This window comes from Chenopodium album, chromosome 7, assembly GCF_948465745.1.
Source record: "Chenopodium album chromosome 7, dcCheAlbu1.1, whole genome shotgun sequence".
Lineage (NCBI taxonomy): Eukaryota > Viridiplantae > Streptophyta > Magnoliopsida > Caryophyllales > Amaranthaceae > Chenopodium > Chenopodium album.
This window is the reverse complement of record NC_137840.1, coordinates 34,857,605-35,001,783: the sequence shown is the minus strand read 5'-3', so window position 1 is coordinate 35,001,783 and position 144,179 is coordinate 34,857,605. Positions and strand designations below refer to the sequence as shown.

Here is a 144,179-nt window from a genome sequence, read left to right as displayed (position 1 = left end):
AAAACTCGCTTCCATGGTTTGGTGAAATCAACATCTCGGATGTACCCTTTGTTGCACGGAGCGTTCAATCGGGTAGATGGAGCATGAATTCTCAGAGGGTTATGTCCATATGTAGAACACATATGGGTTTCAAAAAAGTGAGAAAAAATTCAATCAGGAAGTAGGATCGAGCAAACAATACGAAAAACCTGTCGAAATTAGAACGCGTATTTCTGGCTCGGTATTGGGGAAATTGGCGCCAGCAATCAGAGACTGGCGCTAGATTTCAACTGTAGCGCCTGGCGCCAATACTGGCATCTGGCGCTGATTTGGGTATTTTATACCCGGCCAAGTGGCCCAATCAGAAAGTGCCACGTGTCCTCCATATAGGTGCCATTTGGACCTATGGAACGATGACACGTGGAGGGAGGACTCTTCTCCGTCCTACGTGGACTGAAGGTCCAGCAGGGACCATTCAGGTGGCGACACGTGTCATCCAAAAAGTGCTTCAAAATCCATTGGGCACAGTGACACGTGTCACTCAGGTATTGGCCCCAGGATGGCGACCTTCTAAGGCCCAAATCCCGAGGCGCCGCAAAACGGCGTGACCTAACTCCTAGGTCACCAGATCCTAGGAAGGCACACTTTTCAAAAGGACCCTATATATAGGGGCATGATGTCATTTATGACGACACAAGGAAACACACAACCACAAAAAGAGAGATAACTTTTGACACGCAATACGAGACATTACATCACTTACCACCGAGCTGTCGTGTTCAAAGAACACACATCACTTTACCTGAGCTTGGAATCCAAGCAGATAACTCTACTTCCGCACGTTTTATTTCCGAACATTTACTAACTTAATCTTCGGAGGCGGACCACCGACCATCCGGCGGTCCGTTTGCTTTGCAGATACAAGCATCCTCAGTTGAATCCTGTTTCAGTGTTGTAACTCTCCCGAGGGACAAAAACCCCCGAAACATTTGGCGCCGTCTGTGGGGAGAGTACCTCTGAAATGGCTTCACAAGAGCTTGTACCAAATCCGGATGTCATTCGGTCTCCGAATGATGTACTGGTCCAAACGGACCATGACTCAGGTGACGACGCTGATGTCGAAACCTATGTGGACCCAAATGGATCCCTCATCTCTAAACGCATCCGCAGTAAGGAACGGCGAGAGCGTCCCCGTGTTCAAGCAGGACCAAGCAAAACTGCTGGCCAGCCAAAGAAGCCCTCGGGGCGGCCGTTTGATCCTTCCCAGGCGGCAGGATCAACTCCCGTCACTCGGGATGAGCTAATGTCACTTCTGTACAGCCTCAGGGGTGAAATCCAGCAGCTCGCCTCAAAGAAGTCGCCTACTCCTAGAAAGGAGCAGTCGGCCAAGAAGTCAGCCCAAGCTGGCAAACAGAGGTCGGTCAGGGACCGTCAGCTGACTCCTCATCCTGCTCCTAAGGAGAAGGCCAGGCCCCAATTTGACCTTAATCGGCTCCGTTTTCCAGAAATGGGCGCAAGAAAACCCATCCGGCACATACAGCCGGATGGTAGCAAGAAAACGTTCTCTGACGCTCGACAATACATTGAGAAGAGGAGAACCCAGCAATCAGAGTCGGCTTCAACGTCGACTTACTATGATAGCTTTCGGAATACCTCTGTGAGGTGTTCCCAGTCTGTACATGAGACCCCAACAAGCAGCCAAAGGGTTCAGTCTGGGCCGCATGTGATTCAGTCCGCCCAGTACATGGCACAGCCATTGTACCAGGCGCCAGTTGTACCTTACATGCAACCTACCCTTTATGGAGGACAGGCGGCATACGGCTATCAGCCGATGGACTGGCAGCTTAGGCTGCAACACCTTGGAGATCAACCCTCTGCTTTCTCCAGGGAAATAACTGAAGGCGTACAACCGGCTAAAGTTAAAAACGTTCTGGTTGGAGCCTATGACGGGACCTCCAACCCAGAAGACCACCTGCTAGCATACACCCACCTCATGTATTTACAAGGGTTGGATGATGCCGCATGGTGTCGTTGCTTTCCATCCACCCTAAAGGGCATAGCCCAGCAGTGGTTTGGCAACCTGCCGGCTGGCTGCATAAATAGCTTCAAGACGCTTGCGTTCTTGTTTGCATCAAACTTCTCTATGAACATCCCTGCCAAAAAGACAAGTCTTGACTTGGGCAATGTACAGCAGGGAGATAGAGAAGGTTTGCGATCCTACGTCAGGCGGTTCAATCTGGTCCGAATCCAGATTCATGGGCTGTCTGATGAGGTCGCCTTCACAGACTTCTTTAAGGGTCTGAAGGACGGGTCTACTTTTAAGTACGAACTCGTCCGCAAACAAATCTTTACGCTGCAAGGAGCCTTGCGAGAGGCAGAAGCCTACATACAGGCGACCGAACTCTGCTCCTCCAACAAGCAGTCGGACCATAAGAAGTCTGACCGACAGAAAGAGAGTCGGCCTGCTCAGCCAGCTCCTAAGCCAGAAGAGAGCAAAAAGAAAAAGCAAGTCTGGGCCATTGATAACTCTGATCAACCGGCCCAGAAGAAGAAAAAAGAGTGGAAGCTGTACGTTCCAAGGTACGAATTCCACAAGGACTGCTGCTCCATCCTTTTGGAAATTAAGGATCGGCTAACTCTTGAAAAGCCGACTGCTATGAAAGGTTCCGTTGAAAATCGAAACAAGAACAAGCATTGCCTTTTCTATGAGGATGTTGGCCATGACACGAACGACTGCTTTAGCCTCAAGCGGGAACTCGACCGTCTGGCCGACAAAGGACAGTTGAAGTCCTATGTGAAGTCCAAAGTGACTTCAAAAGCAAATCCGGGGCAGTCTTAGAAAAAGACTCCCCAGCCTGCTGTGAGTGCCGAAACTGATGAAGAACCAGTGTATACCATAGCAGGCGGATTTGCCGGTGGTGGCCCGATCATTCGAGGCACCAAGGACCATCTGAGAAAGATGGTTAATTCTATTGAGGAGGGGGATACAGCTAGCACATCCACCTTCCCTAAAGTTGTCATCACCGAACAGGACAGAGGCAAAGTCCGTCGGCCGCATGATGACCCTGTTGTCATTGAGTGTAAAGTCGCCAACCAGCTGGTTGGCCGAATTCTGATTGACACAGGAAGTTCCTCTGACCTCATCAGCCTCAAATGCTTGTCCAATCTCAAGTACAAACCAGATAGCATGATGGAGGTCACCCACACCTTAGTTGGGTTTGGGGGAGGACTTGTGCACCCAGTCGGACGAATCGACCTACCTGTCCGCCTGGGAAGCAGGGGAGACGGTCGGCACTTGATCATCCGTTTCCTAGTGGTTGAAGAGCTCACGGCTTACAACCTCATCTTTGGCCGACCCACTCTTAATGAGTGTAAGGCCGTCATCATCCCTGCTCTCATGCTACTCAAGTATGAGAAGGATGATGGAACAGTTGGTTCCCTTAAAGGGGACCAAAAGACGGCTCGAGAGTGTTATCTCTCGGACGTCAAGCCTGCGGCCGCAGCATCCGGCCGGGGCAAGCAAATGATTGACCTCGACAATGTCGAGGAAGAACAGTCGGCCCCACCAGCCGGAAAGAAAAGAAAGACTGATCAGCTGGTGGCGGTCAAAAAAGAAAAACAATAGCCATCACTGACCGGGGAACGGTCGGATGATCTCCGTCCCCAGCCTGCTGGTGAGCACATTGACATCCCTCTGGACGACAACCGTCCATAACAGACTGTTAAAGTGGGGACGGTTGCATTTGCAAAGCTGGGTGAAAGCCTTCACCAGCTACTCAAGGAATTCAAAGACATCTTTGCCTTTGAAGTGGAGGAGATGCCAGGCATCAGCCCGGATCTCGCTGTCCACAAACTCGCCATGGATCCTAAAAAGAAGCCCATCCGGCAAAAGAAAAGAAACCACGGCGAAGAAAGAAGTCAGGCGGCAGCTGTCGAAGTAAAAAAGCTTTTAGATGCCAAGTTCATTCGGCCGTGCAACTTCCCTGAGTGGGTAGCTAACGTTGTGTTAGTAAAAAAGCCGAATGGAACTTGGCGGATGTGTGTTGATTACACAGACCTCAATAAGGCATGTCCAAAGGATAGCTATCCACTGCCTAAGATCGACAGTCTGGTCGACTCAACAGCCGGACATGCCCTGATGAGTTTCATGGACGCCTATTCAGGTTTCCATCAGATCCCCCTGTGGAAACAAGATCAGGAAAAGACGGCATTTGTCACCGATCAGGGGTTGTTCTGTTATACGGTGATGCCGTTTGGTTTGAAGAATGCGCCTGCTACCTTCCAACGAATGATTAATATGGTCTTCATTAATCAAATCGGAAGGAACGTAGAGGCGTACATTGATGATATGATAGTCAAATCCAAACAGAAGGCGGATCACCTTGCTGATCTTCGAGAAACATTCGCCACACTCAGGCGGCACAAGGTCATGCTTAACCCAAAAAAGTGTGTCTTTGGTGTTGAGTCTGGGAAGTTTCTCGGATTTTTGATTGACCAAAGAGGAATAGAGGCCAACCTTGAGAAAATACAGGCGGTAATCGACATGCAGTCGCCCCGTACTGTGAAGGAAGTGCAAAAACTAACAGGTTGTCTGGCGGCCCTGGGGAGATTCCTCAGCCGTTCAGGCGACAAGTGTCTCTACTTTTTCAAGGTAATCAAAAAGAAGACAAACTTTGAATGGGGGGATGATGCAGAGGCGGCCTTTCAAAGGCTAAAAACTCATCTGCACTCTTTGCCGAGGCTTGTCAGCCCTTTGCCTAAAGAAAAGCTCTTCATGTACTTAGCCGTCTCTGATCATGCCCTCAGTGCTGTCCTCTTAGTTGAAAGAGACGGCATCCAGCTCCCGGTGTATTTCATAAGCCATGTTTTGAGAAATGCGGAGCTTCGGTACCCCATGGTTGAGAAATTCGGCCTTGCCCTTTACATGGCCATCAAGAAGCTTAAACCTTACTTCTTGGCGCATGCGGTAGAGGTCTATACTGACTAACCGATCAAACGGCCACTCACAACCTTGGAGTCTTCTGGACGAATGCTCAAATGGGCAATTGAAATACAAGGATTAGAAATCACATATGAATCAAGGAAGGCAATAAAGGGACAAGCATTCGCTGACTTTATTGTCGAAATGACAAGGCCGGTTGTTCCGGACAATACGGACCAGGTCTGGAAAGTGTATTTGGATGGGAGCTCCACTGTGAGCGGCTGTGGTGCGGGGATTATCTGTCAGTCTCCTGAAGGAGATAAGTACGAATACGCACTACGGTTCAAGTTTCAGGTCTCTAATAATGAGGCCGAGTATGAGGCCCTACTGGCCGGCATCCGGTATTGCAAGACGGCAGGGGCGAAGAAGATATCTGCCTGCTCTGATTCTCAACTGGTTGTACTCCAGGTTAATGGAACGTACGAGGCCACTCATCCAGCCATGATAAAATATTTGCAGGCGGTCAAGAGTGAAGTTGGGTCACTTGAAGAATTTCATCTAACTCAGGTGCCTAGCTCTTCAAACAATCAGGCGGATGCCCTGTCCAAATTGGCATCATCCGCCTCCTGTGAAACGCCTCGGTCAGTCTTCTGGGAGATCATGGAAAAAAGAAGTATATCTGAAGAAGACCCCATTGGCATTCTCTACCGAAGCTCAACTTGGATGGACAGCATCCGGACCTATCTTGCAGACGACACGCTCTCTGACTCACCACGGGAGGCGGCTATTCTAAAAAAACGAGCAGCTAACTTCGAGTTGCGGCAAGGAGAGCTCTTCAGGGCTGGCTTTTTGAAACCCCTGTTGAAGTGTGTTACCCCTGAAAAGGGGAAGGAAGTTCTCGAAGAGTTGCATTCGGGATTCTGCGCCTCCCATATAGGCGGCAGATCCCTCACGGCCAAGGCCAGGCGGCTTTACTTCTGGCCAACTCTGGAGTCGGATGCCATGGAAATGGTGAAAAAATGTGACAAGTGCCAAAAATTTGGCAAGCTCATCCATCGTCCGGCTACAGACCTGACGGCCATCCACAGCCCAATACCCTTTGCCAAATGGGGCATGGACATTCTGGGGCCATATACAACTGCACCAGGCGGCAAGCGCTATATATTGGTGGCTGTGGACTACTTTACCAAGTGGGTAGAGGCTGAGGCAGTCAAAAACATCAAGACTAAAGACGTCATTTCCTTTGTTTGGAGGAACATAATCACTCGTTTCGGGGTGCCCATGTCTATGGTTTTTGACAATGGTCCTCAATTTGAGACGCCTCAACTCAAGACTTGGCTGGGAGACCAGGGGGTCTCAAGCTTCTTCGCATCAGTCGGCCGGCCGCAAGCAAACGGCCAGGTCGAAGCCTTCAACAAGTTAATCTCAGACGGGATTAAAAAGAAGATTGAGCGGGCTGGTGGCCTTTGGGCGGATGAATTACCACACGTCCTCTGGTCCATCAGAACAACTGCTAAAGGGGCAACGGGAGAAACCCCATTCCTAATGGTGTATGGTGCAGAAGCTGTTCTGCCCATTGAGCACTATGAGCCGACCCTTCGAATCATGTTGTATGATGAAGATGCAAATTGGGAGGCCATGCGCCTAGCATTGGACTCACTTCCAGAGCGCAGGGGCAATGCTGCCTTGCGTCATGAGATATACCGTCTGAGAATGACTCGGGCTTACAACAAAAGAGTACACAAGCGTCCTCTCAAAGTGGGGGACTTTGTGCTACGAAAAATGGAGGCAGTCGGTAGGGCGAATGAACAGGGAAAGCTAACCCCAAATTGGGAAGGCCCCTACCAAATTTATGAGGAGGTAAGAGACAGCACCTACCGCCTGGAAGAACCAGACGGCAGGCAGCTGCCCAGAACTTGGAATGTAGACAACTTGAAAAAGTACTACTTCTAAGTACGAATGAAAAGACCTCAATTTTGTAAATCTCACGTATTGTTAATGAGAATATGCCTTCGTTTCCCAACTTATCTTTTTATTTAAGTTTTTTAAGTGTCGCCTGTACCAAATACAGACAGCCAATATGTTTGGAAAGCGTCTGTTCCAACAGCAGACATCCCAATCCCTCTGAAGGAGCCGATTGTTTTAGAACAGTCGTTCCTACGAAATTCATCAAGTTTACACCAACACTTGACGAATCATTAAAGAGGCCTAAGGCCAGATAAAATCATGATGAGGCCCATGGCCGGATATTAATAAACAAAAAGAGACCGAATGGTCACAGTCTGCTCCAACATGAGTATGATCGTCTGCTCCAACATGAGTCAGATAACCGGCGACGTCCATTTGGGCGAATTCGTCGAGGAGAAGCATCTCCCATTTGGGTGGCACATTGCTCTACGAATATATCAAGCGACCCTACCGAATGCTAAGGCAGCATTCACAGTCGTTTGTTTTAATCGAAAGTGAAATCTAAAAGACCTGAAATTTCTATCTAGCGTAGTTCAGAAATGGTCACTGTTTCATAAGTAGAGGCTAAGCGAGGCATAAAGCCGGATGCGCCTGTTATTGCTCAGGGGCAAACCAGGCGGAATACTTGACTAATATACGAGTTAAGTTAACTAAACACTTACTGAGGCTATTGGTCGGATGACGCCTGATCCTTGCCTATGGGGCAAGACAGGCGGACAATTATTTTTTAAGGAAATTGGTTAAGTTACAAACTTAGCATTTTATCTCAGAGGCCTATGGCCGGAGGCGCTTGTTTTTGCTTATGAGGCGGAACAGGCGGAGGTTTACCCTTAGCAAATTAGCTAAGTTGGAAATTTGAGTTAGTTCGAGCCAATGGCCGAATGAACACTTTATGTTTGCCAATTCTGGTTGGATGTCTGCCGCGTGGTTTGGGGCAATCACCATAGTGATTGATTGACTTAGAAACCATGCATACTCTTCTAAGTATCAAAAATTTCTAAGCCAATCAATCCAATGAACCGAAACCACTCGACATCCATCCAGGGGCAAGAAAGAACATTCGCATGATATACAGGTTATTATACTTAGCCAAAAACATGCAATGAAAAATTCAAAATGCAAAGGACAACTATATGGATAACTTCAGCCAAATGGCCGAATGATTCAAATTAAAAAGATCAATCGTCACCTGACGATTGGTTAAGATTGTTATCTGGCAAAGCCAAAAAGATTGTCAAATTACCCAACCCCTCGGTCGGTAAAGATACAAATACTCGGCACGCAGGCCGGAAAAGAAAAGTACATGGTCGTTCGGCCGCAGAAAAGCATAAAAGCTTAAGTGATCAGGGGAGAGCCTCTTCAGTGGCAGCCGGCTTGTCGTCCTTCGGCTGCTCTTCTTCCTTTTTCTCTGGCTCCTCCGCCTGATCCTCCTCCTCTCTGCCCGAGGACGACTCCCCAGAAGAGTCGGATCCAGAACTTTCCTCGGCCTCAGCATTCTCAGCCTCTTCAATAAGGCGAGCGTCGAATGCTTTGCTGGCTTCGTCAAATTTGGATTTCCAAATCTGATAGTCCGAGTCCGGCTGTACAGCCGCCCAAGTGTCCCGCATGATGGCTTCATAATCGCTCATCATTTGCTTAACAAGAGCCTCTCTCTCTTGATCAGCCACGGACTCAAACTTGGACTTCAGCTGATGCTCCTGGTTGCTGAGGCGCTGCTCCAGGCGGCCCACCTTCTGCTTGGCTCTCTCGGCCTCTTCTTTGGCATCTTGAAGAGGCTCGAGCTTCTCCTTAAGAGTTGTAATCTCTTTCTTAAGGGAAGTGATGCGCAGGCGGGCCGAGTCCAGGTCCTTCTTCACTTGCATATTGGCTTCCGCCTGCGAATACACCATATCAAGCGTCAGATACTCATTATGAGCAATATCAAATTGAGCTCGATCCAAGGCGGACTCGGCTCGAGCTTTGGCGACTATTACCTCTTTGGATTTCTCCTTGAGGGGTTTCCTGAGCCCTTGGACGCGCAGCATGGCCTGTAAAAGAACCGAATGGTTAAAACCAGGCGGAAAAAGAAATAATGCTAAAAAATTGCTTGAGCTAAAACTCATACCTCGAAGAGGTTCCCCAAGATGCCATCCAAGTCAAGGGTGCCGACTCCTCTGACAGACGCCTTGTCGTCAGGATCAACCGCCCTCAGCATGGACTTGGCCATCTGGACTACAGTCGGCCTCTGCACAGGAACTGAGAAGGAGAGAAAGTTAGAAAAAATAACTCAAGTACATCTAAATGGAAGAACAATGGGGGCGAATGGATTTTACCGTCGTCCTTCTGTTCCTCCTCTCTCCCCAGGCTCCTCTTCTCTCCTGCTGAGCCGACAGCAGTGGTGGGTTGCTTAAAGCCACCCTTCGATGCCCTCTGGGCATCCGGTTTGCTAATCTCCTTTTCAGCATTGAGAGAAGAGGCGTCTGGGCCCTTTTGGGGCTTATGAGCAACGTGCTTCCGGCCGCCCTTGCCGGATGCGCTCACATCACCCGCCCTTGTCTTTTGGATTTTAGGGTCGGATGGTTTTGAAGGAGATTTGGAAGGCGTACCCTACATCCACAAAAGATAAACGCAAGTTAGAAATCATTCGGGCAAATTTAATATTGGTCAGAAATGAAAGTATAACAATTTTCTACCTTGGAGGTGCCGCCAGTTTTCTGCTCGTCCACTTTGGTGTGAGTGGTTACTTCTGCCATGTTTAAAACATTCGACCTGTATCGAGCAGCAAATACAGCCGGCTTCCTTGTGGCCGAGAGCTTTTCCATTCCTTTATCTGCAAAAATGAACAAGTGATTAGCATCATTAAACAAGTACTGAAAAGCAAGAGTAAATTGCATATAAAACAGACGGCCGACTACCTCTCGGCATCTCAGAACTTAGCCCACAGGCGGCCAAGAATGTCCCTTCTTCAAACCACTTGTACAAAGGGAGATAGCATTGAGGGGTGACCTCCTTGTCCCCCTCATCATTTGTCCACACGGACACGGTAAACAACCCCGCGTCCATGATCTCCTCCTTTGCCTGCTTAGGAATAGGCGGCAATGCGCTCCTGCCTGCTAGGAGAGGCGGATCCTTATTCCACCTGTTATACTTTTGGTTCAGGCGGCTGTCGGCAGACTTGACTATATAAAACTTAGCCCACAGGCGGCCAAGAATGTCCCTTCTTCAAACCACTTGTACAAAGGGAGATAGCATTGAGGGGTGACCTCCTTGTCCCCCTCATCATTTGACCACACGGACACGGTAAACAACCCCGCGTCCATGATCTCCTCCTTTGCCTGCTTAGGAATAGGCGGCAATGCGCTCCTGCCTGCTAGGAGAGGCGGATCCTTATTCCACCTGTTATACTTTTGGTTCAGGCGGCTGTCGGGAGACTTGACTATATAAAACTTAGTCCTCCAGTCTTTCCACTTGTTCTCTTTGCCAACAGCCATCATGTACCCCTTGCAAGTGGTCAAGGTGTACCAGCCTTCACCGCCCCTAGCAGGCGCCCTGCTCAGATAGTGCATGTGGGCGAATGCTTCAAAGTTCGCCTCCACCTGCAGCATCTCACAGGCGGCAACGTACCCCAGAATATTGATCCAGGAGTTGGGTACAAGTTGCCATATACCCAGTTTATATCCGTCCAAGATCCTCTCCACGCCCGGATGGAGAGGGAAGCGGAGGCCAGACTGGAAGGCCGCTTCATAACAGTCGAATGCTTTGTCTTGATAGCTAGCCAGGCTCGGCCAGGTTATGGTGTCGCCCTCGTTAGGGACCGACAAAGTGTAGCCATAGCCTAGGACGACCTTGCGCCTAAAATTGGCAAGGCCGGATGCCATGGCACTCCGCCTGCCTTGCGGAACATGCTGATAGTAGGGGGCTCTCTCCAAGCGCCTAGAAGCACTCAGCTCGGCCCAGATCTCCCCCCTATCCACTGCCAGGGACTCTCTGGCAGAATCTATGTTTGATATAGCCTCCTCTGAAGTTACGGAGGCCTTCTCTGTAGAAGATGACGAGGCCGACTCGCCATCAGAGCTCTCATCAGAGCTAGGGGACCGCCGACTGGTGCCAGCGGGGTCCTCTTCTAGACTCTCTTCCGGCGCCTTTCCAGAAGGCTCGGGTTGATATTCTTCATCCGCCTCCCTCAGAATTCCATCACTGGGAGTTCCACTAGATGTGGGCGAATGGTAATAGGTGGAGGTTGGAGGAAGATAGGTAGGGCTGTCAGGATGTTCCGACAGCTCACTTTGAGGCACTCTTATTGAGCCGTCTGAATAAACAGTCGACCCGTCCGAATGGTAGAAAACTCCATCGGAGCTACATTGCCTTGCTGTTCTTTTGGTCCTGGCCATAGTGTCCTGCACAGACACGGAAACGGTCGGATTCGGAGAAGTTCGCAAAGCAGGATCTTTGGACAAGCATTCGGCACTGCTAGTTCTAGATTCAGCCGTCCCCGGTGACCGGCTGATCACTATCCTACGCCGTGCCGCATGCAATTGGGGAACCATTTTTTCGAAAACAAAGAAAAAATGAAGAATAAAATGAAAATACAAGCGTTACCTTTAAAAGAAGGGAGAAAGACGCCTGGTTGACTAAAGAACAGTCGAACTGGTAGCCGAGTGTTGGATGCTTGAAAAACGCTTAGGGAATTTTGAGATTCTTTAAGTCAAAAAGTCCAAGATTCTCCAGAGATTCGCCAAGGTGTGAATTCAAGAGGGGGGGGGGGGGGTCAAACCTTACTATTTATAGGGGGTAAAACCCTAATTTTTTCCCTCCAGTAAATTTTCGAATCTGACCACTCAGATACTGACACCTGTCACAGGAGTCACGTGCAATGCACGTGGCCCCTGTGAGGGGCAAATGATTTGGGTATTTTATACCCGGCCAAGTGGCCCAATCAGAAAGTGCCACGTGTCCTCCATATAGGTGCCATTTGGACCTATGGAACGATGACACGTGGAGGGAGGACTCTTCTCCGTCCTACGTGGATTGAAGGTCCAGCAGGGACCATTCAGGTGGCGACACGTGTCATCCAAAAAGTGCTTCAAAATCCATTGGGCATAGTGACACGTGTCACTCAGGTATTGGCCCCAGGATGGCGACCTTCTAGGGCCCAAATCCCGAGGCGCCGCAAAACGGCGTGACCTAACTCCTAGGTCACCAGATCCTAGGAAGGCACACTTTTCAAAAGGACCCTATATATAGGGGCATGATGTCATTTATGACGACACAGGGAAACACACAACCACAAAAAGAGAGAGAACTTTTGACACGCAATACGAGACATTACGTCACTTACCACCGAGCTGTCGTGTTCAAAGAACACACAACACTTTACCTGAGCTTTGAATCCAAGCAGATAACTCTACTTCCGCACGTTTTATTTCGGAACATTTACTAACTTAATCTTCGGAGGCGGACCACCGACCATCCGGCGGTCCGTTTGCTTTGCAGGTACAGGCATCCTCAGTTGAATCCAGTTTCAGTGTTGTAACTCTCCCGAGGGACAAAAACCCCCGAAACAGGCGCTACAACTAAAATATTGGCGCCAAGCTCTGGCCCTTGGCGCTACTTCCCACATGCCTCAGCAGCTTTCTGTGCACGATAAAATTTTCTAGTTTCGCGCGGTGTTATTTCGGTCCTAGTTGTGAAAGATATTTCTCAAATTTCCTACGTGTAAAATCCTATGTTTTTAACTCATTACGGATGGTCTTTCCAATGAGATCTTTTTTTATGCATATGACAATAATGTTAATCAAAATTACGCACATGATATACTTAGATCTTTTCGAGTCTCATCCAGTCATTCTAAATCATTGCCGAAACAAATTCAGAAATTAAAATAGAAATCCTCCCTAGTGGAGTCGCCAAAAACTGTGGGGAATAAATTTCAAGCTTTAATCCCACTAGCTTGAACCCCACTATGATCATACACTAAAGTACGGTGGCGTCCAAAAGGGAAGAAGATAGAGCAAAAGAGTCGCCAACAAGTTTTTTAAGGAACTTGTATACCGTTCATAGGATGAAGGTTACACCCCTTAACGATCCAAGAGATCGTCAACTCCATAAGGTCTAGAACCAAATAAGGGTTCGGGGATGAAGGTACAAATCCAACCTAAAAGAGATTGAACCTGCCCTAATAATAGGCCTCTACTTTATTCTGCTCGTATTCATGTGCGCTTTCTGACTAACATGCAATCAATAGGATTAACCCTAAACCTGTTTATCTATGTTGGTTTAATATTAATGCACAAATAAATCTATTATTGGCGATCACTTGAATTATAATCACAATTAACCTTAACAAGATTATTAATTATCTTATTAAGCGTGATTACAAGTACAAATTCCCTTTAAACATGCAATAAAAGGCGTGATCAAGCAACAAAGAATAAATATCAAGCAACATAATAAATAAAATATACATCATGAATAATAATTATAATAACAATCAAAATAATCATAATCATAATAATAATAATCATAAATTATAACAATTATAATCATAATCATGTTAATATTAAAGCATAATAACAATAGCAAGATCCTAGGCATGATACTAACAAGATTGATAGCAAACCCTAGCATGTCACTAAGCAATAAAAATCAAAACTTTAACCCTAACATGATACTAACATGAATAAACATTAGGAAGAACATAGGAAGCATTGTAACAATCATATTTAATATAAAAATTACCCTAGACATGATACTAGGAATATCATAATAACAATGTAAACATGATTTCTACATCATAATATCAATTAAAACCATTAAAGTACTTACTTTGATGCCTCATACCTCTTTCTAATGACAAAATACACACGTTAGTAACTTCAAGGAAAATAAAAATCAAAACAATTAAATTAAATAATTGAAATAGAGATTTGGGACCAAACCCTCAGAAATTAAACCTTTCACGTCTAGGGGGAAGGCAACTTCGAATATGGCTAGGTGTTTCTAGATCTTGCGAATGCGGGATTTTGTATTTGAGAAAAGGCTAGTTTAGAAAAAGAGAGAGAGAGAATAATCAAGAAAATCTTGATGAGAGTTGGTGAATGAAAACGGAGTTTTTAATACGATATTTATAGAGAAAATCAGCCAAAAAGATAAAATAAACAAAACAGAGTTTGACGCACAGAAAACAGAGCTGGCACCACCCTTGGCTAACTGGCGCCAGACACCAACACTAGCGCCAGGCGCCAGGTCTGGTTCCAGGCGCCAAGGCCTGACGTTAGGCGCCAAGCCTGTTTTTAACGCGTTTTTGAAAATCAGATAAGTTTACCGTACTGGAGGATAAAATCATATAATTTCCTCGAAAATGCTATTTGATTTTAATTAAAACTCTGAAAAGTCAAAAAGTCAATTTATCAATGCTAATTGAATTAGGAATGAAAAGAACCTTCTAGAAGATTCTAGAAGACTAAAACCATTCCTAATTGCATTTGGAATGATAAATCATATTAGGCCCTCCTCAAGATCATTGGGCCGCATATAAGGCTCAAACCGGGCCCAGTTTAGTAAATTGGCCATAATTTCCTTAATATTCATCGGAATTGGGCTTATAATATACCGTTGGAAAGCTCTTTGCAAGCCCCATCCAACTACACTACTATTGGACCTATATCATGGAGCAACCAAACTAGATTGGCTATTTTCTTAAATAAGTTTTCAAAAACAAAGAAAAGAAGATAGAGTAAAAGAGTGGCCAACAAGTTTTAGGAACTTGTAAACCGTTCACAGGGTGAAGGTTACACCCCTTAACGATCCAAGAGATCGTCAACTCCATAAGGTCTTGAACCAAATAAGGGTTCGGGGATGAAGGTACAAATCCAACCTAAAAGAGATTGAACCTGCCCTAATAATAGGCCTCTACTTTATTCTGATCGTATTCATGTGCGCTTTCTGACTAACATACAATCAATAGGATTAACCCTAAACCTGTTTATCTATATTGGTTGAATTTAACACAAATAAATTATTATTGGCGATCACTTGAATTATAATCAAATTAACCTTAACAAGATTATTAAATATCTTATTAAGCGATTACAAGTACAAATTCCCTTTAAACATGCATAAAAGGTGTGATCAAGCAATAACAATAAAATCATCAAGAAACATAATAAATTATCAAAATAATAATAATAAAAAATAATCATCATCACAATAATTATAACAACTATAATTAAAAATAATAAAGAATAATCACAATAATAATCATCATCATAATCAATAATAATAATAATCATGTTAAAGCATAGCAAGATCCTAGGCATGATACTAACCAGATTAATAACAAATCCTTGCATGTCACTCAACAATAAAAATCAAATCTTTAACCCTAACATGATACTAACAATCATAAATATTAGGAAGAACATAGGAAGCATCATACTTTTAATCATATTTGACATTAAAGTTTACCCTAGACATGATACTAGGAATAACAATCTAAACATAATCTCTATATCATAACATCAATTAAACCATTAAAGCACTTACTTTGATGCCTCGTACCTCTTTCTAATAACAAAATACACACGTTAGTAACTTCAAGGAAAATATAAACAAAACAATTAAATTAAATAATTGAAAAAGAGATTTGGGACCAAACCCTCAGAAATTAAACCTTTCACGTCTAGGGCGAAGGGAACTTCGAATATGGCTAGGTGTTTCTAGATCTTGCGAATGCAGAATTTTGTATGTAAAAAGCGAGTTTAGAAAAAGAGAGAGAGAGAGAGTGAATAAAAAGAAAATTGATGAGAGTTGGCGAATGATTAGAAGAGAATGAGAATGAAAACTGGTTGTAGGTGAATGAAAACAGAGTTTTTACGACGTTATTTATAGAGAAAATCAGCCAAAAAGATAAAATTATCAAAACAAAGTCTTGCGCACGTGAAACAAGGTTGGCGCCAACGCTGGCCATTGGCGCCAGACGCTAACCCTGGCGCTAGGCGCCAAGGCTAGCGCCAGGCGCTACAGCTAGCGTTTGGCGCTGACCTGGAAATTCACGCGTTTTCCTAAAATCAGATAAAAATTGCCGTACTGGAGGATAAAATCGTATTTCCTTCAAAAATGCTCTTTGATTTTAATTAAAACTCTAAAAAGTCAACAAAAGTCAATTTATCAATGCTAATTGAATTAGGAATGAAAAGAACCTTCTAGGAGAATCTAGAAGACTAAAACCATTCCTAATTGCATTAGGAATGATAAATTTATATTAGGCCCTCCCCTAGATCATTGGCCGCATATAAGGCTCAAACCGGGCCCAGTTTAGTAATTTGGCCATAACTTCCTCAATATTCATCGGAATTGGGCTTATAATATATCGTTGGAAAGCTCTTGTTAAGCCCCATCCAACTACAATACTATTGGACCCTTGCCATGGACCAACCAAACTGGATTGGATGTTTTCTTAAAATAAGTTTTCAAAAACAGAGAGAAGAGAAAAGAAATTATCCGCAACACTAAACTTTCCACACTTTCACTTCATTCGATTATGATTCGACGTGAAAGGCACTCATCACTGGGTTTGATTTTGGGGAGACACAAATGGGTGTGTACAGAAGCCCCCACTTTGATTGAGTTTGGAGAAACGCAAGTTTCAAAAACAAAAGTCAAAGTATCGATAGGGACGGAGAATGATTCAGAACGTTATGCGATTCTAAGCCATTCTTGTAACGTCGATACCTGCAAAACTAGCGTTAGTTAAAACAGATAAGAGAGATAAGAAACGCGTATCTTGCACCGTCGAGCACACGTTTCTAAAAGTAACCGATTTGTTGCTGTATTACTGTTGTTTGTGACAATCTTTCCAATCATAGCAAAAGTCATCGAAGACCGCCTCATCATGAACCGTTCTTCTCATATCTTGGTGACAACCTCCACAATCTTAGCGAACGCCGTCGAAGACCGCCCATCTTGTGCTCTCTTCTCAAATCTTGGGTGACAACCTCCACAATCTTAGCGAATGCCATCGAAAACAGCCCATCTCGCGTTATCTTCTTAAATCTTTTCTCAAATCTTAGTGACAACCTCCGTAATCTTAGCGAATGCCATCGAAGACCGCCCATCTCGTGCTATCTTCTCAAATCATGGTGACAACTTCCACAATCTTAGCGGTTGTCGTTGAAGACCGACCATCTCGTGTCATAATGTAATTAGTCTAAATATTATTTTTTTTAAAAAATTAATATGTAATTTATTTTCCGAATTTTTATTTGTGATAAAAATTGTTTTTTATTTATGTCATTAGAATAAAATGTTTTAACAAATAAAAAAAACACCTAGCCACCATTTCCCTACCATGCAACCACCATTTCCCCCACCACGCAGCCACCTCTTCTCCCCCTTCCCCACACGCAACCCTCCCCGACGGCAGTACGGACGACGCCCAACTCGCCCCCAACCGCATCATCGTCGTTCACCGCCATCAATCAACACCAACATCACCCAGCATCAAGAAATCACGGCCCTTGGATTAATTGAATCTATCGAATTGGAGCGTCTCGCAACCACTGCTGTTTGATTTGGAGTGTCTCGCAATAGCTGCTGTTCGATTTGGAGTGTTTGATTTTTTGGTTGTTCGAATTCGAGTAGTGTTTGAAGAGCAGGGGAGTTGGTTGGCGAATTGGTGGTAATAGGTGGCGTTGGTGCGTAATTGGGGATTGGGATGCGGGTGCGAGGAGAGGGACGGAGTAGCAGTGGCTGCTGGGTTCGTGAGGTCGATGTGCTATGTGGGAGTTTTTGGTGATCTTGGTTGGTTGCGGTGGTCAGGAAAGGTGGAATGGTTGGCTGTGGTGGTTGGGAAAGGAGGAATGGTGGGCGTGGATGCAGTGGTCGGGAAATGTGTAATGGTGGATTATGTGGGAGTTTTGGCCTGGTTGTGGGGGTTGGTAGCGGGTGGTCGAGAAGGGGAAGGGCAGATTCTGGTTGTGGGGGTTGGCAGTGGTACAATGGTGGTTGTGATGGAAAGAGAGGGTGGAGCAATGGTTTTTTATTATTGTTTAGGGAAGGAGAAAGAAAATAAAAATAAAAAAATAAAAAAAAATTATTAAAGCCAATCATATAGTGACATGTGGCAGTGGTAACTTGTTTATCCGGTTGAATCTAGTTATATCTTGTTTAAAATCAACACCCCCCAAAGGTTATATTATTAAGAATTAATCAAAAGGTTGTATTATTAAAAAAAAAAAAAAAAAAAAAAAAAAAAAAAAAAAAAAAAAAAATCCAAAGAGTGTATTATTTTCCGCAATTTTTCCTTTAATATTTTTGTTTAAGTTTTAATGGCTAGCTTTAACGAAATAATAGCATGTTTGTTTGTGGGGATTATTGGTGGGATAAGGATTTATAATCCCTCATGTCCCATTATCCCTTCTTTGTTTGATGGTATACAAGTTATCCCATATAAAAGGGATGAGGACTAAATTGGGGCTTATCCCTCTATTTCTATAACAAGGGGAGAAGGGGGGAAAGTATAAGGTTTGGGGATAAAAATTAAAAGGTAAAAGACAAATTTGCCCTTAATGAAAGGGAAGGAAGAGGAGAGAGGAAAAAATTAGTAAGGATAGTTAAGTAAATTTGCTAGTTATCCCAAATTTAATTCTCAACTCATTCAAAGCAATGGATATCATAATTTTATCCTTATCCCACCTAATAATTCCCTACCCTTATCCAACCTTCTTATCCTCATCATCCCTATCCTTGTTGCCAAACGCCACGTAAGGGGATGTGTATTTCACATATTGAAGAGAATGACATCTCTTCTCATGGGTTGGAGTTTTTAGTTAGGAAGTTGGAGAATCCTTTTGGGTTTTGGCATTCTCAATTTTGTTAAGGGTTTAAAAAAGGATTCTTTTGAAATAATCACCCCTCATGTTTAGGGGGTTTTTGTCCCTTGGGAGAGTTACAACACTGAGACTGGATTCAGCAAAGGACGTCTGTACCTGCAAAGCAAACGAACCGCCGGATGGTCAGTGGTCCGCCTCCGAAGATTAAGTTAATAAGCGTTCGGTAATAAAACGTGCGGAAGTAAAGTTTATCTGCTCGGATTCCAAGCTCAGGTGAAGTGTTGTGTGTTCCTTGAAAACGACAGCTCTGTGGTAAGTGACGTGTTGTCTCGTATTGCGTGTATATTCTCTATCTTGTCATAAATGTAAGAATGTCCTTATTTATGGGATCCTTTTGGAAAGTGTGCCCCTCCTAGGATCTGGTGACCAAGGAATTAGAAGGTCGCCATCCCAGGGGCAATGCCTGAGTGACACGTGTCACTGAGCCCAAAGGCCTTTGGGCATCTTTAGGGTGACACGTGTCGCCATCTAAATAGTCCATGCTGGATCATCAGTCTACGTAGGACAAAAGAGTGTTCGCCTTCCACATGTCATCATTCCATAGGTCCAAATGGCACCTCTTTGGATGACACGTGGCGCTTTCTGATTGGGCCACCTGGCCGGGTATAAAATACCCAAATCATTTGCCCCTCACAGGGGTCACGTGCATTGCACATGACACCTGTGACAAGTGTCAGTATCCGAGTGGTCGGATTCAAAAAGTTACTGTTGGAGGGAAAATTTTTAGGGTTTTACCCCCCTATAAATAGTGAGGTTTGACCCCCCCCCCCCTTTGGATTCACACCTTTGCGAATCTTTGGAGAATCTTGGACTTTTTGACTTAAAGAATCTCAAAATTCCCTAAGCGTTTTAACTTTTCAAGCATCCAACACTCGGCCAACTGTCCGACCGTTCTTCATTCAACCAAGCGTCTTTCACCCTTCTTCTAAAGGTAACGCCTATTTTTTCTTTTACTCTTCATTTTTCTTTGTTTTCAAAAAAATGGTTCCCCAATCGCATGCGGCACGACATAAGATAGTGATCAGCCGGTCACCGGGGACGGTTAAATCTAGAACTAGCAGTGTCAAATGCTTGGCCAAAGACCCTGCTTTGCAAACTTCTCTGAATCCGACCGTTTTCGTGTCTGTGCAGGACACTATGGCCAGAACCAAAAGAACAGCAAGACAATGTAGCTCCGATGGAATTTTCTACCATTTGGATGGGTCGACTGTTTATTCAGACGGCTCAATAAGGGTGCCTCGAAGTGAGGTGTCGGAGCATCCTGACAGCCCTTCTTATCTTCCTCCAACCCCCACCTATTACCATTCGCCCACATCTAGTGGAACTCCCAGTGATGGAATCTTGGAGGAGGCGGATGAACAATATCAACCCGGGCCTTCTGGACAGGCGCCGGAAGAGAGTCTGGGGGAGGACCCCGCTGGCACCAGTCGACGGTCCCCTAGCTCTGATGAGAGCTCTGATGACGAGTCGGCCTCGTCATCTTCTTCAGAGAACGCCTCCATAACTTCAGAGGAGGCAAGAACGAAAATAGATTCTGCCAGGGAGTCCCTGGCAGTGGATAAGGGGGAAAGCTGGGCCGAGCCTAGCGCTTTCAGGCGCTTGGAGAGAGCCCCCTATTATCATCATGTTCCGCCCAGCAGGCAGAGCTCCATGGCATCCGGCCTTGCCAATTTTAGGCGCAAGGTCGTTCTAGGCTATGGCTATAATTTGTCGGCCCCTAACGAGGGCGACACCATTACCTGGCCGAGCCTGGCCAGCTATCAGGACAGAGCATTTGGCTGCTATGACGCGGCCTTCCAAGCTGGCCTCCGCTTCCCTCTCCATCCGGCCGTGGAGAGGATCCTGGATGGATACCAACTAGGTATTTGGCAACTTGTATCCAACTCCTGGATTAATATTCTGGGGTACGTTGCCGCCTGTGAGATGTTGCAGGTGGAGGCGAGCTTTGAAGCGTTCGCCCTCATGCACTATTTGAGCAGGGCGCCTGCTAGGGGCGGTGAGGGCTGGTACACCTTGACCACTTGCAAGGGGTACATGATGATTGTTGGCAAAGAGAACAAGTGGAAAGACTGAAGGACTAAGTTTTACATAGTCAAGTCTGCCAACAACCGCCTGAACCAAAAGTATATCAGGTGGAATAAGAATCGACCTCTCCTAGCAGGCAGGAGTGCATTGCCGCCTCTTCCTAGGCGGGCAAGGGAGGAGATCATGGACAAGGGGTTGTTTACCGTGTCCGTTAGGACGAATGATGAGTGGGACAAGGAGGTCACCCCTCAATGTTATCTCCCTTTGTACAAATGGTTTGAAGAGGGAACGTTCTTAGCCGCCTGTGGGCTAAGCTCTAAAATGCCGAGAGGTAGTCGGCCGTCTGTTTTATATGCAATTTCATTTTGCTTTTCAATACTTGTTTGATGGTGCTAACACTTGTTCATTTTTGCAGACAAGGCAATGGAGAAGCTCTCGGCCTCAAGGAAGCCGGCTGTATCTGCTGCTCGATTTAGATCAAATGTCCTAAACAGGGCAGAGGCAACCACCCACCTCAAGGTGGATGAGCAGAAATCTGGCGGCACCCCCAAGGTGAGAACTTGTTATACTTGCCATTTCTGACTAATGCTAAATTTGTCCGAATGATTTCTAACTTGTTCTATCTTGTGTCGATGTAGGGTGCCCCTACCAAATCTCCCTCAAAACCATCCGACCCTAAAAATCCAAAAGACAAGGGAGGGTGATGTGAGCGCATCCGGCAAGGGCGGCCGGAAGCACATTGCTTACAAGCCCAAGAAAGGCCAGACGCCTCTTCTCTCAAAGCTGATAGGGAGATCAGCAAACCGGATGTCCAGAGGACATCGAAGGGTGGCTTCAAGAAACCCACCACTGCTGTCGGCTCAGTAGGAGAGAGGAGGAGTTTGGGGAAAGAGGAGGAACCACAGGACAACGGTAAAAACCATTCGCCTTTGTTGTTCTTCCACTTAGATATATTTGCGTTATTTTTCTAACTCTCTTTCCTTCTCAGTCTCTGGCAGAGGCCGACTGTAATCCAGATGGCCAAGTCCATGCTGAGGGCGGTTGATCCTGACAACAAAGCGTCTGTCAGAGGGGTCGGCACTCTGGATTTGGATGGCATCTTGGGGAACCTCTGCGAGGTATGAGTCTTAACTTAAGCAATTCTTCTCTTTTTTTTTTTTTTTTTTTTTTTTTGCTCAAGTCTTTATCCGCCTGGTTTTAACCATTCGGCTCTTTTTGCAGGCCATGCTGCTCGTCCAAGGGCTCAGGCAACCCCTCAAGGACAAGTCCAAAGAGGTAACAGCCGCTAAAGCTCGGGCCGAGTCCGCCTTGGATCGAGCTCAATTTGATATTGCTCAAAATGAGCTTCTGATGCTTGATATGATGTATTCGCAGGCGGAAGCCAACATGCAGGTGAAGAAGGATCTGGACTCGGTCCGCCTGCACATCACTTCCCTTAAGAAAGAAATCACAAGTCTTAAGGAGAAGCTCGAGCCTCTTCAGGATGCCAAGGAACAAGCCAGCAAAGCATTCGACGCTCGCCTTCTTGACGAGGCTGAGAAGAAAGCTAGGGCTGCTGCTGAGGCCAAGGAAAGCTTTGGGTCCGACTCTTTTGGGGAGTCGTCCTCTGGTGGAGAGGAGGAAGATCAGGTGGAGGAACGAGAGAAAAATGATGAAGAGCAGCTGAAGGGCAACAGGCCGGCTGCCAATGAAGAGACTCTCCCCTGATCACTTAAGCTTTTTATTTTTTCTGCGGCCGAATGGCCATGTACTTGCTTTTCCGGCCTGCGTGCCAAATATTGATGTTTCTTTACCGACCGAGGGGTCGGGTACTTTGACAATTTCTCTGGCTTTGCCAGAAAACAATCTTAACCAGTTGTCTGATAGCGATTGGTCTTTTTAATTTTAAATCATTCGGCCATTTGGCTGAAGTTATTCATATTGTTGTCCTTTACATTTTCGAATTTTTCATTGCTTGTTTTTGGCCAAGTATTATAACCTGTATACCATGCGGATGTTCTTGCCCCTGGAATGATGTCGAGTGGTTTCTGTTTATTGGATTGATTGACTTAGAAATTGTTGATACTTAGAAGAGTATTCATGGTTTCTAAGTCAATCAATCACTATGGTGATTGCCCCAAACCACTCGGCAGACGTCCATCCAGAATTGGCAACTTAAAGTTTTCATTCGGCCATTGGCTCAAACAAAACTCAAATTTCCAACTTAGCAAATTTTGCTAGGGGAAAACTTCCGCTTGTTTTGCCCCGTGAGCTAAAAACAGGCGCATCCGGCCATAGGCCTCTTTGAGATAAGATAAGTTTATAACTTAGCAAATGGTCTTTAAAAAGGATTGTCCGTCTGTCTTGCCCCAAAAGCAAAGAACAGGCGTCATTCGGTCAAAAGCTTCATTAGGTGCTTAAGTAGTTAACTTGTATATTAACAAGAATGTTCCACCTGCTTTTCCCCTGGGCAAAAACAGGCGCATCCGGCTTAATGCCTCTTTAGCCTCTACTTATGAAACAGTGACCATTTTCGAGCTGTGCTAGAACAGTTAGAAAATTCAGGCCTTTTAGATTTCACTTTCGATTAAAACCAATGACTGTGAATGCTGCCTTAGCATTCGGTAGGGCCGCTTGTTATATTTGTAGAGCAATGTGCCACCCAAATGGGAGATTCTTCTCCTCGACGAATTCGCCCGAATGGACGTCGCCGGTTATCTGACTCATGTTGGAGCAGACGGTCATACTCATGTTGGAGCAGACTGTGACCATTCGGTCTCTTTGGTTTATTAATATCTGGCCATGGGCCTCATCATTATTTTATCTGGCCTTAGGCCTCTTAAATGGTTAAGTAAAAATTTGTTAAGTGTCGATATTAACTTAATGAATTTCGTAGGAGCGACTATTCTAAAGCAATCGGCTCCTTCAGAAGGATTGGGGCGTCTGCTGCTGGGACAGACGCTTTCCAAACGCATTGGTCGTCTGTACTTTGTACAGGAGACACTAAGAAACTTAAATAAAAAGACAAGTTAGGAAATGAAGGCATATTCTCATTAACAAAACTTGAGATAACAAAATTGAAGTATTTACATTCGTACTTAGAAGTAGTACTTTTTCAAGTTGTCTACATTCCAAGTTCTAGGCAGCTGCTTGCCGTCTGGGTCTTCCAGGCGGTAGGTGCCATCTCTTACTTCCTCACATATTCGGTAGGGGCCTTCCCAATTTGGGGTTAGCTTTCCCTGTTCATTTGCCCTACCGACTGCCTCCATTTTTCGTAGCACAAAGTCCCCCTCTTTGAGAGAACGCTTGTGTACTCTTTTGTTGTAAGTTCGAGTCATTCTCAGACGGTATATCTCATGACGCAAGGCAGCATTGCCCCTGCGCTCTGGAAGTGAGTCCAATGCTAGGCGCATGGCCTCCCAGTTCGCCTCTTCATCATACAGCATGATTAGAAGAGTTGGCTCATAGTGCTCAATAGTCAGAACAGCTTCTGCTCCATACACCATGAGAAACGGAGTTTCTCTAGTGGCTCCGTTAGCAGTCGTTCTGATGGACCAGAGGACGTGTGGTAATTCATCCGCCCAGAGACCACCAGCCCGTTCAGTTTTCTTTTTAATCCCGTCTGAGATTAACTTGTTTAAGGCTTCGGCCTGGCCGTTTGCTTGAGGTCGGCCGACTGATGCAAAGAAGCTTGAGAACCCTTGCTCTCCTAGCCACGTCTAGAGTTGAGGCGTCTCAAATTGAGGACCATTGTCAAAAACCATAGACATGGGCACCCCAAAGTGAGTGATAATGTTCCTCCAGATGAAGGAAATAACATCTTTTGTCTTGATGTTTTTGACTGCCTCCGCCTCTACCCACTTGGTAAAGTAATCCACAGCCACCAGTATATAGCGCTTGCCGCCTGGTGCAGCTGTATATGGCCCCAGAATGTCCATGCCCCATTTGGAAAAAAGGTATTGGGCTGTGGATGGCCGTCAGGTCTGTGGCCGGACGATGGATGAGCTTGCCAAATTTTTGGCACTTGTCACATTTTTTTACCATTTCCATTGCATCCGACTCCAGAGTTGGCCATAAGTAAAGTCGCCTGGCCTTGGCAGCGAGGGATCTGCCACCTATATGGGAGGCGCAGAATCCCGAATGCAACTCTTCGAGGACTTCCTTACCCTTCTCAGGGGTTACACACTTCAACAGGGGTTTCAGAAAACCAGCCTTGAAGAGTTCTCCTTGTTGCAACTCGAAGTTAGCCGCTCGTTTTTTTAGAACAGCCGCCTCCTGTGGTGAGTTAGGGAGCATGCCGTCTGCAAGATAGGCCCGGATGCTGTCTATCCAGGTTGAGCTTAGGTAAAGAATTCCAATGGGGTCTTCCTCAGATATACTTCTTCTTTCCATGACCTCCCAGAAAACTGACCGAGGCGTTTCACAGGAGGCGGATGATGCCAGCTTGGACAGAGCATCCGCCTGATTGTTTGAAGACCTGGGCACTTGACTTAGATTGAACTCTTTAAGTGTCCCAACTTCATTCTTGACTGCCTGCAAGTATTTAATCATGGCCGGATGAGTGGCCTCGTACGTCCCATTGACTTGGAGTACGACCAGTTGTGAATCCGAGCAGGCGTCAATTTTCTTTGCCCCTGCTGCCTTACAGTACCAAATGCCAGCAAGCAGGGCTTCATACTCGGCCTCATTGTTAGAGACCTGGAACTTGAACCGTAGTGCATACTCGTATTTGTCTCCTTTAGGAGACTGACAGATAATTCCTGCACCACAGCCGTTCGCAGTGGAGCTCCCATCCACATACACTTTCCAAACCTGACTAGTATCATCCGGAGCAACCGGCCTTGTCATTTCCACAATAAAGTCGGTGAATGCTTGCCCCTTTATTGCTTTTCTTGGTTCGTAAGTGATTTCTAATCCTTGCATTTCAATCGCCCATTTGAGCATTCGTCCAGAAGACTCCAAGGTTGTGAGTGGCCGTTTGATCGGTTGGTCAGTATAGACTTCTACCGCATGCGCCAAGAAGTAGGGTTTAAGCTTCTTGATGGCCATGTAAAGGGCAAGGCCGAATTTCTCAACCATGGGGTACCGAAGCTCCGCATTTCTCAGAACATGGCTAATGAAATACACCGGGAGCTGGATGCTGTCTCTTTCAGCTAAGAGAACGGCACTGAGGGCATGATCAGAGACGGCTAAGTACATGAAGAGCTTCTCTTTGGGCAAAGGGCTGACAAGCCTCGGCAAAGAGTGCAGATGAGTTTTCAGCTTTTGAAAGGCCGCCTCTACATCATCCCCCCATTCAATGTTTGTCTTCTTTTTTATTGCCTAGAAAAAATAGAGCCACTTGTCGCCTGACCGACTGAGGAATCTCCCTAAGGCCGCCAGAAAACCTGTTAGTTTTTGCACTTCCTTTACCGTACGGGGCGACTGCATGTCGATTACCGCCTGTATTTTCTCAGGGTTGGCCTTTATTCCCCTTTGGTCAATCAAAAATCCGAGAAACTTCCCAGACTCAACACCAAAGACACACTTTTTTGGGTTTAGCATGACCTTGTGCCGCCTGAGTGTGGCGAACGTTTCTCGGAGATCAGCAAGATGATCCGCCTGTTGTTTGGATTTGACTATCATGTCATCAATGTACGCCTCTACATTCCTTCCGATTTGATTAATGAAGACTATGTTAATCATTCATTGGAAAGTAGCAAGCACATTCTTCAAACCAAACGGCATCACCATATAATAGAACAACCCCTGATCAGTGACGAATGCCGTCTTTTCTTGATCTTTTTTCCACAGGGGGATCTGATGGAAAACTGAATAGGCGTCCATAAAACTCATCAAGGCATGTCTGGCTGTGGAGTCGACCAGACTGTCGATCTTAGGCAATGGATAACTATCCTTTGGACATGCCTTGTTGAGGTATGTGTAGTCAACACACATCCGCCAAGTTCCATTTGGCTTTTTTACTAACACAACGTTAGCTACCCACTCAGGGAAATTTCACGGCCGAATGAACTTGGCATCTAAGAGCTTTTTTAATTCGGCAGCTGCCGCCTGACTTCTTTCTTCGCCGTGGTTTCTTTTCTTTTGCCGGATGGGCTTCTTTTTAGGATCCACGGCGAGTTTGTGGACAACGAGATCCGAGCTGATGCCTGGCATCTCCTCCACTTCAAAGGCAAAGATGTCTTTGAATTCTCTGAGTAGCTGGTGAAGGCTTTCACCCAGCTTTGCAAATGCAACCGTCCCCACCTTAACAGTCCGTTCTAGACGGCTGTCGTCTAGAGGGATATCAATGTGTTCACCAGTAGGCTGGGGACGGAGGTCATCTGACTGTTCCCCGGTCAGTGATTGCTATTGTTTTTCTTTTTTGACCACCACCAGCTGATCAGGCTTTCTTTTCTTTCCGGTTGGTGGGGCCGATTGTTCTTCCTCGACATCGTCGAGGTCGATTGTTTGCTTGCCCCGACCGGATGCTACGGCCGCGGGCTTGACGTCCGAGAGGTAACACTCTCGAGCTGTCTTTTGGTCCCCATTAAGGGAGCCGATTGTTCCATCATCCTTCTGATACTTGAGTAGCATGAAAGTAGGGATGATGACGGCCTTACACTCGTTAAGAGTGGGACGGCCAAAGATGAGGTTGTAAGCTGTGAGCTCTTCAACCACTAGGAAACGGATGGTCATGTGCCGACCGTCTCCCCTGCTTCCCAGGCGGACAGGTAAGTCAATTCGTCCGACTGAGTGCACAAGTCCTCCCCCAAACCCAACAAGGGTGTGTGAGACCTCCATCATGCTATCCGATTTGTACTTGAGATTGGATAAGCATTTGAGGCTGATGAGGTTAGAGGAGCTTCCTGTGTCAATCAGAATTCGGCCAACCAACTGGTTGGCTACCTTGCACTCAATGACAACAGGGTCATCATGCGGCCGACGGACTTTGCCTCTGTCCTCCTCGGTGATGACAACTTTAGGGAAAGTGGATGTACCTGCCGCATCCCCTTCCTCAACAGAGTTGACCATCTTTCTCAGATGGTCCTTGGTGCCCCGAATGGTCGGGCCAACACCGGCAAATCCGCCTGCTATGGTGTATACCGGATCTTCATCAGTTTCGGCACTCACAGCAGGCTGGGGAGTCTTTTTCTTGGACTGCCCCGGATTTGCCTTTGAAGTCACTTTGGACTTCACATAGGACTTCAGCTGTCCTTTGTTGGCCAGACGGTCGAGCTCCCGCTTGAGACTAAAGCAGTCGTTCGTGTCATGGCCAACATCCTCATGGAAATGGCAATGCTTGTTTTTGTTCCGATTTTCGGTGGAACCTTTCATAGGAGTCGGCGGGTCAGTCGATCCTTAATTTACAAGAGGATGGAGCAGCAGTCCTTGTGGAATTCGTACCTTGGAACGTACGGTTTCCACTCCTTTTTCTTCTTCTAGGCCGGTTGATCAGAGTTATCAATGGCCCAGACTTGCTTTTTCTTTTTGCTCTCTTCTAGCTTAGGAGCCGGCTGAGCAGGCCGACTCTCTTTCTGCCGGTCGGACTTCTTATGGTCCGGCTGCTTATTGGAGGAGCAGAGTTCGGTCGCCTGTATATAGGCTTCTGCCTCTCGCAAGGCTCCTTGCAGGGTAAAGATTTGTTTGCGGACGAGTTCGTACTTAAAAGTATACCCGTCCTTCTGACCCTTACAGAAGTCTGTGAAAGCGACCTCATCAGACAGCCCATGAATCTGGATTCGGAACAGATTGAACCGCCTGACGTAGGAACGCAAGCCTTCTCTATCTCCCTGCTGTACATTGCCCAAGTCAAGACTTGTCGTTTTGGCAGGGATGTTCATAGAGAAGTTTGAAGCAAACAAGAACGCAAGCGTCTTGAAGCTGTTTATGCAACCAGCCGGTAGATTACCAAACCACTGTTGGGCTATGCCCTTTAGGGTGGCTGGAAAGGAACGACACCATGCGGCATCATCCAACCCCTGTAAATACATGAGGTGGGTGTATACTAGCAGGTGGTCTTCTGGGTTAGAGGTCCCGTCATAGGCTCCAACCAGAACGTTTTTAACTTTAGCCGGCTGTACGGCTTCAGATATTTCCCTGGAGAAAGAAGAGGGTTGATCTCCAAGGTGTTGCAGCCTAAGTTGCCAATCCATCGGCTGATAGCCGTATGCCGCCTGTCCTCCAAAGAGGGCAGGTTATATGTAAGGTAAAACTGGCGCCTGGTACAATGGTTGTGCCATGTACAGGGCCGACTGAATCATAAGAGGATCAGACTGAACCCGTTGGCTGCTTGCTGGAGTCTCATGTTCAGACTGGGAACACCTCACAAAGGTATTCCGAAAGCTATCATGATAAGTCGACGTTGAAGCCGACTCTGATAGCTGGGTTCTCTTCTCCTCAATGTATTGCCGAGCGTCAGAGAACGTTTTCTTGCTACCATTCGGCTGTATGTGCCGGATGGGTTTTCTTGTGCTCGTTTCTAGGAAACGGAGCCGAGTAAGGTCAAATTGGGGCCGGGCCTTCTCCTTAGGGGCAGGATGAGGAGTTGGCTGACGGTCCCTGATCGACTTCTGTTTGTCAGCTTGGGCTGGCTTCTTGGCCAACTGCTCCTTTCTAGGAGCAGGCAACTTCTTTGAGGCGAGTTGTTTGATTTCACCCCTGAGGCTGCTCAGAAGTGTCATGAGTTCATCTCGAGTGACGGGAGTTGATCCTGCCGCCTAGGAGGGATCAACCGGCCGCCCCGAGGGCTTCTTTGGCTGTCCAGCAGTTTTGCTTGGCCCTGCCTGATCATGATGGCGCTCCCGCCTCTCCTTACTGCGGATGCGTTTAGAGATGAGGGATCCATATGGATCCACATAGGTTTCGACATCAGGGTCGTCACCTGAGTCATGATCCGTTTGGACCTCTACGTCATCTGGAGGCGGATTGGCCTCTGGGTTCGGTACAGGTGCTTGTGAAGCCATTTCAGAGGTACTCTCCCCACAGACGGCACCAAATGTTTCGGGGGTTTTTGTCTCTTGGGAGAGTTACAATACTGAGACTGGATTCAGCAAAGGACGCCAGTACCTGCAAAGCAAACGGACCGCCGGATGATCGGTGGTCCGCCTCCAAAGATTAAGTTAATAAACATTCGGTAATAAAACGTGCGGAAGTAAAGTTTATCTGCTCGGATTCCAAGCTCAGGTAAAGTGTTGTGTGTTCCTTGAAAACGACAGCTCTGTGGTAAGTGATGTGTTGTCTCGTATTGTGTGTATATTCTCTGTCTTGTCATAAATGTAAGAATGTCCCTATTTATAGGGTCCTTTTGGAAAGTGTGCCCCTCCAGGATCTAGTGACCTAGGAATTAGGTCACGCCGTTTTGCGGCGCCTCGGGATTTGGGCCTTTGAAGGCTGCCATCCTAGGGGCAATGCCTGAGTGACACGTGTCACTGAGCCCAAAAGGCCTTTGGGCATCTTTTGGGTGACACGTGTCGCCATCTGAATAGTCCATGCTGGATCATCAGTCTGCTTAGGACAAAAGAGTGTCCGCCTTCCACGTGTCATCATTCCATAGGTCCAAATGGCACCTCTTTGGAGGACACGTGGCGCTTTCTGATTGGGCCACTTGGCCGGGTATAAAATACCCAAATCACCTCAAATTATCCTATTTTCAAATAACCACCCATTTTTTCAAATATTTAAAATAATCACCCATTAAAATAAATAACCCATTAAAATAAATAAAGTAAGAATTCACTACCCATTGCCTGAGTCCGACCAATTTTCCATCAAGTGGACCCATTTAACAACTATTTGCATTGTTTCGTTTTATATAGTCAGAGCCTCGATTCTTTTTTCCTCATCTCATTTTTTTCATTTTCATAAACCTTGGTTCTCAATTTTGGGTGAAATTCATTGTCGCATACAACAATTAAACAGTTGAGTCAATAATTGAACATCTAATTAGTAACAATTATTCGAACAACAACAAATAGATTGTTGCTCATTAATTAGGGCTTTTTTTGTTGATTTTGTTGATTTGCAAAAGAATTTAGAGATTTTTCAGTGATTTTTTTGATAATTTGTTGGTGTAAATGAATTGAGGAAAAAAAAAAAGAGGCTCTGAGTATATGAAATGAAAAAATAGTCGTTATGTGGGTCCAATTGACGGAAAATTAGTCACTCAGACAATGGGTGGTGCTTTCAAACTTTTTTTTTTATGGGATGGTTATTTCAAATATTCAAAAAAAGAGGTGGTTATTTCAAAATAGGGTGATTTGAGGGGTGGTTATTTCAAAAAAAATCCTTTAAAAGATGAGGGAAACAATTTCTACAAGCAAAACCAAATAGGGTCTGCTATTGCGAAATACTCTCTTACTCTAAAAATATTGTCCTTTGCTTCAGTTTGTAGTGATGAGGATAAATTGATGTTTCCGAGCACAGTCGTGTCCCTTAATCTAAACTTGGGTGTCTGCTTTATCAAGGTGAAAGACTATGATTGAGGGGTCAATTATGTTCAACGGTTTTGTGTTTCGATACTACTAATGTGAAAGCTTACTTCAGAAGAGCGATTGCGGTTTTAGAGCTTAATAAACCTTCCTTAACTTTCATAGATCTTGCATAAGCCCTCATATTAGATCTTTAAAACACTAAGTTCCAACAAAAACTAAAGGAGGTGATATCCTTATTAGGTTGGACTCCGGATTTTGTCGATGAGGCACTTGCAGTAACAAGGGATAATGATAGGTTTAGAGATTATATATGTTCATTCGGGGAAAGAAGATAATAGTAAGAAGTTAGGGGGAAAAAAAAGGGAAAAGAAAGGTAAGAGATAGTCGTGGTGATGGTAATGTTCGAAGGTGTACAAGTGTGATAGACAACACCAACATGGAAAAGAATGTTGGTGGCAATTCTTTGGATTTGGAGGGTAAAGACAACCCTATCAACGAAAATCTACTTAGGCCCAACATTATAGATAACAATTGTGTCCTGAAGGGAACTTTAGAAATAAATAACTCAAATCTGACAGGGTCAAATTTTTGGTTTTAAAGCCGGGAGCGATATGATTCATATTTGCATCTCACTCCAACAATGTATGGAGCGATTTCCAGATGACAAATAGTAAAATACTATTGTTCTTCCCTAAAGAATTTCATTACCATTCTAGTAGCCAATCCTTTGAAGAAGATGGATAGTGGTGAAACTCAAGAAGGTTCTACACCAATGGAGCTTAGTCACCCCCTGTGGAAGGGCATGATAGGTGTGAAATGACTCCAGATTTGATGCAAGTAGATCCAGCCATAGGTATGACAAATCAAAAGTCATCATGTGAAGCTACGTCAGCACTCCTACCACTTCCGCCAGTTTCTTCCCCTTTGCAGACTTTCGTTCGCCCAACAACGTCCTCCTCTGAAAATTTGTTGGGTTTTGTCTCGTCTCCCCGTCCTAGGTTTAGAAGGAAATACGCCACTCTACAAAGTAGGTCTCCCGTGCTTTTTACTAACTCTTTGTTTTGCAGGTTAAGTAGCTCTAAAAGAATATGTTCTTGTCCCATTGGGTATACTTGATTTCCTAATCATAAGTAGAGCTGTCAATTCGGGTAAACGGGTCAAGTTTGGGTCGGGTAAGAGTGGATCGGGTCAACTTGGGTCAGGTCAATTTGGGTTAACGTTGTAACCTATGCGGGTCGAGTTCGGGTTGGTCATGCTTGAGTCGGGTCACGTCGAATCAGCCCCACTATCTTTCTTTTACAATTTTTTTAATACTCCAACTACCCCACTTACCTCTTATTTTATTTAAGTCAATTAAATTGCCTAAAACTATGTGCTGGTCAAACTGTAACACTTAAAAAAACACGGAGGGAGCATATTTCTTCATTAAGTTTACTAATTTTTAACCGAACTGAAATTAATTTTACCGAACTGAATTATTTTTATTAAACTGAAATTATTTTTACTAAATTGGAATCAATTTTACTGAACTGAAATTATTTTTACAGAATATTTTTTATTAAGGTGTAGTGAGTAGGCCTAAATATGACAATATAAAAACAATTGACTAATCTATACTAATATTTGTTTAAATTAAAAAAAAGAAAAAGAAAAATCTATACTAATATTTAATTCCTACCTTATTATCCTCATCTTAATAACCCCTTAAAAAGTTTGAACATTCCCCCTTATGAATAGCAGCTTATGAATTTGGTGTTTGAATTTAAGGCTAGAGACCTAGAGTTAGGATCCTTCAATGGCAAACTGAAGAACGTCAATGGAAAAACAAAGAAACTTCAAAGGAGCGAGAAATAGAGAAAATACCTTATCAAATAATTTTCACAAACAACACTAGTTATCTTAAAAGAGAGAAAATTTCCATGTTTGTGATGATTTTTCCAATTTATTTATTTATTTATTTTTTAAAAATCACGAAATGATTTTAAAACTGAAAATTTTCAGTAGAATAGACCATAGAAGTATGGTGTAGTTTATCTCAAAAAGTCAAAATCAACCCGATTCTTGACATTTTGAATTTTATTGTAAGTTTTACTAACCTACGACACACATGCCATATATCTCCAACTAAATACCTAATATTAAAACTTTAACTATTTTTTCCCATCACCAATAAATATGACTATAAAAAATAACTTGACTAAGTCACTAAGCGACTGTTCTGATTTACTGAACTAAACTGAAATGAACTGAAATGAATATTTTATGAGAGAGAGAAATTTGAAATTAAACTGAAATAAGTTGAATTGAACTGAACTGATCGATTGAAGCTAAAGTGAACTGAACTAAAATTAAGTTGAAGAGAACATACCCTAATCTATACTAATACTAGATTAGTGCCTGTGCGATGCACAATAGTAATAATTTTTTCCCACATAGTTTACTTGTAATATAATTTAAATTAATTAAAAACAAAATTGAAATAATTTATATATATCGAATGTAATAAATTTATTATCTCAAACAAATATTTAAGCAAAATATAATATTTTTTTTTTTGTATTTACTAAGATATTAATTTTTATAATTGCGTAATAATTAAAAAAAAATTGATTGATACTTTATATTTTCCTAGAATTAGACGCATGGTATAGTTTGAAGTGTATGGATTTGCATGAGGATGAAGCATTGGATCGTAAGGGATGGATCGGAGGAGGAAAAATCTATGTTGATGACTACACGGAATAATCAAATTTGGTTCATGTTAATCGATTGTTCTCAACTCTGTTTCTTATCAATGAATTTCAGCTTTAACATGCAATAGTAAAATCTATGATCCCAATATTCAATTACAAAAATTTAGTGTGATATATAGAGATACGAGAGTCGATCTAAGTATAATTTGGGCAACTTTAACTTAGACACTTTTGATGAGATTATTAATTATCGTTGTTTGTATATCTTATTTACAGGCTCCGCTCAAAATTAGTTTTTATCATTTTCGGCAATTCAGAACATATACACATTATGTTCATATATAATGCACATTCTACTTAAACATTATGCACATTCTAGTATATATTCAGCAATGTATATGAGAATATGCATGTACGGTTGTAAAAAAAATTGGCATATCATTGCCAGACTGGTAATTCATTTATGTTGGACTAAGAATAACATTGTATAAATGATATTCTTGGAAAACAAAAGATTATGCACATTATATTCATAATTTATGACAATATATTTGAGTTTAATATTTTTTTGCACGTTTGTTAAAAAAAAATGCACATTTAGTAATAAATTTATGCATGTATATTTATAATTCCCTCGTTAACTATTATATGCAACAGATACTATAAATTGATGCTAACTATTATGTGCAATAAATGTTTTCTTTCCTTTTTAGGTAATCATTTCTCTCTGTCTTTCTCCTCATCACATGCACCCAACTTTTTCTCTCTTCATTTTACATTTACAAACAAATTTTGCCTATGAGTCCGCAAACACCCCTTTGTAGCAAACAATAGTTAATGGAAGAAATGTTTGTGATGATAGGTTTTGGCTACCGTAGGTAAGTAGTGAATGCTTTCCAAAAAAAAAAAAAAAAAAAAAAAAGGGTAAGTAGTAAATGATTGATAGATTATAGTTGAGTAAATCCTTTAAGTAGTAGTTCATAGATTCTGTCAAAGATGTCATTGTTTGAGTTGCTTCTTGTATACATCAACCTGATTACATTTCTTTTATAGATTCAAGTTTATATTATTGTACATTTGTTTTAGAAAATTTTGACAATTACCACCTTCTGTTATGTTCATTTTAGCAATTACTACCTTTTTTTTTTTTTTTTTTTGAAAATTACCACCTTCTATTTTCAAAAACATCAAAAGTTACCACCTTCTTGCCCCCCAATTAGCACGTGACGTCATTTTGGGCCAATTCTTTCCATTCCCTCCCTATTTCCCTTACATTTCTCATTCCTATTTGGATTCTCATCTCCCCTTTCACTTTTTTTTCCCCAAACCACCAATAATTTTCCGTCAATTTTGATTTGGAGGAGTGAATTGAAGAGTTTCTGAATTTTTGGGGGAAAATAAGTGAATGAGAAGGTAAGAATCGGGTTATGGAAGAGAAATGGGAGAGAAATAGGGAGGAAAGGGAAAGAATGAGCCCAAAATGATGTCACGTGATAGTTGGGAGGCAAGAAGGAGGTAACTTTTGATGTTTTTGAAAATAGAAAGTGGTAATTTTCAAAAAGAAAAATAGAAGGTGGTAATTGATAAAATGGACATAACAGAAGGTGGTAATTGTCAAAATTTCTTTTGTTTTACTTTACTGGTTGTGGTGCCATGCTTTATTGGGCAAATCAGGACTCATCTTAGTAGTCAAGCCTTAGTAATTTAAGCTTATTAGCAAATTTAGAGCTCTTTGAAGCAGTTTCTCGTATAGGAATTTGTGCAGTTAATGTCGGGTTTGGTTGCACTATTTAGTGTCTGAATCATTGTATTGTGGTGCTTGTACTGTTGTTATGCAACTAGGTTCATTATATTAGACTTTAGTTTTGGTCCAATTACTAAATTGTAGTTCCTTTACGTATGTGCAGGTTGATACACTGGCGTTTAAAAAATCTCTCATAATATGACATTCAAAATGATCCTCTTTAAGAATCGAAAACTACTTGTGGGTCTCTTTTGTATGAACTCCAGCTATGATACAAGCTAATTGCACTTCAGCTCTTCAAGGTTAGGATGTTATTTTTATCTTGTTTTCATCGGTGATTAACTATGTTCTCTATGCCTACTATTTTATTTAGATGATACGGGATGAAATGGGCAAGCCAAAAACAACTAGGATAAGATGTTGAGCTTGAACAAGAATGCATAAGTAGACACGAGAAAGTTTTTATTTTTTTATTTTTTTTTTTTTTTTTTTTGACAAGAGCAAAGGAACAAACAAAGTTACATATGGTTAGTCGTGTTAAGGCGGCAAATCCTAGCCAAGTCATTTGCCCTCTTAACTTGATCTCTAGCGACCTTTAGAATGGTGCATCTTTTGAATGATGCGCCCAAATTTTTTATCTCACGAACCGTCCACGAGATTCCTATATCCATTCCTTTTTGGTCTCGGAGGTTGTTAAGGAGAGAGATAGAGTCCGAGAGGACAAGGAGGCCTTGCTTTCCCCTTGCCTTAGCCCATTTCATGGCCTCTAAGCATGCCCACGCTTCACAATGCAAAGCAGAGTTTGCAGTCCCATGCTTTCCTCCTTCCATATTGGTCATCATCCCCTCAGTACTACCCTTACCTGACCACCCAATCCCTTCCCTCTTAGTCTTTTTATCCCAAGAGCCATCCACTTCCACCAAGAATTGATCAAACCCTTCTTTTTCATGTCCCAGTTGAACATGGTTGAAGCCCGGTGGGTGGGAGGGATCCTCCCTCTCACTACTCGTGTTATTATCATGCCGCTCTTCATTATGAGAGAAAGTCTCATGTTCCTGCATTGCTTGGTTGATGAGTTCCTCAGCCCCCAAATTTGGCCCTCCTCTCGTACCATTGAAACTTCTGGCATTCCTTGTTTTCCATAGTCCCCATAATGTTGCAATAAATAGAACAGTACGGTTGCTATGCTTACCATCCTCGCTATTGAACAGCAGGATATATGATTGGATCCAATCCCTCACTGAATTGAACCCAATAGAGTCAGAGCAAATTGCTAGGGGGCTATTACCCCAGGCCTCCTTTGCTAGAATACATAATCTAAACAGGTGTTGGCTATCTTCAGACTCCTCCCCGCAGTAGCCACATATATCATCTAACTGGATACCCCTCCTGGCTAAATTCCCCTTAACTGCAATTCTATCATGGTAAAGCCTCCACATAAATATTTTCCATTTTGGTTGGATTTTCAGTCTCCAGATAAGCTTTACAAAAACCTGATTCTTCTCAGTGGGGATTACCTCTCGGGCTAATTCTTCTTCTTTCATAAGGAAATAGTATCCTGTTTTAACTGTATATAGACACGAGAAAAGTTGATGTAGCTAACTGCTCTAGAACTTAGCTACAACTGGCTATAATTAGATGGTTCAGAGGCAAAACTTGCGGCCATTTATTCTGCAATTGGAGAACTACCATTACATATATGTAATAGTTCTTGTAATTAATTTGTAAACTAGGTAGGATTAGTAACCTTTACTCGTTTTTAGAATGCTTGATTAGGCTTCTAATTTTATAATACCTTGTGCGATTCCTATGACTTGTGATGTGTCTAACATACATTTCTTTACAAAGTAGTTTGCATTCTACTTTTGTCAGTTTAATTACTATGCAAATGTCAATTATTATAACCTTATTAGATCATGATAAACATGTACGAAGTATCAAATTGTTTACTAAAAATTTTTGTGATACATGTTTATTTACCAAACAAAAACTTTTGCATGCCCTCGCTTTACAATAATTTTATTGTACATCGAACATCTTACGAAAAGTGACCTTTTTTTTCGTACAAAAGTGACCCTTTTTTTACACAAAAGTGAACTTTTTTTTTTCACAAAAGTGATTTTTTTTTTTTTTTTTACAAAAGTTACCTTTTGTTTTCACAAAAGTGACTTTTTTTTTCACAAAAGTAATAAAGCTACATATGCAAAACAGAAAAACAGAGTATCAAAATCAACAAAAATAAACCCAAAATTAAAAATAACAATGTACAAAGTATAGTCTATGTGCAAAGAAAGGGAGTGACATTTAGAATGCTACCACTACAAGAAAAATCACTTTTCGTAGCGATTATTTCGTAGCGATTGTTCATTCGCTACAATATGCAAGTATGTTTGTGAAATAATTAAGGATGTCGTATCATTTTTACAATCGCCATGGTTTTCCCATATAAAATCGATACGGAAAGCATAATAATACATATACACACTATTTTTACACATTTATTTAATTTTGAGAAATCGTATCATTTACAATCGCCACTAAATTCAAAAAATCGATACGAAAAGCCTTTTCAACACTAGATATATAAATATTGTTTGACAAAGAATACATAAAATATGTCATAACTTATTGGTGAAACATTTAATATAAGAGTTTGAGGTTGCATGTTCGAATCTTGTAAAGATCATACGCATGTTTTTTTTTTTTTTTTGAAGAAAATGAGTTGAACATTTATAGCGATTGTAATCGCTACAATAATCACCACGATTGGATGTAGTTTTTCGTATCGATTATTGAGGCCAACCCCAACGATATTGAAAACCACTACTAAAGGCTAAGGCAACGGGGGATATTGTATCGAATGACCATTCGTTGGGAAAGTTTTTTGTTGCAATTACAATCGATACTAAAGGTTAAAATAATCGCTACGAAAAGGTTATTTTCTTGTAGTGTACGTCTATAAACAATTGCTTCGTTCACATGGATCATCTTAGAAGAAATTCATGCACGGAACATAAAGGATTAGCTAAATTTAAAGCAACCTTGGCGAGAACAGGGATGAAAGCCTGGCATGAGGGGATGAAATTCGCCGGAGGGGAGGTTTGGGTTAAGGAATTGACAACGGCGGGGAAGTTTGGGGGTTATTGAGAGATTGGAGAAAGGTTTTTGGTTGGAGAGGGGGTTTTTTTTTGTGGTGATGGCAGAGGTAAAGGGGGAGGTGGAGGCGGCAGCGGTGGCGGGGGTTTAGCTGGAACAGAGGTTGAGGTTTCACTCTCTCTCTCTTTAGCTCACTCTCTCTCATTTTTCAGGTAAAGGTTGAGCTGATTTACAATAATAATATTGTGCATCGGTTTTTTTTCTAATATTTGTGTTTACCAAAATATGAGAATCAACATTGCACATGATAATCTTTACTAAATAATTATAAGCAATATTAATTCGTGATATTAGGAACTTATCATACTAACTCCGCAAAATATTAAATCACCATTATTAAATATCAATCAATATCAAAAAAGACCACACCATCTAACTTCCTAATGATGAGACTTTTAAAAGTATATTAACGTCACTTTCAATTTATGGTCCACCAAATTCGTATTGTAAGGTGTTTTTTTTTTTAAATAAAAAAAATAAAGCTTAAATAAATTACAAAATATTTTTGGATTGTATCCTCTTTTGAATCAAAAATAAAAACTGAAAAAAAAAATTACAAAATATATTATAATTTTGATAAAGGGTTCACACTTTTTGTCCAATGAGACTCAATATTGAGTATCTAAACTTAACAATTTTCTTTTGGAATTGCTGCAATTCGGGTCAACAGGTCGGGTTCGGGTCATATTTTGGGTAGTGCTTAGAAACTATAAAAAAAAAATAGTTTAAAACCTAATATTATTACTATATATGAAATGTTGGTCAAATGGGGTCGAATTCGGATTGTTCGAGTCGGGTTGGGTTCAGGTTTCTCTCAATAACTTCGGGTCGGGTTAGAGATTGCAAACCCTAGTTTAGATACCAACTTATTGGTATCCTTTGCAAAAAATACTTTCTTTCTCCTTTAAAAAACTCACTCAAGTCTTACTATTGAAGATGGTCTAATAATAATACGAAGTACTGGAAATATATTAATTTTTTTTTGTTGAATAGGGAAATATATTAACTTAATATAACTGAATAACAATAATTTTCCTCAAAAAAAAAAGAATAATATTAAAGATCTAATTAAGCCAATAAATACAACAAAATAAAAGTTGGACTATCCGGACAACTAGTATTTACAAAGGTATATTTGAGATGGAAAATTCTCAAAGGTTTTCTTTAAAAAAAAAATAAAAAAAAAAAAAAAAAAAAAAAAAAAAAAAATTGAGAACTTTTGTAAAGTTAGTTCAAAATCTATACTATATACAAACGTAATCGTTGAAGGGACAAATGATTTTATGAAAAATTTTCTCTTCAAAGTGATTTTTTTTTTTATTTAAAAAAAAAAAAAAAACCTATTAAAAAAATTTAAAGGATAGGCATATTAATAATCAATTTTAAAAATAGAAAAAATTATTACATAAGTTATTTTTTTTTTTTGAACACTCATAAGTTATTTAATTTCAATTAACTTTATTTCAATTGACTATTATTATATCATACTTTATAAATCCGTGAATTTCACGGAGACAAAACTAGTAAGTGTTTATTTGGTCACCTTAAAGTAAATTCAAATTAGTTTGGCATGTGTTATAATTTAATTGCTCAGCTTAAAAAAAAAAAGTTTATTTTTAATATTTTTTGTTTTCTATCCCACCATTGTTTTTTATTTTTTTACTTGAAATTGTGTTTGCAATAATGTCAATATTTTCTATTTGATTTTTGTATATCTGGTATAATTGTGAATGTCAAGCTAATTAATAGTTGATAATTCTATGCTAATATTGGCTAAACAAGTAAACAGGGTTGCGGTTGCGGGGTTGGTGATTATTCTTTAAATCAATGGTTCGCAAGATTGATTATGAGAAGCGTATTTAAATTCAATGTTGGGGTGGTTGTTAGTGGATTTACAAGGGATGGTGGGGTGGCAGACCGTAGCTTGAAGGTGGTGGTGTTTGAGTTGAGGGTGATTATAGGGTGGTTGGGTGGGTTAAAGCTTAAAAGTGGTCGTTGCCTGGCTGGAAAGGTTGTGGCTGGAAAAGTTAGTTTATTTTTGATAAATTTTCCAAAAAAATATTATTGTAAAAATTAATTAAAATTAAAAACCTACTATAAATAGACATAGTTAACCAGAAATCCTAATTATACAGAAACAGACATCAAATCAATATAAACCTTAACTTCTTTCTCTCCTCACTCTTGTCAAATAATCGCCGCTCTCTCCTTGTTATCTCCCTTCTTTGAGTGTCTTTCATCTTTTTTCAGGTTTGATCTTTAATTCTTTCCAACTTACAAAATTATTGATTGAAAATTTAACGTGTAAACAAGTTGTAAAATTGTTAATTGAAATTGTAAAATTATTGGTTAAAACTTGAAGTTGTAAAATTGTTGATTGAAGATGAGAAATTATTTATTAAAACTGTGAAATTGATGATTGAAGTTGTTAATTAGTTAATATCTAAATTAATTAATGGGTGATTGACATAAAACACCTATACCTATATATATTTTGGTATTGTATTTTATTAAGTAATTTTTAAAATTTAGATGATTTGTTAGGATTTTTATTTGATTTGTCATATTCATTAAACAATTTGTTTATGAAATTATTTGTCTGTTGTTTCTGGTGTATTGTACAGTAAGCCTATGGCATTACCTGTAATTGATGTTTCTTCTATTACCATCTCCCCCAACAATCTACCATGTGCTGTTTATGGCAGTATTACTGCATTTGACCAAGTGGACTTACACTTACCCTTATTTGAACTATTTGAACGGGATGCTCAACATCCCGAGCTTATCACCGAAACCGGCCAAGCCTTGTCGATCATTAGACCGGACAATATATTACTTATGCAACAACCAGTATTATCCTTCACCCTTAAAGTCAAGGGTGAGAATGAGGACGAGGATAATGCTATAATTGCCCGTGGCACTGTCATGTTAGACATTACAACTTACAATGACTATGAACAAGTCAAGTACTCAGATGTCAAGGGGGACTGTGGGCACGCCACCGTGAATTACATTGCGCTGCCATGTGCATATGTAGCTCGTCTAACTATCGGTATAATGAACGATCTGTATTTTCATGCTGATGGTCAGCTATAAAGTGTTAGCCAACAAGATTCTGAAAATCAGGATGTTGTTGCTGATGGTCAGCTACAAACTGTTAACCAAAAGATATGTTCTTTGAATGGAAGTATTGTTGCGCATTATGGCAAGACTTTTGGGCGCACAGACCATTTTAGCATTATGCTTTTGAACACACCATCAGATGAGTCTATACCCCTTTTCTCTAAACATCCTGAAATTAAAAATCTCGTTATGAAGCTCACTAGAGAATTTGTGGCTGTGCCTGCATATTCGCCTCTGATTCTCAAAGTAGATCTAAGGCTGACTAATTCAAGTATGCCTATTGCCGATGACAAGGAACTTATATTGGGCCCTATGATAGGAGAGTTTTCTCAAAGTTTATGTCAAATTGTATCCTACCATTATGGTGTGAGGATGTTTATTATGTTGATTGTGCTTTCAAAGAACCGAGCTTTCTGTATCCATCTTCTAGGAACACGATGAGGAAGTCATTAGATTGGGGGAAAGGACGAAGTGGGGGAGAAACCATGTTGGAAGTTTTTTCTGTTTTCATTGGTCAGGAAAACGATCATGACTTGAATGTCTGTGGGTCAATTTCGGTAGTATACGGTCGTAAAGTCTTTGACATATTCAAGAGAGATGACAGTAATCCTGATAAATTGATGGATGGTAGGAAGTTGTTAACTATCAATAGACCGTTCATACTTGAGTTTGAGGATCAATTCCCCCAGTTTCACATAAGGGTGAATCTTAAGGATGCTGATAATCGTATTTTGATGGAGGAGCTCCTCAGATGAATATAATAAGCTTGTAGGAGTGCTGGTTTCGGAATCTCGTGTTGCTGTGCCTGTTGATCACGGCTATAATACCAGTGTAGACTTGTATGCAAGCTCCCTTACCCAAAGCTGTCTAGCTGAACACTTTCAGAAGACTTTGTCATTTCAGTTTGATAAAGACAGACCGATGAAGATGGAAATTCCGGGAGTATATTTTGACCTTCATATAGAATTATAATATTGGTAATTTTGTTTGCTATTTTTTTTCTTTCTTTTTTTTTTAAATTTGGGTTGCTCTTAATTTACGGAGTATTTTTCATGAAATTTTTTCTGTGGAGGCGGATGCACCATGCTTGGTGCATCCAGTGTTTTTTAAAAAAAGGCGGAATGAACATTTAGCTATTCAGTAAAGAACATATAGTTGTTTTGTAAAGAACATATAGCTATTTTATAAAGAACATCCAGTTTTATATGTTTTTTTTTTTGTAAATCTAAAGAACATTTGTAATATTAGTAAAGAACATAATAATATTAAAGAACATTATTCATATAATAAATGTACATTTGGTATAAATGATCATGTATGTATATGAAAATGTACATTTTACTGTATTATAATGTACATTGTATTATATTCTAATGAACATATATGTTATAATGTTGGTTACATGTTTTATGTACATTGTATTATTTGCATCATATAAGTATATGAAAAAAGAACATTTTACTGTATTTTAATGTACATTGTATTATTTGGATCTACAACTTTTTAAAATTTGTCTATTTGCTTATTTTCTTCTTCCAAAATATATTAATCGGTGATCTTCTTCAAGAATTTCATTTTATTTCTTATTGCCACAACAAAATTATATCAAAATCGCAATTAATTTTCAATAAAATCAAATATTACAATTTTCAATAAAATCAAATATTACAATTTTCAATCAAATTTATAAAAAACAAATACTCAAACTTAAAATAAACAAGTATGAATGTCAAATAAACAAGTATAAATGTCGAATTTGGTCTTACCTTTCGTTTTTATTTGTCATCTTGAACAATTTTGAGCTCAAAATTTCGAATTTCTTGAAATTTTGTTTGAGGTTTGAGGAATTTAAATGGGTTTGAAATTTTGTTTGGAGAGAGAAAGTGAACTTTTGGTAAAAAAAAAAAATTGAAATAATTTGTAATTAATGTATGGTAAAAAAAATAATAATTATAGTACTATTTATCTATTTCATTATACAAAATTTCTTTTAAAAAAAAATATATATACAAAATTGTTGCATAAAAAACTGATGTACATTATAAATGAACACTATGTTCTTTTATGTATAAGTTCATGTACATTATAAATGACTACTATGTTCTTTTATATGACCATGTTCATTAGTATATATCTGAATGTTCATTCCGCCTTTTTGTATTTTGGAGCGGATGCACCATGTGGACCGTGCATCCGCCTCCACGAACCAACTATTATATTTTTCATTGGCTATTTCTGGGAAAGTTAGGGGCATATGAGTACTATGTTTCCTAATTTTGAATTTGCTATTTTTCACATGGTTTTGTTGGTTTAATTCCCTTCTATTAAATTTGAATTTGCTATTAAAAAAAACCAGTGAATTACGACCGCCAGCACCGGTCGCAATTTTTGAGGAAAACGGTCACTATTCAAAATTGCGACCGTCACCGGTCGCAACTGCACGGTCGTAATTTTAATGGTCGCAAAAAAAAAAAATTGCAGCCACTTGGCGGTCGCAGATAAAATTGCAACCGTTTTTCGTATTTTCAACGACCGTTTTTTTAACTGACGTAATTTGTTAATTGCGACAGGAAAAGCGGTTGCAAAAACTGGAAGTTACGACCGCCTAAGACGGTCGCAAAAATTGGGGATCTGCGACATGCGATAACGGCCACAATTTTCAGTAAATTACGACCGCATGTGACGGTCGCAATTTCCTATGATCTGCGACATGCCCTGGCGGTCGCAAAAACAAGGGATCTGCGACATGCCCAGACGGTCGCAATTGTCAGTAAATTACGACCGCCTAAGACGGTCGCAAATTCCTGTGATCTGCGACATGCCGTGACGGTCGCAAAACCATGGGATCTGCGACAGGTTAGATAGACGGTCACAATTCCTTATAGAATTGCAATTTATTATTATTATGCAATTTTCAAATAATTACAATTTGCATTATCGATGCCATCCTAACCTGAACCTATAACCTGTTATCATGTGATTTAATTTCAAAATTAATATAAAATAAAAATAAAATGCATAATCCATATAGATAATAACATTAATAATTAAAAAGTCCAACTTCGAACAATATATACAATTATAATGTTCAAGTTAATAGTAATTAGTTAGTAATAGTTTTATAAGCTTAAATTTAAAACTAAGTTAGGTCTATATGAATAAGTAATGGCCTATGTTCCTTCAAAAAATAGATAAGGCCAACATGTAACAATATAATACCAATTTCAGGCCTATATTCCCCAAAAAATAACGAAATGGCCTATATCCCCCCCAAAAAAACCTAAGGCCTATATTCCCAAAAAAAACCTAAGGCCTATATTCCCCCAAAAAAAATACTAAGGCCTATATTAACAATACTAATGTAAGAGCTTTATGAACAAAAACTACGACACCGGAGTTTGGTGACCAAGCCCACCACCACTCATGTCCGGTTCATCTTCCCTACGAAATTGAAATGGAGGACCACCTGAACAGTTAGAGAACAAGTTCTGCAACATTGTCTCCATCATTCGCTTACTCTCAATTGTTGCCTCCTCCCGCTCCTTTTTCAATGCCTCCTGCAATTGCGTTGCAAACTGTGCCTCCATCTGTGCCTGCATTTGCACTTTTGCCTCTTCTATTCGCTCGGCAACCTCGGCTTGCACACGTTCCTCCAACTGTGAAGCTATAGAAGGATTGTACGATTGCGAGCCTTTCTCGGAAGAGGGGGTGTAAAACAAACTAGCACTTGCACCTAGGCCCTTCACTACACCCTTTTTCCTACCACCAACGACCTCCCAGTATAGCTGGTTAAGGTCCGGTTGTGACCCTTCTTGAGTGGAAGACTCTTCAAGCTTCTTTTGGTAGGCTTCCTGAAATCAAACAAAACAAATTATGCATATTAAACATGTTTATATGTTCAAATTGCGAAAACATACACATTTTCAAGTATTTACAAGGCTATAGGTTCGTGACTAGGCTAAAATGGCATAAATGACCTTCTAACTTACCCATTTTCTTTGTTTTTGCTACATTCTTAGAATTTATCAATCAAACAACTCATATTTAGCATATTAAACATGTTTATAGGTTCAAATTGCAAATACTTACACATTTTCATGCATATTCATAGCTATAGGTTCATGAGTAGGCTAAAATGGCACAAATGACCTTCTAACTTACCCATTTTCTTTGTTTTTGCTATATTCTAAGAATTTATCAATCAAACTATTCTTATTTAGCATATTAAACATGTTTATAGGTTAAAATTGCAAAACCTTACACATTTTCATGCATATTCATAGCTATAGGTTCATGAGTAGGCTAAAATGGCACAAATGACCTTCTAACTTACCCATTATCTTTGTTTTTGCTATATTATAAGAATTTATCAATCAAAAAACTCATATTTAGCATATTAAACATGTTTATAAGTTCAAATTGCAAATACCTACACATTTTCATGCATATTCAAGGCTATAGGTTCATGACTAGGCTAAAATGGCATAAATGAACTTCTAACTTACCCATTTTCTTTGTTTTTGCTATATTCTAAGAATTTATCAATCAAACTATTCTTATATATCATATTAAACATGTTTATAGGTTCAAATTGCAAAAACTTACACATTTTCATGCATATTCATAGCTATAGGTTCATGAGTAGGCTAAAATGGCACAAATGACCTTCTAACTTACCTATTTTCTTTGTTTTTGCTATATTCTACGAATTTATCAATCAAACTATTCTTATTTAGCATATTAAACATGTTTATAGGTTAAAATTGCAAAAACTTACATATTTTCATGCATATTCATAGCTATAGGTTCATGAGTAGGCTAAAATGGCACAAATGACCTTCTAACTTACCCATTTTCTTTGTTTTTGCTATATTCTAAGAATTTATCAATAAAACAACTCATATTTAGCATATTAAACATGTTTATAGGTTCAAATTGCAAATACTTACACATTTTCATGCATATTCAAGGCTATAGGTTCATGACTAGGCTAAAATGGCATAAATGACCTTCTAACTTACCCATTTTCTTTGTTTTTGCTATATTCTAAGAATTTATCAATCAAACTATTCTTATTTAGCATATTAAACATGTTTATAGGTTAAAATTGCAAAAACGTACACATTTTCATGCATATTCATGGCTATAGGTTCATGACTAGGCTAAAATGGCATAAATGACCTTCTAACTTACCCATTTTCTTTGTTTTTGCTATCTTCTAAGATTTTATCAATCAAACAACTCATATTTAGCATATTAAACATGTTTATAGGTTCAAATTGCTTAATCATAGACATTTTCATGCATATTCATGGCTATAGGTTCATGAGTAGGCTAAAATGGCATAAATGACCTTCTAACTTACCCATTTTCTTTGTTTTTGCTATATTCTAAGATTTTATCAATCAAACAACTCATATGTAGCATATTAAACATGTTCATAGGTTCAAATTGCTTAATCATAGACACTTTCAAGCATTTACAAGGTTATAGGTTCCTCAAATTTCAAATCACAAGTATAAGTGCCTATGTTTTGCATGCTTCCTTAAAAAATAATTTCATTAGTTTCTATAGTTAGATGTGTTACCGAGATTTGTTGTGCCCTCTTGTTAGCCGCAACTTTTCCTTTTCCTGGAACTTCCTTGAAATGTGTCTTTAGGAATACCTCTGGAGCAGTTGGAAGCACTCCACCGGCTTTCTGAGCCTGCACAAATCAAATAACTCCATAAATGCTTAGTGTATGTAACTACTGAAACATATCAGTATCATTATATACCATTAAGTATTACCATTTTCTTTGTATGCTTTGATGTAGAGATAGAACCTTGGAAGTGTGACGGCTCAATTGGATTAGACAGGGAGCCGCCCCTCCTGTTCTTCTTCGCTTTTTCTGACCTCTCCAGAAATACCGGATCCTTTCTTTTTGCCATAATTCGCTCAAACATAGACTCTCCCATCCATTTGGGAACTGACTTGTTTCTGAACGTAACATTGTATGTAATCTCTTTCAGCCTCTTATGTGCCTTCTTTTCATACTCCTTCTTCACGAGGGCATCAAGATCAGCATTCCATAGGTATTGTTTCTGCAAACAAGAAAAATAAAATGTATGATAATTTATTGTAATAAGTAACCAAAAAACAACAAAGTTAGATGAGTAAACTAAACTTGGGGGTTTTATAATACCGTAAACGAGTTCCACCAGTGGGTCTTAGTATCCTTGTCAACCATTTCATAGTTAAGCCATGGTTTGCGCCAGTGTGCTTGAAAAATATTTGTAATGGAGGTGCTCACGGTGTTATCATCGAACCTTTGTACCAATAAGCAAACAAATGAAGTCATTACATACAAATCTAACCAAGATTGTTCAAGTTGGAATGCAAATTAAGATAACCATGAGTAACTTACCATAATCCCGCCGGGTGCAAAGTCCTTCTCGCAACGGGGGTAGGAACCTCACCCATGGGAGAGTTACCGTCTTGCGTCTCAGGAACCTGAGTAGATGTCCCAGAACCACCTACACCTGGCTCAGGGGATGGGGTAACTTCCTGAGAAGTTTCCGTATTTGCATGGCTTGTCGACGGAAACAATTCTCTCGGGGTGGCATGTCCCAGCTTCCGACGACCACCACCGGCCATGACAACCTACAATAAGAAAAACATTATGAACATCGGTAAAAATCATATAGCCATGTTATATCACGATCTATAAGGTACTGTCACACATAACCTTGGCTTTGCAAAATATAAATAATAACATATTTACACAAGTATATCACATTGAAACTAGGATGGTCTTTTAAAATAAATTGAAATCCATTAAGATTACATAATTAAAAAGTCAAAACAAGGTTACAGTCAATTTCCTAAATCTCAGTTGAATCGTCCTCCTCATCAGCACTAAGATCATCATCGGTATCGTCATCCCAAAATCCGTCATCCTCATCCTCGTCCTCACTATCAGTAGATTCGAAACTGGACTCGTCTGGAGGGGCATCGGGCAACACTTCATTTTCAGTATCCGAATCTCCAAAACCTTCTTCATCACCTTTATAGTCCGGAATGTCATCCGAAGCACAAAGAGTTGGAATGTCAGCACTGGTTTCTTGTAGAAAGTCTTCGTCAACTGGTGCATCAGCAACAGACCTTGCCTTTGTCTTAAACACAGCCCACCATTGAGCCTTGTCTCTTTTCAGACTTGGGTAAGGTGCATAGTAGACTTGGTTTGCTTGGTAAGAAAGCACAAATGGATCGTACTTGGGGTATTTTTTGGTATGATTGACTTCTACAAGCTTGTACTGATCAATGTTCATACCCCTATTGGAATCCATCCAACTGCACTTGAAAAGAACAGTCTTATAAGTCCGCAGGGCACCAGTGAACTCCAACTCGATGATATCCTTTAGAAAACCAAAATAACCACCATCATCTTCATTGGATACGCTTAATCCATAATTCATTGTTGACTTATGTTTTCCATGGCCATAAGTTTGGAATTTGTATCCATTCACATAGAATTGGCTCCAAGTACGCACTCGCTTAGATGGGCCCATAGCCAAAGCAAACAATATTTCATCATTTGGTTTTTCTTGAATCACCTGCTCATATGGCATAATTATATAAATAAATTGATATTAGTCGTGAAGTTATAGAAACAAAGTAAGAAAACGTGTTGATGTCAAATGCGTATCATACTCACTTTCAACCTAAACCACTCGAGGAATTCAGCTTCATGTTTGATCCACACATCTTCTTTGCGAATAGTGGGTTGCATTTGAACAATGTGGTCCTCAAACCCCCTTCCATATAACCAGAGAAAAAGTATTAATGAAGGTGGTCGACATTGGATACGATGTAAAATTCAATGAAATCTTAGTGACTGTGATAATTTACAAATTTAATACCTCTCATATGGTTCCAGAATACTGCTATTTCCCAAAACATATAAATGAGCACGTTGTAGTTCTTTTTCATCCAAATAGCGATGAACTCCACCAGTAGAAGCATGTCCATGATCAACCCTAAACAGTTCTGGAACACTATCATCCAAAGTGCTTTCAACATCATCATGAACATTTCGACCTAAGTCCCGTGTTTTGGTATCCACTCCTTGTTGGAAGTAGTTAGAGCAAAAGTACCCTATCTCTTCTGTTAGATAAGCATTGCATATTGAACCTTCCACACGAGTGTTATTGCCAATTTTATGTTTCAAATGATTAAGGAACCTATAATAAAAAATATTGAATAAGTTATATGTTATGCAAACAACTATAGGTGTATAAACGAAAAATGGCAGCTATGAGTTTGTAGGAGCTTAAACCTCTCAAACGAATACATCCAACGATATTGGACAGGACCACATAACCTAGCTTCATAAGGCAAGTGAACTGGTAAGTGTTCCATAGAGTTGAAGAACGCTGGTGGAAATATCTTCTCGAGCTTACAAAGAATTTCTGCAATGTTATGTTCCAATCTTTCCATATCCTTCAATTTTATGGTAGAACAACAAAGATCATGGAAGAAAAGACTAATCTCAGTAATAGTGATAAGTGCATAATATACCATATTTTTAGTCCCTAATATTAGTCTTATAGTCATTTTATTCTAGTTAATTTATGAAATTATCTATTTTTATTATTTTAGATATTATTTTAATTTGTATTTTATTTTATTGCTATTTTCATAATAAAAGGGTACTTAAAATTATGATGTGTGTTCTTGGTAGGAGAATAAGAAAGAGTATTGAGTGGGCTAAGCAAGAATAATAGCTTTAGCAATTTTGAAGTATAAGAAGCCCACTCAATAAGAAGCCCACTTGGAGCAAAAGGTACGTGCAACTACAAAATCAAGAACTAAGAAAAAGAGAAAAAAAGGATAAGAAGAAAAGGGAGAAAGAGGTGCGTGAGTGTACCAGAAACTCACCACCATCATTATCAAGTTTCATCTTCAACAAATCTCCTCCGAATTTCATGCAAGATAAAGAGAAGATGGATCTCTATCTGTTTTCCCTAATATATCTCTTTGATTTCGGAAAACCTAGGTTATCTTTGCTTATAAAAAACCCCCAATTATTCCCTCTAAAACACACACAACTTAGCCAACAATTATACAAAGAGCGAGATTGTTCGAGTGAGTTGTAAGTGGGCAATTGGTGAAGAAAAGATAGCCATTGGAGGGGAGCTTAGTCTCGCATCCAAGGTAGTACGAGAACGAAGGTGAATCGCGGGAACGAAGCCGGGTTTATTCGGGTGTTCTTGGGAGTATATTTCATAAGTCTTCTTCTTAACTTAATTGTTCCATATTACTAATTTATTTGATGTTCTTTCCTAATTTGATGAGATACTTTTATTGGTTATTGGTATTATAATTGAATCTTGATAGTACTACGTTTTTCGATTTAATGGGTATTTGAAATTTGCTTGTTCTTGATTAATAAATTTGCAATTCGATATTGATTGTTATCTTTCATGTTGTTAGTTGTAAATTATTGCTATCTATATGATTCGACTTAGTTTGAATCGTATAGGAGAGTAGTCCCTAATTTTAAATCGAGTCTGCGATTACGGTTTGGTTTAAATTAGAAAGCAATTTCAATCTAACTAATCCGACATTTAAGTGATTAGATTAGTTAGGGCTAATGAGGTCTCCTAGATATTAATGCTGCCAAGACAAATTCATGCAAGTTGCAACATATTTGTGTTAATTAGATTGGTTTAGAGTTGATTTTGGCTTAGTTCGCAATTGGTTTCAAATAAGGGAGATAGGGAGTCTTTGTTACTAAAGTCTCTACAGTTAGTCTAGTAATTAAGTTGATTAATCGTGCGAGGCCGGTTAAATATAATTTCCAATAAGTTAATTCGAGTAAAGTTATGAATAGGGTTGGTTAAGTCTGTCATCAATTGTGTATAGTAGTTTAGATCCTATTTTTCATAGTAGTATTAGTTGACTATTATCATTTAAACCCCCCCCCCCCAATCTCTTGTACATAGTGTGAATAATACTTTTTTATGTATATAGTTCACGTTTCAAGTTTAATTTTGAGTTTATAGAGTTAACCAATCTCCTCGTGGGTTCGACCCTTACTTACCCTTTTTACTAGTTGTTAATCTTTTTGAGGTTTAAGTTAAGGTAAATTATTAATTAATTTTATACGGGAAACGACACGTATCAAATAGCTTTCCAAACATGGACCGGGAGCAATTCCTTCAAAGCAACTGGTAACAATCTCTCCATGAAGACATGACAGTCGTGGCTCTTTAAACCATGAAGCTTACATGATTGTAAATCTACACATCTACTCAAATTAGAAGCATAACCATCGAGAAATTTCAAGTTCCTTACCCACTCGCATAACACTTTCTTTTGAGCCTTGTCGAGTGAGAATGGGGCTTTCGGCAAAGTGTCTTTGCCTCTCGCATCCTCCGTCACATGTAGTTATGGTCGTTTGCAATATTTGGCAATGTCATTTCTAGATGCTACTGTGTCTGAAGTATGTTTTTTCACATCCATCACTGTGTGAATTAGTTGCTCAAAGAAATTCTTTTCAATATGCATCACATCGAGGTTGTGGCGGAGGAGAGGAGTCTTCCAGTACGGTAGCTCCCAAAGAATGCTTTTCTTAAACCAACCTAGTTTCTTCTTTTTCAAGCTTGCAAGTGCTTCTGGTCCATCTGTTGCCTTAGCAAAGTGTTGAACTTGTTGCCATAGCTCATCGCCGGACATTATGTGAGGTGGTGTCCCCTTTTCAACCTTGTTCTTACAAAAAGCAATTTTGTTGTTTCGAAAAGGATGTTCGGGAGGAAGAAATTGTCGGTGACAATCAAACCAAGACATTTTACCACCATGTTCAAGCCAAAAAGATTTTGATTTGTCCAAGAAATATGGACATGCTTTTTTACCAGCAATTGCCCATCCAGAAAGCATACCATAGGCTGGGAAATCACTTATAGTCCACAAGATTGCTGCACGCAAATTGAAGTTTTTTCTTTGCGAGATGTCGTAATTTGTTGCACGACCATAAGTTCTTTCAGTTCTTCAATTAACGGTTGCATATACACATCCAAGTTCCCCTTCGGATTTTTAGGACCAGGAACGAGCAAAGAAAGGAACATAAATGGTTTTTTCATGCACATCGATGGAGGCAAGTTATAAGGGGTCAGAATGACGGGCCAACATGAATACTGACCATCAAACTTGCCATTAGGAGCAAACCCATCGGTACACATACCAAGTCTCACATTTCTAGGTTCAGATGCGAAATCGGGGAAGGATCTATCCAAGTGCTTCAATTCCAAGCTTCACTATCACTAGGATGCGCCATTGTGCCTTGGACTCTTGGATTTTTGGAATGCCAAGTCATTTCCTCCGCAACGTTCTTTGTTGCAAACAACCGTTGTAGCCTTGGAGTGATTGGAAAATAGATGAGTTCTTTTATTGGAACCAATGACCCCTTTGAAGTCCTCTTGTATCCATCCCTTTCGCACACTCTACACTTATCCAACTCAGCATCAGCTTTCCAAAATAACATACAACCCTTGGGGCATGCATGGATCTTCTTGTGCGGAAGCTCAAGTCCGTTAAGAATCTTCTTTGTATCATAGAATGTTTCCCCCATCTTATTATTGTCGGGAATCGCTTCGTTCAGTAATGAAGCAAACCCATCAACGCACCTATGGGGCAAATTGTATTCCAACTTCAAAGATACAATTCGAGATGCCATTTCTAGAACAGACATGGAGCTACCTTCGTATAGTGGTTGCTCGGCAGCCATTAAAAGCTCTTGAAATGCTTTTGCTTGAGCATTTGGCTCTTCGTCTGAACCACTAGTATTATCGTCACCTGGTGGTTCATGATTACTCCCAAGATCATCGAGAACCATTTCACGGTAAGTATTTGGTTGCTCTACACTTGATGTAGGGAACCCTTCACCATGAGAAACCCAATCATAGTAATCAGGTATAAACCCCTTTTTGTACAATTGAAGTTTTACTGTGTTGGCATCATGAAGACGTCTATTCTTAAAAAACAAACAAGGGCATCTTACTTCATCTATGCCCGGGCTCTCATGATGAGCTTCACAAAACCGTATGAATTGTTCAACACCATCCACAAACTCTGGCCTAAGTCTACGAGTATTACCACCATCGTATCTATCGTACATCCACCAACGCTCTTTCCTTTTCATGGTGACAAGTTCTACAACACTATGAAAAACAAATCACATTAATCATTCACACTGAACTTGTATTCATTACAATAATGGCATACGATACAATTAGAATCGAAATGATATCCAAAGGTCCTTATCATGACTTGAACAGGAAAGCTGATTTCACATTCTTTATTAAGAGATTTAAACATATGTTATGTCACATGCTTCTAACTTGATAAATAATTATAATTTTTACAACATTTTTTCTAAGATACTTATTATTTATAATTTACAATATTGATTAAATTATTTATAACTTACACTAAAAATTTATATTTATACCATTTCAAAGTAAATTGATGTAACATTAATAAAATAATAGAAGCAATATGATTTGTATACTTAACAAAGATGGGAGTTTGATAACAAAAATCAAAATATAAAAATATTAAAAAAAAACAACATGTAACCCTTCATGAAAAAACAAAATAATTTGCAAAATACTTTATAGAACCATAATACAAATTATTGTTCAAAAGACTATAATAACCCCTTAAACATACATATTTCTAATAAAGCCATTGTAATTCAATAAGAATCATTTATTTTTAAAACGAAAACTAAAAATATCCAACACATGAGTTCACACCATCCAATAGTCCTGCATTGGACATAAAGCAAAATAAATTTCTATTCTAACCAAAACACATCCAAGTTCTAGCCTAAGCATAATAAAGCGTAAAAAATCCAACAATGAACCAAGCTATCAATACCAAACTAAAATTATCCAACACATGAGATCACAACTCCATAAACAACTAACATAAATATGAATCATATTGCACAAGTAAAAGAAGTAGATAAATAGTGGAAGAAAAACACACAGCGGAGGAGTTGACCAGAAAAGCAGAGGCGGCGACGAAGGTGTTCCTGGTATATGGTGGTGTTACACTTTTAGGCAGGGTTTTTATAAAAAATTTTAAAATGAAAAAAGTAAACAACTACAGCCGACTTACCTAGTGGGGGCGATGGAAAAAGACAGCAAAAGGAGGAAGGTCAGGCAGAAGCGGAATCTGGCGACGATGGAGCTGCAAAAGGGGTTAATTTGCGACTCACAATTAGCTATTTCAGATTAAATAACGAAATTAAAAAAAAAAAAAAAATCAACCAAAAGGTCAAGACTGAGAACATAGCTTTAATCAAAAGTTCAAGATTTAAATTTCACCATCTTTTGTGCAACGAGTGTATTTTATACAATAGAATAAATGGTTTAATTTTTAATTTAAGTCGATCTAGAGTTACTAAGCATGTGTATATTATACACCTGTTGTATAAGCTCACTCCATTTGATTGTAGCACCATATAGGCAAAGGAACTAAACTCCATTGTTTAGCAAACCATTTATATTTTAATCCCCCAAAACATCTATAGTTTTGCCCAATTGAAATCAAGACCCATAAAACAGAAAAGGCAAAGGTAGCAAAACATCTCATCTTGCAATCTTTACTTAATAAGCTAAAATTCTCCAAAGCAGTGAAGCACATAGTCCTAAGAGGATCAACCACCATAATGAAACCCATCCATTCAAGTAGAAAAATCAAATAAGATACAATTGGATGTACAAGATTTCAGATTGTCCACCTTATATTAGGATCATTGTCTTGTGGGCCTCTCAAAGAGTGTAAAACTGTAAAGTGTGAAATGCATGATCATACTCACATGAATTATGTTTGTCTCGGCAATACTCATGAGCTCGAGAAATAATTTTAAGCTAGATAAGGCTGACGGATAATATTACCTTAGACAATAAGTGATAAAGGAAAGGATATTTACACTCGTCTAAAGGACAAGTGGGAAATTGTTTGAAGTACGTCCTTCAAACAATATGAATAACTTTTGAAAGTTATTGGATAGAATACGGAATTCTGTTAATTACTTTAATTGAGTAAAATATATTTAGCTAGGAATCGCTATTGATTAGTAATCTAATTTAAGTCAAAAGCTTACAAATTAATTTGTGTGTGACTCTACAGTTAGTTTAATTTAAGTCGTGAGCCTAATCACATTTTACTAGCTAAACAATATCGGGTTCTAGCTAAACACATTATCAACTATTATTTAGAGTTATGCTCATTATTTACATGACATACTTCCAACACAACCATATCCAACTCTCCCACACCATCAACCCCCTTTGTTTTTACCTTGATTATAATTTGTATACTCGAACTCTTCATTTCACCTCAGGGTCCTCGACACATTTTGACAAGGGTATTATCACTTTCACACAACCACATGACATTTTTGGGCAAATACCAAGTCTGAGTAACATACTATTATTCAACCACTTACCTGAGCATAATGGACAGAAAACCATCCACTAAATTCAGAGTTTTGGCAGAAATTAACTAAATTTCAAAAAAAAAAAAAAAAAAAAAATTAATCAACCACTTACCTGAGTATAATGGACGGAAAACGAAGGAGGCTAGGATAGAAGAGGAAACCGGCGACGATAGGCTTGAGAAGGAGTTGATTTGTGACCAAATTTAGGGTTTTTGACCAAATTAACAAAATTAAAAAAAAAAAAAAAGTAACCAAATTGCATGAATTACCTGGAGTACGGTGGACAGCTAACAGAGGAGGCAAAGAGAGAAGAGGACACCGACGACGGTAGGCCTGCGAAGGAGAAGTTTTTTACCCAAATTTTAGGGTTTTCGCTCAAATAAACTGAAATTCAAAAAAAAAAAATTAACATCCACTTACCTGAGTACCGCCGTCGGAATACAAAGGAGGGAAGAGCAGGAGGGGAATCCAGGGACGGTGGCCTGCGTGGTGTTGATTTGCGACCCTAAGTTAGGGTTTTCGCACAAAATAACGGCCTTAATAAAATTAAAAAAAAAAACAAAATTAAAACGACATACCTGTGTAGCGTCGACGGCCGGAGTGAGGTTGCCGGTGGGAACAACAGCGGAGCAGCGACCGCTTCTCTTCGTTGTTTGTGGTTCACCCTCTTCCCCCTTCTTCTCTGTTCTTATTTCCCTTTCCCCTAGTTTAAAAAAAGCAAAATCGGTTTGTTTTATTTTGTTTTTAAAACTGTTACGACCGGTTCTACGACCGTCAGACCAGTCGTAATTATTTAAAAATAAAAAATAAATTCGTATAATTGTAACGACCGTTATAACGGCCGCAGTAATAAAAAAAACGGTCGCAATTAATGAAAATTACGACAGGCTATAAAACGGTCGTAATTAATATAAATTGTGACCGTTTTTAAGACGGTCGCAATAAAACAGTCGCAATATTCCCGAATTTTAGTATAGAATGCTACGTCTATAAACAATTGCTTCGTTCACATGGATCATCTTAGAAGAAATTCATGCACGAAAACCATTGGGATGAACATAAAGGATTAGCTAAATTTGAAGCAACCTTGGCGAGAACAGGTATGAAAGCTTGGCATGAGGGGATGAAATTCGCCGGAGGGGAGGTTTGGGTTAAGGAATTGAAAACAGTGGGGAAGTTTGGGGGTCATTGAGAGATTGGAGAATGGTTTTTGGTTGGAGAGGGGGTTTTTTTTTTTTGGTGATGGCAGAGGTAAAGGGGGAGGTGGAGGCGGCAGCGGCGACGGGGGTTTAGCTGGAACAGGGGTTGAGGTTTCACTCTCTCTCTCTCTTTAGCTCACGCTCTCTCATTTTTCAGGTAAAGGTTGAGCTGATTTACAATAATGATATTGTGCATCGGTTTTTTTCTAATATTTGTGTTTACCAAAATATGAGAATCAACATTGCACATGATAATCTTTACTAAATAATTATAAGCAATATTAATTCGTGATATTAGGAACTTACCATACTAACTCCGCAAAAAATTAAATCACCATTATTAAATATCAATCAATATCAAAAAAGACCACACCATCTAACTCAGTGGTATAAGTTTGTGAACTTGGCAATAATTACAACAAGCTTTAAGCATATTAATTGTAAGCTTACAAACAATTGCTACACACTATGTAAATCAAATCAATTAGACCATCTTCATTGGGGATACTCAACTTTGAGTATTAAAATACAAAATGAGTTGTTATTTTACCTCCAATGGTGATACCTAAGTCACTTCTCAATTTAGCAATTCATGTGAATTCTAATTTCCCAATGATGAGACTTTTAAAAGTATATTAACGTCACTTTCAATTTATGGTCCACCTAATTCGTATTGTAAGGTGTTTTTTTTTTTTTTTTTTTTAAATAAAAAAATAAAGCTTAAATAAATTACAAAATATTTTTGGATTGTATCATCTTTTGAATCAAAAATAAAAACTGAAAAAAACAAATTACAAAATATATTATAATTTTGATAAAGAGTTCACACTTTTTGTCCAATGAGACTCAATATTGAGTATCTAAACTTAACAATTTTCTTTTGGAATTGCTGCAATTCGGGTCAACAGGTCGGGTTCGGGTCAGATTTTGGGTAGTGCTTAGAAACTATAAAAAAAAATAGTTTAAAACTTAATATTATTACTATATATGAAATGTTGGTCAAATGGGGTCGAATTCGAATTGTTCGGGTCGGGTTGTGTTCAGGTTTCTCTCAATAACTTCGGGTCGGGTTAGAGATTGCAAGCCCTAGTTTAGATACCAACTTATTGGTATCCTTTGCAAAAAATACTTTCTTTCTCCTTAAAAAAACTCACTCAAGTCTTACTATTGAAGATGGTCTAATAATAATACGAAGTACTGGAAATATATTAATTTTTTTTTTTGAATAGGGAAATATATTAACTTAATATAAATGAATAACAATAATTTTCCTCAAAAAAAAAAAGAATAATATTAAAGATCTAATTAAGCCAATAATTACAACAAAATAAAAGTTGGACTATCCGGACAACTAGTATTTACAAAGGTATATTTGAGATGGAAAATTCTCAAAGGTTTTCTTTAAAAAAAAAAAAAAAAAAAATTGAGACCTTTGTAAAGTTAGTTCAAAATCTATACTATATACAAACGTAATCATTGAAGGGACACTTGACAATGATTTTATGAAAAATTTTCTCTTCAAAGTGTTTTTTTATTTTTTTTTTTTTTTGAAAAAAAAAAAAAACTATTAAAAAAATTTAAAGGATAGACATATTAATAATCAATTTTAAAAATAGAAAAAAGTGTTACATAAGTTTTATTTATTTTTTTTTTTTTTTTTTTAACACTCATAAGTTATTTAATTTCAATTAACTTTATTTCAATTGACTATTATTATATCATATTTTATAAATCCGTGCATTGTACGGGGACAAAACTAGTAAGTGTTTATTTGATCACCTAAAAGTAAATTCAAATTAGTTTGGCATGTGTTATAATTTAATTGCTCAGCTTAAAAAAAAGTTTATTTTTAATATTTTTTCTTTCCTATCCCACCATTGTTTTTTATTTTTTTACTTGAAATTGTGTTTACAATAATGTCAATATTTTCTATTTTGATTTTTGTATATCTGGTATAATTGTGAATGTTAAGCTAATTAATAGTTGATATTTCTATGCTAATATTGGCTAAACAAGTAAACAGGGTTGCGGTTGCCGGGTTGGTGATTATTCTTTAAATCAATGGTTCGCAAGATTGATTATGAGAAGCGTATTTAAATTCAATGTTGGGGTGGTTGTTAGTGGATTTACAAGGGATGGTGGGGTGGCAGACCATAGCTTGAAGGTGGTAGTGTTTGAGTTGAGGGTGATTATAGGGTGGTTGGGTGGGTTAAAGCTTAAAAGTGGTCGCTGCCTGGCTAAAAAGGTTGTGGCTGGAAAAATTAGTTTATTTTTGATAAATTTTCCAAAAATATATTATTGTAAAAATTAATTAAAATTAAAAACCTAGTATAAATAGACATAGTTAACCAGAAATCCTAATTATACAGAAACAGACATCAAATCAATATAAACCTTAACTTCTTTCTCTCCTCACTCTTGTCAAATAATCGCCACTCTCTCCTTGTTATCTCCCTTCTTTGAGTGTCTTTCATCTTTTTTCAGGTTTGATCTTTAATTCTTTCAACTTACAAAATTATTGATTGAAAATTTAACGTGTAAACAAGTTGTAAAATTGTTAATTGAAATTGTAAAATTATTGGTTAAAACTTGAAGTTGTAAAATTGTTGATTGAAGATGAGAAATTATTTATTAAAACTGTGAAATTGATGATTGAAGTTGTTAATTTGTTAATATCTAAATTAATTAAGGGGTGATTGACATAAAACACCTATACCTATATATATTTTGGTATTGTATTTTATTAAGTAATTTTTAAAATTTAGATGATTTGTTAGGATTTTTATTTGATTTGTCATATTCATTAAACAATTTTTTTATGAAATTATTTGTCTGTTGTTTCTGGTGTATTGTACAGTAAGCCAATGGCATTACCTGTAATTGATGTTTCTTCTATTACCATCTCCCCGAACAATCTGCCATGTGCTGTTTATGGCAGTATTACTGCATTTGACCAAGTGGACTTAGACTTACCCTTATTTGAACTATTTGAACGGGATACTCAACATCCCGAGCTTATCACTGAAACCGGCCAAGCCTTGTCGATCATTAGACCGGAAAATATATTACTTATGCAACAACCAGTATTATCCTTCATCCTTAAAGTCAAGGGTGAGAATGAGGACGAGGATAATGCTATAATTGCCCGTGGTACTGTCATGTTAGACATTACAACTTACAATGACTATGAACAAGTCAAGTACTCAGATGTCAAGGGGGACTGTGGGCACGCCACCGTGAATTACATTGCACTGTCATGTGCATATGTAGCTCGTCTAACTATCGGTATAATGAACGATCTGTATTTTCATGCTGATGGTCAGCTACAAAGTGTTAGCCAACAAGATTCTGAAAATCAGGATGTTGTTGTTGATGGTCAGCTACAAACTGTTAGCCAAAAGATATGTTCTTTGAATGGAAGTATTGTTGCGCATTATGGCAAGACTTTTGGGCGCACAGACCATTTTAGCATTATGCTTTTGAACACACCATCAGATGAGTCTATACCCCTTTTCTCTAAACATCCTGAAATTAAAAATCTCGTTATGAAGCTCACTAGAGAATTTGTGGCTGTGCCTGCATATTCGCCTCTGATTCTCAAAGTAGATCTTAGGCTGACTAATTCAAGTATGCCTATTGCCGATGACAAGGAACTTATATTGTGGCCCTATGATAGGAGAGTTTTCTCAAAGTTTATGTCAAATTGTATCCTACCATTATGGTGTGAGAATGTTTATTATGTTGATTGTGCTTTCAAAGAACCGAGCTTTATGTATCCATCTTCTAGGAACACGATGAGGAAGTCATTAGATTGGGGGAAAGGACGAAGTGGGGGAGAAACCATGTTGGAAGTTTTTTCTGTTTTCATTGGTCGGGAAAACGATCATGACTTGAATGTCTGTGGGTCAATTTCGGTAGTATACGGTCGTAAAGACTTTGACATATTCAAGAGAGATGACAGTAATCCTGATAAATTGATGGATGGTAGGAAGTTGTTAACTATCAATAGAGCGTTCATACTTGAGTTTAAGGATCAATTCCCCCAGTTTCACATAAGGGTGAATCTTAAGGATGCTGATAATCGTATTTTGATGGAGGGCTTAGTGGTTATTGAGACACTACTTCTTGTTTATGAAACTGATCCCTTACTTTATGATAGGGCTTTATGCTCCGTCTTTCAGGCTGATAATGGTAATGGGTATTGCGCTTTGCACTACGCGATGTTCAAGTCAGCAGCAAGGGTGGATTTGAAAATTGTTTTGTTGTGCAAGGGTGTTGTTGATGTTGCCAAAGTTCATGGAAAGATTGTGTCTTGGTCTGACATTTTTTACTACACAAGTGAGTATGAGAAAAAATATTATCGGACAATTCTTTATGACGAGCCTGATGATATCATATATTCTCCTAGTATGGTTGCTCCGAAGATTACAGAACAGATAAAACAGAGCTCCTCAGATGAATATAATAAGCTTGTAGGAGTGCTGGTTTTGGAATCTCGTGTTGCTGTGCCTGTTGATCACGGCTATAATCAAATTTATAAAAAACAAACACTCAAACTCAAAATAAACAAGTATGAATGTCAAATAAACAAGTATAAATGTCGAATTTGGTCTTACCTTTCGTTTTTATTTGTCATCTTGAACAATTTTGAGCTCAAAATTTCGAATTTCTAGAAATTTTGTTTGAGGTTTGAGGAATTTAAATGGGTTTGAAGTTTTGTTTGGAGAGAAAAAGTGAACTTTTGGTAATAAAAAAAAAATTGAAATGATTTGTAATTAATGTATGGTAAAAAAAAATAATAATTATAGTACTATTTATCTATTTCATTATACAAAATTTCTTTTAAAAAAAATATATATACAAAATTGTTGCATAAAAAACTGATGTACATTATAAATGAACACTATGTTCTTTTATGTATATGTTCATGTACATTATAAATGACTACTATGTTCTTTTATATGACCATGTTCATTAGTATATATCTGAATGTTCATTCCGCCTTTTTGTATTTTGGAGCGGATGCACCATGTGGACCGTGCATCCGCCTCCACGAACCAACTATTATATTTTTCATTGGCTATTTCTGGGAAAGTTAGGGGCATATGAGTACTATGTTTCCTAATTTTGAATTTGCTATTTTTCACATGGTTTTGTTGGTTTAATTCCCTTCTATTAAATTTGAATTTGCTATTTTTCACATGCTATTTATGACTGTAGCAGAGTGAAACAGTTGTGGAGTGATATTCAGTGCTCGATTATGGTGAGGGATGGTGGTATCAAGTCAATGTGTGATCTGGTGGCTGACTGGTGCAATATTGATGCAAAATTCATTCGAAAGGGGGTTATCTTGGCTTGGTGTGTTTGGCATGAGAGGAACCAGCTGGTGTTTAAGAACAAGTTCACTCCAAACTCGGTGATCTGTGATAGAGTAGAGAGATTAGATGAAGAACAAGGCAAGTATGCTAAGTGCATTTACTCGAAACCTGGTCTGACCGACAGATATGGGCAGCCCCTCCTCATGGTTGTGTTAAATTAAACTCTGATGCGTGCTTAAACACTGAAGGGATTGTTGGCCTAGGTATTGTAGCAAGAGATGAGCGAGGAGATGTCATCTTTGCAGCTGTCAGACACTCCAGGGCTTGGTGGCAGCCAGTGATTGCAGAAGCTAAAGGCATCGTAATGGCCCTCATATTAGGCATCAGGTATGGCTTACAAGATATTGTGGTTGAAACAGGTGTAAATCAATTGTCAGCAGGCTAAATAAATCACTGATCTACAGTACCAAGCTGAACTCCATTCTGGAAGACATCCTTCTCCTTAGCTGCAGCTAAAGATGTGCACGGGCCGTGTCGGCACGATTTCGGCACAGCAGCCGGCACACCCGTGGGTCGTGCCGTGAAACACAAATATGGGAATCGGCACAGGCACGGTGGGCGGCACGGTTGCCGGCCAGTGGGTTGACACGTTGCACGGCAGGGCACGGCACGAGGCCCACCATAATTATACACTATTGTACAATTTTTGTATTATCAAACCTCGTATTCCGTATCATAAATGAAGTTATTTATCAATTATTGTACGATTTTTAATTATCATTAATTATTTGTATTATCGATTTATCGTACCGGCTACCGGCATATAATAAAATAAGTTATTCTTCAATTTTTTGTGTTTTCGGCTTATCGCACTCGTAATTTTTTTTTTTATCATATGCATTGTTGTTTTTTTGTTAAATTAATAAAATTATTTATATAAACTTAAACATAATTAGATAAATAATTTATATAACCTTAATTATAATAAAGTTGTTCAAAATAAAATATATTAACATAAACATAAATTAAGTTGTACTAATTTATATATATATCGTTTTTATTTACATTTATTATTAAAAAAAAAAAAACAAATTGGCACGGTTTGACCCATGGCACGGCCCGTCAGGCCCGTCAGGCACGTGGGCCGTGCCGTGCCGTGGGTTGGGGTGTGCCAAATTTAGGCACGGCACGGCCCACCCACCACCGCGGCACGACCAGACACTTATTGTAAAACTTTCGATAAATGGATTAGGTATTGACTTATTGTAAAACTTTGCCATCATTTTCTATTTATGTACCAAACTACCAATAGTTCTAATAATTTTGTAACCTCATCTTTGATTCATCATGTTGAATTTCTTAATCTTTTCCTCTTCTTCCTCCATCTTTCAAATTGATTGAATGTGTTATCTAATTAATTCATTGACCATTTATCATCTACCCATATTTCCTGTACCAATATAAATTTCTAATTAAACATTTTTTACATCATTTAAATTCCCCTAATAAAATTGTCATAAAAATATCATAAAATTGTTGTGCAAATATGTGCTATGATGAAGATGGTGATTCAAAGGAGATAAATTAAATTTCGAAGAAGGAAAAGTTAAATGGGAAGAAAATGAAAATTTTATTTGATTTTATATAACTACCATGAATGCTAAATGTTACCATAAGATTGTGATTTTAGTAGTTTCATGTTTCAGCCTAGACAATGTAATAAGGTGGCCCATTATATTGCTAAACTATCATTGTCTTTGTCGGAGGAGCAAATTTGGATGGAAGAGTGTCCACCTTCTTCTTTACCCTTTGTCATTTCTGACAAAGTGGATATTGATATATGAATGAATGTTGCAGGTTTGTGTTAAATAAAAAAAAAAAAAAAAAAAAACTGTAAAGTTATTTTCGTAAATGATTTTATAACATTAATAATAACTTATACACAACATGTGCGTATAAGGCTCCTCTCATCAATCGTAGGACTTAGTAGGAAGGCCACTTTCTCTCTCATAGTTTCATGTTTCATTCTTCTCTCAATTTTCTCTTTCTTCAATTCACAAGAAATCAATTCCTAAAATCCTTTGCAAGTTCAAGTGTTCCTCCTTCACGTCTTCCTCTCCTTCACGCAAATCATGTTTCAAGTTGCAAGTGTTCAACCACCTTCATTAATTTATAATGAAGTTTGCTGATTTTGAATTTTTTTTGTACTTTATTGTATTGTTTTGCTTTTAGATTTTTGTTGTTGTTCATGTTAAATTACAAGTTTGATACTCTCAAAATTTTGTTTTTAATTCTGTTGTTGTTGTTGTTTTGTTGATATAAGTTATGCGGTTTACCAAATTTATACAGTCTTGTTCATATAATTCATACAATTAACCTAATGAAAGCACTGAACCAAAAACCAAATTATTATTTGAAGAAAAAAATCAGGTCAGTTTCAGATTAAAGCACTTTGTTTTAAAACCAAATAAAAAAGCAGGTCAAATAAGGTCATATTTGAGTTGACCCGCTAAAATATCAGATTCTTGTTGGGGTTTTCAACCCGAAAAGTTAAATGGATCAAGTTCGGGTTGGGGGGTAGCTAACCCGAAATCAGTAGACCGGAACACGAACCTGACCCGACTTGATCCGTTTGCCAGCCCTACTTTTGGGACCATATTTAGGGGTGAGCAAACAGGTTCTAATGCCCCCGATTTACTAACAATTAATAAACAAGAATTAAAGGAAAAATAAATAACCTTTGAATAAAATTGCGGAAGCATACACCTAAATCGATGGTATTACCGCCACACTCAACAACCTATCAAGTGTTAAGGCTTACAAAAATCCCAATAATTACAACCCAATAAATATAAGTGAGCTATTTATACAACTTTATGAATTAAACTTGTTATAACAAACTTATTAGAACACATGAGCTTCTTTAGCTACGATCATCACTAGATAAACCTGTTACAATCTTGACTACTCACCATTAAGGACAAATTCCAAAATAGATCGTCACAGGGCCACCATAAGAAAAAGACATGGCCGCAAACACAAGTAGCACAACAAAATAACACACACGTAAGCAAAAGCTGAGTAATCACCACACATCAGAATATAGAGTATAATTGAATAATTGACAATACTAGCTCAATTAAACAATGTAGTTCGAAACTACATTACACATTGTACTCTGAAAAATAACCTTTATCAACTCAACCTTGAATAATAATACGAAGCTTTACTCGACTCATTTGTCCCATAAATGTGTCATGCTTGTTATTCTATACCTAGCCTTGGACATGGGTAATTCGAATAAAACCAACAAGTATGAAAACTTGAATACTCCCAATAACCAGAAAGCACCTTGAACCAGACCACATATAGGCCAATTTCCGCTGTAGGGGACCATATAAAAATATAAATAAAGATTGTAACTCATTCTTAACTCATGATTATCATCCTCTTATCAACATGCCAAGGACTAAAGTATATAACGCCGAGCCTCAAACCAAGAACAAAACAATAATTCTCGACCTTTTGATCTCATACATCGATCAAATAACCATTCACAAATTAATTTATAATATATCAATATTGGCACATGTTCCAAAATAACATAACAATTCGAACTCGATTAAATCATGGTATATATCAATTCTTATAGGGCAATAAAACTAATACCCAAATATAATCAAATCTTAACCCAAAAATAATACTCTGCATTATAGAAACCCTAAAACCTCGGTTAAACAATACTCCCTATAGAAACAACATTAAAAACCCTAGAAAAATAACAAAATCAATCAATACCACAAAAATAATACAGCAAATAGAATCATATTATACTACACACTAATCATGTATATATATAAATCCTGATCATATATAATTCACAAATTATAAAATTTACACTACAAAACAATACGGAATACAATTAATACTAACAATTTATAATAAAACAACTCCAAAAATCAATTAAGTTCGTGTGATTACATAAAATAATTAATACAATCAAATTATAAACAAATTATCTAAGGGTTGATAGTGTGATTACCTTCCGACTAGTTACAATTCAGCCACAACATACAAGACAAGGTATACGATCAACGTTGTAATTTGCGGGCTTACAAACGTATTGTGGGAGTGGGGTTTCTCTAATGATGGAATTTGGAGAATGAAATACTTCGTATTAACATGGAGATTGGAAAAAGAAAGAAACTTTTAAGAAGAATCAAATGGGGGTAAGATTATGAAAGTCACGCACAATTGCACAAACGAGATTGTACGACAAGCTTTTTTTTTTTTCTTTAATAAATATCTTTTGAGAGTTAAAAATATTTTTAGGGTTTAAAATAGTTTATATAAGTGCTATATATTTAAATAAAATAGGATTTTAAAACTTTACGAACGCTAAATAAAAATATGAAATTAAAAAAGTTATATAATAAATAAAAATAAACTATATTTTTTATAAAATATATTATATAAAATCGTAAAATATTCGGGTATTACACGGGTACCGGATCAAAATTTTAGGACCCGAACTTGGAATTGGTTGGAACCGGGTCCTAAAATTTGGATCCGGAATTAGAATTGGTTCAAACAAGTCCTAAAATTTAGGAATTGGTATTGGAAGCACCGGGTATCGGTTCCGGTTCCGGGTACCCACTTATGTATGTAATTGTTAAAATATAATACAAATTATAATTCTTATTTCAGTTAGGTTCATTTTTAGAGTTTAATACTTATATTTATATATGTATTAAGCTATTTGTATTTATGTTAGGTATTAATAATACTTTTTTAATTTTGCAAATTAGATACATTCAACATATTTTTATTATTTAAAATTTATTTAGTTTAGCATATATTAGGTAACCGGGTACTCAACTGGTTCCGGTTTCAAAATGTTGAGAATTGAAATTGGTTATAACCGGGTCCTTAATTTATTACCCGAAATTGGAACCACCGGGTCCAATTCCGATTTCGGAACCGCCGGTTCCTAACCGATTTCGATTCCAATTCCGGGTACCCGGAATTTTTGCTCACCCCTACCATATTATTTGGTTTTACAACTTTTCCATTTCTTAGTTGAAAACGTGCTTCTAGTTATGTTTAGGGGTGAAATAAACTCGGTTTAAAACCGAACCAAACCGAAAACCAAACCAAAAACCAAACCGAATAACAAATATGGTTTTTTTTTTTTTATTTTTAAGTGGTTCGGTTTCGGTTTTGAAAAAATAAATATTTCGGTTTGAGAAAGTGAAAAACTGAACAAAACCGAACCAAACCGAAATTAGGCCCAAACCCCAAAAATACCCTAGCCCAACAGATTTAACCTTAAATATATAAAGGCAAAAAAAACCCTAATTCTCATATTTCACCTCTCCTTTCTTCTTCTCTCTTCTCCGCGGCTCCACCCTCCCTCTCCTCTTCTTAGTCATTTTTCACTCTCTCTCCTTTCCACTTTTCAGTTCGCACTTCTCCCCCTTCACTCTCTCTCCTTTTCTCTTCTCAATTCTCACTTCTCCACCTTCACTTGCATCACCTTCGACAAACTTTCAAGATTTTTTGAAGTTTAAACTCAATTAAGGGCATCAACTAAAGGGTTTTCATGTTAAATTCAACCATGAAAACACTAGATCTAGTGTTTTCATGGTCGAATCTGACCTTTGAAACCCAAATTTGAGGTTTTTCGGTGGAATGTGAGGTATGCCCTCTTTTTCTTTCTTTTAATTTGGTTTGAGTTTTTTTCTACTTTGTTTTTATGGTGGTGTGTGATTGAACTGCGGTGGTGGTAGACTGGTAGGTTGTTTTGGCTTTTTTTGGGTCGATCTAGGGTTAGGGCTTGGGTGAAAGGGATGAAGGGTGGTGAAATAAGGTGGGTTGTGGGTTATGGTGGGTACGGATCTTGGTTAGGGGTGGTGAATAAGGTTAAAACTTATTTAATTATGTTTGTATGGATTGGTTTGGTTTTGTTTGGTTCGGTTTTGATTGGGTTTGGTTCGGTTTTTTTTGCAAAAATTGATGTTTATGATGTTTGATATGAAAATTCGATTTGGTTCATTTTTTTTTTTTTTATGAAGCTGAAATAAATATGATTTGGTTTGGTTCGGTTTCTAAAGTAAAGTGGTGCGGTGTGGTTTCTAAAATCCAGAAACCGAATTAGGGTGGTTCGGTTTCAGTTTGGACAAAAAACCAAACCGAAAACCGAACTTTGACCCCTAGTTATGTTGTTACATTGCAACATGGCGTGGACATTATGAGAAGGACTTAGCATGGTAACATTTTACTACAATCTCGCCTTAATACACCAATAGAAGTGTAACGCTTCTGAATGATTTTTTACTGCCATGCTTTAGGAAAAGCTAAAATGGTCAGCGACATATTCTTTAATAATAATTGTAACTTGATTGTCATATTTTTTTTTGTTGAAGGTCGATGCGCGCTGCTGGTCAACAAAAACGAGTAGTTAAATTCCATTCAACACTACATATCCGCATGGCATTAATTTACTATTGAGAATTTCTGCATAATTTAAGGAAATCAGGAAGATTATCATAAGTAAGTGATTTCCCAATAATTATTTTAAAGTCCCTCGACTAGGGTGAGTTGTCCCTCGTCTAGGGTTTGTTAGTTTACTTGTGATTTGCCCTAAATCACACAATTCTTTGCACAAAATTCTCAATTTTTCTTTTAACTCGCTCAATTGAAATTACGGCTGACGACTTATTGAATGATTTTTAGAAAATCAAACTGACAGAGTAGCAATCGAAGGTAATTGGTGAACGATCGGAAAACTTAGAGGACGAAGGAACAAAAAACCAGATTGCACTATCATTGGTAGGGAAATTGTTGACATCTAAACCTTTCAATGTGGAGGCTATGAAACGCACATTAATGTCAGTTTGGAGGCTGCAGGATAATGTTGTGATAAAGATGGTCGAGATGAATCTTTATGTTTTTCAATTCTTCGGTGAAATGGACAAGGAGAAAGTTTTGGATGAATGCCCTTGGTTCTTTGATGGCAAACTCCTTATTCTCAAGGAGATCAATGGCGAGGAACAACCATCAGAAGTGATTTTCAAGTATGCTCCTATGTGGGTGAGGCTGCTCAATGTTCCCTTTAGAAAGCGTAATAAGAAGAGCTTAATTGAAATCGGTGACTATTTGGGTACCTTTTTGGAGTTGGACGATTCTGAACCATTGGGTTGGGGAGAGTTTATGAGGATGAAGGTGATGATCGATATTGAAAAACCGCTTCGAAGGGGTCTGTTCTTGGCTGTTGGTCCTACAACATCGAAATGGATTTCACTGAAATACGAAAGGTTGGAGGATTTTTGCTTTTTCTGTGGTAGGTTGGATCATATTGAGGGTGGTTGTGTTTTTAAGGATGACGCTAGAGACTTTAGTGAGGAGATAGTGTATCAATATGGTCCTTGGCTTCGTGCTTCGCCAAGGAGAATCATGAGAAAAACTGAGGCTGAGATTGTGAAGGAGAAAAGGTGGAAGGAGGGGCTGTTCTTGATGAAAAAAGGGTGTGTGCCGAGCTATAATGACCCTGAGGTAATGAAGCTTGTCCCTCCAGGGGTAGCACGCAAACTCCACTTTCCACCTCCAAAGGCCAAGGAGGCAACACTAGTCAAAGTTATTGACACCACAACTTCAAAAGCGATGCTGCGTTTGAAGAGCCTAAGGGATGATCATATTGAGGAGAAGGAGAAGGGAGAAGTAGGAACTGAGCAAGGTGAACCAATGGGAGATAATTCTGCTGACCCGATTATAGAGGAGACTGTTGAGCATATGGAGCACGATCTTCCTGTCACTACAACCCGAAAAGTGATCATCAATAGGAAAAGGGGAGCAGAGGTGGAAGGGAACATAAAGGGGAGTGTTGGAGATATTGGTAGTAGTGTGGCAACTAAGAAAAGATGTTTGGAGGAATCCCCTTGCAAGGAGTCGGACCTGGCATCACAACAAGCTCCCAAAAAACAAAAAGTTACACAATTTTCTTCAACCGGAGGCGTAAAAAACCAAGTAAGGGGTGTTGGAATAAACCAACCCCCTGAAGAACAATGAAAATACTGTGTTGGAACTGCCGAGGGGCGGGCAACTCTTATGCAATTTGAGCTCTCCGACATTGGAGTGGTAGTGTTAGCTCGGATTTAATTTTTTTTGTGTAAAACCATGACTAGTAGAAAAAAAAAAATCAGAAAATTTAAAAAATAAGTTTGGCTTTCCTATGTCTTTTGGTGTGGATAGTAGGGGCAAGTCGGGGGGTCTTTGTGTGTACTAGAGGGAGGAGTTAAATTTTTTTTTGATTTCTTATACGGACCATCATATTTGTGACTGAGGTTGGTGGTTGAATTTGGAGGTTTATTGGGATTTATGGGTGGGCCAATAGAGCTCCAAAAAAAAATACTTGGACCCTTGTGCGTGAACTTTATTTAGACTCTCCCCATCCTATTGTTGTTGGTGGTGATTTTAATGAAATACTTAGTTTGGAGGAGAATTCGAGGGGAGCAATGCGAGATCAATGAGCTATGGATGCTTTTAGAGAGGTTCTTGATGACTGTCACTTGAAGGACCTAGGCTATGAGGGTTCTTGGGTGACTTGGGAAAGGGGGAACGATCCTAGTTGCATTATCAGGGAGCAATTGGACAGATTTGTGGCTTGCACTCGATGGTGTGATTGGTTTAGTTGGTCTCATGTGTCCCACTTAATAAAATTTAAGTCGAACCATGTGAACATTCTGCTAGATGCGGAAGCAAAGGTGAGGAAAAAAAAGAAGGCAAAAAAGAAGAAGTTCCGATTTGAGACTGCTTGGTTACTTGCTGATGGTATTGAAGATGTGATCAGAAATGCTTGGGACGGCTCACGACATCTTGATATGCTAAATAAGTTGTTGAATGTAGCAAATGAATGTAGACACCCATTTGTGTCTCCCCAAAACCAAACCCAGTGATGAATGCCTTTCATGTCATTTGATTATCGAACAAAGCGAAAGTGTGAAAAGTCTAGTGATGAAGATGTTTTTATTAAAATATCTCTTCATTCTGTTTTTGAAAATATTTCTTTTCTTAACTTATTTATGAAAAACGTGCATTCCAGATTAGTTTGTTACATGATAAGGGTCAAATAATAGTTTAGTTGGATGGGGCTTGAAAAGACCTTTCCAACGATATATTATAAGCCCAATTCCGATGAATAATGAGGAAGTTATGGCCAAAATACTAAACTAGGCTCAAACCAGATTTTACCTACGGCCCAATGATCTAGAGGAGGGCCTATTATTAATTATCATTCCTAAAGCTATTAAGATTGATTATAGTCTTCTAGAATATTCTAAAAACTTCTCTTAAATCCTAATGGAGTTAGGATTGATAATAATGTTTCAAAGAGTTTGAAATTGAATAAAACTACTCCTTTTTAGAATACTTGTTTTGTACGAAGCAGAATATATTCAGATTTTATTTTTGTGCCTCATAATATTTACCCAAATATTAAATGGTTGGATAGATCTTGAAATTATGTTTCCAATGATATATTATAATATTAAATCCGAGTTATAACGAAAAAGATATGAATGGAATATGAAACTCTATCTAAAACTGACACCTTTCCACTATTTCGGCCATATCTTTTTATCTACAAAAAATTTTAATTGGGTTATAAAGTAGACTTCAAGAGCTTTCCAACGACATATTATATGACTTATTTGAACTTTTGGATCAAAAGATATGATAAAAATAAATCCGCAAAAACTGTTTTGCAGCGCTGGACGTCAAGCCTAGCGTCTGGCGCCAAACGTGTTTTATTCTTTTCGAAACTCTGATTCGTTTTTTTTATCATATCCGGCTGATTTTCTCTATAAATAGCCTCCTAAAACCTCCGTTTTCAATCATCAATTCTCTAATTCTCTCTCTCACCAATTCTCATCAAGAATCTGATCTTGATTATTCTCCCTCTCTTTCTAAACCAACCCTTTTACAAACACAATTCCTCATACATTAGCACTAGACACACCTATAAAAGTTCGAAGTTGCCTTCGTCCTAGACGTGAAAGGTTTGATATTTTTGAGGGCTTGGTCCCAAATCTAGGCTAAACTTTCTTAATTCTTTATTTCAATTATATAATTTGATTGTTTGTTTTATATTTTCTTTGAAGTTACTAACGTGTGTATTTTGTTATTAGAAAGAGATACAAGGCATCCAAGTAAGTGCTTTAATTGTTTAATTGATATTATGATATAGAAATCATGTTTAGGTTCCTATTTTGATTCCTAGTATCATGTTAGGATGCTTTCCTTAATTTGATGTTTAGAATGACAACAATAAGTTCCTAGTATCATGTCTAGGGTAAAGAATAAGTTTCTTAAATCAATTATGATTCATGTGATGCTTCTTATTTTTTTTTTCCTAATATTCATGTTAGTATCATGTTAGGGCTATATATTTGATCTTTATTGTTTAGTGACATGCTAGGGTTTGTTATTAATCTTGTTAGTATCATGCCTAGGATCTTGCTATTAATATTATGCGTGCTTTAACATGATTATGATAATTACGATTATGATTATAATTATAATTGTTATGATTATTATTATGTTTCTTGATTATATATTTATTGTTATTTCTTGATTACGCCTTATATGCATGTTTAAAGGGAATTAGTACTTGTAATCACGCTTAATAAGATAATTAATAATCTTGTTTAGGGTTAATATGATTATAATTCAAGTGATCTCCAATAATAGATTTATTTGTGCATTAATATTCAACCAACATAGATAAATAGGTTTAGGGTAAACCTATATTGTATGTTAATCAGAAAGCGCACATGAATACGATCAGAATAAAGTAGAGGCCTATTATTAGGGCAGGTTCAATCTTTTTTAGGTTGGATTTGTACCTTCATCCCCGAACTACCAGTCATGGTTCCAGACCTATTGGAGTTGACGATCTCCTAGATCGTTAAGGGTGTAACCTTCACCCTGTGAACGGTTTACAAGTTCCTAAAACTTGTTGGTGACTCTTTTGCTCTATCTTCTTTCCCTTTGGACGCCACTATGCTTAAGTGTATGATCACAGTGAGGTTCAAGTTTGGGGTAATGCTTGAAATATTCCCTAAAATGACCTGACATCATGGAGCAAGGATACTTTTGACAATCCAGGTGAGAAAATTGTCGAGACTGAAGAAGCTCTCAAGGAAGTGCAACACAATGCAGGTTCCCGTCCAAGCTTTGCCGAGTGTAGTAGACTAGAAGCGATTCTAGATGATCTCCACGAGAAAAATGAAGCGTATTGGATCCTGCGATCGAGGGTCTCCGAGCTTAAAGATGGTGATCGTAATATTAAATATTTTCACCACAAAGCAGCTTAGAGGAAAAACAAAAATTATTTCAAGGGTCTCAACAATGCAAATGGGGAGTGGCGAACTGGGAAAACAGATGTCGAAAAAATTATCCTTGATTTCTACGGCTCCTTGTTTGTTAGAGGTGATATTGATGAGACTTTGATGGAGGAGGTTCTTGAGAGTGTTCCGTCCATGGTGACAGAAGGTATGAATATGTCCCTATGTCGCTATTTTTCAGAAGATGAAATTTTTGCTGCTCTTTCCCACATGAGTCCATGTAAGGCCCCGAGGCCAGATGAACTTCATGTAATCTTTTATCAGAAATAATGGCATATTGTTGGTGATGATGTTACTATTTTTGTCAATAATATTATTTCTGGTAGAATTTCTCTCCATAAGATCAACCGTACTAATGTTGCTCTTATTCCAAAAGTAAAGGACCCAACTAGCATATCACAATTCCGACCGTTTTCTCTATGCAATGTGCTTTATAAATTAGCTTCAAAATTTGTAGCTAACAGACTAAAGCCGCTCCTTCATGATATGGTTACTGAAAATCAGACTGCCTTTGTCTCCAAACTTCTGATTACTGATAATGCTTTGATTGCGCTTGAGTTGTTCCATACAATGAAGAAGAGACCTAAAGGTCGTAGGGCGTCGATTGCAATAAAATTGGATATGAGTAAAGCTTATGATAGGGTGGAGTGAGGATTTTTTAGGAGACTTTTGACTAAGTTGGGGTTTGCCGGAGCTTGGGTTGATACTATAATGGCTTTTGTGTCTACCTGATAAGTGACTTTTATGTCACTTTTAGGGTGTTTATTGAGTCGTATTCCGGCTTATTTTCCAATAATTTCACCCTTTTTATCCTTTATTTCTATTATTTCATTATTCTCGTCTTTTGTCTTTTTATTTGAGTATTTTGTAGTTTTTATTAGTTTTTAGTTTAATTTCGTAATTTATTTATGTTTTTTATTCTCTTTTGTTCTTAGTCTAGGTTCTTGTTATTATTTTTCTTCTCGTTTTCCTCTTATCTTTCTTTTATTTTCTAGTTTGTTTTCTTTATTTTATTTTCTTTATTTTCTTTTGATTTTATTATTTCTTTTAGTTTTAGTATTTTACTTTACTTTATTTTATTTTCTTTATTCTATTTTAGTCTTTGTCCCGTTTTTCCCTCGTGTTTGTTTTTGTGTGCAGGTATGTGTGCGGGTCAAAGCACGGATTCAAGGTCAAATTACCACATTGGAATTTTGGAACCCGAGTCATTGCAAGCACATCTCACCCCCCTAGCTGCTGCCCCTCACCTATATTTGCTATCACCTTATCCTCCACCACACACACACCCTATCCTCCACCACACACTCGATCACCACATCTCCCCTGCTCCCTGCTCTCCCAATTCACCACCAGCCCTCACAGCAACCTCCACTCACCAAAACAACACCAACAGCAACAAACACAACACCTTCAAACCACCAATTTCAACCACCAACAATTCGCAGCACCAGCCACCACGCATTCCAGCCCCTAACACCAACAGCAACAGCAGCCTGCTGCCCTAATCATCACCCACGCAAGCCACCTGCAACCACCACCTCTGCCACCATTTTAACCCACGTCACACACTCACCAACAACACCAATTTCCAGCCACCGCAACCAATTCACCCAAGCAAACCTCAACACCACCACACACCACGCAGCGCCACCACCATCACAACTCCATCTCGCAAATTCCCCTGCTTCACCTCGCAACACCAGCCATCACACCGCCACCACCAATTCGCATCTCCAATCACACCAATCGAACCAATTTCACAGCAAGGAGCAACCCAGACCTCCGCGGCCGCGCACCCCTGTCAGAAAGCGCACACAATTGGAGTCCAAATTTAGATTCGAGGAAGAAGCTTTGCGCGACCTGTGTGCGTCTTCTGTGCGGGCGCGCAATCGTAAGTCAATCACGGGCTTTTTATTTCGGGGGTTTTTATCCCTTGGGAGAGTTACAACACTGAAACTGGATTCAACTGAGGATGCCTGTACCTGCAAAGCAAACGGACCGCCGGGTGGTCGGTGGTCCGCCTCCGAAGATTAAGTTAGTAAATGTTCGGTAATAAAACGTGCGGAAGTAAAGTTATCTGCTTGGATTCCAAGCTCAGGTAAAGTGATGTGTGTTCTTTGGAAACGACAGCTCTGTGGTAAGTGACGTATTGTCTCGTATTGCGTGTCAAAAGTTCTCTCTCTTTTTTTGTTGTTGTTGTGTTGTTATCGTCATAAATGACATAATGTCCCTATTTATAGGGTCCTCTTGAAAAGTGTGCCTTCCTAGGATCTGGTGACCTAGGAGTTAGGTCACGCCGTTTTACGGCGCCTCGGGATTTGGGCCTTAGAAGGCCGCCATCCCAGGGCCAATGCCTGAGTGACACGTGTCACTGTGCCCAATGGATTTTGAAGCACTTTTTGTGTGACACGTGTCGCCACCTGAATGGTCCCTGCTGGACCTTCAGTCCACGTAGGATGGAGAAGAGTCTTCCCTCCACGTGTCATCATTCCATAGGTCCAAATGGCACCTATATGGAGGACACGTGGCACTTTCTGATTGGGCCACTTGGCCGGGTATAAAATACCCAAATCACTTTTCACGTGATTTTTAATGAGAATTGAACGGCTTTGATTGATGCTTGATTGATGACGATGAGGATTGACAGTGGTGATTATGATAATTGATGCGTGGTGATGGTGATGAAGGTGATGCAAATCAGAGCAGCCAAGATCGAAAGAGAAAGAAATGGGGAAGCTGATTTGTTTATACGGTTTTGGGAAATTGTTGGGTTTTGTTTTGTTTTTCTTTTTTCTTTTCATTTTCCTTTTATTTTATTTTATTTTTAGTTTAGTTTTATTTTTGGTTTTTAAGTTTAGTTATTTTAATTATTTTAGTTTAGTTTTTATTTCTTTTTAGTTTTCTCTTTTACTTTATTTTATTTAGCCTTGTATTATAAATACCCCTTTGGGGTTATTTTCTCTCAACTTTCACTTAACATTATTTTAGCCTAGATTAGATTAGTTTAGCTCTTTTATTTTCTCTCTCTTAGGGTTAGATTAGGAGTTTCTCTCTCTAGTTTAGGAGTAGATTAGAGAGAGAAAGATTGGATTTTTCATGGAGTTTTTGGGATTTTGAAGAAGCAAATTTGTGGATTTTTCCTCTCATAAATTCAATGAGTTTTCCTAACTTTCTCTCACCTTTATTACTTTCATTTATTATTGTTTTTGCTTATTTATTTGTTTATTTGAGTAGATTAATTAGTTTAGCTGTTGATTCTTGCTTTTATTATTATTTTACCTTGTTTTCCATATTTTTGTTCATTATGTTAGCTTAGGTTTTGTTCTAGGGAAATGGATGAAGGTTATGTTGATTAATTTAATGATTGATTGTGGTTAGTATGGAATTGTTTCTTGATTATTGTGTATGGATGATGCTTTTATGGATTAGAATCTTTCTAGCTAATTGATTCTATGTTCTTAATCGTGCTTTCAATCAATTGTGCGAAAGTGAGTTGTTTGAGGGTCTAAATTCTTCCATACCTTTGCTAGGCTAGTTGCACGAGAGTGAATTAATTTAGTAGGATAATTAACATGCTTAATTGCGCGAGAGTGAGTTAAATGTGTTAATCGTCCTAATTGAGGTCATTTTCATCTAATTGTTTGATGTTGTTGAATGCATTGATGTAATTGGAATCCACTTTCCCTAGTTTTAGTTATTTGCTCTTAGTAGTGTTTAGTTGAACCTTTCTTTACCTCACAAGCTTTCCTAGTAGTCTAATTAGTATAGATTGATACACTTAGTCCTTTTGGGTTCGACCCTTTACTTACCCCTATACTCGTATTAGGGTAGTTTAGGTATTATAAATTGTTAATTTGATTAGGGTTAGTAGACTAACGACACTATTTAACCTCGATCAAATTTTGGCGCCGTTGTCGGGGACTAAGGCGTTCATTAGTTTGTGTTGATTAGATTAGCTAGGTTCTTGTATATAATTTGATTTGTGTTTGCTTTTCTTTGTTTGATATTTGTAGAAAAATGGCATGCTTATCTTTTCCTCAATTTGATGGTGAACCCTTCTATGCTTACTTTGAAAGACTTGATGGTTTTCTTAGTTACCATGGGTGTTCTCTTAGTGATGCTTGTGGTATAACTTATTGGGGCATGAATGAGTATACTAGGGGAATGGTTGAGGACATGAATAATGGTAGATTTTGTCATTTGTCTATGCATGATGCGTGGGATTTCTTCACATGGCTTGCTAAGGATTCTTTAGATAGAGAATCTCATGTTTCTTACTTTGATTCTCAATGCCAAGATTCTTTTAATTTTTGCATGAATTCTCTTGATACTTCTTATGTGCCTAGTGATAATCCAAGTATGAAAATTGACACCTTTCCCCCTTATGCTCATTTTGATGAGGTTTGTGCTAATTTTGATAATGTGCAATTTGACTTTGATCATGAACCTCAACCCAATAACATTGAAGCCTAAATTCTTTCTCAAATGCAATATCTCACCCAACAACTCCAAGAGCTTCAAGAGGAACAAAAATTGAGAGAAGTGAGGCTTGCCCAAGTGATGAGTGCTTTGGTTGATGAAAATGGATGTGAGGCACCTCATTTGGAGTGTGAGAGTGTTTTTGAGAATGATGTGGGCCAAGGGTGTGAAGTTGAGGGGAGATTTTCTTGTGATGAGGGGATTTTTGAGGATTTTGATCCTTTTCATTCCCCATTTGAGCTTGAATGCCATCCTTCCCCTTATTTACCCCCTTTGAGATCTTCCCTTGGTGAGGATGTGAGTGAGCTATCTTCAATTTTGAATGAGGGATTTCATGAGGATGATGATGATGAGTTTGAGCAATCAAGAGAGATTGAAAATCCCTTGAGTGATGGTGGAAGAGTTTTTAATGAAGAAAATATCGATTTTGAGGTTTCCAACCCCCTTCCCCATCTTGATGAGTCTACCTTGCATGTTTGTGACCCTTCTATCCATGAGTCTTTGGACTCATTTGAGGTTATGGCTAGTATGTTCATTGAAGGTGTAACAAATCATTATAGCCTCTTGAAAGAGTTCATTGGCAATGTTTCATGGGAAAGGGATGAATTTGAGATAAACCTTTATCCTTTCATGCATGGTTTAGAGACTCTAGGCTTTGAGGATCTTGAGGGAGTTGTCGTTCATCGTTGTGATAGAGAGGAGGATGAGGTTGTTTCTATTGGAGAGTTTTTGTTTGAGGGAGATGTGAGTCATGAGTGTTCTTTTTAGGATTCAATGATTGATTTTCATGCCCTCATTGGTGATGTGAGGCTTTGTGAGACCATTGTTTCTCCTCCCCTTCCTCATGTCCATTTCTCAAGGAAATTTGACCACATCCCCTACTATCCTATGTTCCTCCCCTCTTTTGTCTTAAAGACTATTGAGGACCCTCTCTTCTTTGATGAGACTTTTCCTTTTCATCCTCCTATTATTGAGGAAATGGGTGATTATGCCACCCAAAAAGATTTTGAGGAGGTTTTGCCTTTTTATTCTCTTCCTTATTTTTCTTCTTCTTTCTCTTCTTCTTTTTTTGATTTTTCTTTTGATTTTTCTTCTTTCTTTTGGCATCTTCCTCCTCATTTACGTGCAATAATCTTGTTGCACATCCTCCTCCCGTCATTTGCCTACTTGTTATCATATGAGATGTGTAGTAGTGCATTTGATAAGCTCTTGCGTTCGTTGCAATATTATTTACTAGAGCGGTCTCGCTTGGACGTTAAACAAGCCTTTCTCGGGAAGTAACCCGAGGCTTTTATTGCTTTCATTTTCTTTTCTTTTTAGATTAGTTTTTTCTCTCATGGAAATGTTTGTGTGCCTTTTGCTAGGTACATGGCTTGATATACACTAATGCATTGGTTTGGATCAAGAACCAAGGAAGTTTGATGCCTATTTTGCTAGCATATGGAAATCGAGATTCAATTCAAGAGGAAAATCGGCTTTGAAAGGTTAAATTGGTTCATTTGCGGGTATTTACACCCACCAATATCCGGTAACATCTTTCTTAGCTCTTTCTCTAATGGTTGGTGACTCGTTGGACATGTGTTGGTTTGTTGGGTTGATTTCTTTCTTTTCCCCTCCCATGTTTTATATGATTTATGTTTGAGTATATTGTCTCATTCAAGCTTGGGGGAGGGTATTCTATCATGCTTGGGTAGAATGTTGGTCATTTATGCCATGCACTTGAGTATATGCATTTCCATGCCTTTTCTTATATTTTGAAAATTCCAAAAAGATTTTAGTTTATTTTCAAGGTAATTTTGGCAAAATGTGTTTTGTTTGTTCTTATATTGGACATTTTGTTTTGGGACTTGAATCCTTGAATGTTTTTCTTCCTAAGTGGTGAATGTATGCACGGTTTGAGAGTGTCATTGGTTGACTCTAGGATACTATATGCTAAGGTAGCCGGTTTAAGAACTTTTAGGGGTCCATGAAGCCTTAGTTCACGGGAATGTGGTAAGATGGAGTTGCTCTCTATAGTGGATTTGAAACCCTTGGTTGGTATTTGTTTGGTTATAATCCCTTGTGAGCTTCATTTGTTCTAGCCTTCATCACCTTGTTGAGCGGCTATTTAGGATCCTTGACTATGCATGTCTTAATCCTTGTTTTGACCTCTAGCTCCCAAGATCGTGACCGGACCTCTCTAGGGGAGGAAAAGGGCACCTTTTCTCTCTCTTTTTTTTTTTTTTTTTTTTTTTCTTTATCTTCTTTTTATTTTGTTACAAATTTGATTTTCCATTTTGCATCAACCTACTTATTAACCAATTTGAGCCTAATGTTTCCCGCTCTTGTTTAAACCGCATTACAAACCCAATGGCCTATGTTTACCAACCCTTTTAGTTAGTGAAGCATAGGCATGTGAGGTTTGAGTTTTGAGAGTGTTGATCATGAGCAAGAAAACTTTGTGAATTGGTTTAAGTACGGATTTGAAAGTTGAGCTTGAAAAGAATATGCAAAAAGTTCGAGAAGAAAGATGCAATTCAAGAAAATCAAATGAAGTTTCAAGAAAAAGCCGTCCATGGTTAGAAAAAGGCAAGGACACATAAAATAAAATAAAATAAAAAAATAAATAAAAAGAAACAAATAAACACAATTAATATATTTTAGTTTGGTTTCGTTTTCTTCCCTTGTTCAAGCATTGGGGACAATGCTTCGTTCAAGCTTGGGGGGAGAGCGTTCCTTCTTTTTTTTATTATATATTGTGTGTTAGTGTTGAGTACGCTTGTGGGAGTTGGCATTATTGGTATTTTTGTTTGATATTTTGTGAATTCTTGAGCTTGTTTTTGAGAGTAGGCCACTCTTTTGCTTCACTTAGGAAATATCACCAAAATTTTCAAAATTTTACCCCGCCTTAACCCTTAGCCTTACGTTACAACCCAATAAAAGACCCTTAGACTTTAGTGGGGTTAGGTCAAAGAACGGTGGAGGGAGATAGATTTCAAACCTATGGAGAGAGTATGCATAGTTGAGATGTCGAGATTACCTTCTCAAAGTTTTTCATTTCTTTATCTTTTTCCGGTTCCTTCGAGGAATCATGAGAAGCTAGCTTAAGGGATGATTTGAAGCTAGTGGAGAGAACGCGACCCGATTGGTTGGGGCTAGGGTGGATTGAGTCCTCATTAGTTCTATATGCTTAGCATATGTTATGTTTCAATCAACCATTGACATCTTGGAACGTGCATACATTTGTCTATTTAGAAAGGTTTGCATTCATCGGTGCTTGTTCCTATCTCTTGTCCAAATATGAACTTGTGTTTTCTTTCTTTTTTTTATGTTTCTTTTTCTTTTCTTTTTTATTGCCGTGCCTTGGTTTCTATTTAGAGTTGTGGGTTAAACTCTTAGGACACCCTCACGAGAGCACACTCGTCCTCTAGGGCAATCTAGGGGTTTAAAGGGCTTGTCATTAGTTGCTAAAAGTGACCGTGATTCCTACGAAAGTGAGTTAGTGTACATTCTGGTCTCCTTTAGTGTTCTAGCTTTGCTTGAATAAATCATTCTCCTTCTCCCGTGTTTCATGTCAATTTGCTCGAGGACGATCAAAAGTTTAGCTTGGGGGAGTTTGATAAGTGACTTTTATGTCACTTTTAGGGTGTTTATTGAGTCGTATTCCGGCTTATTTTCCAATAATTTCACCCTTTTTATCCTTTATTTCTATTATTTCATTATTCTCGTCTTTTGTCTTTTTATTTGAGTACTTTGTAGTTTTTATTAGTTTTTAGTTTAATTTCGTAATTTATTTATGTTTCTTATTCTCTTTTGTTCTTAGTCTAGGTTCTTGTTATTATTTTTCTTCTCGTTTTCCTCTTATCTTTCTTTTATTTTCTAGTTTGTTTTCTTTATTTTATTTTATTTATTTTCTTTTGATTTTATTATTTCTTTTAGTTTTAGTATTTTACTTTACTTTATTTTATTTTCTTTATTCTATTTTAGTCTTTGTCCCGTTTTTCCCTCGTGTTTGTTTTTGTGTGCAGGTATGTGTGCGGGTCAAAGCACGGATTTCAAGGTCAAATTACCACATTGGAAGTTTGGAACCCGAGCCATTGCAAGCACATCTCACCCCCCTAGCTGCTGCCCCTCACCTATATTTGCTATCACCTTATCCTCCACCACAGACACACCCTATCCTCCACCACACACTCGATCACCACATCTCCCCTGCTCCAACTCTCCTTCTCCCCTGCTCCCTGCTCTCCCAATTCACCACCAGCCCTCACAGCAACCTCCACTCACCAAAACAACACCAACAGCAACAAACACAACACCTTCAAACCACCAATTTCAACCACCAACAATTCGCAGCACCAGCCACCACGCATTCCAGCCCCTAACACCAACAGCAACAGCAGCCTACTGCCCTAATCATCACCCACGCAAACCACCTGCAACCACCACCTCTGCCACCATTTTAACCCACGTCACACACTCACCAACAACACCAATTTCCAGCCACCGCAACCAATTCACCCAAGCAAACCCCAACACCACCACACACCACGCAGCGCCACCACCATCACAACTCCATCTCGCAAATTCCCTTGCTTCACCTCGCAACACCAGCCATCACACCGCCACCACCAATTCGCATCTCCAATCACACCAATCGAACCAATTTCACAGCAAGGAGCAATCCAGACCTCCACGGCCGCGCACCCCTGTCAGAAAGCGCACACAATTGGAGTCCAAATTTAGATTCGAGGCAGAAGCTTTGCGCGACCTGTGTGCGTCTTCTGTGCGGGCGCGAAATTGTGGGTCAATCACGAGCTTTTCACGTGATTTTTAATGAGAATTGAACGGCTTTGATTGATGACGATGAGGATTGACGGTGGTGATTATGATAATTGATGCGTGGTGATGGTGATGAAGGTGATGCAAATCAGAGCAGCCAAGATCGAAAGAGAAAGAAATGGGGAAGCTAATTTGTTTATACGGTTTTGGGAACTTGTTGGTTTTTGTTTTGTTTTTCTTTTTTCTTTTCATTTTCCTTTTATTTTATTTTATTTTTAGTTTAGTTTTATTTTTGGTTTTTAAGTTTAGTTATTTTAATTATTTTAGTTTAGTTTTTATTTCTTTTTAGTTTTCTCTTTTACTTTATTTTATTTAGCCTTGTATTATAAATACCCCTTTGGGTTTATTTTCTCTCAACTTTCACTTAACATTATTTTAGCCTAGATTAGATTAGTTTAGCTCTTTTATTTTCTCTCTCTTAGGGTTAGATTAGGAGTTTCTCTCTCTAGTTTAGGAGTAGATTAGAGAGAGAAAGATTGGATTTTTCATGGAGTTTTTGGGATTTTGAAGAAGCAAATTTGTGGATTTTTCCTCTCATAAATTCAATGAGTTTTCCTAACTTTCTCTCACCTTTATTACTTTCATTTATTATTGTTTTTGCTTATTTATTTGTTTATTTGAGTAGATTAATTAGTTTAGCTGTTGATTCTTGTTTTTATTATTATTTTACCTTGTTTTCCATATTTTTGTTCATTATGTTAGCTTAGGTTTTGTTCTAGGGAAATGGATGAAGGTTATGTTGATTAATTTAATGATTGATTGTGGTTAGTATGGAATTGTTTCTTGATTATTGTGTATGGATGATGCTTTTATGGATTAGAATCTTTCTAGCTAATTGATTCTATGTTCTTAATCGTGCTTTCAATTGTGCGAAAGTGAGTCGTTTGAGGGTCTAAATTCTTCCATACCTTTGCTAGGCTAGTTGCACGAGAGTGAATTAGTTTAGTAGGATAATTAACATGCTTAATTGCGCGAGAGTGAGTTAAATGTGTTAATCGTCCTAATTGAGGTCATTTTCATCTAATTGTTTGATGTTGTTGAATGCATTGATGTAATTGGAATCCACTTTCCCTAGTTTTAGTTATTTGCTCTTAGTAGTGTTTAGTTGAACCTTTCTTTACCTCACAAGCTTTCCTAGTAGTCTAATTAGTATAGATTGATACACTTAGTCCTTTTGGGTTCGACCCTTTACTTACCCCTATACTCGTATTAGGGTAGTTTAGGTATTATAAATTGTTAATTTGATTAGGGTTAGTAGACTAACGACACTATCTAATTTCCTCGATCACTACCGTGCAATACTCTTCATCATCAATAGGGTCCCCTCGGACTCTCTAACCCCATCAAGAGGACTCAGGCAGGGTGATCCTATCTCCCCTTACCTTTTCATTTTAGCCGCTGATGTTTTGTCAAGAATGCTACAGTTGGCATCGAAGAAAATGTTGATCCATGGAGCTCGGGCTAGTAGAAATGGCCTAGAGATTACTCATTTATTTTTTGTAGATGATAGTCTTTTGTTTAGTAGAGCTACTCGACGGGAATGTTCAGTCATTGTTGATATTCTCAACAAATACGAAGTAACTTCTGGGCAAAAAATTAATTTGAAAAAGTCGGAGGTTTAGTAGAGGAGTTCCACTTTCATCTAGGGTCTCTTTTAGCTTTATCCTTGGCATGGAAATGGTTGAGAGCCATGTCAAATATCTGGGTTTGCCAACTGATGTGGGTAAATCGAAGAAAGTGGTTTTTGCATTTGTGAAGGACCGTATTTGGAAGAAAGTTAAAGGTTGGAAGGAGAAACTTTTATCAAGAGCCTGAAAGGAAGTTCTTCTTAAATCTGTTATCCAAGCTATTCCTACATACCTTATGGGAGTGTATAAATTCCCGGTTGGAATGATCCAAGAAATTCATGGCATGATGGCTCGGTTTTGGTGGGGGTCCAATGAAAAGGGACGGAAGATCAATTGGAAGAGTTGGGACTCTTTGTGCCAACCAAAGTTTCTAGGGGGGATGGGCTTTAGAGATTTGGGAATTTTCAATGAAGCTCTCCTTGGAAAGCTGTAGACACCAACTTTTGGCCTCTTGTCCCGACAGGAAGTGCAGTGACGATAAATAAAACCATCTTTGTGTTTGATCGAAGTGAAGAATGCTTATGGACAACTAGTTAAACCACAAAACACAAAAGACTAGCTCACATCAAGAAATAGATCCAAACAAAGTCCAATTAATTAAATCCGATCATAATTAGGCTTAAGCCTGTACTTAAAGCCCAATAATGACGGATTTAGGAGCTCCTAGGTTAAAATAAGCGCTGCCACAGAAAATAACGCACGCATCTCAAGGAGTCGCGCAGGGCTGGCACGCGCAACTAATTCAGTTGCGCGTGACACTCAGCGCAACTGCCAGAGTTGCGCTCACGAAAGATTCAGAATTTCAGAAAATTGGAAAATTGAATCTTGCCATAAAGCCGCGCGCAAGACAATTAGTTGTGTTGCTTATAGCAGCGCAGCTCAATCACTTGCGCTGGGTGGCCGAGCGCAACTCATTCAGTTGCGCGCGACACCTGCTGCGGCAGAATGTTCAAAACCCTAAACCTATCCATTCCCTATAAATAGAGGCTTAGCTTAAACAGATATAAATTAACCCTAAACTATGGCCAAAAACTTGTGAACTTGTGCTACCTAACCCCTTTTGTCCTTAACACTCACCCCTTTGATATTTTGTTACTAGGGTGGAAGTTCCCGAACAAGGAGTCCATAGGTGTTCTAAACGGAGATTTAGAAAAGAGAAGTGGTAAATTCCCGAGCACTTAGATAAATCATTTTTTATTTTCTTGTTTAAAAGAACTTTAATTAACTAATTAGTGTTGCTTGATCACTTTAAAAGGTTTAATTAATCAATTCCAGATAGTATGTCGCGTTAAATATGATTAGAATTAAATAACTAATTGTTGGTTGATCACCTAAGCCAAGGAAAAATATTTTTTATTTTTTTGTCATATTCACGAATTTGATTAAATAAAGAATAACGACTTTGCAATGTAATTCCTATGTGAATTAATGTGTGTAAATAAAATCAACTAATTTAGTTTTAGGTATCGCGTTGCATATATTGTTTGGTGATGAAATTGTAAAAAAGGAAGAGCTAGTAGAGGCCGTACTAAGGCTAGAATAGCAATTCGCCCTTAAAGGGAACGTTATTTTAGTACCCTCGCTCCCGAACTCATTTCTGGTTTATGTAGACCAATTTGGGCATGGGTAAACTTACGATTCGTGCTAATTATTCCATGAACTCCACATGGAAGAAAGGCATGAACGATGTTTATGAGTTTTCCTAAAACTCATTGGCAACTCCTACTTATTTCTTATAAAAAAGTGAGATGATAGAATCAATTCAAATTTAAGGTCCCCCAAACAGTCAGAAATTCAAATCCTACTACACCCTAACAAGTGTAAAGTCCTAGGCTTTTAAATATCCATGGGCATTTAAGGAAGGACACCATTTACGATGAGATCACCCTCCTTGCAGTGGCGACTCCGCTGGGGACTTAGAGTTTACATGATTAGTTCTTAGTTATGGTCCAAGGTTTCCAACACTAGGTTGCCTATGGGGTGTAACGAGAATTAACTTGGATAATCTCTAGTTAGAGAGCGAGACTTGAACGCATAATATCATCCTTTTGCACAAAATTAAAAACTAAACAAGCAACATTGCTTCATGTATAATCATAACACACTTCAACCTTTGGGGATTGTCTCATTGATTAGGGGTCGCCAACACTAGTTTTTTATCCTGAAATCAATAACAATCATCCCACCCATATCACCAACAAAATGTTGGGACAACGATCTCATGAATCCACACGTTGAGTGATTGATTTGTGCATCGTTTCTTAAGATATGGTACCTTTAGACACCCAAGCCTTTTGACCTTAGAATGACATTGCTTGAATCTTGGCTTATGACATGCTTTATGTGATTATGTGACTATGTGCAACGTGTTAGGAGAGTCATCTTTTTTTATTTTTTTCTTTTTTTTTAGTTTGGTCTAGGTTCCCAATTACGAAGTTGTCTCTTCGTAATTTTGAGTCGCATTCGAAGGGTAACAAAAAAAAAAAAAAAACTATGACAAAACAAAAAAAAAGTGCTCGAATTAAAAAAAATCTTACGAGTAGATGGCACGCGCAACTCAATGAGTTGCGCGACCACATCTAGCGCGAGTGATTCTGATGGGCGTGCCAGCCGCGCGCAGCTTAATCACTTGCGCGCGCCCACTGTTACGAGTGGATTTGATTTCTCAAAAAACAAATTGACTCGTTCAAACAATATTTTCATTGAAGAATTGTTTAAGGGTGATGTTATCCGTTCGAATATATCTTGCGTCATTTCTTTTTTTTTCTTTCTTCTAAACAAGCGTATCGATTTACTTATCCTTTCGTACTTCCTTTAGGTCCGGTTTTCAAGCTTGGGAACGAAGACTCCCGGGCGCTGGTATTCTACGTTTACCATCAAACAATTCACCCCTTTCAAACCACCTTCCCTCGACAACTAGTCCTAGTCCTAGTCCAATAACAATGTCATCCGTCGAGTAACTCGAAGAAGATATTGCTCGCTTGAGAGAAGAAAAGGCTCAAGAGGACGAGGAAAGAAGAATTAAGAAACTTGAAAAGGATGAAAAGAAAAATGCCGAGACTCTAGCCTTGCAACAAAAGATGGAGCAATTATCCGTCAAATAAAAGTCGTTGGAGAAGCTTGTTCTTCGTTCCACCATGGGGAACAAGTACTTCGACGCAGAAAATTTGCTCCTCCCCCAAGACTTGCTTTACCGAAAAAGTTCGTAGCTATGGATTTCCCAATATTTAAGGTGACCAATAATCCACAAAACCACTTAATGTGTTTTACTGGCACCATAGCATTAAAGGGAGTTGATCCTAAGCTTTATGCTTTGACTTTTCCTTTATATCTAGACCCAACTGCGAGAGAGTGTACTATCACTAGTACAAAAACCTTCATTTGCGTCGCTGATTTAGGCTGTATTTTGCGTCAATTCTATGAGCGACACAACTGCTCGTGATGCAAATGACTCAAAAGCCATTTGCGTCGCTCATTAAGAGTTATTTGCGTCACTCGTTTGTTAAATGAGCGACGCAAATGACTTTTTTTGTAACTTATATTTGTTATTTGCGTCACTTCTTTAATAAACGAGTGACGCAAATGACTCTTTTTAATAACATATATTCTTATATTTGCGTCACTTCTTTAATAAACAAGCGACGCAAATAACTAGTTTGAGGAAGAGAAAATGAGCTATTTGCGTCGTTTCTTTTTTAAAGAGTGATTCAAATGACAAAATTTTTAATCCACACATTAAAGTAACATTATAATTTGCCAACTGTATCCCTTCATATAATACAATATTGCAAGACAAAAAAATAAAATCATAATAAAAATAATAAGATCAAATACAAATTTCGACAGAATTTTCTTTGTATTTTAGCCTACTCATTAATTTGGGAATGACGGCGCCTTGTATTAGCAACCTGTCAAATAAGTTTACAACAAAACAATATTGACATCTTCATCATTAATAAGTATAACACTAGCACCAGACCAACCCTGGTAAACCAAATGCGTTCATTTCAAGCCTAAGAACTATAACAAAATAATCCAATAAATAATATGGAATTTGAAGCCAGCATAGTTCAATTTAGGGACAAAATCTTCATTTTCCCTAACACGAACAAGTCCATAATGGAAGTCCACTTCCTTTTTCTCTTGCAAACATTTTAAAGTCACCAGTTCCTGATATCAAATACAACGAATCAATAAACAATTAGAGTTGAGAATGAAGCATCAAAGCAACAAAATAATATTCTACAATTATTTAAACAACTACATTACCTTTCCAAGAAAATACTAATAGTTGTTCCTCTAATTAAGTATACTTACTAGAAGAGGAATAGAGGATTGATGCCAATTATTTGCAAAACCTCTTAATACAAAAACCAAGAATGGCATATATACGATTTGATTAGGATTTTCTTAATACAAAAACCAAGAGGGCCACCAAAATTAAGGCATTTTCTTTGGAGTGCCGTGAAGGGGAATATGGCAGTGAAAGATCTACTAAGGTATCGTCACATGACAACTGACGCTACATGCCAATTATGTGGTGTGAATGAGACAATTTATCACACACATTTGAGTGTGTTGTTTCAAATGAAATTTGGCATTACAGTGAGTACAAAACCAACCTGGAAGATGCGCCAAATGATAATTTTGCAGAGATATGGTTATGGCTTTGTAAGAAATATGATGCAGAAGTAGTTTGTTCTATGGCCGCACTAATGTGGGCTTCTTGGAGAGGGAGGAATTTAATCCGAATAGTGTGCTACATGCCTTCAAGTTGGAATTTTCCATGTTAATTGTCAAGTATTATGTATTCATACTCATGTTCAAATGTCGAGAATACAACACCAATACTAAAGGTAAATTAAAGAGTGTACAAACAATAATTTTTTTTAGACGTGAATACGTGGTAGTAAGGGAGTAAAGGACTACAATCTTATATCAGATTTATTTGGTGTCAGACAGAAGACCTGCTAAACAAGCACGGCTATATCTAAGTGTGCTGACAAGTAGCAACTAACCTGAATTGCACCATGAGACACGATATCTTCACAGAGGAGGTTAGAGTGACGAACAAGATTACCTAGTGCACCTGCAGCATTTAATTTTGTGATATCTTCCTCAGGTAGCAGCAACAGATTTGTCAGTTGAGAGATTGAGCTCCTAAGTTCTTCGTATAATGAATCATTATGGAAGGCTGCATTTCGTATCTGCGAGATGAGATCTAAGAAAGAGAAACAAGGATATACAGGAATGATAATATTAGAAAATTCAGTGAAACTATAGAAAATAATTATACATCAAAATAGATTGAAGTATATTTTCCAGCAAAATAAAAACAGTCCAAGTGCAATATGCATTATCATGGATATTGAAGTGACAAATCTTACAGCAAAACATCAAATTTCTTAGTATTATTGTCTGAGTCAGTGCATCGGTCTATGAGAAGATTTATGATACCATGCCTTGCCTATACATCAAGCAATAAGAAAACATCAGTATATAATTTATTTGTGGAAAAATTACAGGGGAATAGAATGAAAATATGATCATGAAACTTGATTACATTAAAAAGAAAGGGTCAATAAACATAAGATTTAATCCCTATATTGGAGAGTTTGTTGAGAATAGTAAACCTTGCCACCGGTTGCATTTCAAGGTGAGAATCCGAATAGTGTGCTACTGGCTGCGGGGTTTGCAAGACTAGTTCATGATTACAATGGCTATGCTAAAAAGGTTCTGCTGCCCCCTCTGTTCTGAGACAAAATGATGCTCCTACAAGCTGGAAGAAACCGTGTCTTGGGTGTGTTAAAGTAAACTTGGATGCTCATATTCTTGAGGGTGTAAGGCAGGGCTAGGAGTGGTCGTTTATTTTTAACAAAACGGCCTGGTAAAATTATTTCAATATAAACACTATATCACAGTTTATCTATTCACGGCTAAGTATATCATGGAACATTTTTGGGCTAAAAAAAAATGGGAAAGAGCTTCTCTTAGTAGTAGGCGTAGCAGGGGAAAAATCAACCAGAATGAGCAGCAAAACATAAAAAAAAAATACAGTCAGATTAAAAAACAGTAAAATGAGCAGCAAAACTTAAAAAAATTACAATCAGATTGGAGAAAAATCAATAAAATAGTAAAATCAAAATTTAATGAAACCTAAAAATCCAAAAATTCATCTACAATTCTAAAACCCGTGCAAAAAATACAAAAAAATAGTAAATTAAACTAAGTTCATCCAAAATTGAACCATAAATTCAATCTAGTTAAAAACACTAGAAAACAGTAAGAACACAGAACAAATTTGAACTTAGTTGAAATCGACTACAAAAATTCACCAAAACAGAACCAAAAATCCTTAGAATCGAGTATAAATCCATAATTTCTTTGATTTGATTGCATTTGATGAACCCTAAATTCGAATATGAACCCCAAAAAGCTGTATTTAGAAACCTGCTTGTAATTCTAAATTTCGTGCAAAAATAGCAACATAATAGAAGATTAAACTTAGTTAATTTACAATTGAACTCAAAATATCTATGTAGATTGAAGTGTTGAACAAAAAGAAAAGAGATGAAGAGGTCTTACCTTGCATAAAATCGATTTTGCAACTTCAGCAACAATGGATCCAAAATTCCATACTATTGAGTACGAACCCTAACTTTAAGAGAATCGTAACAAATTGCTACTGAATTGAACGAAAATCAAACCTCTTTGCTTAGATCTGTGTGTAACATCTATTGCAATCGTAGAACAAAAAAATGAACCTTAAATTCGAAACTCAAACTTCAATTTTCTCACAATTATGTTCGGTTTTGGGTAGATTTTTGGTCGAAAATAGGGGATTTTTTGCTTGGATTTGCTCGTACATAAGGGATTTTGCCTCACATTTGCTGGGATTTTTGATTAGTGGTTGCATTTGTAGGTTATGGGATTTTCGATTTTGCCTCACATTTGCTGGGATTTTCGATTAGTGTTTATTCGCTGATGTTTTGGGGGTTCAACAGCAGCAAAGCAACAATGGGGAATTCTGGGGTTTTACTGATAAATTTTTTGGGGTTTTGATGTTGAATTTCAGGGAATTTTGGGGTTGAATTTTCTGGGGTTTGGAGTTTTGATGTTCGAACGGCAGAAGGCAGCTAGAGTACATATAAACCATAATGGTCATTTGCATCACTCGCTAAAGAAAGAAATGACGCACTTGACTCACAAAGTTATATATAATACTGTTATTTGCGTCACTCCTATTTATAGAAGCGACGCAAATACAAGTAAGTTGAAATATGCCAGACTTTTGCTTCGCTTTATAACAAATGTCCGATGCAAATTAGTTATAATGAAGTAAAAATATCTCATTTGCGTCGTTTATTTATATGAGTGACGCAAATAAGGCGACGCAAATAAGCATTTTTCTACTAGTGTATGGGTTAGATCCAAAATTAAAAACAACATGGGAAGATGTAGTTTCGACTTTCATTACCCAATATGAGAGTAACGTAGAGTTCAAATCGACTGTACGAGAACTTGAAATGTTTAAGCAAGGCGACAATGAAGGTTTCCTTGCTTTCTATGGTACATGGCGAGAAAAGGCGGCTCACCTTGCTCAAAGGCCACCTGAACTCGAGTTAGTACAAAAGCTCATTGACAATTGTCATGAAAAGTACAACAAGCATCTACGTTACCTTGGTTTAGCCACTTTTCAAAAGGTCTATTCTGTGGCTACTAGGATTGAAGATGATCTTGCTAAAGAAAAAGCAAACAAACCTTATCATCATCAACCTAGGAATAACTACAAAAAGGGGAATGATAATACTTCATCCTCTATTGATGTATTTGCGACTTCCACGCAATATAATAACAGTAATGATCCACGGAAAATATGGACAAAAGAAAGAAAATTTACACCATTTCCTGTAAGCTATAAAAAATTATTAGAAAAATTGAGCGAAAAAGGCTTACTTGCACTAACAGGGCCAACAACACCCACTCCACCAGAAAAAAGATTTGCTAATTGGGATGGTAATGCTTATTATGCTTATCATAGAGGCGTTGGGCATGATATTGAACGTTGCTACGTCTTAAAACACAAAATACAAGATTTAGTAGACGATGGGAGAATTACCACGCCTAAACCTAACAATAATGCATCCCCATTAGGGATGTTTTATATTGATGAGGACCATATGGGAAGTGATACGTTCAATTCTTTGGACTATATCACACCTATATGAGAACCTCTAGCCACAATACTCATAGGGGCAACTAATGAAGTATGTGGACAATGGGGCGACGACTTTCAAGACTTATATGTCTCTAAGTATGCCGCCGTCCCACCTCCATCTTGTTAACAAAATGAGATAAATAGAGCGCTTGATTGGGATCATTTCTTAGGAAAGTCACAAGACTTATCAGATCTCTCCTTGGATGAACAATGACATCAAGCACAACTCATGAAACATCTTGAAATGAAGGCACCTTCAAAGCCTCTAGAAGAAAGTTGGTTCATGAGTCCTACAACTAACCCAAATGAGATAGATCATCTAACTCGTTCTGGGCGAGTCTTCCAAGCACCACCAAATGGATCTTCGACCACACAAAATCAAACTCAAGGTTAAGTACAAAATCCAATAACACCTCCACTTGAGGTGGAAGATCTATTATTGGTTAAACAACTTCGCCAATCCAAGGCGAATGTTAGCATTTGGGAACTCCTAAGTACTTTTAAAGAATATAGGAATTCTCTTATGAACGCTCTAATGGCTTTGTTTGTCAGCACAGACACAACGCCTCAGGATCTTGTTAGCTTTCTTACTAGCGAGAAATCCGACAAATCAATCATTTTCACTAATGATGATTTGCCTTCAAAAGACACTACCCACAATAATGCATTATACCTAACTGTGGGGTGCAAGGGATGCAATATCCCTCTTACTTTGGTAGACAATGGGTCGGCTGTAAATGTGTTCCCATTACGAACAAAAAATATCTAGGCCTTAATCTAGAAAAATATTTTCATTCAAAGAATTAGGGCCTACGACAACTCGAGAAGATCGGTGTGTGGAACTGTTAAGCTACCAGTCACCGCAGGCCCAATTCAAAAGATGGTTGAATTCCACATTATGGACATTAAACCTACATTCAACCTTCTGCTTGGACATCCTTGGATACATGAGCTTGGTGCAATACCATCCTCACTTCATCAAATGATTAGGTTGAACTATCAAGGGCTTCTTATGACTATACATGCTTCTCCACTCAAAATAGCTACAAATGACCAATCACTTTTGGAAATAAACCATGATAATGATGAAGAGGACATGTGGGGATTTGCCGCCGAGCCAATCTACATAATCGAAATGGAAGAGAGCCTTAAAGAATCATTCAAGCTTGATCCATACTCCACCCGGATAGTAAACAACATCTTGTTTAAGAGTAGTTACTTTCCTAGGATGCCTTTGGGAATAGGATTGAAGAAATATCTTTTACTCCCTATCCCTAAGAAAAGTCTCTCCTTTGGATTGGGATACAAACCAACCAAGGAAGAACTAAAGTCTCACGATGCTAAAAAAAAGCACGTAGAGACAATAATAAAAAAGGGGATAATCACTTTGCTCCCATCTTACCAACAAACCCTTAATAGACAATTCATTAGGGAGGGAGAAAATTACCCTTGCTATGACTTTCCAGAACCACTAGTTCTAGAAGGAATCAAGAAGCCTGGATTCAAAATATTTCACAATTGCTACTTCTTGAATGACGATCTTAAAATCTTTGAATCAAAACACCCAACTCCAGAGTGCTATGATGGGCAAGAATTCAACTTGCTATTTAGACTAGAGCAAAATCATGTCGCTACAATGACTAATCAAAATGCCATTCAAGATAAAGATTTCGACCCAACCTCGTTGATCACCCCTTCTTATGAAATCTTTGAGCATGGATGGAAGAAATCTTTGAAATGGACTAATCACAAAGGCGATAAACTGGAAATCGTAACAGGCAAAGGGAAGATGTTTGAAGAATCGGACGACTAATCTAGTATAGACTCTAGGGAAGCTGAAAATTTAGACCTTGTGGCCATTATTGAATCTTTATTTTCTAGTTATAAGGACGAAGATCCCAAAAGGATTCTTCTGTTGATGTACTCTGTTTTGAATTTAATAATATGAGCTCGATTTCCGAGTATATGCCTTTTCATGAGTCTTTTGAATTCTATAACAATCAATCTAATGAAGATGATAATATTAATAAATTGATTTAATTAATGAATGAACGAGAACGAAAGAACCCTATTATTTAAGAAACTGAAACAGTCAATATAGGAACTAATGAAAACAAAAGAGAAGTCAAAATTGGCTTATCTCTAAATTCGAAAGAGAAATCGACCCTCATATCGACGCTAAAAGAATTCGAAGACGTGTTCGCTTGGTCATACAAGGACATGTCTGGAATAGATAGGGAAATTGCGGAACATACCATTCCCTTGAACCCTACCTCTAAACCAGTAAAACAAAAACTTCGACGAATGAAACCTGATGTCGCTTTGAAAATAAAAGAAGAAGTACAAAAGCAATTAGACGTAGGTTTCATTCGCGTATGTAATTACCCAGAATGGGTAGCGAACATCGTCCCAGTCCCTAAAAAGGATTGACGAGTTTTCATGTGTGTCGACTTTAGGGACCTTAATAAGGCTAGCCCTAAAGACGATTTTCCTCTACAACATATTGATATATTGGTAGATAACACGACTGAACATGCGATGTTATCCTTTATGGATGGATATGCAGGTTACAACCAAATTTTAATGCAAAAGAAGACGAAGAAAAGACATGCTTTATCACCCCTTTGGGTACATATTGCTACATAGTCATGCCATTTGGTTTAAAAAATGCAGGAACTACGTACCAAAGAATGGCTACGACTCTCTTGCATGATATGATGCATAAAGAAATAGAAATGTATGTGGATGATATGATCGTAAAGTCTAAAGATAGAATGGGACATATAAAAGCTTTACGCAAATTTTTCACTCGCATAAAAGAATACAAAATGCGATTGAGTCCACAAAAATGCGCCTTAAGAGTACTTTCCTGCAAGTTACTCGGATACGTAGTAAGCATGTGTAGTATTGAGATCGATCCCTCTAAAATAAAGTCAATCGTTGATATGCCTCCCCCTCAAACAGAAAAAGAAATTAGGGGGTTCCTTGGAAAACTACTATGGCATAAAAGAATACAAAATGCGATTGAAGCCAAAAAAATGCGCCTTCAGAGTACTTTCTGGCAAGTTACTCGAATACGTAGTAAGCACGCGTGGTATTGAGATCGATCCCTCTAAAATAAAGGTAATTGTTGATATGCCTCCCTTTCAAACAGAAAAAGAAATTATGGGGTTCCTTGGCAAACTACTATGGCATAAAAGGATACAAAATGCGATTGAAGCAAAAAAAATGCGCCTTCGGAGTACTTTCTAAAAAGTTACTCAGATACGTAGTAAGAACACGTGGTATTGAGATCGATCCCTTTAAAATAAAGGTAATTGTTGATATGCCTCCCTTTCAAACAGAAAAAGAAATTATGGGGTTCCTTGGCAAACTACAGTACATTAGTCGGTTTATCAACAAATTGACTATGACTTGTGAGCCAATATTTTAAAAGTTGAAAAAAGAAGAAAAACATGAATGGGACTGTAGGCGTCGTTTGAAGTGCGCCTACGTTAAATCATGTGTGAATATAATTGGCACTCATAGGAAGTGGGAATTGAAATAATACGATTAGGGACAAGAAAAGTAGGGAGCTTCCAACAAGTTTTTAAGGAACTTGTAAACCGTTCACGGATCATAAAAGGCAACCACAAAAAGGGACAACGATAGGCAACAACGATTGACCCGTGAAGGTTCACCCCATTCATAATCCATGATATTACTCACTCCATATGGTTCGGAACCACGAAAGGAGGATCGGGGATGATGGTACGAAGTGAGTTATGGAGTCACATTCGTCCGTAATGGCTTCTACTCGATTCTTTTTATGAAAAGTGATTCCTGCGATCTCAAAGGCATACAAACAAAATATTCAATTTGCTCCAAACTATTGTTAAGTTAGATTGGTTTAATATTAATGCAACACATAATTCTAAAAAATTTGCGATCACTTTAATTAACAACAAGATTAAAAAGGAACCTAAACCGGTTGTCCAAATTATCTTATTAGGCGTGATTTTCAATTACATATTCCCTTTAAACATGCAATATAGTGATCATAATAACAATAGAATAAACGTTAATATTGGAAGCAATTTAACAATAGTAGCGTTAGTCAAATCAAATATAAAATAACCCTAATCATGATACTAGCAATATTAAAATAAAATAAGGGTAATTAAATTAATTAATTACTCACATTCCGCACGTTCCTTTAAATTGATACATCATGAATAAACTGTTAGTAACTTCAATAAAAAAATATAAAGTAAATGAAAATTAAATTAAATTAAATAAAAATTAGAGTTGATTTGGTCCAAACCCTTAGTTATTTGTACCTTTCACGCCTTGGTTTAAGGAAGTAACCTCGAGTTAAGTATAGACTCCTTAGAGTGCTTAGGGGAATTATTATGGAACAAAAACCACTCACTTAGCATTCATGTTTCTTATGCACGGTACCAAGCACTCGATGAGAGACGCAATTTGAGACGTGTTCATATCAAAGACATTAGAACACTTGCCTTTGGACATTGTTTTATTGTTGCTTTGCTGCCTTTTTTTTTTACTTGCTTTTTGAACGTTATACAATTACACATCTTTCGATCCCAAGGTTAAGTAAATGTGGGTTGAAGAAATGAAAGCTAAACGTTAGACGAGGCTCAAAATGATTGATGAAGAAATGGAATGTGATTGAACGGTTAACAGAGAATGAAAGGGTTGCAAAGGTGCCTCAAATCATTGGTGTACCTTGGGTTTAGTTCGGTAATTGATTTTTTTTTTTAGATTGAGTGAATGCTATAATCGAGAATTAAAGGAAATTTGCTTATTTTATTATTGGAAAGATGAACGAAACACATATAAAAATTCAAAATGGGAAACCTATGCTAGACATGAATGGGGGAATGGAGATGAATGATAAAGAAAAAAAAAATCATGAAATCTTGCACAAAGGATTTGTTGTGTGCCTTGTGTTCATTACTTCTTGTCGCCTAGAGGGACAAGAAGTTTGTTTGCATCCACTAAGTCTTGAATGTCGTCCTTCAAATTCCAACATTGCTTCGTAGTGTGGCCCCTTCCTTGATGGTACTTGCAATGGGCATTGGGATTCCATTTGGCGCTCCTTTCTTCAGGTTTTGGCTCTGGAAATGGCCCAATTGGTGTGATAAAGCCTTGACTGTAAAGGCGATCAAAGGTCGCATCATAAGTCATTCCTAAAGGAGCGTAATTTATTTTTTTCTTGGGCAATGGAGCATCAAGAGCTAACACTTCATTGAGATCAACTTGGCCTATATTGTTGAAAATATTTTCGTTCTTAGAAGACGAAGAAGAAGGATGGTCGTTCTTCTTGTTTTTCCAAGTGTTATTATTGTTACTACCAGCAGTCTTTATTAGCTCATCCTCGATATTGATGTCGATGTCATATACAGCTTCGAAAGTGTCCAGTGGAAGAAATTTGAGATGTTCCCTAAACTTGTAAGTCAGATTATGAATAAAGGGGCGAACCATCTGTCTTTCTTTGGAAGGATCTACCAAGAGTGAAGCCGTTTCCTTCCACCTGTTCAGATAAGCGGTGAAGCCTTCATTCTCTTTCTGTTTGAGAATGAAGAGTTCACGTTCAGAAGTTTTAGTTTGAATGTTACACTTGTAATGATTCATGAAATTGTCAGTGACATCTTGCCAAGTTGCAGTACGCTTGGCATCTAGGGAATAAAACTAATGTTGGCAAGCATGCTCTAAGGAGAGAGGGAACACCGTAGGGAAGAGTGTTACGCCCAATCCCTTGAGAGCCATGGTTGCAGAGAACGCCTTCAAGTGGAATATTGGATTGTCAGTAGGCTTGAACTTTGGAATATCAGCAGTAGATAACTTTTCAGGGAGTCTGTCCTTCACATCCAAAGGAATGGAAGGTCGTTTCACATAGGTAAAATCCTCAGAAATCTTGCTCATTTGTTCTTTGATCTTGTCCATTGAAGCCGCAATAACATTGTTTTGCTCTACTGTGTTGACTCTTGTAGTGAGTGCTTGTAACATGTTAGACATTGTCTCAATGGAATTGTTAATGTTCTTAATATCTTCCTTAGTGGCCATACTGAAAGTAGTTTGAAGGTGATGAGTGACGTGGAGATGGCAAAGTTCTCTTTAAACGCCTCTTAGGTCTAAGAGGTTGATGTAGTAATGACTCAAACTGTACCAATTTACCCCTGCTCCTTGACCAAATGCTGTGAAATAAAACAACCGCACTTAATTGTTTGACACATTGCTCAAGATAGGAAAAAAAAGTCATTTGAAAATAGGTGAGAATAACTCCGATCCACTCATCTTTAAATATGACGGAAATGGGGGTGCATGAACCTAGTATACGATCGTAAACGACATGGTGTATGACTCGAGTAAAAAAAAATAAAGAAAGTGTGTGGACTATACTTGACTCGTGAGTGATTAAGTGATGTTATAAGACTCGTGGTATGATCGTATGGCTAGACATGTGAACAGTAACACGGAAGACTAAAAAAAAGCCGACTGGACTTATTTCCTGATCACCATGACACGGAAAACTGTATCGTGTCACGGTACAAGCTGTCGTGACACAATGATCATTTCCAGTTTTTTTTTTTTTTTTTTTTTTGAAATTCACCGTGCCACGGTGAAAATTGCCGTGACACGGTAAACATCCCCACGGCGCGGTGGATGCTAACATGGCACGAGTTTTTTTTTTGTTGGAAATCCACCGTGCCACGGTGGACGCTGACGTGGCACGATAATTTTTTTTTTAGTTTGCGCTAATTACTAAGTGAGTACGGTCCATTGACAATCGTTAGTCATAAAATAATCCACCATAGACAAAGAAAGATCATTAAGGTTAGGATCAAAACGACCAAATATACACACATAAAACATGTAGGCACGATGATGCAAAGAATAGTTCGCAACCTAAGGTTAAGTTCTATGTTCGACTATGGTCAGGTTTATTTGTTGTTAATAGGGTACCATGGTTAAGAGTTTGGACGCATTAGCAAGGCAGCCTCCCTTGAGGGTGTATGCCAACGGGAGGCTCCGCGAGTTCGTGATGAAAACGAACTCGACTCCATGGTTTGGGTGGATTTAATAACTCGGATGAACCTTTGTTGCCATGAGCGTTTTTGGGTTGATAGAGCTTAAATCCCCCGAGGCTAAGACATAAGTAGAACACACACGTTTTTTCAGAAAAATCGAAGGAAATTAACTGTGAGAAGAGAAAACAAGCCACTGGAACTGATTTTAGGACTGTCGTGACACGGCAGAGAGCACGGTGCTGCACACCGTCAGACGGTATACAGCATCGTGACACGGTAAATTCTGCCATGGCACGGTAGTCAGAAAGTCTTGCTGGTGCCCTGTTTTCCTTCGTACGCAATCAAGTTATTCAATTTTTCCTACGGGATAGACCTCAATGCGACGTTAAAATGTCCATGCTTATGCAAAAAGGCCAAATTAATCACTGGAATATTTTTCAAGAATCTTTCAAGTCTCATCCACTCATCTTATTTAAATACCGATCACTCAAATTGATAAATAACCAAGAATCCTCCCTAGTGGAGTCGCCAAATTGTAGGCGTTGTTTGAAGTGCGCCTACGTTAAAGCATGTGTGAATATGCTTGGCACTCATAGGAAGTGGGAATTGACATAATACAATTAGGGACAAGGAAAGTAGGGAGCCGCCAATAAGTTTTTAAGGAACTTGTAAACCGTTCACGGATCATAAAAGGCTACCTAGAAAAGGGACAACGATAGGCAACAACGATTGACTCGCGAAGGTTACACCCCATTCATAATCCATGAGATTACTAGCTCCATATTGTTCGGAACCACAAAAGGAGGATCGGGGATTTTGGTACGAAGTGAGTTATGGAGTCACATTCGTCCGTATTGTCTTCTACTCGATTCTTATTATGAAAAGTGATTCCTGCGATCTCAAAGGCATAAAAACAAAATATTCAATTTGCTCCAAACTATTGTTAAGTTAAATTGGTTTAATATTAATGCAACACATAATTCTAAAAAATTTGTGATCACTTTAATTAACAACAAGATTAAAAAGGAACCTAAACCGGTTGTCCAAATTATCTTATTAGGCGTGATTTTCAATTACATATTCCCTATAAACATGCAATATAGTGATCATAATAACAATATAATAAACATGAATATTGGAAGCAATTTAACTATAATAGCGTTAGTCAAATCAAATATAAAATAGCCCTAATCATGATACAAGCAATATTAAAATAAAATAAGAGTAATTAAATTAAATAATTACTCACATTTTGCACGTTCCTTTAAATTGCTACATTATGAATAAACTATTAGTAACTTCAATAAAAAAAAATATAAAGCAAATGAAAATTAAATTAAATTAAATAAAAAGTAGAGTTGATTTGGTCCAAACCCTCAGTTATTTGTACCTTTCACGCCTTGGTTTAAGGACGGAACCTCGGGTTAAGTATAGACTCCTTGGAGTGCTTAGGGGAATTATTATGGAAGAATAAGGAGGCTAGAAATTAGGTTAAAGAGGGAGAATAGAATAATTTTTGGTGTAAGGTGAGAGAGAATGATTATTGGTGTCAAAGAGAGAAAGAGAGAATGATTTGATGCCTCGAACTGCAGAAAGGGGAGTCCTATTTATAAGGAAAATGAGCAGAGGGAACACACGGAACCCTTAAAAGATAAAAACCCTAAAAAATAACACCGCGACACGGCAGAGAACATCGTGACACGGTGCCAGGCACCGTCAGACGGAGCACACTCCCGTGACACGGTGGAAAATAGTGCAACGCGGGAAATAATTAAGGTACGGGAGAGAAAACGCTTGAAGAGTTTACGTGGAAAGGACACGGAGATGCCCCGTGTCACAGCACAGGATCCATGACACAACACTGTACACCATGGCACGGTGCAGTATGCTATGTCACGATGTAAAAAAAGTATGCAGAAATTACACGGAATATCCCCATGTCACGGAATGTGCACCGTGACACGGGAAATTGCACCGTGACACGGTGCAAAATCCCGTAACACGGTGGATTAAATGTGCAGAATTACACAAAAATGGCACCGTGTAACGGCAATAAGCCCCGTGACACGTCATCTTTTGCCGCGTTGCGGCGTTTTTAGCTGCTGCAAGGTAATTTCAGTTTTTTACCCGTTTTTAAAATAATCATAACTTTTGATCCGTAACTCAGAATAAGGAATATAATATATCATTGGAAATATTATCAAGTCTACTTTCCAATCCAATTAGAATCAGGTCAAAATGATTTGTATATTTTAATATATGGTCGTTTTAGTGGAAGGGTATCGGTTTTGGGCCAAGTTTAGTGTTTTGCTCATATCTTTTTCGTTATAGCTCGAAATTGGGCTTATGATATATGGTTGGAAAGCTTATTTCAAGGCCTGTTGAAAAAAATAATAATTGGATCAAAATTATAAGACCAAAAAATCAGTTTCTCTCGGTTTTGCAATGTTGACACGGAAAGTGGATAACAAGTTATGGTTTAGGGAAATGACCTAGAAATGGATTTGTTTATGAAATGTATTGGATTGAACATGGATTTAAGCACTCCAAAGATTAAATACTCAACCCAACCAATAATGGCGGTGAAAGGTGTTCATCATCAGGTTTGGTTTCGGGGAGACATTTTTAGTTGTCTACAGGGACGATCAATGCCAAAAGGCCTTTGAGAAAATCAAAGATTATCTCAAAAGTCCACAAATTTTAGCACCACCAGTACCCAAACTACCTCTTAAGCTATACATCACAGTTACAGACACGGCCACAGGCGCCATGTTAGCACAAGAGGTAGAAAAAGTCGAGTGTGCAATATATTACATAAGCAAAAAATTCATTTATCACATTGGAAAAAACAAGTTTAGCATTAGTGTGAGCAACTAAAAAACTACGACATTATATGCTACCACACACTACTCATGTGATTTCTCAACAAAATCCGATAAAGTATTTGTTTGAACAACCACCTATACAAGGAAGAATATCCCAGTGGTTGGTGATGTTTGCCGAATTTGAGTTAAAATATTCCTGAAAAATCATTAAAAGGGAAAGTAATTTTTCGATTTTCTGGCCCAACATCCAATTCAAACAATTCATGCAGAAACTACTCATCTTCCGGATGAAGAGATTCTCATGACACAAGATGACAAATGGGTAATGTACGTCGACGGTACGTCCAATCAAAAAGGATGTGGCGTAGGAGTGTTATTCATAAGTCCAGAGTGAGCACATACTCTAATCTCTGTCAAACTAGACTTTGAGGTTAGTAATAATGCCGCGGAATGTGAATCGTGCATTATTGGATCGGAAGCAGCAACTAGCATAGGTGTGCGAAAATTAGATGTATATGGAGATTCAAGTTTGATTATAAATTATATACTGAAAAAATGGAAAATGAAGAACTCCACAATGATATTATACCAAGCACACCTAGAGCAACTCATCGACCATTTTGAACATATTGATTTTAAATATATCCCAAGGGATGATAATCAATTTGGCGATACGCTAGCAAAATTAGCCTCAATGATCAACATTCCAGATCACTTAAATATGATGCCATTATGCGTTGACAGCAGAGAAGAACCAGCATATTGCAGCGCAATAGAGGAAATAAATGACATTAAAGGAGATGATCCTTGGTATGATCATATCCTCCAATATATTACCCATGGCACATATCCTGAAAATACTTCATCGAAAGACCAATGAGCCTTGAGAACACTTGCAGCCCAACACGGTCTATTAAATGATTACTTATGCAAAAATGGACCTAATGGTCAAAGTTTATTGTGTATAGACCAACCTGAAACCACACGCCTTATGGAGAATACTCACAAAGGTGTTTGTGGACCTCACATGAATGGTAAAATGCTTGCAAAAATAATTTCACGACAATAGTACTATTGGTCCACTATGGAACATGATTGCATACAATGTGTTAAAAAGGTCTAGAGTGCCAAATGTTCGCTAATTTAAAACACCTTCCACCATCCGAACAATACAATCTCACTTCCCCTTGGCCTTTTTCAATTTGGGGAATAGACATAATTGGTAAAATTTCTTCAACAGGATCAGGAGGACACGAGTACGTATTAGTAGCCATCGATTACTTTACCAAGTGGATTAAGGCTGCTTCTTACGTAAATATCACTTCTAAACATGTCGCAAAGTTTCTCGAACGAAACATATTTTGTAGATATGGAGTTCCACATGAACTAATTAGTGATCAGGGATCCCAATTCAAAGCTGAAGTTGAGACCCTTTTAACTCGTCATAAAGTAAGACATCATCACTCATCTCCATATAGACATCAAATGAATGGAGATGTATAATCAACAAATAAGAACATAACAGTCATCATGGCAGAAAACTATAAAGACTGGCCGAATAAACTACACTTCGCACTATGGGGTAATAGAACGTCCATACGAATATGAATAGGAGTAACTCCATACTCCTTACTTTTTAAAATGGACGCAATTCAACCAGTCGAACTGGAAATACCATCCCTACGCATCGTACTCAAAAGTAAGCTACCGGAAGCTGAATGGGTAAGAGGGAGGTATGAAGAGCTTTTATTCCTTGATGAACGACGATTAAGAGCTTTACATCATGTACACTTCTACCAACGACACATTGCGCATCATTTTAACAAAAGGGTACGACCCAGAAATATCTAAGAAGGTGAGTTTGTACTAAAGGAAGTTAGGGGTCCACCAACCGATCCAAGAGGGAAATTTAAGCCTAATTGGATAGGTCCCTACCGCATAATTGAAATCCTGTCGGGAGGAGCCGTCAAATTAATAGATATTGGAGGTGATGAAATTCGCCAGTTAATAAACATTGATCGACTAAAAAAATATTACTTATGAAATCCAGATTAACTCGTTCATTCATTAAACAAATCATTTTTAGTATTAAATTGAAAGATTCTAAGTGTTATACACTTTACCGAATAACATGGTAAAATACATAACACTTAGGGGAGGGGTAATTTAAAAATAATAGACCATTCTAAGTGTTCAGATTTTTTCGAACATCACTCTTCACACTTGGGGTGGGGGGTAATAATGCAGAAAATTAAAAAAAATAATTTAACACTCGTAGTACAGGTGTCGCACGTAATCAGAATGGTTGCGCGGGGATGTCACGCGCAACAAATCTAGTTGCACGCAATAGGCTCGCGTAACCTCTGATGTTGCGCAAGCCACCTGATGACAAACTGCGAAACCAGAACTTTTACGCTAGATTAAAGTTACGACTTTTACTTGCGATAAAGAAGGGTGTTTCTCGAAAATAACATATACTCAGAAAATAAAAAAAAGTAAACTTTGATTTAAGCTTTATCTAAACAAAGTTTGATTAATTTTTTCATTTAATTTCTACATAAGAGATTAAAGAATATATATATATATATATATATATAATTGCAAAGAACTACGCAAAGAACTGATTTCGTAATACGAATATGTAGGCAATCTTTATGATTCGGTCATATAAAAAAAATATATAAAGCTAATTTTATTTCGTTCAAAATTCAAAATAAGAGACATTTTTGAAATAGATGATAAATAATAAAAAAACATAGTAGTGATGGATGATGGAGGAGTAGTTTCCATCACAGTATTTTCAGAAACATAAGAACTTTCCCCTTTATTCTTCTTTTTCACCCAAACATTTTTCTTCAATTTAGGGATTGGGGCCTTTGCAACCTGTTTTCCTTTTCCTTTAACAATTGGAGCCTTCTTGCGAGTATTTGGTGAAGGTTCTTTAATTTTCACCCCTTGATGCGCATGTTTAGGAGGAGCCTTTCTCTTTGGTTCCTTCGAACGAGCCTTAGGAGATGAGAAGTCCAATTTTCTTCTCACTCCTTTGTTTTGACCGCTAGGAGTAGTGGTGGCCGAATGCATCAAAGGCTTTGGTGGATTGCGAGCCGTGACGGCTTGATGTTGTTATCGATCCTTGTTCAATTCGCCCTTATCTGCCACATTTATCCAAGCCTTGTAAAAGGAAGATAATACAATTCTTGAAGTAGGATTTTGTACTACCCATCTAGGGAGACTTGACCAATATTCCATCCAACGAGCAATTCGTTTGGAGTTTAAAGACCACATCTTTAGGGGCATCACAATCTTGCTGGGGAATTATTTGTTTCATCCCGTACTGTCTCATCACCCTTCAAGGAAAGATAAAGGTAGTACTAGATAGGCCTAGAAGCCTAATATAAGGGAAATTAAAACTATTTCCAACCATACTAATTATGTTCCACCAGGGAATCACAAAGCGTATGTTAGGAACCCAGTGACAGAAAAATGATGTCCACTCTTCTTTATTCTTGTGCTTGTAGAGAATTCGACGTCCAGGGAATGTCCTTACTCCATTAGCCTCAAAGGTTTTGTGGTTGATCAACAATTCGCAAACGCTTCATGAGACAAATCTGAAAAAAAGAGAAAAAAAATTAATTGCGATTTTACACAAGTAGGTGGCGCGCGCATCAAAATCAGTTGCGTGCGCTATCCGCGCACATCGCAAAAGATTGTGCTGGTCAAGCCAGCGCAACTTGCTGCTATACAACGAAAAAAAACAACGTACATGTAATAGGAGTGGACTTCCCGTGAAACCGTTTTCGTTAGGGTCTCCTCTATGATGATTCAAATATAGAACGGTTTCCGCAAAAGCCTAAAGAGCGGGTGAATGACATCCCTCTATTTGTTCTACTATGGACACCATGGAATAATCTCCATACTATTTACCTGTCCTAAGTAAACAATTAACAACAAGACAATAACATAAAGCACGAATTTTAAAGCGTTGTTTAGTCATGTTGTCACGAGGGGCGACGAAGTGTTCAATAATTTGGATCAAATTCACACCTTCTTCAGTTCCCATGTTAGTCATATCATTGTCAGACAAACCAAAAAAACTTTTGGAATATAGGTTTGGGATCCGACAAGGTAGACGCATATGTCACAGGGAGAGTATTTGCAGGGAAGCCTAGTAAGGCCTCAAACACACCAGGTAGTGGGACAATTTCATCCCTTTTACACAAGAAAAGATGGTGGTTAGAGTCCCAATGATTGACGACGGCATGAAGAAAATCAATATTTATCACTAGTTGCATGTAGTTCAATAGAGGGTCTAGGTGGTAAATTTTGAAAGTTAGTTTGTCCTCAGTTTAGAGGGAAGTGACCAATTGCTTCAAACGTTGTTCAAAGGTTTTCACCATTGTTCATTAAAAAAAAAAGATGAATAGGGAATTTAGAGAGATTAGTTCTTTTTGGTTTCTTATGATATCACTATGCGAATGAATGCGAGATGATCAAAAGCCTACACGAAACGACGTTTAAATAGACCCAAGAAGGGCCAAATCTCGGTAATTTTCGCTTAAAGGAAAGTTCACCAGCAGCTGGCCCGCGCAACTCATGTGTTGCGCGAGCCATCCGCGCGCAACCAATTTATATGCGCACGAGAGCCACGCACAATTCATTCAGTTGCGCGCGTCTGGTCTGTCGCGACATGTGAATTAGATTTATTTCCGTATTTTGGACTACATAATGTCGGAATCTTGATGAAATCTTAAGACTAATTATATGCTTGCCTTTTGCTAACTCTTGTATCTCTATTTTCTCTTTATTATTTGTTTCTTTCTTATTTTCCTTTTTATTTATTTATTTTTTATTTTATTTTATTTTTATTTTTATTCTATTATTTTCCTTTCTCTTTCCGCTTCGTTTTCCTTTTTTCTTTTCTCTTTCCTGTGTCTCTTTTTGTTATTTTTTCGAGGGGGGTAACTCGAGAAACCTTCCCGCACTTGGAATTTTTTTTTATATGTATAAAAAAATGTACGCAAGGAAACAAAGTAAAATAATAATGACATATATACAAAAAAAATGTGTCATATGTATAACAAAAATAATATAAATAATACAAAATGTACATCTGTTTCCTAAAAAAAAAATGTGTACAAAGGAGGTCAGGATGCTCGGCGACTCTAAGACGGCTGCTACACAACCTACGAAATCCAAACGAATACTAATACATAAAATGTGTGATAACTTTGTTAAAAAAAAGAAGAATATATATGTATACAAAAAGGAACATACCGATTCAATCGTCTCAGGAACAGACGGTATCCCTTCCTTATTCTCCGCTGTTGGAAGGATCTCACGAATTACCGACCCAACAAAATCGGTTTACGTGATCTCAGCCGTAGGAGGCACCCAACTACCTAGCTCGATCCGCTAAAAATACAATAAAAGGGTCAAGGTTATGAAAAAAATAAATATAAATAACAAGAGTTAAAGTACTTACTGGAACAAAAGCTGGGAAAGGAGTCAGCCTGGATGAAATAAAAGTTGGATAAGATGCATCTGGAAGCACTAGCTGTTCTGCTGGATAACCAAGGATTGCCTGAGCTCGATCCTCGGTAGACATCTAATCCGGGCGTAACATCTAGATTGGAGGATCCGCAGGAACCCTGGGCTTCTCGAATGCAAACTGCCAGAGAACACGCTCTCCTAAAAACCAAGCGTCTGTTCTCTGGTGGACAGGAAGTCCATGATAAAGGGCCAGGAACGGGAACAAATCATGCCAGACCGGACAGCCTCAAAGACTCCGACGATCAAACTCCAAGGACGAAGGTTGATCTATAAACACAACCACATGAAAAATCATATAAAATAAACAAAAATCAAAAGATGCACATGTGGTTGAAATACTCACCGATGCACGAGTCGCCGAAAGGATCCTCTGGCAAAAGTCGCCGGCTGAAGTGGCTCGTCTCTTCTTAATCGTGACCAGTCGATGGCCGATAGGAAAACGAGCAGCCCCAAGCATCATGGGGGCTAAGAAAGGCAGGTCCGAGTATCCCCAAGCCTACAAGAAAACCGAAAATGATAAGCTTAAAGGGGAAAAGCAAAAATAATGATTGAAAGAAAATAAGAGTACGTACCTGTAGACACCTAAAAATGTCTCCCCAAAACCAAACCCGATGATGAACAACCTTTTACTGCCATTATTGGTCGGGTTGAGTATTTAATCTTGGAGTGCTTAAATCCATATTTCCATTTCATAAACCAACCTAATTCCTAACCCATTTTCCCAAACCATAACTTATTTTCCTCTTTTCATGCCTTGAAACCCAAAATAATTCATTTCATGTCCTGTAAAATCATTCATTTCGTGTCCTTTTTATAAAAATGTTTAGTCCAATTTATTTTGGTCAATTATATGGGTTTAATGTTTGAATACTTGGATGGTTCTTTAAAAGAGCTTTCCATCTATATATTATAAGCCCAAATCCGAGTTATAACGAATAAGTTAAGGCTAAAATATTAAGTCGAGCCCAAACCGAACCTAAGCCCACCTTACATACGACCCAATGATCATGTGGAGGGTCCAAATAATTTAATCCCATTCCTAAACCAATTAGGATTAATTAGAAACTTCTATAAGTTTCTAAAATATTTTAATAATCAGTTTTAAAAGGATAAGATTAAAGAATTTGAAATTGAATAAAACTTTTTCTTTTTGAAAATCCTATTTCTATCCGAATTCAAAGACGTTCAAAGATAGACAGATATTATTTTCGTGCCTCATATTTTTATCCAAATTTTATATGGTTTGATAGCCCTTGAAATTATCTTTCCAATGATATATTATAATATCAATTCCGAGCTATAACGGAAAAGATATGAATAAAATGTCAAACTCTATCCAAAACTGACATCATCTCACTATTTCAGCAATATCTTTTATTTTACAAAATATTTTTATCTGATTCTAATTGGGTTAGAAGGTACACTTCAAGAGTTTTCCAACAATATCTTATTCATATTTATACAATTTTTGGATCAAAAGATATGATAAAAACAAAAACCGCAAAAACTGTTGTCTATCGAGTTTTATTCCGATTTAATTCACATCTTATCTTAATTCTTCGACCCTTCTTTTTTTTCTCTATAAATAGATGTCATATTTCCCCTTTTTCAATCATCAACAAGCTTTATCATCAAATAATTCTCTTCTCTCTCTTTAGCCTAAACACTAGCCACCCTATTCTCTCAAAATACTTCCCCTAAGCACTCCAAGGAGTTCATACAATACCCAAAGTTCTATACTTTAACCAAGGCGTGAAAGGTATAATTAACTGAGGGTTGGACCAAATCAAATCTACATTTATATAATTTAATTTCCATTTGATTTATTTTTATTGAAGTTACTAACGGTTTATTCATGATGTAGCAATTCAAGGAAACGCGGAAAATGAGTAATTGATTCACTTAGTTACTCTTGTTTTTATTCTTGTTGCTAGTATCATGATTAGGGTTATTATTATTATTTGATTTGACTAACGTTATTATTGTTGAATTGCTTCCAATATTAATGTTTATTCTATTATTATTTTTGGTCACTATATTGCATGTTTAAAGGAAATACGTAATTGAAAATCACGCCTAACAAGATAATTTGGACAACTGGTTTAGGTTCCTTTTTAATCTTGTTATTAATTCAAGTGATCACTAATTTTTTAGAATTATATGTTGCATTAATAATAAACCAATTTAGCTTAATAATAGTTTGGAGTAAATTGAATATTTTGTTTGTATGTCTTTGAGATCGCAGGAATTACTTTTCACTATAAGAATCGAGTATAGACCAATACGGGCGAATGTGACTCCATGACTCACTTTGTACCATCATCCCCGATCCTCCTTTCGTGGTTCTTAACCATATGGAGTTAGTAATCTCATGGATTATGAATGGGGTGTAACCTTCACGGGTCAATCGTTGTTGCCTATCGTTGTCCCTTTATCGTGGCTGCCTTTTATGATCCGTGAACGATTTACATGTTTCTTAAAAACTTGTTGGCGACTTCCTACTTTCCTTATCCCTAATTGTATACGTTAATTCCCACTTCCTATGGGTGCCAAGCATATTCACACATGGTTTAACATAGGCGCACTTCGAGCGACGCCTACAATTTGGCGACTCCACTTGGGAGGATTCTTGGTTATTTATCGATTTGAGTGATCGGCATTTAATTAAGATGAGTGGATGAGACTTGAAAGATTCTTGAATTGTATTTCTGCGATTTAATTGGCATTGTCACATACGCATATGCTTTTTAGGTTACCTATTTTGCCACAATAGTACGTGTTCTACGTATGTGGCTAGCCCGGGGGATTTAAGCTCTATCAACCCGAAAACGCTCATGACAATAAGGGTTCATCCGAGTTTTTAAATCCACCCAAACCATGGAGTCGAGTTTGATTTCATCACAAACTCGCGGAACCGCCCGTTGGCATACACTCTCAAGGGAGGCTACCTTACTAACGCATCCAAACTCTTAACCATGGTACCCTTTGAAACATTTTTAAGCTTGACCATAGTCGAAGAAAGAACTTGACATTAGGTTGCGAACTTCATTGCATCATTCGTGACAATGTGCTTATTTGAGCATATATTTTACTTTTTATTTATTTATTTTTTTTCTCTTATCAAACCTTTTTTTTTTTTATTATTATTAGAGTCGAGCCATAGATTTGTTTTTATTTTTTTTTATTTTTGAGTCACCCGGATTTTTATTCCCGTATACTGCACAAGAGTCAACTTATTTTGGTCATATCTGGAGTTATAGAAATAGTTTCGTGTCGTGCAACCTATGGATCTGTAGCCCCAAGTTTTATCTTTCATTTGGAATTGGTTTCGTTCCAATCAGAGTCACAGATCAAAAGTTATAACCGATATACTACAGCCTATCCAGTTTAGGTGTCTTTTTAGCGTTACCTTTTTTTTTTTTTTTTTAAAAAAAAAAAAAAAATTAAAATTTGTGTCAAGCTAGTCTTAGCCAAGTCCTTTAATCCATGTCAACTCAAATAACATAGGATTATAGATTTTTATTTATTTATTTTTTTATACCCATGAGTCATAACTCTTCTAGAATTCTAGTCATCTTCCTTGTTTCTTGTGATCAATTTTTGTGCTAACCTTAACATGCGTTCTTTGTCTTTGATAGTGGTTGATCTTATTTATGACTAACGATTGCCAATGGACCGTTTTCACTTAGTAAATAACATAAACATTAAAATTTGACAAAATTAATCAAGTTAGTTTGTCTTTTACTCTTCCGTGCTATTTGGTCACTGGGTCCTTTGTCTTTCACAACGTCCTCATGTCTAGCCATGCGATTATACCACGAGTCTTAATAAACTCACCTAATCACACATGTTGAGTCGTTGCACACACTTTGTCTTCGAGTAATGCACTATATTGTTTATGATCGTATAATAGGACCATGCATGCGTCGTTTTCCGTCGTAATAGGAATGGGTGGAGTATTCCCCATTGGTTTTCAAAATTCTTTCAAACACTCTTCCTTTCCAATCCAAGTATTAAGTCAATGCATTAAGTGAGCTCATTTTGTTCTATAGTACTCAAGTTTAAGAATCACTAGGCAAGAGTTGGAAGAATAAGGGGAACCTTATTCCTTCCTTCTTTTCTTCCAATCAAAGCATCAACAATAACAAACTTTTTGTTCCTCTTGGAGGTAACAAGTAATTCATAAGAAACCATGAAGACGAAGCACAAGACAAGTTTCCATACAAGATTTCATCTTAACCCTTTTCCCCTAATAAGTCTAGCATAGGTTCTCCTTATCCTTATGTCTATATGCCATGTTCCATCAATGATCATTTCTTTCCTTCGCATTCGATCATGTCATTCGCCAAAAAAAAAAAAAAATTAAAAAAATCAATTACCGAACTAAACACAAGGTACAACAATGATTTCAAGCACCTTTACAACCCTGTCATTCCCTGTTAACCATTCAATCACATATCCATTTCTTCATCAACCATTTTGAGCCTTGTCTAGCGTTTGGCCTTCATTTTTTCAACCCACATTCACTCAACCCTAGGATTGGAAGATGTGTAATTTGTGTAACATTCAAAAATCAAGTAAAAAAAAAAAGCAATAAAGCAACAATAAAACAATGTCTAAGGGCAAGTGTTCCAATGTCTTTGATATGAATACGTCTCAAATTGCGCCTCTCATCGAGTGCTTGGTACCGTGCCTGAGAAACATGAATGCTAAGTGAGTGATTGACCGCATAATCTGAGATTGTCCACATTGATTCAAAAGATTGAAAATAACAATAACCAAAGCGAAAAAAAAAATGTTGAAAATAAACTTGCAAAATTAAAAATTTTCAAATTCACAATTACACATCTTAGGGGCTTCTCTCGGGTCTTGAGCCTTTTACCCCTTTATTCCTTAAACCATCAACTTAACCACATTACAACCCTTGAAAGACCTCTTTGAGGTGTACATACACTAGTGCAAAGTTTGGTTAGAGCTACATTTGGCCTGATTCCTAACGGATACGTAGGCAACCTCACATTGAGGTGCGATCAAATTCATATCTATGCATGATCGAGTCAAAGAATATCCAATGCTTATCTCTATTTCCCTACCCATTTAGAGCTAGACTTGGGGGCTTGAACCCACATCACATTAGCTTACCCAGCCTAAAGAGTCATCATCTTTGACTCTTCCCACATATATTTCCATCACCATAACCTTTGCAGCCTCACCTTAGTATCACTTTCACACACTTCTTTGACACATACATATCTATATCATCTTTCCCTTAGGAACCCTTTATCATGAAATCTTGTTTCCCTACCGCGCATGCTTCATCATCTTTCAAGATAACATTCATTGGACGAAACGTTGTATACTTGCTTAGCTTCTTAACCTGAGTAATATTCATTGTTTCATGCATCGCATGATGTGCTGAGCAACATTTTTATATCAATGATTTGTAATCATACAAGCATATCGTGCTTAGCTCCTTGACCTAAGCAACATTCATTATGCAATACTCAATAATCACTTCATCTATATATGTGCTTAGCTTCCAGACTTAAGTGACGTTCAAGATCGTTTCTTTACACCATATATGATGCTTGGCTCCATGAACTAAGTTCATTCATTTATCGTGTCAAATGATGTAAATGTCCTTAGCCTCCTGGCCTAAGAACATGCATCATGCATAAATTATTTTCAAGACAAGCAATTCAATCCATACAATTCATTTTGTCTTGCTCAAGGAGGAAGTTCAAAACTTCTTCCCCTTTTTTGGGAAAGTTCAAAAACTTTTTCAAAATTTTTATCAAGGGAAGTTCAAAACTTCATTTTTCACGTCTTTCTATTTCGGGAGAAAGTCAATACCTTCTAGTCGTTTCATGACAAAAATGACGGAAAATTTTTGCTTTTGCATTTTCTGTTGCTGATGTTAGCACACACACACCATATACACACACAACCACAAGCTATACACATGTCATGTCGTGTCAAGTCAAAGCTTAGTCAAGTTAGTTGGTCAAGTCAATCATAGTCTATACGAGTCCCTTGGCAAATTTTATTTTGCAGGTCTCAATTACAGCCCACGTCCGGGGACAAGCGGACCATCTACATCCCACGTCCGGGGACAAGCGGACCATTTACAGCCCACGTTCGGGGACAAGCGAACCTATTACAGACCACGTCCGGGGACAAGCGAACCATCTACAGCCCACGTCCGGGGACAAGCGGACCATCTACAGCCCACGTTTGGGGACAAGCGAACCATTTACAGCCCACGTTCGGGGACAAGCGAACCAACTACAGCCTACGTCCAGGGACAAGCGGACCATCTACAGCCCACGTTCGGGGAGAAACGAACCACCATCATTTCACGGCGCAAGGTTCTCGATACATAGAGACTTGCAATCTCATCATCTGTCGACTTTCCTCAAGCATGGAAAGTATTATCCGGTAGATTTCTTCAAGCATAGAAAACCGCCAAGTCGGCTTTCCTCAAGCATGGAAAGCGTTATCGGTGGATTTTTCTTTAAGTATAGAAAACCGCCAAGTCGGCTTTCCTCAACCATAGAAAGCGTTATCGGTGGATTTTTTTTCACGTGTAGAAAACCGCCAAGTCGGCTTTCCTCAAGCATGGAAGGCATTATCGGTGGAATTCTTCAAGCATAGAATGACACCAAATTTATACGTTGACTTTCTCAGGCATAGAAAGTATCATCCGATAGGTTTCTTCAAGCTTAGAAAGCTACCAAATTCCTCAGTCGGCTTTCCTCAGGCATGGAAAGCGTTTCAGCGAACGTCATCTGGTGGATTCCTTCAAGCATAGGAAGCTACCAAACTCATTTGTCACTGATACACTAGTGTCAGATACGTATTCTATCCCTTTTTCTTTTATCAGTAGAACTAACATTTTCTGCAGGTATCGGCGTATACAAAGTGATTTAAGATCGTAGAACATCTTAAATCATTCTTCGTCCCTATCGGCTACTTTGACTATTGTTTTCAAAATTGACGTTTCTAAAAACTCATTCAAAGTGGGGGCTTCTATAGACACCTAAAAATGTCTCCCCAAAACCAAACCCGATGATGAACAACCTCTCACCGCCATTATTTGTCGGGTTGAGTATTTAATCTTGGAGTGCTTTAATCTATATTTCCATTTCATAAAATAACCCAATTCCTATACCATTTTCCCAAACCATAACTTATTTTCCTCTTTCATCCCTTTAAACCCAAAATAATTCATTTCGTGTCCTTTAAAATCATTCATTTTGTGTCCTTTTTATAAAAATGTTTAGTCCAGTTTATTTGTATCCATTATCTGGGTTTAATGATTAAATAGTTGGATGGGGCTTTAAAAGAGCTTTCCAACAATATATTATAAGCCCAAATCCAAGTTATAACGAATAAGTTATGGCCAAAATATTAAGCCGAGCCCAAACCGAACCTAAGCCCACCTTACCTACGACCCAATAATCATGTGGAGGGTCCAAATTATTTAATCCTATTCCTAAAACAATTAGGATTAATTAGAAAGTTCTATAAGTTTCTAAAATATCTGAATAATCCGTTTTAAAAAGATAAGATTAAAGAATTTGAAATTGAATAAAACTTTTTCTTTATGAAAATCCTATTTCTATTCGAATTCAAAGACGTTCAAAGTTAGACAGATATTATTTTTGTGCCTCACATTTTTTATTCAAATTTTATATTGTTGGACAGCCCTTGAAATTATCTTTCCAATGATATATTATAATATCAATTCTGAGCTATAACGAAAAAGATATGAATAAAATGTCAAACTCTATCCAAAACTGACACCGTCTCACTATTTCAGCAATATCTTTTATTCTACAAAATATTTTAATTTGATTCTAATTGGGTTGGAAAGTATACTTCACGAGCTTTCCAACGATATCTTATTCATCTTATTCCAATTTCTGTTTCAAAAGATAAGATAAAAACAAAAACCGCAAAAACTGCTGTCTATCGAGTTTTATTCCGATTTAATTCGGATCTTATCTTAATTCTTCAACCCTTCTTTTTTTCTCTATAAATAGATGTAATATCTCCCCTTTTTCAATCATCAACAAGCTTGATCATCAAATAATTCTCTTCTCTCTCTATAGCCTAAACACTAGCCACCCTATTCTCTCAAAATACATCCCCTAAGCACCCCAAGGAGTTCATACAATACCCAAAGTTCTATACTTTAACCAAGGCGTGAAAGGTATAATTAACTGAGGGTTTGGCCCAAATCAAATTTACATTTATTTAATTTAATTTCCATTTGATTTATTTTTATTGAAGTTACTAACGGTTTATTCATGATGTAGCAATTCAAGAAAACGCAGAAAGTGAGTAATTGATTCACTTAATTACTCTTATTTTTATTCTTGTTGCTAGTATCATGATTAGGGTAATTTTTATTATTTGATTTGACTAACGTTACTATTGTTGAATTGCTTCCAATATTAATGTTTATTCTTTTATTAATTTATATCACCATATTGCATGTTTAAAGGAAATATGTAATTGAAAATCACGCCTAATAAGTTAATTTGGACAACCGGTTTAGGTTCCTTTTTAATCTTGTTATTAATTCATGTGATCACTAATTTTTTAAAATTATATGTTGCATTAATATTCAACCAATTTAGATCAATAATAGTTTGGAGTAAATTGAATATTTTGTTTGTATGCCTTTGAGATCGCAGGAATCACTTTTCACTATAAGAATTGAGTAGAGGCCAAAACGGGCGAATGTGACTCCATGACTCACTTCGTACCATCATCCTTGATCCTCTTTTCGTGGTTCCGAACCATATGGAGTTAGTAATCTCATGGATTATGAATGGGGTGTAACCTTCACGGGTCAATCGTTGTTGCCTATCGTTGTCCCTTTATTGTGGTTGCCTTTTATGATCCGTGAACGGTTTACAAGTTCCTTATAAACTTGTTGGCGGCTCCTTACTTTCCTTGTCCCTAATTGTATACGTCAATTCCCAATTCCTATGAGTGCCAAGCATATTCACACATGCTTTAACATAGGCGCACTTCGAGCGACGCCTACAGTACCTCAAGGATACAATCGTGTCACGTAAGGGAGATTCAAGGCACCTCAATAGCTGCCGCGGAATCCATCACTCGGGTCACCTTGCCCATAGTTGTAAGCATACGGGCATACGACACCTACGCCTAACTCAGGTTACCTACTTGCCCCAAATCACTAAGGTAAATCAGTAGCCCGATAGAGAAATGTTCTCCCTGATCACTCAAGATAGTGATGGAAAGAACGTGAGCAATGTATATCTTAGCCAGCTGCTCACCTGTACACTGCCGATCAAGCTCGTCAGCCGAAAACTCATCGGCAAGAACCGAGTATGGACAAGACTGCATGTACATGTGAAGGGCCGCCGCGAGACGGTCCCCCACAAGGTTACTCATTCTCTCGTCTGACCCCTTAACGATATCTATGGCTACGGGCTCGCCTCCAAAAGGAAAACCCGTAATCATAGAGAAATCAAAAGGGGTAACCGTTATCTCTCCCCATGGAAAGTGGATAGTGTTGGAGGAATCCCACCAAAACTCCAACAATCCACAGAGGAAAGCTGACGATGCAAGCTGACTCAATAAATCCTGAAGAGCCTCCAGCTAGGGGCTGATCCCCGAAAGCTCCACAATCTCCTTTGCCACCTCGGTCAAACTCTCGCAGGTCATCAGAGCCGTATAAAAGCATTCTAGGCTCACTCTAAGGAAAAGTAAAAAGAATAAAAAAATTGTTATGGTTTGAAAAAAAAACAATAAAAAAAAGAAAAACGAAGGCGCAAAGAACTCACGATACCGCACCACCCTCTGACCGAGACATGATGGTCTGGGTCCCACTTAAGCACCCTAGGGTCCTACTTGGGAGGAGCCTCCCAAACCACATCCTCCTGGTGACGTCGATCGGCTGCGACGCATCGCTCCTGAGCTTCCTCACGAGGACGGGTCACCCTCTTTTTAGGGCGGACCACCTCGTTAGGACCTTCTAAAATCTTCTCACCATCGACAAATGGAAGCAAGTCCATGCTATGATTGGATAAGATTTCTATATTAGTTTATTTTCTTTCTTAAACTAAGCTAATATAAGTGTTCTAGACCCATTTCGGCGGCATAACGGCTTTCGATAGGGCAAAACACAAAAATTGAATGCCACCCATACTTGGGGGCTACGATACCTGCAGTTAAACTCAGTAAATGGGGGCTTCTAACACCCGCAAAAGCCATCCTATACCAGTTTCAACTAAGCATTCAAGGAATTATATTTCAAAATCTCAAAGAGTCAACTACTCCAAGACAAACATAATTATCGTCTACCAAACAATTTTGAGGTTTAAACATGGCAAAAAACGAGCTAAGAGTATACTTTGCGCCATTTTTCAAATTTAAAATTTGCAAAATGTGAATTATGAAAGTAATACTAGTTCCAATACTATAATATACTTCATAATAAGAAAATGCAACCAAAATGAGCAAGAAAAAGCAACAGATTCAAGCAAAATTTGAAAAAAGAGCAAGAACGAACTTAAAAAAAGAAATGCTCATTCAAGGTTCAATATTTAAACATTTTTCATGAAATTTGTTGCAAAACAATCCTTAAACATGGCATAACAACATGGAATTAACAATTTCAAAAATGATGGACCGAATAAAAAACCCCCAAATTCAAAATTTGGGATTCAACGATTCGAAAATCGCCCAAATTCAGCCAAAAAAGAACAAAATTTAGCAAAAACTTACATCGGATTATGGAATATATGAATAAGGGACGAGATCTACTTCCTTTGGCTTTGAAAATTGCAAAAAATAGAGCTTTCTAGAGAGAGAAAGAGTCAAAAATGGTGAAGGAAGAAGAGAGAGAATGCGAACTAAAAATCTCGCTCAGCGATTTGTTTTTGCTGATTTAAATGTCGCGCGCAACTGATTCAGTTGCACGTGACAGACCAGCGCAACTCAGAACGATGCGCGCTCCTGGCCAGCGCGACCTACTGAGTTGTGCGCGTATATACCGGTCACTAAAATAACCGGTATCCTGATTTTGATCCGTTTGATCATTTTTCAACGAATTTTGCTCGTTAATAGACATATTTTTAAGTGCTTTGCATTTTGTAGTTTATTTTCTTCTTTGTTAGTTTATTGCATCATTAGGCATGCACACCATGCTTTGTGCCTTCCTAAGCATACGTTTTGAACATTTTTCGTAAATGTTTCTTAAGACTTTCCGTAGTGGTGCTTTACGTAAAAGCTCCCGTAGACAGGTTTGTCATTTTACTGTACTGACGTTATAAATGTCTGGCTTTTCTTCTTTTTCCACGTCCAAAGAAAAAAGGAAGGCGTCATCATGCAGCGTAAAAATGCAAGGCGTATCGTACAACGTAGAATTGTATGGCGTAGGTGTTGCGTAAAATTTCAAAAAGCCCAGGCTTTGCAAGATCAACCTCTCAGAACTAAAAGGTAAATAATTTCTTTATTTTAGGCATTAGCTCACGAGTCGACAGGCGCGCCGAACCATCAGGAACATACACTTCTTGTTTGAAAGCAAATATGGTAGTTTAGATACCCATTAGTGTCTTCCCAAAACCAAACCCAGTGATGAATACCTTTCGCGTCGAATCATAATCGAATGAAGTGAAAGTGTGAAATGTCTGATGTTGCGGTTAGTTTTATAAAAAAAATCTTTCTTTCTGTTTTCGAAAACCTGCTCTATTTTAAGAAAATAGACAGCACAGTTCAGTTTGGTCCATAACATGGGTCCAATAATGGTGTAGTTTGATGGGGCTCGTAAAGAGCTTTCCAACGATATATTATAAGCCCTATTCCATTGAATAATGAGGAAGTTATGGCTAAAATACTAAACTAGGCCTGGTTTGGTTCTTATATGCGGCCTGATGATCTAGAGGATGACCTATTATTAATTATTACTTCTAAAGCTAGTAGGATTGTTGATAGTCTTCTAGAATTATCTAGAAGGTTCTCTTAAATCCTAGTAGGATTAGGATTGATAATTATGTATTTGAATTTTACTTGGAATAAAATAAGTGTTTTATATAAAAATACAATTTTAGCCTTCGTACGGATTTTACGACTTAATTTTTAAGAAGTGGATTCCGCGTTGAAAACGTGTCTAATTTCATTGCATTGCCAAACGACAAGTTCATCGGCTGGCGCTGCTGTGCAGCGCCTGGCGACATACCTGTCGTCTGGCGACGAGCTCTGTCGTTAGCGACATGATGTAGTTTTATTCCTTTTCGAACTCTAACTCTTTTCTATCAATTCCGGACTATTTTCTTATAAATAGGGTCCTTGGACCTCCGTTTTCAATCAACCAATTCTCAACAACAATAACCAGAATTATCTAATTCTTCTCTCTCTCTAAGCAAAAGCTTATTCTCTCTCCCTCTTTCTAGCCTAACCTTTTACAAACACAATTCCGCGCTCATTAGCACTAGAAACACCTAGCCAAGTTTAAATTTTCCTTTGCACTAGACATGAAAGGTTTGATTTTTCTAAGGGTTTGGTCCCAATTCTTTATTTTAATTATTTAATTTAATTCGTTAATTTTATTGTTTTCCTTAAAGTTAATAATGTGTGTATTTTGTTATTAGAAAGAGGTACGAGGCATCAAAGTAAGTAATTTAATTGTTTTATTGATTTTTTGATATATAAATCATGCTCAGATTATTTAATTGATTCCTTGTATCATGATAGGATGTTTTATTGCTTCCTAGTATCAAGTTTAGGGTAATAAATAAGTTTCTTATATCAATTATGATTTCTATGATGCTTCATATTTCTTTCCTTATATCATGTTAGTATCATGTTAGGGCTAAAGCTTTGATTTTTATTATTTAGTGACATGCTAGGGTTTGTTATTAATCTTGTTAGTATCATGCCTAGGATCTTGCTATTATTATGCTTTAACATTATTATTTTAATCATGACTATTTCAATTATGATTATTATTATGATTATTATGTTGCTTGATTATTATTATTGTTATTTCTTGATCACGCCTTTTATGCATGTTCAAAGGGAATTCATACTTGTAATCACGCTTAATAAGATACTTAATAATCTTGTTTAGGATAATATGATTATAATTCAAGTGATCGCCAATAATAGTTTTGTTTGTGCATTAATATTCAACCAACATAGATTAAACAGGCTTAGGGTAAACCAATTGATTGTATGTTAGTCAGAAAGCGCACATGAATACGAGAAAATAAAGTAGAGGCCTATTTTTAGGGCAGATTCAATCTCTTTTAGGTTGGATTTGTACCTTCATCCCCGAAATTCCAGTCATGGTTACAGACCTATTAGAAATAACGATAACGGGTGTAACCTTCATCCCGTGAACGGTTTACAATTTCCTAAAACTTGTTGGTAACTCTTTTACTTTAGCTTCCTTCCCTTTGGACGCCACCATGCTTAAGTGTATGATCAGAGTGGGACTCAAGTGTGGGATGGCTTGAAATATTCCCTACAGGTTTTTGGCGACTCCACTGGGGAGGATTTCTATTTTAATTCCTAAAATTTATTTTGGCAATGATTTAGAGTGAGTGGATGAGCCTCGAAAAGTTCTAAGTATTTCATGTGCGTGATTTTGATTAACTTTTTTTGGCATAAGCATAAAAAAGGTTCTCATTGGAAAGACCATCCATAATGAGTAAAAAACAAAGGATTTTTACACGTAGGAAATTTGAGAAATATCTTTTACAACTAGAATTTAAATAATACTGCAAAAACTGGAAAATTCTAAGAACACAGAAGGCTGTTGAGTCATGTAGGAACTAGCGCCGAGAAAACAGAGTTCGTCGCCTGTGAAATAGCCTCGTCGCCAGGCGACAACCTTGTCGTCTAGCGACGGAGTTATTCCTTGGCGACAGACTCTATTGTCTGGCGCCAAGTTCTTCCAATACCGAGCCAGAACTCTGCCTTCTTGTTTTGACTAGTTCTAGCACTGTTGGCTCGATTCTACTTCCTGATTGAGTTTTTCTCTCTTTTCTGAAACCCATATGTGTTCTACATATGGACATAACCCTCTAGGAATTCATGCTCCATCTACCCAATTGAACGCTCTTGGCAACGAAGGGTACATCCGAGATTGTTGAATTCACCAAACCTTGGAAGCGAGTTTAACTCGCGGGGTCCCATCCATACGCACCAACCCTTCCAAAGGTAAGACTTCCGCGTGGTGCATCCAGACTCATAACCATGGACCCTCTTTGACTAACCTATATCCTTGAACTTTAGAGAACTAAAGCCATGGTTAGGTTGCAAACTCATTATATCATATTGTGCTTACTTTACTACTTGTGCATTCTTTGCATGTGCATAACCTATGTGTATTTACACTAATTGTTTGTTTGACTTGTTATTAAGTCTAAATAAACTAATTAATGACTAAAGGACTTTTCATAAGTAATTAATTAATTAATTAACTTGACTAATTAAAGGCTAACAAATTAATCAAACCGACTAAGTACGACTTTAGGCCTGTCCTTTTAGAGTAAAAATACTGCAAAAAGTCCCATATTGATGTTCCAGTAATGGCGCAAAAGTTTGGGCTGTGGCGCCAAACGCTGCTGTGCAACGCCAGGCGACAGCCCTGTCATCTAGCGCTGCACTTCAGTGTGCGACGACAGTTCTGTTGCTTTGGCGGCAGTCCAATTTATTACTTGACTCATCACAACAAGTCTAATTAAATAGTTTAGTAATCAGTTTGATTAGTTTGTTAATGGCAGTAGCTATATTTAGTCCTTAATTGGGTCTAAGCACTTAGTCCCATGGTCATACACAAAAGTCAAAGCATGTCACTTGCACTCACTAGTCTTAGCACACACTTTGTATATGTCACCATGACCATGTCTTAGGTTCATGAATGAGTCGTTTTCTGTCATTCTAGTGGGGGGGTCCAATCTATTCCCATTCTCTTCCACATTCTCTTCCATGTTGAATAGTGCTTCAGTCAAAATAAATAATAAAAAACTTATACCTAATTTCCCTTTCCACATTACTTGGTTAAGGAGAGAAGGACGATTAATCAAGTACAACACCTTTATTCAAGTTCAACTTTTTGATAAACCGATTCATCAAAAGAGAAAATCTAAGAAGAAAATGGCAAATCAAGAAGAAGTCAATGAGATTAAGAAGAAAATGGCTAACATGATTGAGGTGTTGAAGAATTTAACCCTTCAAATCAATGACCCTGTGAAACAACAACAAATGAAGCTCTTGCAAGAAAACTTGAGCAAAATATCCAATGACTATAGATTCCAGGGCATTATAATTAGCTCACAAGGGCTCTCAGTGGACAAGGAGCTTCTTCAGCAAAAGTACAATGCCAATGACATCCCTAAGTTCCAGCCAACAGACAATCCTTACTTCCACTTAAGGGCATTCGAGACCATAATGAACATTAAGGAAAATGATAGGAAAGTCTTTCATTCCTTTTTTTCTTTATCTCTTGAAACGGTTTGTTAACAATGGTTCTTTTCTCTTGATAAAGAGAAAACCTCTACTTGGGATGCTATTGTAAACGCTTTCATTGAAAGATATAAATGTAATGTTCAAGTTAAAACAGATTATAGACAACTTGAGATGCTAAGACAAAAAGAGAATGAAGGCTTTATTTCTTTCTTTAATAAGTGGAGGGAAACTTCCGCTAAGATTATTGAGGTGCCCACCGAAAAAGAATCTGTAAGGATGTTCATCAAGAACCTTCAAGACAAGCATTCGAAGCATTTGAAATATCAACACAACTTGAATACTTTCAAAACCGTCTATGACATTTGTATTGAAATAGAAGATGACCTTGCAAAGCAAAAAGCTACTTACAATAACAACAACAGTGGCTGGAAAGGAAAGAAGAACGACAATCCTTCTTCTTCCAAAACTCCCACTCTAGTAACAATGTTAGTACCTTTGATCTCATTGAAGTCTTAGCCATGGATAACCAAACATCTAAGAAGCAACTAAGGAAAGATTTCACCCCCTTTGGGATGATCTATGATGTTGCCTTCGATCGAATCCATACTAAGGAACTCATTACTCCCATTAGACCTATTTAAGATCCCGCACCTGAAAAGAGATTGCCTTGTTGGAGTCTAGAGCCACATTGCAAGTATCATAAAGGTAGAGGTCATACTACTAAGAGTTGTTGGAAGATAAAGGAGGCCATCCTATATTTGATCGATAATAACAAGCTTCCTATACCTCCAATTGGAAAGAAGACCGAGTGATGATAAAACACAAGACACGAAGCGAGCTTCAATGATAAGATTTCATGACCTCTTTTTTTTATTTCTTTTATTTACCCCTTCCCAAATAAGTCTAGCACAGACACCTTCTATTTTTCCCTTAGATTAATTTTGTAGGATCATTCTTTCTTTCCCTTTAATAAAATGAGTATTTTATTTCTTGCATATAATCATTGCATCGCGTGAAAAAAAAATAAAAAAATTTTGAACTAAGCATAAGGTATACCAATGATTTTAGGCACCCCTTGTAGCCTATCATATCATCTTTACCCTTTTAAATATATAATCCTTTCTTTATAAATCACTTTGAGCTTCATCTAACGATTAACTTTTCTTTTTTCAACCCACATCTACCTAAACTTGGGATGGGACAGTGTGAAACTTCTGTAATTTTAAAAAGCTTGAGTGATTTCAAAAGATCAAAATAAATAAAGTAGCAAAAACAATAAAAGTGTACAAAAGGGTAAGTATTCCAATGTCTTTGACATCAACATGTTATTGATATGAACACGTCTCAGATTGCGTCTCTTATCAAGTGCTCGGTACCGTGCTTGAGAAACATGAATGCTAAGTGAGTGATAGACCGCATGATCGGGATTGCCCACACTTATAGAAAAGATTCAAATATAAAATATGCAAAAGTAAAAAAGAGAGAGCAAAAAATAAACAAAAGAGAGTTCAGACTGAGAAAACTCAAGCATAAAAAAAAAAACAATGATTTAAAAGCCAGGTTGCACACCTTAGGGGCTTATCTTGGGTCTTGAGCCTTTTATCCCCTTCTTCTTCAATCTTTAGCCTAACCATGTTACAACCCTTAAAAAGACCTTTTTGAGGTATACACAGTTATGTGAGGTTTGGCTAGAGCTACGTTCGGCCTGATTTCTAACGAATATGTAGGCAACCTCACAAAGGGGTGCGGTTGTAATAAAAAATGCTTTCATATTTACATTCATAATTGATCATATCAAAGGATCTCCAATGCTCATCCTTATTCATTTAGAGCTAGACTTTGGGGCTTGATCCATACATTATTAGCCAACCCAGCCTAAGAGTCACCACTATTTGACTCTTCTCAAATATCTTTCCATACATTTAGCCTTTGCGGCCTAACTTTAGTGTCACTTTCACACATGGCACAGATACATGACCAAATAGTCCTTCCCTTAGGAACCCTTTGACATGAAATCTTAACACAACGTTGAAGCTTACTTTATCATAACAAAATCACTCATCACTCATCATTGCATCACAAAGTATGAAGGCTTAGCCTCCGTGCCTAAGTTACCCAAATACTTTCATCATTGAGTCAACAATTGAGATAGCCTAGGATCAATTAATCCGCGAACTTTGAGAGATAGTATCAAACAACATTCGACTAAGCTCATTCAACATGCACCATCAAAAACTTCTTCCCTTTTTGTGTCTTTCTTTTTCGGGAGAAAGTCGGTACCCTCCTGTAGACACCTAAAAATGTCTCCCCAAAACCAAACCCAAAGATAAACAACCTTTCACCGCCATTATTGGTCGGGTTGAGTATTTAATCTTGGAGTGCTTAAATCCATATTTCTATTTCATAAACCAACCCAACTTCTAGTCCATTTCCCCAAACCATAACTTATTTTCCTCTTTTCGTGCCTTTATACCCAAAATAATTCATTTCATGTCCTTTTTATAAAAACGTTTAATCCAATTTATTTTGGTCCATTATCTGGGTTGAATGATTGACTAGTTGGATGGGGCTTTAAAATAGCTTTCCAACGACATATTATAAGCCCAAATCCAAGTTATAAGAATAAGTTATGGCCAAAATATTAAATTAAGCCCAAACCGAACCTAAGCCCACCTTACCTACGACCCAATGATCATGTGGAGGGTCCAAATTATTTAATCCCATTCCTAATCCAATTAAGATTAATTAAGAAACTTCTATAAGTTTCTAAAAGATCTTAATTATCCTTTTTGAAAAGCTAAGATTAAAGAGTTTGAAATTGAATAAAACTCCTTTTTTTAAAAGTCCTAATTTTATTCGAATTAAAAGACATTCAAAGATAGAAAGATATTATTTTCATGCCTCGTTGTTTTTAACCAAATTTTATATGGTTGGATATATCTTAAAATTATCTTTCCAATGATATATTATAATATCAATTACGAGCTATAACGGAAAAGATATGAATAAAATATCAAACTCTATCCAAAACTGAAACCGTCTCACTATTTCGGCCATATCTTTTTTTTTCTATGATAAATTTTAATCTTATTCTATTTGGGTTAGAAAATAGACTTCAAGAGATTTCCAACGATATCTTATTCATCTTATTTTGATTTCTGGATCAAAAGATATGATAAAAACAAAAACCACAAAAAATGCAGTTTATCGGGTTTTATTCCGATTTTAATTCGGATCTTATCTTAATTCTTCAACCCTTCTTTTTTTCTCTATAAATAGAGGTCATATCACCCCTTTTCCAATCATAAACAAGCTTTATCATAAAATCCTTCTCTCTTTCTCTCTTTTACACCAAAAATTATTTTATTTTCTCTCTCCCATATTCTAAGCTTTAAACCTATATTCCTAATTACACCATTCTTCCCTTATGCACTCAAAGGAGTCCATACTTAACCCGAGATTTTGTCCTTAAATCAAGGCGTGAAAGGTACAAATAATTGAGGGTTTGGAACAAATCAAATCTGTTAGAGTTTGGTGAGTCCGACTCACCGCGGAAACAAACCCCGACCCAAGGAACCGCTCGCAATAATTAAAATCATAAAGCATAAATAAATAAACACAAAGAAAAGATAATGAATCTTACCCTCGAAGCGAGCTTCGCCCAAAAACCGCGGCTCTTACTTGAAAGCTACGAGCACGTCAAGCGCCGCGCCTCCGACGGTACCCACCCACAAAAAGGTGAACACAACTTTAAGGTCTACTACCTGGGGGTTAGCGAGGTCCGACCAAAACCCGAGTGTTATATGAGTTTAAGAGTTTTTCCAATATTATGGAATGCTCTATTTAACTCCCACTCAAGCATCATTTCCAATTCCCAAAGTTGGGTATTTATAGGGAATGATGGGAGTATGAAAATCTCTCCCATCAATGTGGGACAATGAGATTTTCTCATTTTATTTTAAAGCTAAAATAAAATTATTAAGCAAACTAGTAATAAATCAACAAGTGTCAAGCATACATGAGAGAGTAGGTGAGGACCACTTGGAGATGGGGACCAAACTTGCTCCCCACTCTCTCCCTCACCTTGTGCCACATGGCAACCCACTTGCTCCCATATTCCAACCTTCCCCTTATTCACGGCCCTATGGCCCGAGCCAAGCCACGAGCCAAGCCCGAGCCCGGCCCGAGCCATGCCCGCACCAGCCCGCACCTTGCCCGCACCCAGCCCACACCTGGCCTGAGCCCAGCCCGCACCAGCTGCTGTTGTGGCGCGGCTACGGCTGCTGCCGTGGCGCGGCGCGGCTGCTGCTGTGCCTAGCCGCGGCTGGCCGTGGCTGCAGCACGGTGCGCCGGCTCGTCTTGCCCTTAGCATTCGGATGCTCGGGGCACTCTGATGCTAGGGGTATTTTCGGGAATATTGTTGATTTATTATTATTTTGCGCGTCTCGTCTTTTATTATTTAGACTCGACTTCCGATGATCGGTTTCGACGCTCTAAGCTCGAATTACCGATGTCTAATTATTTAACACTTGGGCGACGAATTAATTTCTTCCGAATTAATTCGTCGAGTTGGTTCGCATATATTTGCTTGGGTGTGACCCGAAGGGTTCAGTCAAGATTAAGCTGTAATATTAATTATATTAATATTACTGATCGAAAGCGGCCTCCACCCAGGCATTCCGATCACTTGACCTTGCTGAATATATTAGCTTTCTAATAATTCTGAACCCGCTATTAGAATAATACACTTGTTCGAAGGACACCATTCCTTTCAATCTCCCACTTGTCCTTCCGGACAAGTGTGCATTTAGTGTATAGCCCTTATCCTATGTCTCTTCATGTCTCTTCATGAACTACAGAGTAAGATTACTAGTCATCTCTGTTACGTCCAGAAGTGTTTCTCGAAATCCGAGTTTGACTGTCAATAAGCAGATGATTTCTAAAATCCATCTGAGCACGACCATGCATTTTTCACAGTCTCGCTCTTCGAGAGGCCTTGTTAACAACAAGACATGTTCCCTATTGTTAGTAGGGGGACATTTCCAGTCTTGTAATGTAGATTCTCTTACTAAGAGGACTCACCCTCCCAATATCTGTCTTTATAATCTCCAGTTACGGCGAACGTTTGGCGGATACCAAAGCGGACCAGTACTCAAACAAGAGATCTCCCACTACTCATGGTCAAAGGAAAAGAGTTCCGATAGTAATAATGAGAAAATACTTATGACGATTTTAAATCTCTTAAAGTATCCTCATAGGTCGATCCAGTATGGTTCTAAACCAATACCTGTGCAAATGATTTATATCCTCATAGCACAAGAAACGGTGCTACAAATCATACTACACACTAATCTCTGATGGTCATCAATCTTCCACAAAATATGACCTTGATTAGGGATAATTTTCGATTAAAATATTCAATGTTCACTTAATAGGTGTTTCTTTATCCAAGCCATTGACTTGATACCCTTTTCTGAATATTTATTAAAATCGAATGGACTCATTATTTAATTCTAAACCACAATTAAATAGTTTTGTGGAATATTTAGAAATATTTTATTCCACTATGAAACTTCACAATGTTTCATCTTATGATAAATGGTTTTTCCCTAATGTTTAAAGAGTAATACTCTTCATAAAACATTCATAGAAATCACACCCATATTTGATATGCTTGATTTCTTTCATGTAATTATGAATGTTGTCGTTCACTTATTGCATAGGTTTAGTTATAATTACTTTGCAAACCTTAGCATCTTCATTATCCACCATTTCCATAATAAGATGATAAAATTTTGAGAGTGTTAATGGATTACATGTGATTCAGGATTTATTGTCCAAGCAATGGCTCCCACTCATTTTCATGATTTGAGACCTTCTACTTGACAACCTACAATCATTAATGTTCAACAACGAACCTTTCCATTTAACATCTATCTTATTATTGCCTTCAAGGCAACAATATTCTCAACATATATTTTAGTAGACTCCCCGATGATGTCTTTCTTGGGTTTTACTCCAAGCGACTCACAACGATTTGGGATACCCTAATCACTTGTGATCATGGAAATTTTCCTTAAATTCCCGCACATTTTACATGGATGCACATCCATGTTACCATTCTCAAGCCACGACACTTCTTGCCTCGTGCTTATAAATGGCTTCCTTGCTAAGGATCTAATCCTTGTTAAGGTTTGTGCTTGCAACATCAAAACTCAAATTATATTTGTTTCCATGATGCAAGAACTCATCCAATTACTTATCTAAGTTCTTTGGATGTTCTTGACTATAATCTAATGACTTAGATTAATGTCGATTGGTATTATATACGTACTTCACTTGCTCTAAGCATTTAAGTCATCTGACGATTCCATATCATAGCTTTACATGATGGATTTAATTCTAAAATTATTCTCAATTTTATTCCATCCATGTAACATTTAGCTCATATAGTTACACTGAGTCTTGCCAAATTGTTCGTTGTATGATATGATTGAAAGTCTCTTACTAGAGTCTTTCTTGTTTGATTTAGTACTTAGCCTAGCTTATACTTAGTTCAAACATTTACTTAGCTTCATACATATGGGTCGAAAGCCTTTCAAAGTCTTTCATGTTTAACATGGTAATTTCTTTTACTCATTTAAACATTTAATTAAGTCTATACCATAGAACTTAATTCCCAACATGTACTAAGTATCGTCTTTAGCTCGGTCCATTGTCGAAAATACTTTCAAATCTAAACATTTAACATTTGATGGTTGTTTCACAATAGAGTTCGTAAACTTCTTGTTGGATCATTACTTTTGCTCCTACTAAACTTCTTGTTCATCAAATTTTTTTTATGTTTCTCCATAAGTCAATCCTCTTATTAACTTTATGAGAAAACACGTTCCAATTCCTTAATGCAATGCTTCCTTTAATCCCATGACGGATTCCATGTGCTTGCTTTCAAATCTAGCATTATTTAGATTTTCAAAACCCTTCGACTATTCCATAGTCACTTCCAAAATCCTATTTTGGGTAGGCGGTTTTTGTATCTATTTTTCCATATTTCATATGTGCAACTTTGCTAGATCAATCACGAAAAGACTTGAGCATTACGATTGGTGAATGGGATTTTAAAATCAACTCTTTGATATTAATTATATCCTTTACAACCAATCTAGCTATGTATGCATATACATTTCCACATTTGTTAGTTTTCTCCTTGAAAACTTATTTGCAATCGATGGGTCTTTCACCTTTCATGCAAATTAATCAAGTTTCAAACATGATTTTCAAACACGGAGTCTATTTCAGATTTTCATGGCTTTTAACCATCATTCGGAATTTGGATTTGTCGTAGCTATCTTACAAGACATTATTCCTTTACTATCTAATAGTAAGTAGTATGCTTGTAAGTCTTAGGGTTGTTTCTAACTTAATAGAAAATTTATAGGATTCAATCCAAGCCTTTGGTGAATTCTATACCTATACGGGGCAATTGCATCAAACACTGAGTTTTAAGGCGCTTTCAAAGCCCTTTTATTATGTTGATCTTACTCCAACATCTTTAATGTTTTGTGAGTAATGAATTCTCTTTTAAGGCACTTGTAAAGTCCTTTTGAGTATTCTTGATCAAGCATTATCACGAAGTCCTTTAAGGTCTTCCGAGATTCTCAGTTCTAGTTTGTTGCTAAGATCGATGGTCATCGAGTTCATTTTCCTCCCACTTGTCGTTTTGGAAACGTGTTACTTTCCAGAAAGACACTACTTAGAGCAACAAACAATTTTTTTTTTGTTCTCAATTGGGATGTGGAGGTAATACCCGTAGTCTCACTTGAATGCTTACAAAGAGACATGTATATTGTCTTTGGGTAAAAGTTCGTTGTGAAACAAACAGTTAGCTCCTACTTGAGCTATCTTAGTCTTTATTGAGCCATTCAGCTCCCACTGAGTCACCTAGCTCCCACTGAGCCACTTTGCTCCCACTGAGCTAGTGAACTCCCACTGAGACTAAGAGCCTTAGACATATACTTGAAAAGACTTTTAGAAGTTATTTCTATCCATAACTGAATATGGCGTCCTTTCTTAGCTTCGACACATTGTTTAGTGTGACATTATTCATTTGTGCAAATCTTTAAGAACTTTATAGGAAGGGTTGTGAACCATCATTGTTCGAGTCATTTTCAAATGACACCGAGGTCTCCGTGAAGACACACCATGTTCTTTGTGGAGTTATTTATGAAAATTTCCATTCATAACTTTGAGATAGTCACGCTTGGCTCAAGCAAACATCGCTCGATCTAATCTAGACATTTTGATATCTTGCCAAGTCGATTCTGTACTTCACTGAACTCTTGAGCTACTCAAGTCAAGTTTGTTCACATTTGATGAATATAGCCATATCCTTTCAAATTCTTTGTGAAACGTTGAAGTAATTGAATCCTCTTTAGCCTTCGGAGTCAACTGTCTATACCAAGAACAATAGCTCTCTGCTTTGTCGGTTTCAACAAGTAAGACTTTCTTGTCTTAGAACAATTCCAATTTAAGCAACTATCAAGAGCCTATTTAATAGAGCCTTGAGTACGTTCTTGTCGATGTGACATTGCTATAGATGTTTGGAATGCAAATCAAGCCCATGACTTGAACTTAGTGAGTTTATCATGTTAGAGAAATGTTTGTTTATAATCAAGCATTCTTAACTCAACGCTTGGATAACCATCCCATTCAAATAAATCTCGCAACTATTGCTCATTACTTTGAATGTGAGTCTTTCCGTGTGTAAACGGATCATTTGCTGATTATGGAACATAATAACCATTACTTGTTCCAGCCTTTGGCTTAAAAGGTCTTTAAACAAAACATACGATCTTACAACTGATGTAGCTCTTCTTGCTTCATTCTAAGCTTGTAAGTCGATAACTTAGCTTAACTTCAATAGTTTGAGGTCACTCTCATAGTGGAACACTCAAGCAGTATCCTATACTTGTGAAGATAACGAATTGCTAAGTAAAATACAATAACATGAACTCATGAGTTGAAATGAAATCTAATTCCTTTTCTTCGTTCCTTCTTTCCTATATTTCTTATCATACAATATCTCATAATCTTACTTTAAGAATCATTTCTTTAAGTACCTTGACTCTTATACTTTGTTAGGCATAATCAAGCACCTAGTGCGCCGTAAAACAAAGTTCCATCTTTTTCATTAATTCTTACTTGAATTACTACATCAATGAGTCCTACTCAATTGTGATGCGAAAAGATACGTTGGTTGTCAAACATTGACAACCTTGAGTTTGCAACTCAATACCTCATGTTTTATCAAAACTACCTAGTATTTTGAATACATGATGTCCAACCGTCCTTTCGGACTTAATTATAAAAGTCATTTATGAGAATTGTATTTTAGAAATGCTTTTCCTTTCTTTGAGAACTATTCTCAAAGATTTCCTTTACCAATCATGGAAACAATATTATTTGATTTGGAATACTATAAATATAAGTGCTAAGTATAACCATTTATCAAGTACATAATAAGTTTGAAATTTAATAGCATTCATGCAAACTTCAATCTTATTAAACGTCTTATTTACGCATAATAATTGTCCCTATTTGGCGAAAATAAGGCGATTCCAAGATCCGAAGAAACAAAGAGTGGTTAAGCATGCTTTGGCTTGTCTTAAAAACTCAATCTTTTAGGGTAAGCATTGCCTTGCTAATGGCTCTAAGCCACTCTTGGTTAGACAATCGTCGCATCTAATGCATCTTTAACGATGTATCTATTTTGCCACGGTATGTGAGGACTCCTCACTCATACCGATGAGTTAAACCAAAACCAACGTGCACACCCGGTGTGCCTTATGCCCCTTGGAGAAGTGATGGCACCTCGCTTTGGCGTAGCCTACCATCACTCTCGTTCGGTTAGTAAGTGTTGTTTTGGAAAGGCAAGTTTGACTCAATATTATTAGGGACCTAGGATTTCTATGTTGGTTGATTTAAGTGAACTTAACTAATCATCGCAACATCAAGACAACCTAAACATGCATCTAACGAATAATTCACACATATATATATAGGCATAAAATATAAAGCGAAATTATAGATGCATATTGGCAACTAGCATGACCCCTTGAGATCTTCATATCTTCAAAAGGTCTTCATTTGCAATTCAAGGCTTTGTCTTCCAAGATACGCCGTCTTCAAGACTTCACCAAACTATGCAAAAACTAGTGTCTACGACTAGGAATGATCTAAATAATAAAGTACAAAAATACTTAACGGTGCGTAGACCGTATTTAGATTTACAAAAATACATAACGGCACGTAGTCCGTATTTTCTATCCTAGTCGGGTCCCACTAGTTGCCATTTCATAAAACCTGTGAGAGAGAATATATGTATTTCATTCATCCATTCACTATTTGTGAATGGCCCATGAAATTTACAAATTAAAACAAAATAAAATGCATTTAAACAACGCGCGCACTAGTAATTATTCTAGGTGGTTAATCCGATTAACACGCCTAATTAAAACTAGTCAAAGTTGTTTAACCGATTATATAATTTACGTCATTAATAATTGAAGCTCCCACTAAATTCCGCATTTCCTTAATTAATCTAATTAATTAAGTCGGTAGCACCCAAACTTGTCAAAATGAAATTTTGCCAATGTCGCTCAAAACCGAGGCCCAGCCTCCCAAAATTTTAATTAAAATAAACATTAATTAAAATAGATAAAACGGCAAAATAAGCAACATCAAGCCTACTACGGCTAGACACCTCACCGCACCAAGCATACACACACGCCAAGACCATGAACACACGGCCCACGGCACACGGTCGCGAGCTGCTGCCACGGCACAGCCGCGCGTGTGCTGCTGCCTTGCGTGGCTGCTGCCGCGCGTGTGGCCGCAAGTAAGGTGGTGCTGCCACCTTGGCAGCCACATATGGGCTGTTGTGCAGCCCGGCTCGCCAAGGTGATGCATTGCCTCGTTTTGCGTGCCACGGCCTCGGGATTAGATCCCTTTTCGCGAGACAACAATAATTAATTCTAAATTAATTTTAGAACTAATTAGAGAGCAAAATAAAATTTTAAACAAGTCTAACTTAATAAAATTTTCAAAGTGCAAATAACCAAAATAATTCCAAGAACCATTCTTAATTTAATTGGTTTATCTTGGTGCAACATAAAATTGAGGCAATTTCTCACTTTCAATTTAATCAATTTAAATTAAACTTGAGAATTTGACAAAGTAAAGGGAAGTTGGAAAAAATATGAACTTTAATGTTCAAATGAAAATTCCAACATCTAAATTTTGTGAATCCTTGAAAATTATATCTTCCAACATGAAGATAACCAAATTTCTATCACAAAAATCGAAACTTTATGTTTCCAATCAACTCAAAATGATTAAAACATCAAAGTTTAACACAAAAAAACATGGAATTTAGTGGTTTTTAAAGTTTCAATCACTTATCACAAATAAAAGATTGAATCTTTAACACTTAGGAAGCCTCAAAATTAAAACTTTCACATTAAAAAGCAATTAGTTTGCAATTATGTGAAAATAAATCAACCTTTAAGCATCAAATACTACCAAGTAAGTGTGCTTTAAGGGGACATAAAAATGCAGAAAATAATGCAAATAATCAACCATATAATCAACAATTTATGCCATTAATTTCAAGGTTAGAAAAGACTTAAAATTTTTCGTAAAAAACGAAAAACCCCTCAAAACAGGCATTTCTGGTCAGAATTTGGCTAAAACACAGGCCCCTATGGGAGTAAAAACCTTTCCAGAACACGTTTTCCACCCAAAATTCACTAGTCTTGGGCGAAAATCTGGGTTATGGGCCAAAATCGACATTAAAACGGGATTAAAGTAAATAAAACCGAGCTACTAATCTAATTAGCAACTTAAACCAGAAAATTAAGCCAAAATAAACCTTGAAAAATATGATTATAAAAATAAACGAGCGGGGCTCCGATACCGCTGTTAGAGTTTGGTGAGTCCGACTCACCGCGGAAACAAACCCCGACCCAAGGAACCCCTCGCAATAATTAAAATCATAAAGCATAAATAAATAAACACAAAGAAAAGATAACGAATCTTACCCTCGAAGCGAGCTTCGCCCAAAAACCGGGGCTCTTACTTGAAAGCTACGAGCACGTCAAGCGCCGCGCCTCCGACGGTATCCACCCACAAAAAGGCGAACACAACTTTAAGGTCTACTACCTGGGGGTTAGCGAGGTCCGACCAAAACCTGAGTGTTATATGAGTTTAAGAGTTTTTCCAATATTATGGAATGCTCTATTTAACTCCCACTCAAGTATCATTTCCAATGCCCAAAGTTGGGTATTTATAGGGAATGATGGGAGTATGAAAATGTCTCCCATCAATGTGGGACAATGAGATTTTCTCATTTTATTTTAAAGCTAAAATAAAATTATTAAGCAAACTAGTAATAAATCAACAAGTGTCAAGCATACATGAGAGAGTAGGTGAGGACCACTTGGAGATGGGGACCAAACTTGCTCCCCACTCTCTCCCTCACCTTGTGCCACATGGCAACCCACTTGCTCCTATATTCCAACCTTCCCCTTATTCACGGCCCTATGGCCCGAGCCAAGCCACGAGCCAAGCCCGAGCCCGGCCCGATCCCAGCCCGCACCTGTCCCGCACCCAGCTCGCACCTGGCCCGAGCCCATCCCGCACCAGCTGCTGTTGTGGCGCGGCTGGCCGTGGCTGCAGCACGGTGCGCCGGCTCGTCTTTCCCCTAGCATTCGGATGCTCGGGGCACTCTGATGCTAGGGGTATTTTCGGGAATATTGTTGATTTATTATTATTTTGCGCGTCTCGTCTTTTATTATTTAGACTCGACTTCCGACGATCGGTTTCGACGCTCTAAGCTCGAATTACCGATGTCTAATTATTTAACACTCGGGCGACGAATTAATTTCTTCCGAATTAATTCATCGAGTTGGTTCGCATATATTTGCTTGGGTGTGACCCGAAGGGTTCAGTCAAGATTAAGCTGTAATATTAATTATATTAATATTACTGATCGGAAGCGACCTCCACCCAGGCATTCCGATCACTTGACCTTGCTGAATATATTAGCTTTCTAATAATTCTGAACCCGCTATCAGAATAATACACTTGTTCGAAGGACACCATTCCTTTCAAAATCTACTTTTATTTAATTTAATTTTCATTTGCTTTATATTTTTTTATTGAAGTTACTAACAATTTATTCATAATGTAGCAATTTAAAGGAACGCGTGGAATGTGAGTAATTAATTAATTTAATTACCCTTATTTTATTTTAATATTGCTAGTATCATGATTAGGTTAATTTCATATTTGATTTGGTTAACGCTATTGTTGTTAAATTGCTTCCAATATTAATGTTTATTCTATTATATTTATTGATCACCATATTGCATGTTTAAAGGGAATATGTAATTGAAAATCACGCCTAATAAAATAATTTGGACAAACGGTTTAGGATCCTTTTTAATCTTATTATTAATTCAAGTGATCACAATATTTTAGAATAATATGTTGCGTTAATATTAAACCAATTTAGCATAATAATAGTTTGGAATGAATTGAGCATTTTGTTTGTATGCCTTTGAGATCGCAGAATCACTTTTCACTATAAGAATCGAGTAGAGGCCAATATAGGCGAATGTGACTCCATGACTCACTTCGTACCATCATCCCTGATCCTCCTTTCGTGGTTTCGAACCATATGGAGTTAGTAATCTCATAGATTATGAATGGGGTGTAACCTTCACGGGTCAATTGTTGTTTCCTATCGTTGTCCCTTATCGTGGTTGCCTTTTTATGATCCGTGAAAGGTTTACAAGTTCCTTAAAAACTTGTTGGAGTCTCCCTACTTTATTTGTCCCTAATCGTATTATGTCAATTCTCACTTCCTATGAGTGCCAAGCATATTCACACATGCTTTAACGTAGGCGCACTTCGAGCGACGCCTACACCTCCACAAAAAATGATGGAATTTTTTTTAACTTTTTTGCATTATTTTCGAGTCGCACGATCACACTATAATGCCAACACGAGTCATGAACGTTATGTCGTGTCATATCACCTTTTTTTTTTTTGGTAAATAGAAATTTTATTACCAAAGAGAAGATTACAACTTACAGAAAAGCTAAGCTGCAAACCCAAAACACCACAGAACCCAAACAGGGCCAACCAACCACAAAACAAAACAAAACAGGTTCCAGATCAAACCTAGCCACCTTCTAGGAAGGGTTCTAGGAAGAACCAGAACCATCAACTAGACTCAGGTACTTAGGCACCTTCTAGGAAGGGTACTAAGCACAGAGACCAGGAAAACAAAACTAAACCAAATACAGCATACATCTATCAGAGCTATTACATCTGCAAGCAACAAGAAAAACAATCTCCCTAATTAACTCAGAAACAGATTTACAGCTCCCTGTAAACATCAGGGCATTCCTCTGCAACCATATATTATAGACAGTCTCAGAGAAACACATCACAATAAGTCTGCTCCTAACATCAGCTTTCCTATAACACTTTGCAATCCAGTGCAGCTCATCAGCAAAGCTAGAAATCTACCTGGAGAAACCCAAGAGTTTCAGCATTGTAGCCCAGATCTCATTTGAATAACTGCACTCAAAGAACAAGTGATTCACATTTTCATTTGCACCAGCACAAAAGAAACAGCAAGGGTCACAGGGAATCTGCCAGATTAAAAGCCTGTCTTTAGTGACTAGTCTACCCAGAATAGCAAGCCAAGTGATGAAAATACTCTTTGGGGAAGCTTGATTGTTGCAAATTATTCTCTTCCAGGGAACTTTAGGGCCCTGAGGCTTAATGATACTGTAAAGTTTCTTGATTTGCATCTTGCCATTGACAGTAACATTATCCCACCCACCAATATCATTCACAATCTCTCTACAATCAAGGATCTTTTTCAAAATCCAAGAAGCCTTGTTAGGAATAGCAGCAGTCCAAAAAGTCTTGGCTGCAAAGTAATAGTTGTGGACCCATTTAACCCAAAGTGTATCAGATTTGTTAGCAAGATCCCACAACACCTTAGTAATTGCTGCTTTGTTCCAATCTTCTAAGGAAACTAAATTCCAACCACCACAAGATTTGGGAAGGCACATAAAGCTCCAAGCAACAAGTGCTTTCTTTGTGGGGTTGCCTTTCCCAGTCCATAAGAAGCATCTGAACCTAGAATCCATTTCTTTAATGATTTTCTTTGGAAGAACAAAGATCTGGGCCCAGTAAGCTTGAATCCCAAATAGAACACTTTTAATTAACTGTAATCTACCAGCATAAGATAAATGCTTAGCAGCCCAAATATCAATCCTGCCTGTAATCTTCTCAATCAAGGGCCTACATTCAGCAATGGTAAGTTTCTTGGAATAAAAAGGAACACCAAGGTATCTTAAAGGAAGAGTACCATTAGCCATTCCCAAAACACCCTAAAGCTCACATCTATCTTGATCAGAGATACCCCCAAAATAAGCATCACTTTTATCCAAATTTGCAGCTAAACTAGAAGCACTAGAAAACTTCTGGAAAGCCTCAAATAAGAGTTTCACAGACCCTAAGTCAGCTCTAGCAAATAGTAAAAGGTCATCTGCAAACATCAAATGAGTAATCCCAAGTCTTTCACACCTAGGATGAAAATTAAAGTCTGGATTCTTAGTCATATTCTGTAAACATCTAGACAAATATTCGATACACAAAGCAAATAGGAAAGGAGACATAGGATCACCTTGTCTCAATCCTTTCTTTGCTTGAAAAGGAACTGAAGGGTACCCATTGATCATGACTGAATAAGAAACAGAAGTTATACAGCCCATAATCCAAGTTATGACCTTGTGAGGAAAACCCAACTCACCAAGCATAGTCTCAAGAAACCCCCATTCAACTGAGTCATAAGCTTTCCTGAGATCAATTTTCAACATACACGTAGGAGTAACAAATTTGTGAGTGTAACCTTTGATCAACTCAGTAGCAAGCAGAATGTTGTCCCTAATATGTTTGCTAGGAATAAACCCAGCCTGAGCATCATTAACAACAGAACTCACCGCCCTTGCCAATCTAGCAGTTATAACCTTAGAGATCACTTTATAAACAAGAGTGCAACAAGCAATATGCCTGTATTCCTTAACATAAGAAGGATTTTGAACCTTAGGAACCAGAGTAAGAGTTGTACAACTCCAAGATTTCTCAAGAATACCAGTGTCAAAGAATTCAAGAACAACCCTGTAGACATCAAATTTCACCTGGTTCCAAGCTTGTTTAAAGAAAACAGCATTAAACCCATCAATTCCAGGTGCTTTGTCATCTCCAATATTAGCTAAAGCCTGGTCAATCTCAGCATGAACAATAGGAGCAGACAAAACATCAATATCATTAGCAGAGAGCTGCTTCCCTGCCCTAACAATAGCAACATCAACAGCTGGCAGAGTATCAGCAGCGGATCCTAACAAATCCTGATAGAAACTAAGAATTTCAGCTTGAATCAAATCTGGATCCTTCAGCAAAACATCATCACTATTATATATAGAATCAATTCGATTCCTGCTCTGTCTATGCTTAAGCATAGAAAAGAAGTAATGAGTGTTAGAATCTCCAAGCTTGATCCAGTCAACTCTTGACTTTTGTTTTAAGATACTTTCATAATTATCCATCCAATATTTCACTTTTTCAATTCCAGTAGCTTCTTGATTCTGAAGAGAAACATTTGTAAAGTCTGCAGCCAAGTGAGCTTGAACCTCAGCAAGGTGAGACTTAGCAGCTTCCAGTATGTTAGTAATTTTAGTGGAATGAGCAGTATTTAACTCTTTAAGGCCACACTTAACAGATTTCAGTTTCTTCCAGACTTGCAACATAGAGTTACCAGAAACATTGACACTCCAATGAGAAGCCACAACTTCCTTGAAATCCTTATGAGAAGCAAGGCAATTCAAGAATCTAAAGGGTTTGCCCTTTCCAGCAGCAGAGTGAACCAAATCCACCAAAATAGGACAGTGATCTGACAAAGAAGGAGAAAGATAGATAGCCTCAGTATGACCATAAGCCATCATCCAAACTTCATTTACCATACCCCTATCAATCTTGGTAGCAATTCTACCTAGCCCATGACCTTTATTATTCCAAGAGTAAAAGAAACCCTTACTTTTAATTTCAACAAGATCCAAGTCATGAACAAACTCCTGGAAATCCTTAACCTCATAGTCAGTAACTGGATTCCCATTAAGCCTATCTTGAGAACACAAGACAGAATTGAAATCATCAATACAAAGCCAAGGCAATTGAGTATTACCCAAACCTCTGATTCCACTCCAAAGAGGAACTCTATGTTGAATAGAGTGCAACCCATATACAAAAGTGCAAGCAATTTGATGCTGAAAATCCTTAGTAGATATAACAGTGTGGACAAACTGCTCAGTAACAGCAACAACATCCAAAGTAACAACATATGGTTTCCAGCCAACCCAAATCCTACCCTTGGGAGAGTAAGTATAATTACAAACCCACTCCCAAGCTCTTCCAAATTTCTTTCATAGCTTCAAACTTCTGCAACTTAACTTTAGTTTCAAGAATAGCTATAACATCAATAGAGTGATCTCTGAGTAACTGCTTAACAACAGTCACTTTATTGGGATCATTAAGACCCCTTATGTTCTAAGATGTAATAATCATGACAATAGAGAGGGATTACCATCACCCCCACTAAGAATTATTTCAGCAATTTCATCTTCTAATAGAGCAGAGTAAGCATTGTTAGTTCTAGGCAAATTCTGATGAATATCAGCAGCATGAGGCCTAGCCCTTTTGCTTACCACTCTCCAATCAGCATTAGAGAAAGCAGCAAAGGAGGTATGAGCAAGGGTAATAACAGGCTGAGCATCATGTTGGTCCTTTTCTTGAACCTGTTTAGTAACCACAGATGGATCAGGAACTGGAGCAGGTTGCTTCTGAACCCAAACCTTCTCTTGTGGTTTAATTGGCTGAGACACAGCCTGTTTAGGTTTAGGCTTAACCTTAGGAGCAGCACAGTCATGCCCCACCTTATTACACTTCTTACAAAAAGGTGGAGACCATTCAAATAGCACTTTCAACTCAAGTGTTTCACCCATAGGGCTTTCAACAGTAACACTAGTAGGGAGTAGTCTAGTTATATCAACTTCTATAAGCACTCTAGCAAAAGAAACTCTGAGTTGCCTAGTAGTACACTCATCAGCAAATAAGGGTACCCCAATTGTACTACCCATTCTGCTTAAAGTTTCTGCACCCCAACAATTCAGAGGCAAATTGGGAAATCTAACCCATAAAGGCACAGTTCTAAGTATCTCAGCTTGAAAATTGAACTTATCAGTCCATGGCTTAACAATAGCAGGCTTATTATTAAACATGTGAGGTCTTGAACTTAGAACAACATTCATATCATCACTTGAACACAAATTGATTATAAAATAACCATCATCATGCTAAAAAATTTCAGGCTTAGCAAAATTACTCCAGTTTTGGGCAATGAACTTATGAACAACAACAATTGTGGGATAAAAACCAACAACATAGAAGATAATTGCATTGCACCATTTAGAGTTACCTGCTGCAATCTCCTCTGCTTGGATTTGAGCTACAGGTTTGCCATTCTTCAAAATAGGCGCCACAATGTTCAGAGCAGCACCCTTAGCAGTCAGTTTACCTGGAAACAAACTCGACCAATTCTCAGAATTCTTAGCTTGATTTGATGATCCAGGGTGTTCAGGATGACATGTAGACCTAGAAACAACCGGAATCGCACCATTTGGTTGCACACTCGTAGCTTCAGGCAATGGAACAGTAACCGGGGAAACCCTAGGTACCACTTCACTGGATTTCTTCAACTGAGTAGCAACAAAGGAATCCTCAAGAATCTTCAGTTCAGCCTTAGTAATCCTTTCTCCTGATGGATGGACTAGATGAGCTGGTGGAGAAACCAGCTCAGTTTGATCTTCAACCTCAGGGATAGTGTTCACATTCAAGTTCTTCAATCGATTGAGATCAATAGGGGAGAGAGATCCAAAAGCAGGAGAGCGGGGGAGTGGAGTAGCTTGTTTCTTCTTCTTAGCCATGATAACCAGAGCTGAGTGAGAAAACCTCGGATCAGACTACCATGCAGATCAGATCACAGATCAGAGCTTCTCTCTCTAGCTTCTCTCTCTTTTTCCCCCTCGGGAGAGTTATGTCACGTGTCATATCACCTTGAATTGAGTCTAACACATGTGTAAAGCACTTTGAGTTGAGTCATGACAAGACATATGTGTTAAAGACACATTAAGTCTTAATTGAGCCTTAGGACAATCCTAAGATAACTAAAAAGATGAGAAAACTCCTATAGTCTAAAATATAAATGTAGGTACATCCCAGCAAGCAAGAACATTCAAGGATTTTTTTTTAAAAATCGCGAATATGACGGCATGAGATTCTTCCAAGATGAGAGGAGTTTAAACAAAATGAAGAGCTTTAATTTACAAAAGATTTGAGCGAATTTTGTTGAAAAGAAACGACCAAGTTCAAAGTTTAGAGCAAAATCGAGCAACGGACAGTAGCAACAAGGGCAAAAATAGGGAAGACCCGACTCCAACGTCAGACGACAAGGCTGTCGCCTAGCGACAGAGCAAAGTGCGACGACACATTTTCCAGCGGGCGCTGGTACAACGACACAATGCGTGGCCCCCATATTATATTATGCGGACCTAGTGCAGCAATTTCCGGGTTCCTTGGTATGCCAGTTAGCCCCTATAAGCAATTTTACTTGATTAAGTAGTTGACTTGATTACAATCGCAAAAAGTTATTGACCTGACAAAAGATCGTCTCACTTAGCTTAAAGCGCCTACG

General features: G+C 38.2%; 5 protein-coding genes across 11 annotated transcripts; 1 reads left to right on the top strand and 4 right to left on the bottom strand.

Moving 5' to 3' along the window:
• Positions 1 to 36,109: 36,109 nt before the first annotated feature.
• Positions 36,110 to 37,135, bottom strand: LOC145640153 (uncharacterized). Its single transcript, XM_081691461.1, has one exon. The coding sequence runs from the start codon at positions 37,133 to 37,135 to the stop codon at positions 36,110 to 36,112; it is 1,026 nt and encodes a 341-aa protein (XP_081547587.1).
• A 7,828-nt stretch (positions 37,136 to 44,963) lies between these two features.
• On the bottom strand, positions 44,964 to 57,064 carry LOC145638993 (uncharacterized). 6 transcript variants are annotated; one of them, XM_081690083.1, is made up of 13 exons: positions 56,940 to 57,064; positions 56,782 to 56,843; positions 56,631 to 56,694; positions 56,474 to 56,535; positions 56,223 to 56,370; positions 55,035 to 55,106; positions 54,903 to 54,948; positions 53,911 to 54,070; positions 48,277 to 48,512; positions 48,055 to 48,178; positions 47,660 to 47,953; positions 47,458 to 47,574; positions 44,964 to 45,721 (listed from the first exon to the last, which is right to left on the bottom strand). In XM_081690083.1, exons 8-13 carry the CDS (start codon positions 54,049 to 54,051, stop codon positions 45,254 to 45,256), a joined length of 1,380 nt encoding a protein of 459 aa, XP_081546209.1. In that variant the 5' UTR covers positions 54,052 to 54,070; positions 54,903 to 54,948; positions 55,035 to 55,106; positions 56,223 to 56,370; positions 56,474 to 56,535; positions 56,631 to 56,694; positions 56,782 to 56,843; positions 56,940 to 57,064; the 3' UTR covers positions 44,964 to 45,253. The 6 variants fall into 6 exon arrangements, with proteins under 6 accessions (XP_081546209.1, XP_081546213.1, XP_081546214.1 ...); XM_081690087.1 differs by lacking the exons at positions 53,911 to 54,070; positions 56,223 to 56,370; XM_081690088.1 differs by lacking the exons at positions 53,911 to 54,070; positions 56,223 to 56,370; positions 56,474 to 56,535.
• Positions 57,065 to 69,766: 12,702 nt separating this feature from the next.
• LOC145640152 (uncharacterized) lies at positions 69,767 to 70,945 on the top strand. The gene has a single exon (XM_081691460.1). It carries the CDS (start codon positions 69,767 to 69,769, stop codon positions 70,943 to 70,945), a length of 1,179 nt encoding a protein of 392 aa, XP_081547586.1.
• Positions 70,946 to 89,009: 18,064 nt separating this feature from the next.
• LOC145641035 (uncharacterized) lies at positions 89,010 to 92,405 on the bottom strand. 2 transcript variants are annotated; one of them, XM_081692232.1, is made up of 4 exons: positions 91,794 to 92,405; positions 90,596 to 90,675; positions 90,227 to 90,429; positions 89,010 to 89,378 (listed from the first exon to the last, which is right to left on the bottom strand). In XM_081692232.1, the coding sequence occupies exons 2-4, from the start codon at positions 90,603 to 90,605 to the stop codon at positions 89,229 to 89,231; spliced, it is 363 nt and encodes a 120-aa protein (XP_081548358.1). In that variant the 5' UTR covers positions 90,606 to 90,675; positions 91,794 to 92,405; the 3' UTR covers positions 89,010 to 89,228. The 2 variants fall into 2 exon arrangements, with proteins under 2 accessions (XP_081548358.1, XP_081548359.1); XM_081692233.1 differs by lacking the exon at positions 91,794 to 92,405 and adding an exon at positions 90,842 to 91,787.
• A 46,240-nt stretch (positions 92,406 to 138,645) lies between these two features.
• On the bottom strand, positions 138,646 to 139,749 carry LOC145640151 (uncharacterized). The gene is made up of 2 exons (XM_081691459.1): positions 138,887 to 139,749; positions 138,646 to 138,835 (listed from the first exon to the last, which is right to left on the bottom strand). The coding sequence occupies exons 1-2, from the start codon at positions 139,747 to 139,749 to the stop codon at positions 138,646 to 138,648; spliced, it is 1,053 nt and encodes a 350-aa protein (XP_081547585.1).
• Positions 139,750 to 144,179: the final 4,430 nt, after the last annotated feature.

Bases quoted from the DNA above. Each gene is read 5' to 3' on its own strand.
- LOC145640153 (XM_081691461.1), bottom strand. From the start codon at position 37,135: ATGAAAGAAGAAGAATTAGCCCGAGAGGTAATCCCCACTGAGAAGAAT.
- LOC145638993 (XM_081690083.1), bottom strand. From the start codon at position 54,051: ATGAAAAGGAAAGAGCGTTGGTGGATGTACGATAGATACGATGGTGGT. The intron at 48,179-48,276 runs GTAAGTTACTCA...ATTGGTACAAAG, and splicing joins TTGCACCCGGCGGGATTATG to GTTCGATGATAACACCGTGA. The intron at 47,575-47,659 runs GTAATACTTAAT...TGATTTGTGCAG, and splicing joins CAAAGCATACAAAGAAAATG to GCTCAGAAAGCCGGTGGAGT.
- LOC145640152 (XM_081691460.1), top strand. From the start codon at position 69,767: ATGTCAGTTTGGAGGCTGCAGGATAATGTTGTGATAAAGATGGTCGAG.
- LOC145641035 (XM_081692232.1), bottom strand. The intron at 89,379-90,226 runs GTTAGTTGCTAC...ATTTGATATCAG, and splicing joins TGTCTCATGGTGCAATTCAG to GAACTGGTGACTTTAAAATG.
- LOC145640151 (XM_081691459.1), bottom strand. From the start codon at position 139,749: ATGGCTAATGGTACTCTTCCTTTAAGATACCTTGGTGTTCCTTTTTAT. The intron at 138,836-138,886 runs GTAGATTTCTAG...AAAGTGTTATAG, and splicing joins AAACTCTTGGGTTTCTCCAG to GAAAGCTGATGTTAGGAGCA.